We start from the raw sequence: 142,160 nt of genomic DNA, 5'->3' as shown, positions 1-142,160 counted from the left end.
AATTAATTTCCAACTTCTTGTTTATTTCAATTGTATGTCTGTAATGTTTCACTGTTGTATACGGCCCAGAGTGACCATCGGTCAGATGGGCGGTTTAGAAATTTTAAAAATTAATTAAACCAACCAACAAATAAAGAAACCACTTCTGAATATTGTCTGTCTAGGAAATGCTAAAAAGGGTCACCGTAAGTCAGAATTGACTTGACTGCACCTGATGATGATGATGATGCTGGTGATGATGATGATTGGGCATGTATTCTGCCTGATTCTGTGTGAATTTTTTTAATCTTTTGTATTCTAAGAAGGTAGCGATCTCTCTCTGCAATCTACTTTACAATCTATACCGCTGCTTTTAATTATACCGATTTAATGCTCTTTTTGTCCCTAATGAAATTTGGCAACTCCTAATTTCAGAAGGATGTCAAGCTTTCTGTGAACAATCTCTCCCATGGAACTACCATTCCGATCAGGCAGGAAGTGATCAGCAATTTCGTGTCAGCCTCCGGCACTGATAGATACTTTTCCAACAAGGAAATGTTTGCAAGTTATTAATTTCTAAAGGAAAGATGCCAGCCTTACGGCTTGCTCGAGCGCAACACCTTCTGGCGAGGAATCCACCCTGCCTCCTCCTTCCTTCTCCTAGAAGTGTGTGAATGGGTTGCGGTTAGTCAGTGGTGAGGGAGGTAAACATAATTAACTCGTGGGATGCATCGCAACAGGATGTCTTGATGGCCATTAATTTGGATTTTTGTGAGAGCGTTTGTGTTTCACGGAACAGGCAAATTTAACTGAAGAGAGCCCCGAGCCATTGTAGCTAGGAAGACCCTCCAAAGTTAGAGGCAGTCTATCCCCAGAGCATCGGATACTGGGGGATACAGGACAAGGGGAAGACCTTCATGCCCTGCTTGTTAGGAGAGAACTCTGCAAAGAGAGAATAGAAGACTGGACAGGCTTTCCATGGGGAGGTTTTTTGAGAGTTTGGGAGCCATGCTGGTTATTCCTGTAGATGATTCCCCTCCTAGCCAGACTGTTTTCCTGCTTTCGGCCTAAACAGGCGTCTCTTTCTGCGGCACAGGGAGCTAAATCTTGGGTTTTCAGCTTCTCACTCTCTCCTCAGGAAATGACACATCTTTGCAAGCATTTCTCATACCCCAGCTGGGTGGATCTCTCTCTCCCCCCCCCCTCTTTTCCCCCATGTAGGTCCACTAGACCCCACAGCCAGGCCTGGAAGCAAAATCGGGCTGTAACCTATCCATGGCTCTTTGAGAGACATACAGACTTGTGGTTAGCATAAAGATCAGGGAGGCTAGGCTAGCTGTTAGACATCAAGAATCTCACTATACATTCAGGAGACGAACCCAATCCTACGAGATCAAGGCGGATGAGCGGAAACAAAGGAATACAAGGCACAGACCCACATAAGGGCTCACACCACACCTTTGCAAATTAGTTTTTAAAAGCTGTAATTTTCTGGTACTTTGTTCACAATTATTAGCAGGGAACAGAACTCCTCACTCTTTCTTTCCACATGCCACCCTCACACAAAGCATCCATCCATCCATCCATCCATCCATCCATCCATCCATCCATCCATCCATCCATCCATCCATCCATCCATCCAATCTATCCAATCTATCCAATCTATCCAATCTATCCATCCATCCATCCATCTATCTATCTATCTATCTATCTATCTATCTATCTATCTATCTATCTATCTATCTATCTATCTATCTATCTATCTATCTATCTATCTATCTATCTATCTATCTATCTATCTATCTATCTATCTATCTATCTATCTACCGTATTTTTCGCTCCATAAGACGCACCTTTCCATAAGACGCACCAATTTTTTAGGAGAAGAAAACAGGAAAATATAATCTGTTTTCTTAGCTCCATAAGACGCACAGACTTTCCACACCCCTGTTTTGTGAGGAAAAAGTGAGTCTTATGGTGCAAAAAATACAGTATCTATCTATCTATCTATCTATCTATCTATCTATCTATCTATCTATCTATCTATCTATCTATCTATCTATCTATCTATCTATCTATCTATCTATCTATCTATCTATCTATCTATCTATCTATCTATCTATCTATCTATCTATCTATCTATCTATCTCAGTGGGAATCTGGACACTTCCAAAGGGCTGGGCAATGGCCAGGGGCAATAAAAAAAACAAAGCAAAAAATGGATCAAGACCAAGGCAGGGTGGAATACCTGTTCCTGAAATTTTAGGGGACAGGGGAACCCCATCCTTGTCCATGAGTTACCCTTGGGCTGCATGTTGACTGTCTTAGAACAGCAGAGCCGGAAGGGACCCTCTGGATCATGGAGTGCGGCCCCTGTCAAGAAGGCCTGGTGGGGATTCGAACTCTCCACCTCTGGCTCCGCAGCTGGATACCAAAGCCACCAATTATTGCCTCTTCTAAAGTTGCTCTTCTAAAGCCTACCTTTCCAAGTCTTCTTTCTGCCAGAGCTGAACCCCAGGGCTAGAAAGCACAGAGGAAGATTGATAGCTCCTGGTGAGCACTCTGCAGAGGGAGGGGGCCTGATCCACCAACATTACAGCCATTCTCACGAAGGAAGGGACCCTTGATAAGCTTCTGGGAATCTTCTCTAGCATTGCGGTGTTGGGGCTTGGACAGCTTAAAAAACCATGCAGGTACTCTTCTCCTGAAAGGGGCAGGAGATTAGCCAGGGATCTCGACAGATTTCTTCTGTGTCCTGGCCGTGTTCTCCTTAGCTGTCATGGCCTCTTTCTCCTTATGCTTCCCAAGGGCCTCTGTGTGCGTGCATGAGTGTGTGTGTGTGTGTGTTTAGTGGCTGTTTCTGCTGAGCCATCCGGAAGGCATTTCCTGCTTGCACCAGCATTGAGGGGGTGAAAGTTGGAGAAGTTCAAAGCTGTCTGGAAACCACAATTCAACTTTCCCAGGCTAAGGAGTAACCGAGCTGTGGATGATGCACACCCCGTACACACGGGAGGGCGTTCGTGGCAAAGCCCCTAAGGAAGGCTCAGTCATACAGGTTGGAAAACTGACAAGGATGGCTGGGTCTGGTCACCCCAAGGAGAGCGGAGCAAAGTCCTTCTCCGAAGATAGAAGGACTGACGAGGGCCGAGGCATCGCAAGGATGCTCGAGGAGTGGAGAGTTGCCATTATTATCAGAAACAGAAAGGATCAGATAATAGTGAAGCCAAGCTCATATTTCTTCTTTTTACACTGTTATCCCTCCAGACATGGCAACGTTTCAGCGCTACTTGCCTGAAACATCAGACACACAAAGCCACGCTATCTCCCAACTGATGGCTTGCAAAGCAAAGGCAAACTAATTTGCCAAATACAGAGGGAGGCAAGTTTGCGTTAGACGGAACAGACCGTTTTTTCCACTAAAACGCGCACAGCTTCCAGCTACGGAATCAGCATCTGGTCTAGTGAGGCTCACAGCCTCCGTTTGCCGGGTCTCATGGCTCCAGCTGACATCCCAGAGAACTGTTGTGCTTGTTTGGGTTTTGGGACAGAGAAACAAACCTGATGGTGTGCGGGAGAGGGAAGAGAAAGCTTGATTTCTGCTTATGGGTGTGCTTTGAAGCCCAGGGCTTCACTAGAGCATCATGCACGTGTTCCCCACCTTGGTTCCCTGGATGTTCTCGCATTCAGAACCCCAGAAGCCTTTCGCCACGAGCTGTGCTGGACCGGATTTTGGGGAGTTCTAGTCCAAGAGCCTCCAGGGACCCGAGGTGGGGACCCCACTGCTTGAGGCTATTCTCCTCCACTCAGTACGGGCTTCGGACAGATTCCTCTCGGGCCTGTTGCCCTCGGCTAATCTCTGGAGGCCTCCCCTCCTCTCAAGGTGTTGCTTTTGCACAATTTCTGTTCTGGAGAGGTTCAAACTGACTTTAAAAGCTGTTCTGGCAATGCTCTGGCGTCCACCTGAAAAGAGACCAAACCCCTCGCCTCTTGGTTCTTTCGAGGCCGTTCTCCCCTTCCCACAGGGCCCGCCGCCTCCCTGAAACACGGAGAAGGTCGGGAGGGGGTCAGCTTCTTTTCGGATGATGCTCCCGAGGCGCCACCACCCAAGAAGCAAGGTCAGGGAACAAGATCCTGGCCCTGCTCCAGGGAACTGTCAAGACGGAAAGCGGAACGCGGAAAGCTAGAATCCAGGCCTGGCCACAGACCCACAAGCGTGATGATGATGAATCGAGCCCTCGGCAGAGCAAACCCCCCCACCTACCCACCCTTCCACCACCGCCTGGGGTCAGGCACCGCGATAGGGGCCACCGGGGGAATCGTTGTAGGGCGGCTTTTTAACTCCGGCGTCAAAATGCTATGAAGTCACTGGGAAGAAATTTGGCTTCACGCAGGCAGAACGTGGTTGTGGTGGGTGGGAGGGATAGCGACTGAAGGAAGCTGGCCCCCAGTTTGGGTTCATGATTCCAGGGTCTTTCTGGAAGGAGAGTGTGGAGCAAGTGAAGAACTTGGAGAAGTTACTTTTTATTTTTTGGACTTTGGGAGGGGATTTTGAGAGCAGAGCTGTCGTTCTAAGCTCAGCGAACGGATGAGAGGAAGGGAAAGAAGAAATCAAGGTCTCTGTGGTATGGTAGTGCCCTGATTCTGGAAGACAGCTAGAGGGAATGTAATGAGATCTATAAATGCTCCAATGGCCGAGGACAGTGGTATCATATAAAACCTCCATGATCAAGAGAACTATACCTTTTCATAGGAAAGGCTAGGGGAAAACTATGCTGCCTATAGGCGCTGTCGGTTGGCGTCCGAGGGCCCAGCCGCTCAGGAAAGCAGGCTCCTGGGTTCACCGCACCTATGGCCCAATCCAGAAGGATTCTTTTGTCAGGCAGAAATTCAACAGATACGCTTAGGTTCTGGAGAAAGCTTAGAGTTTCATTTTCACCAGCATTTATATGTTGCAAACCTCTCGTTGCTTCCGCCCTTTATACAAAGTTTGCAAACCTCGCTCAGGTTGTCTGCGGAGAACCCCTTTGGACCCACACAATGTAACCAGCCGATTGCACAAGTGGTGTGTGCTCTCTCAGGCCCTGGTTGTGCCCTCCATTGCACAAGCAAGCTTCTGCACCACTGTCACAAAATAGACCCTGTTTGTGCAAATGGCCTTTCTGTGTGTGGATCTTCACAACAGAATCCTCTCCTTCAAAAACCAAACAAAGGAGATTGTTTTCCCTCCGCTGGCCTGACCAAATTAAGTAGAGTAGTTCTTCCCAAATCAGAGAGGACCGGGTTGTGAACACCTACAATATTATTATTGTTATTTATTATTAATATTATTATTTGTAGAACTGGAAGGAACCCTATGGATCATCGGGTCCAGCTGTTGCCAAGGAGGCACAGTGGGGAATCGAACTCCCACCCAGACACCTAAAACCACTAAGCTATCCACCAGTGCTTTAAATAATAAGAACTATAGAGCTTGAAGGGACCCTCAAAGATCATCCAGTCCAACCCCTGTCAATGAGGCCCAGTGGGGAATCAAACCCCCAACGTCTGTCTCCACAGCCAGATGCTTCAACCACTGAGCTATCCAGCAGTTCACTTATTAGTTAAAGAGGAGGAACCATTTCCTGCTAGACAGGCACTAAAAACGAGGAAGGCCTCGGTGGAAAAGAGAGACGGCAACCTTTACTTCTCTGTTAATATGACTGAAAGCCAAAGGATTCTAAGCCAGACTCTTTTTAAAGTATGGATGACTCAAATCCCTGCACGAGGAAGGTCAGCTTTATCCATTTCAATTTCACTTCTTCCACTTTTGGAAATCTGGAATTTCAAGGGCTTCCCTTCACCAACAGGAAGGAAGGTTTGCCAATGTTGTTGAATTCTTAGCAAAAAGCAAATCCCGACATTCATATCCATCCTTATTTCTGGATGAGTGGGGGGGGGGGGGAAACGCTTTGTTCCTGCTGCTGGCTGGGAGGCAGAACTTTGAGCTCCATCTATGTTTCTGAAAAGGACTCTTAAGGCTAAATCTTGGGTTCCTGCCCCCATTTTGGGGAGCAGATAGGTCCCTATACTGTTCCCCCCCCCATTACTAAACTCTTGGGAGCGTCTGAGGCTTGCTCATCTCAGGATAAAAGTGGCCAGAAATGGGAATGAGTCAACGAGGAAGATGGTCCAGCAAATGGAAATGGCTTTGATTTGCTGGCATGCAAATCAAAAGGGTTTTCACAGGCCCTACTGGTGGGTCATCCACTTTGCAGAATTAAGGCTTGTCTGATCAGCAATTTCACCCGGTAGGACCCGGCTGTATCCTTGGCTCCATCAGAGGTACAGCCTGCCAACAACCAGCCATTCCAGAAGGTTCACACAGGAGATAAGAACAGGGTTTTTTTTTTAAAAAAAATTATGTTTTTAAGATTTCTACAGAACTGTATTGCATGGGATAAATTCAATGCTCTGAAAACTGACCCTCTAAATGCAGCTCCTTCTTAAAAAAATAAGTAATTTCCAAAAAATTCTAGTAAAGGAAGCTGTGTACAAGATGAAAGTTGAATGCATCAAGGTTATCAGGAGAGGCCTTTCTTTCAATCCCACCACCTTCACGGATGCATCTGATGGGGGACCCAGAAAAGGGCCTTCTCTGCGGCTGCTCCTTTAGACTCTGGAACTCCCTCCCACTAGAAGCCAGCCTGGCCCCCTCTTTGCTGTCCTTCCACAAGCAGACAAAGATCTTTCTCTTCAGGCAAGCTTTCCCTCAAGGACTGGCTGCCTGAGTGTGTGGTTTTTTTTTTAAATGGACTGTTGTAGCTCACTCCTTTGAATGTTTCAATGTTGCTTCTTTTTACCACTGTTTTGATTGATATTTGTTTGATCTTTTTAGTATTTTATATACATACTGTTTTGAACCTTAAATGTTATCTTTGAATGATGCGAGCCATCTTGAGTCCTTCATCTGGAGAAAAATGGGGCAAAAATATTTCAAATAAATAAATATTGATGTGCAATGGATGCAGATCCGTTTATATATATACGGCATTGTTCTGTTTTTCAGAGATGGACTACGTGCCATGAAGGTTTATGTCACACACACAACCCAAAAAAAAAAAAAGCAGCAAAAAATTGGCTAGCTTTTAAGGCCACCAGATTCGCTGATTCTGCTGTCATAGATTGCAGAGGAATAGAGCTATCCTCCAAAAATGTCTAGGAAGATTGCATGAAAGATGTGAAATAAATGCTCCCTTGTTGTCCAGAGACCTATCTTGGTATGATCTGAAATCTAATTTCTGCAACCACGCCAACATGGGGCATGTTGATTGTTGGATTCGAGACCACCAGGAAGCACAACAAATCTCCGGGTCGGGTTAGGAAATAATTCTGAAGATGGGGTTAGTCCGTTGACAACCCTGGGTTAGATGGCCAAAAGGTCTTAGACGCAGTATCAGCCAGCTTCCTATGTATTCTTTGGCCAAGATTTGTCAGGGGTGTGGGTTTTTCTTAAACATCTTATGGTTGCCAACTTTTTAATCTGCCTCTGCTCCTCTGCTTTTTTTTTGTAGCAGCCTGACCTGAAAATTTCAGCAGGTGACCATAAAAAATTAGAGTCACTTATTTCATGTCTGCACATCAAAATTGAATTAATGGCCTGGAAGCAGAATGAGGTTGGGTTGCTAGCTACCATTCTTGAGTATCAACTTACCGGCCTCGAGAGAGGGAGGCCTAGAAAACGGTGGCAGAGGTGTATTCTTTGCATGCAAAAGTCCCACATACAGCCACTTTTATACCATGCCCTGGAGAGATGCTACTAGCAGATGCAAAAAAATAAATGTAGAGCTAGTCAGTTTCTAAGCATATGGCTAAGAATAAAGTGTGCAAACAGGTAATTACTTATCTTTTTTTTTTTTTTTTGCATGCAAAATAAAGACTGAATTTAGAACTGAAATGTGGAGGAGCCCTGATTTGCAGGAAGGGCAAAAGGGACCACGAGTTTTGGTCTTTTCTAACGAGGTAGATTAAAATGGCAAAGCTGAGTGAGAGGGAGTGAAGACTTAATTCTTTTTCACCATTCAAGCCTTCCGCAAGAGCCCAGGGACGCTACAGTTTCCCCATCACAGAACGATCGCGTCTTAAGGAGAAACGCTGCAGCCAAAATGAACGCACAATTTAAGAGCAGAGAAAAATGAATCAGGCCATAAATAGCTCGGGTTTCCCAAAGTGGCTCCTAAAAAAACGCTCCTGTTTAGTCTAGCGTGTGGTGGCTGCAGCGTGGGGGGAAGAGGAGTAAGAGAAACAAGCAGAGGAAAGATGTCAGTGGAGTGGGGGCTTTCCAGGACTGGCTAAATCAGCCCTCCTTTTGAAAGTGGGACAGGGTGGGAGGAAAACCCACGGGGCCGTGGAATCCGGCCCTTTCCCCTGAGGCAGAAATTCCCCCCAAAAATATCAGGACCCACAAGGGTACGGTGAAGTATTCTTTTAAAAACAACTTTCTGTGGAGTCTGCATCTCCCTTTCTGAAGGAGTCTGCCTGATGCATCTCTGTATGATCTGGACAGCTGCCGGACACTACAGGGTCCCCTTCTGAGGAGAACGGCCGGGTAAAAATATTTTAAATAAATAAATAATAGAGAGAGCCAGAGACTTGTAAGGTAGAACATTCGATACTTCTATGCGTTTCAGCATCCATGGAGGGAGGGGGGCTTGGTACAGATTCCCCCCCTCCTGTGGAGACCTCGGTCCTGATGTTGTCAGTGACCCTTGGGAGGGAGTAGGATCTGATAGCACAGAGGGTCCCTTTCTGTTCCTGCCCTGTTTGGGAAGAAATACAGGTCTAACCACCTCCCCAATGGACAAAGAGGCCGCTCCATCTTCCGTGTTGTTTCTCTCTGGGCCGAACTTTACACGACAGGTTATTCTTCGCTGGGGTTGAAGCGATGCCAGTAAATGTTCTAGATATGGGAGTGAAGAAGTCATTCAGGAATCCCAAGATCCTCCCTTGAGCAGACACTGATTCTGTATCTAGAAACAGTGGGCTCTTAAGAAGAGTCTCGTGTTTGCCTTAAATGCCAGCTCACCTTATTTTGACATGAGCTTGCAAATTAGCTTGGTTATGTTGTGTGACCGATCATCTGGGAGACAGCATGGGCTTCGTTTCCCTTCCTGATGTCTCAGGCAGGCAGACCTGAAATATGGGTGTTAGCTGGAGGAATAAGATTCAAGGAAGAGGAAACACATTTTTGCTTTGGCTTGTGGTCTGGTCCTAAGAAATACGAAAGACCCCCTCCATGACATCTTTCCGACATGAGGGTGATTTCACCTGTCACGATGCGCTATTTACAATGTCTGATTCTACCTTGACGTGGTAACAAGATAGGTGTGTCACACACACACACACACAGCTGGCGGAATAATTCGCCATTTAGAGCAGGATTGCTATTTATTATATGGATCTGGCTGGGCAGAAAGCTGTTCTACCCCCAAGATTTCTTTTGCTGATGTCGCCATTCCTGGGCTTTAAGATGCCACTGAGGAAGAGATGAAGATGTTATTGGCAAGAGGTGATTTGGGGCCTTTAGAACAAGGGTGGACGAAGTGCAGCCCTCTGGATGCCATGGGACTACAACTCCCATCAGCCTCCGCCAGCACAGTCAATGGTATGGAATGCTGTTCCCACTACAGGGTCCTTTTGAGGAGAAAGGCGGGGATAAGGAAAGGCAGCGGATAAATGAATCAGTGGATAATGAAACCCATGGATAGGGGGTCCGTAGGATCGTTATCCACGGATTCACTTATCCACTGCCTGAAAATAGTAAATTAGAAAAAAACAAAAACAGAATATGTATTTCCAGGGTGTATTTACCAGAACTGGCTACTATAAGTTCCTACTGTACTTACTGCAAATATTATACCCGATGTATTTCTACATACCCCCATAGCAGTGAGAGTTACGACCAGGCGAGGAGACAGGTCACAGACCAAGTGGCCATGGTGTGTTAAGACAGACCTAGGACAATCAAGCTGTAAATTGGCCATGTGGATACGTATGCATGTAGAGGACCAATATTTGCATTCCTCGTGTCTGAAGAAGTGGAGACGGATTCACCAAAGCTCACAATAAAATTAATTTGCCAGTCTTTGAGGCAGTCGAATGGGTTCGTCTCTCTCTCATTCTCTCTCTTTTAAATTTTTCCAACCTTCCGAGACGGACGAACAGAGCTCGCTTACTTCTTTGGCGTTGCCTACTTTCTGCATCTAGAGCAGAGCAGGAGGCGAACCAATCGTGATTCTCAGTTCCAGCAGGATCCACTGCGTCAGAGGTTGACGTAACCAGCGCCGTACCCTCCATGCGGCTACCCTAGTTAAGTCCAAAGTGGAGTTTAAGCCTGCACTTTGTGTACTTAAAGATGTAGGGTTACATTCCACCCTAACTAGAACAGGCACCCTCAATGCACAGCGCTTGCTCGGTCACCATGTAATTCCTTCTCTAGTTGAGCATCACGATTGGATGTTGCTTGTGCATCGAAAGTAGTGTGGCCAAGGGTCGGGGGGGGGAGAATGGGGATTGTTGTCTAGCAAGATCCAGAGGGCCCCCCATGTAGGGGACCTTTGCCTTCCTCAAGAATCTCCCAGGAAATTGTTTTCATAGGCCTCCTCTAACAGCTCACCTAAACTGGAGTTCCAGTTTCTGTTTCGGACAGAACAAAATGGAAAATTTCCCTACTAACCGGTTCCTTTCGTCTTGTCGGGAAAGGCCTTCCCTCGTGTTTGCTGACCAGATAAAAGAAATGTGTCTTATAAATCAGAATGCACCCTGTTCCCCCCCCCCTCCAGATTACACATTTTCTTCCTCACCCTCCTCTCTGCAACTACAGTAGGTGTTTTCTACGACAGACGGTGTGGGTGTCAGAGGCAGGGCAGGAGAGACTCAGGCTAGGATTATTTTCAAATTGCAGCTGAGCAAAGCCGGCCGGCCAGCCTTCTTTACATGTCGGACCGTTTCCAAGCAGGTCCCGCAGCCCAAGTGGGCACCTGCCATCCCCCGGGTCTGTGCGGGTGGGGTTCTCCGGCTGTCCCGGGGTGTTTCCCCTTACATGCCCAAACGTGGCAGAGAGGCCAGACGCCCAGTGGCCCATGGGCATGAATGGACCTCACTGTGGGACAGACAGAAGTGGATATTATATGACCGGGTGGAGTAGAAAAACGAGAGAGGGGTGGTGGCCTATTTAAGGGTTAGTGGGGGAAATGAGCCAATAATTTTTTTTTTTTTGCTCCAGCCTGTCATCAGGAGACTTTGAAAGGTTCCAGGACTCCCACAGACATACAAACACAGCGCTGAGTCACTTGCGGCTGATCTTAAGGCAGAAGAAGGTAGATGACCCAGGGGTCATCCCTTGATACCGGCTGCCAGGAGATTTGCAGAAGGGAAAAGGAGAAAAGAAGTGAAGCCAGAGTGGGCTATGACACAACACACACACACACACACGCAACCAAAAAAGGCCATCGCTTAATGAATGAGAGGATAGAGGAGAGTGCTTACATGGGCACAGAGTAAGAACCCTGCTCCTCATCGTTGCCTCCCAGAGCCGGCTGTCAAAGGGGGAAACGGAACAGACACGCTCTCCCGTTTTTAAGTCCTTAGATGGCTGTTAAGAGATATTGGCCTGGCACCGGCCAGCTGTTTGCAGCTCCTGAGAGCCAGCCATGCTGCTAGAGGCTGGTAAAACATCTGGAGGGCACCCAGCTCCTCAGCCTTCCAGGAGATAAATTCACGGAGGGAGTTGAAATCTATTTCTTTTCAAATTCTGCCTTTCTGTTTGTGATTCTCAAGTCTGGCATATTAAGGAATATGACAGGAATCTGCCTCCTCGTAGGTCGGGCCCATGGGCCACCCGGGCTGTGACTGGCAGCAGCTGCCCGGGGCTCCCGCCAAGGTTTTCCCTAGCTCTGTCTGGAGTTCCTTGGCGTGACTAAATGCAGATCAAGACTGATCCTGCTTAGGTTGAGAAATCTGATAAAATGTGGTGTGGCATGGTGGCACTGATAGGTATTAGCCAAGATACACCAAGTGACCAGTCCATAGGAAGGAAGGAAGGAAGGAAGGAAGGAAGGAAGGAAGGAAGGAAGGAAGGAAGGAAGGAAGGAAGGAAGGAAGGAAGGAAGGAAGAGATGATGGATAGAAGGAAGGAAGGAAGGAAGGAAGGAAGGAAGGAAGGAAGGAAGGAAGGAAGGAAGGAAGGAAGGAAGGAAGGAAGGAAGGAAGGAAGGAAGAGATGATGGATAGAAGGAAGGAAGGAAGGAAGGAAGGAAGGAAGGAAGGAAGGAAGGAAGGAAGGAAGGAAGGAAGGAAGGAAGGAAGGAAGGAAGGAAGGAAGGAAGGAGGAGATGATAGATAGAAGGAAGGAAGGAAGGAAGGAAGGAAGGAAGGAAGGAAGGAAGGAAGGAGGAGATGATGGATAGAAGGAAGGAAGGAAGGAAGGAAGGAAGGAAGGAAGGAGGAGATGATAGAAGGAAGGAAGGAAGGAAGGAAGGAAGGAAGGAAGGAAGGAAGGAAGGAAGGAAGGAAGGAAGGAAGGAAGGAAGGAAGGAAGGAAGGAAGGAAGGAAGGAGGAGATGATAGATAGAAGGAAGGAAGGAAGGAAGGAAGGAAGGAAGGAAGGAAGGAAGGAAGGAGGAGATGATGGATAGATAGAAGGAAGGAAGGAAGGAAGGAAGGAAGGAAGGAAGGAAGGAAGGAGGAGATGATGGATAGAAGGAAGGAAGGAAGGAAGGAAGGAAGGAAGGAAGGAAGGAAGGAAGGAAGGAAGGAAGGAAGGAAGGAAGGAAGGAAGGAAGGAAGGAAGGAAGGAGGAGATGATAGAAGGAAGGAAGGAAGGAAGGAAGGAAGGAAGGAAGGAAGGAAGGAAGGAAGGAAGGAAGGAAGGAAGGAAGGAAGGAAGGAAGGAAGGAAGGAAGGAAGGAGGAGATGATGGATAGAAGGAAGGAAGGAAGGAAGGAAGGAAGGAAGGAAGGAAGGAAGGAAGGAAGGAAGGAAGGAAGGAAGGAAGGAAGGAAGGAAGGAAGAGATGATGGATAGAAGGAAGGAAGGAAGGAAGGAAGGAAGGAAGGAAGGAAGGAAGGAAGGAGGAGATGATAGATAGAAGGAAGGAAGGAAGGAAGGAAGGAAGGAAGGAAGGAAGGAAGGAAGGAAGGAAGGAGGAGATGATGGATAGAAGGAAGGAAGGAAGGAAGGAAGGAAGGAGGAGATGATGGATAGAAGGAAGGAAGGAAGGAAGGAAGGAAGGAAGGAAGGAAGGAAGGAAGGAAGGAAGGAAGGAAGGAAGGAGGAGATGATAGAAGGAAGGAAGGAAGGAAGGAAGGAAGGAAGGAAGGAAGGAAGGAAGGAAGGAAGGAAGGAAGGAAGGAAGGAAGGAAGGAAGGAGGAGATGATGGATAGAAGGAAGGAAGGAAGGAAGGAAGGAAGGAAGGAAGGAAGGAAGGAAGGAAGGAAGGAAGGAAGGAAGGAAGGAAGGAAGGAAGGAAGGAGGAGATGATAGAAGGAAGGAAGGAAGGAAGGAAGGAAGGAAGGAAGGAAGGAGGAGATGATGGATAGAAGGAAGGAAGGAAGGAAGGAAGGAAGGAAGGAAGGAAGGAAGGAAGGAAGGAAGGAAGAGATGATGGATAGAAGGAAGGAAGGAAGGAGGAGATGAAGGAAGGAAGGAAGGAAGGAAGGAAGGAAGGAAGGAAGGAAGGAAGGAAGGAAGGACTGTCTATGCAGTGATTCCCAACCTTATATTCCCAGATGCTCTTGGGCTAGCCGCCCAGAGTGGTCGGAAGACCAGATGGGCGGGGTATAAATCAAATAAATAAATAAGTAATAAAAATAAAACCCCCAGAAATCCTGGCCAGCAAAGGTCAGTGGTGAAGGCTTCTAAGAGTTTTAGCCCAAAAACATCCGGGCATCCAAGGTGGGGAACCACTGGTCGATGTCGATACCCTCGATTCTAGAAGCCTCTCCCCAGCAAAGTCTTTTGGAAACTAAATGCGGCGTCCTTTCCTTGGAAACTTTTAATGTTTCCAACACTTTTTAAATGAGCAGCGCAAAGCCTCTCCTGGCTGTCGTTGTTGTTGCTGAGTGCTTCTACTTGTCAATTTTGATGGATTCTTCTCATTTTTTTAAAATTCAGGACTTCGGGTCACTCTGGGAATTTTTATGCTGACGAGAGGCCGTGGAGTGCCATAATTAATTGGAAGATTAATTAAGAACTGCGAGATGGCCAGGATCCAGCCTGGAAGGGATTTAGGGCTTTGGACTTCCCAGAAGCATCTGGCTGGCGGGCTGCTGGAAAGGAGAAAAGGAGGGACAAGATGGATGATCCGGGAGAGGAAATGTCTTCTCCCTCTCTTACAATATTAGAGTTTGGAGTGATCTCAAACTGAATAGCAAGAAATTTGGGAACAACCAAAAATGCGGTTTCTTCACCCAGTACACTATTAATTTTGAGAATATGCTGCTGCAACGGTTGCATATTTTTTACATTTAACCCCCCCCCCGCCGCCGCCTTTCCTCCTTCTCCTCCCTTCATTCTCACGACAACCCTGTGGAGTTAGGTTAGGGTAAGGGACTGCGATGGGCCTAAGGTCTCCCGAGGAGCTTTATGCTGCAGAGTTTGGATTTTGGATTAAATTACAGTACTTGAGCTGCACAGCAAAAGTGCAGAAGGATTTACAGAACATTATAGCTTTGAAGTCCTCCCAATTTAGTTGGCCCTCCTTTCACTAACTGGCACTTACACTCTCCGGAACTTACTTTGAGACATTCGTAGCAGAAAGAATAAAAGGTTTCATGACTTAACGGTGAACAGATAAAAGAGCAAGCTGACAAAACGTGGCTACTTCAAGCAGCCGGCCTCGACAAACTACAGAGAGGGAAAAAGGCTCAGAGCAGAGAGGCGGGACTCTCTGAGCAGGAGGGAATGATTGGCCGGCTCGGCCCAGAAAGGCCCCTCCCAGCTACATCTTCTCCAAGCTGACTGCAGGGTTGTAGAAACTCCATGGCCCAGCGGGGATTTCAACCTGGATCTCCCAAGAACAACAGTACACCACCCGGGCTGTAAGATCTGGGGAGGACAATATGCTCTGAAAGTAGGACAATGGGAAAAGTTGGGTTACATTTAGATGCCATCTTGCTGCTAAGAGTCTTCTTTGCAGGGGTGAATTCCCATTAGTGCCATTATCTTGGGACAGAGTCCCAGAGACTTGATTTCTTGGTCGTCTCGCCTCCTTTCTCTTCTGGAGGCGGCTTTGCAGTCTCAGGCTCCCTCTATTCCACCCCAGAGTCTCTGCCCCCTGTTGACCCCATTATTTGTCCGGACAAGTTTATTGGGCTTGTTTCCTGCGGCTACATGGAACTGTTTCTTGACCTGGGAAAGGTGCCAAGAATAATTCCGGGAAAAGGCTGAGGGAGCCGGACCGGGGGGGGGGGAGATCCCGGAGCAGCTGCAAGAGAGCCAGCCACATCAGACAGAGACCCACCACCAGCGCCACCAGAGCATGCGTGTGCGAAGTGGGGTGACCTGGCCAGGCTGATCTTCTTGGGATGCCAAGCCACATCAAAGAGGAGCCCGCGCGGGTCTCAGCAGGATCCAGGTGATTGGTGGAAGGGGAGTTTGAAAAAGCTAAACCCTGGGGGGTGAGATTCATGTGCAAAAATTCATAAACGTTTCCTGCCCAGCTCATCTCTCTCTCTCTCTCTCTCTCTCTCTCACACACACACACACACACACACACACACACACACACACACACACACACACGGAGGAGAGTCCTGCAGGCAACCCTTGTAACATCCCTTGATTCAATAGCTTTAAATATTTACTACTGACTCTATTTCCTTTTCTCATCAAACTTCTTGGCATTGAGTCAGGCCACTGGCTGATTGTTCTGCTCTGCTCTGATGGGTGTCCTGCTCCCCTAAGACTCAGGCAAGGGTCTTATTTCTCCAGCGGAGCTTCTGGAGAACCAGAAATCGGAATTTGGGAACTTCCGTTGGCCATGCATGCCGTACAAAACATTCCCCAACAAAGACGTGCTTGCTGACTCCCAGCGGGACTGCAGAAGTAGACTGGGGTGGTGATGGTGGAATGACCCAAGGCAGCTGGCAGAGTTTTGAATTTTTTTGGATAAATTCCTCTAGCTGCGCAGCAGAAGTGCAGAGGTTCACAGAGCCGAATAGCTTCAAGTTCCCCCAGAGCAGGCCACCCCTTTTTTTTCTCATCCACTGTCTCTTATAGTCTCATAATGTATGCGACATTCGATGGAGAAAGAATAAGAGGCTTCATTACTTACAATTGCATAGACCAACAGCAAACTGATAAAGCTGACTGCTTTCGTCAAACAAGATTTTCAACAGACTCAAGAGATGGAAAGAGTGCTGAGCAGAGAGAGGAAGGTCTCTCTCTCTGAATTCAGATCCAGGGAAGGTATAATTGATTAGTGCTGGGCAGACTGATAGTCATCCCGGCCCAGAAAGGTCCCTTCCAGCCAAACCTACTAAAGGCAGTAAGCAAGGTTGCAAAAAGTCCAACAGGCGGAGCCAGCTACATCTACATTCTAGAGTACCTCCTTGGCCCCCTTTACACCTCAGAGTCCTCTCGTTGCCAGGCTGGAGAAACCGACAAACAGCCAGCTGAGGGCACCCTGCCACGGGTTCACCCTCAGGGACCCTCGTGGATATGCCTGCCGAGGTTTCCTGCTCACTTTGTTTAGAATAGCTGAGATTCCTGGCGTGCTGAACACAACAGTTCCTTCTCCTCTCAGTTCGCGAACTCGTTCGGACCATGATCTTTTAGGAAGAGTTAGATTTCCCTGGCAGGGGGTGGAGGAGTAGAATGCTGCGGTCCACCCTTCTTCCCACCGACCAAAGGAAAAGCACTCTGTACATGCACCGGGGGACTCCGTTCTTCACACGTTCCAGGATTAAACCCACACACTGAGAAGAGAGCGCAGTGTTAGGAGTGGCTCAGCCTGAGCTCTAAATACAGTAAGAGCCACCAGGAAGGGCTACTGCGATTACGAACAGCGCTTTTAAAACAACAGCAACAATGAACCAAGCTTTGGAACCTCCAGATACTTTGGGCTAAAAATCCCCTTAACACTGCCCAGTGTCTCGGGGCAGGGAGATCCATTAGAGTGGTACTCCATGCCCATCGAAAGACCTCCAGTTGGCAGGAGACAGATCGCTATGGCGTGCCAGAAAGGCTTTAGGGCTGCAGCTTGTGGCATTTATGCAAATGTTCACCTTCATTTCCATATTTAAATCTGCACAAAATCCTGCTTCTACTCTTTGCAGGCGAGGTTCGAAGGACCTATACAGGTTCCTTCTTTACAGTCTGAAGGAAACGCTGATGAACCTTCTCCAAATAAATGGGGATGAATTTTCCCGAAAGAATAATCTGTGGAGACACGATCTTTGCATATTCTCTTCCCTCTTTCTCTCTCACTCTCTGGCCTTTTTATCTCCTCCCCTTGTTTCCTCCTTTCCCCCCTGTCTCTTTCATTTCCATCCAGCGAGAGATTAACAGAGCGTTCCTTAACAGAACACGGCGGTGGGTTTTTGAAATGGGACCCACGACCGGGGAATGCTGTAGGGTGGCCCACCCACTTCTCCAAAAGCCTACGAAACAGGGTTCTTCAGAACTGCTGAAATTTTCAGTCTGGTTTCTGTGTTCAGTTTTCTGCGCAAGTCTAGAACTACTGCAGAATCCACATTTTTCTTCTTTGGCGTAGCAAGAGAGCCATGCGTCTTCGTTGATGCAAAACAGGTGCATTTGTTTAGAACGGCTTGCAAAATTTAGCCCCATGTATACTTGACTGGTCGTTGATTATGTTTGGAAAAGGAGCAAGGCTCAGCATCACCAAATCAGCAGAATGAAGGGGTCCGGTGAATACTTAAGCCGCCTGCGCCCCCACCTCAAAGAATGGCACTTTTCCAGCTGTTTACACAGCTGGGAGATACGGCTGCTTCCCTCCACTGGGCCAGAGGACCCACTCACCACCGTGTGACTCATCCGTCGGGGTGGGGGCTCAGACTGGTGGAGAAAGGGGCTGACAAGGCTGAGAGAGATGGGGCAGGTGACTCAGGGACTAACGGTGTAATTTCAGCCCACCGAAAGGTATCATTAAAACAGCCCACGGAAGATCGAAATAGCTCCCCGGGGCCTGGCTGACACCGTGCCAGACGCACGGCAAGCCCTAAACAAAAGCAGGCCATGTTATGATAGAGAAACTGACAAAACACTGGCCTCGGATAACCCAGCGTCTAAAAGTCCCAGGTTCGTGAGATTTCAGCCAGAAATCCTCGTACATTATCCATGCCCCTTCCTGCTCTAGGAACCTGGTGGATTTAGAATGAAAGACCCTGCATAGAGGGATTTAGCATCGTAAACATTATTAAGTGCGAAAACATTTAAGGTTGTACGCATTCCCCCCCCCCTGCCAGTCTCTCGTACACTGGGGTGGGCAAACGATGGTTTGCAGTGGCCTCCTCCCACCCCTCTTTTTTTTGCAGCTTTTGGGTCTCTGGACCTTCTGAACTCCCACCCGGTCAGGAAATGGTTCTCACTACCAGGGATAGGGGTTTCGAGTTGCATCGGGACTCGGCGTGCGACTTGCCACCCACCCACCCCTCCCTTTTTGGGGAGAGGGGACTTGTTTTCAGTATGGACTCGGCTTCTTGCTTCTCTCCTCCTCCTGACGGCTCCTTAGAACTGAAGTGGGGCCATAAGAACAGGAATGGATTTCATTTCTCCTTTCTTTCGCTCGTCTCTTGTTTTGAAGCCACCACTGGGGCCCAGCTGGGTGTGTGTATTTAAAAAAATGACCTCCGGGTGTCCATGGTTTGCCCATCCCAGCTCCGTACCACATAAATCCTGCACCTATAAAAGTTGGATTCTGTTAATTGCATGTTACCCAAATAAAACATAGTTACATAATCTCTTCTTGGCTTCGTTATCTCTCCTGGGCGTAGCGGTTGAGGAGTGGAGGCATGGCGCTCCTCAGATGCCCGAAACCTCTCCTTCAAAGGCCGGGATGCTTATTCGGACAATCATTTGTGCTGGCTAGCAGTACTCAGACTTTCCTCAATTGGGTGCCTTTGCATTTAGTTTATTATATTTATTTAAAATATTTTTACCCCACCTTTCTCTTTAAAAAAGGACACTGTGCGGCTGACAGAATTAGAAGACGATATTTAAAAGCAGGAGGTATATAAATATTACAAAAGAATACTCAAACCAAGAGCACGCTAAACATGGAGAGCAAAGATGGAGCCAGCCTGGCTGGTCTACAACTTTCAGAACAGCTGGCCTCAAGGAATTTTGGGAGATGCGGTCCACCCTCGTGTGGGGACCACCAATCTGGAGGAAAACTGGCCCCACACCCTGCTGTAAGGACTGGAAACTTTCGCTGCCCTTGTGAATGACGGATGATTCTTGGCCCCTTCCAAAATGCCTACTCATGGATATATATTTTTAAAGCCAATGTTTCAAAAGCATTGGAATGTCAGAATACCCACGGCGGTAATTTTTTAAACCTCTCTCTATTGGTGCAGCAATATGGACAACATACATCAATGACTTCCGTGTCAAAAAGCAAACAGACATTTGACCTGTCTGGATTGGGTTGAAGCTGGAGGGTCCCAATGTGCATGCAGAGATGTGGGGTTGGAGCAAGGTCAGGTCTTGACAAATGAATAATGGAGTGGGGTGGGCGGGGGAGAGTATAGTAGACTCAGAAAAACAAGATGATTTGGTTCCTTGTTGCCCAAGCAGGCAATGAGTTCACTGTGAAACCAACCCCCTCTGGACCTCAAGCAGCCGATCTAACACATACAGTGTGTTGCCTACATCGACATCATCATCACCATCGTTAGTATTAGCATTATGACCATCCTATGACCTTCCAGACAAATGTAAAGGGCAAGTGGAGGAGACAGGATTGAAGCTGGAGATTGATAAATAGTTAAGCAAGACCTGACCACCTTGAATGAGTTCAAATCTCCAGGACTGGATGAACTGCATCTGAAACTGGCGGAAGAATTCTCAGAACTGCTATTCGTTATTTTCTTGAAATCAGGGGAAAGGAATGAGGTACCGGAGGATTGGAGGAGGTCTAATTTTGTCCGTACCTTCAAAAAGGGTGCAAAGGAGGAACCTGAGAATTAGAAACCGGTCAGCGTGACATCAATCCCAGGGAAAATTCCGGAACAGATTATACAGTATTCCCTATGCAAGCACCTCGAAAACAAGGCAGTAATAACTAGAAGCCAACACGGATTTGTCAAGAACGTATCTTAACAGACTAATCTGATCTCATTTGTGGAAAAATGCAATCCATGGAGCCCTTTTGTGCATCCATTTCATGTCCCACCACATCATCATAGGCACCCTTCAGTCTCGAGAGACTATGGTAACATGCTCTGAATCGAGGAGTGTCCTCTCCAGAGCATGAAGCCTGGGTAAAGTAATATGGAGGATAGGCTGTTACCCAAGCAGTAGATCCCCCCTCTCCACATTGCTGAAATGGTCCAATGGAAAGGCAAGAGCCAATACAACTGGTTCCAGCAATGTCGCAGGAGTTGGGAGAACGACACGAACTGCCTTCGGGACTCTGGCTCCGGGGCTTTCTGCTTTAAATGAGCATGTCCCAGGACAGCGTGCCGTTAATTCTCTGATTCTATCTCTGGCCCTAATATGGTAAATAGGAAAGCCAATTAGATTTGCATACACCTGGGAGGCAGGAAAGTTCTAAGGGTTGGATCATACTTCCGCACTATTAAAGAGCAGGCTGGGTAGGTGGGGCTCGTCAGCCATGGAAGGCAGCCCATCTAGGAGAAGGAAAACTCCGATTTCAAACCTCCACTGCCTTCCGGCTATATCCACTCATGGAAAAGGCTGCAGGAGTTAACCTCGAGGCATGTACATAGAAAACCACATGTACATAGAAAAAGAGGATCTAGCGAATGGCTGAGATCACGCTATTGAAGTCGCCTGCTTCTCGTCAACATTTATCTTACAATTTTCATTTGTTTTTAATTTTACTTATACTTCACATATGCCCATAAATTTACATTGTGCAATGCTCTGATAGGAATAAAGAAAGATTGTTAACACATTAGGCTCCAGAGCTGGGTCCAGAATGGATGATGTGAAGCCAAGATTCTTGGAAATTATGTAGGTTGGTAGCTCTGTGTCATGGCGCCTTTGATCCTTCAGCACAAAAAAAGAAAGAAAGAAAGAAAAAAGGAGAAAAACTCCATCCTTTGGGAAAGTGTCTTCAGCCTTGGAAGTTGTACCAAAGCCAAACCAACCTCCCACAAGCTCCCGGGAAACAGGGGCCAGGGCGACAAACGGAGAAAAACAAACAGTTGTGTCAAACCACAAGCGTCTTTCAGGCCAACTGCACCCTGCAATCTTCCGAGCTGTGACCTCATCATCACGCTAGAAACCTCCCCCCCTCTGAGCCCAGAGTCATCCGCCTGTAACGGTCCAGGCAGATATGGGCGATGGCTCTCTGCAGCTTGAGGACGGGAACTTTGAGGGGTTGCAAGCCACCAGATCTACACAGAGGACTTCGAAAAGGAATGAACCAACTTTTGTCCACAGTGACCACAGATGCCTGCAGACCTGTGGGTGTGTTGGTTGCAACTTTTTGGATCCTGCCTTCTTTATCTTGACCACAGCATCATCTTCAGGGCCGTGCCCATTCTGCAACTGCAGAATCTGCTTGCGGCCGCAGAATTCCGCCTGCTGAGGAAGGTCAGATTTTTTTCTTCAAAAGCAAGACCTCAGCAAAAGAAGGCTTGAAACAGTTTGGGGCTGGAGATGGACCGTGGATGAATTGGATAGGATTTTTAAAAGAATGGCTCAAGTTTAAGGGCCCCGCACAACCCCCTCCGAAACGGGTCAAAGAATCTCTTAACGAGAATCCATGCAAATATATGTCGCTATGCATACATAAGTTGCTTTGCATAATTTAGGCAGCTGCAGATTTCAAGGTTTCTCCACCTTCATGCAGAATAGAAGCCCTTGCAATCTAAATCAACTTTTGCATCCAGAATCAAAAGATCTACCTGCCTGCTTCTCCTAATGAAAATCCCCACATAGAGGCAGGGTGGAGATGTCTTAAAAGGTTCAGGGGTCCAGAAAGACTCCCCCCACACCTGTGTGCAACCCCGATTACTACTGGAGAAGGAAGATCTGCAGATTATCTTTCATTTCTTTATTTCTTTATTATTTACTGATACTTATTTCCTTGTATTCGTTTAGCTTAGGCTGGGTGTTTCTCAATGAAAGAAAGTATCAAAGGCAGGTGTTTATCAGAAAGGCAGAAGACATAACCGTGATTTCAGAATTAAAACAAACTTTTTCGCTTGGCCTACAAAATCGGAGGGATGGGAGGAGGGAATCCGGCCTCACAGGGAGGTGGGGGTCAAGTTACAAATTCTGAACGGGTCCCCAAGCATCACGCGAGGGCGGCTTTGCTGCCATCTTTAAAACTGACCAAGAATCTCCTTCAAAAGCACATTTCAGATAGGGTTGCCAGATGTCAGGCAAAAGGAGGACATGTCCTCCTTTTTAGCTAATGTCCTCCGTCAGGCAGGCAAAGATAAAAATCTTTAAAATGCCAGGCTTTTGTATATTTTATGTTATAATTTTAGATGAGAGGGGGAGAGGTGGAAGGACCCCCTTCCCCCTGGCTTCCCCCCCCACCTGCCCACCCACTCGTATTTTGGGGGGGAAAGCCTCCACTGAATTTATTTTTATTTTTTAACATGACTGTTTCTTGGTCGGTTCACTAAGAGACATTTATTGGCAGCTATTGTAATAAAATTGTATTGATTTTGGGTTTAATCTGGAACGATTCAAATGAAACATTCAATATGTCCTCCTTTGTCCTCCTTTTAGTACCCGTGTATCTGGCAACCCTAATTTCAGAAGAAATGTCCTTTCCAGGTCGCCCACATGTACCCCACCCCGGAGGCAGAAGGACGTTCTTGAGACTTTGGGGCGAAGTGGGCGGTTTTTACTCAAGCCTCCCAAACCTGTTCAGGTGTAAAAATGGGGAGAAACGGGATGGCATAGGACAGCTATTGGGTTATAAGGATGCAGAGACTAATCGCCCTGTCTATGAAAAACTGGCAACAGGAAGATGATGGGGCCCACACACGCTGGCTTCACAAGTCTTTTGCATTTCCACTGCCGGATCCTGCCAGCCCTGTGAGTCAGGGGGAAGCCCTCAAAAGTCTGGGGCCCTCAGGGCAGCATCCTGTTTTTTAAGTTGCCTGCCCAGCTTCTGTAAGAGATGCAGCCCAAGATGCCATTTTCCCCTCCTACGGATCCAGCAGCAGGCTTAGACCTGATGGTTGCTTAGCAGCCCAATTAATCATCGGGGGGTTCCCCTTCAGGTCTCCCCAGTTCCTTCATTTAGAGGGGAAAAATGGCCCGGGTTCAAAAAAAAAAGGGAGCTGGCAGACTCTTCCGAGGCGGCAGGATGAGGCTGGGCCGAAGCATCCTCGGTACCCAGTCCCGGCTTGCCAACCGAGAACGGGCTCGGTGCCCTGCCTCTGTGGAATTCACCGAGGAGCAACTGGAAACCGGCCAGCGGCGGGCCCTTGGCACGCTCAAAAAAGCACTGCTGGAATGCCGGGCCGAATACCTTCAATTCCTGGGTTTCAGACATTCCCAGCATCCAGGCAGGTGTTTATGCAAAGGAAGGAATCCCACGGCCCTTTTGGGAACCGCTGGCATGCGGAGCAGTGTTTCAACAGATGCGTCTCAGACTGGGTTTCTCGGCCAGCGGGAGGGTGGGCGCAGAGGAAGTCTCGCCGGGGACAAAAGCTTTCTGTCGCGAGGGCCACCGGCCTTCCGACCCTACGAGACCCAGACATTCGCCCTTTCTCGTAATTCTGTCCCCCCCTTTCCCAGTTCCTCTTCAAACGGTAAATATAGTGGAACGCCCAGGAAGACACAGAAAACTCGTTTCCAACAAAATACCTGCTTTAGTGTGCGTTGGAACACTTTTAAAGACTAACCTATATTTTAAAGCGAGCTTTTTTCGTTTCTATCCTCAGAGAACTCGGATTCTTTCATGGGGTGATGGGTAAGACTCAGGAGGATATGACCTGCTGGAAATAATTCAGGAAAGATTTGTGCTTCTTGGATTATAACTCCTAGAAGGCTGCCTGGAGAATTCTGCGGGTTGTAGTATCCAAAAACACAAATTCGCATGCCTGTAATTAAGAATGAGTGTCCTCAATCTACCACCACCACCATCGTCCTTGAAATAAAGTTACTAGCAAACTCGGGGCTGAATCTACAGCCTAATTATCTTCCTTTTAAAGGAAGCACGGATTTTAGGGGGAAGGCTATGGGGAACGTGGTGGCGCTGCGGGCTAAACCGCAGAAGCCTGTGCTGCAGGGTCAGAAGACCAAGCAGTCGTAAGATCGAATCCACGCGACGGAGTGAGCGCCCGTCACTTGTCCCAGCTCCCGCCAACCTAGCGGTTCGAAAGCATGCAAATGCAAGTAGATAAATAGGGACCACCTCGGTGGGAAGGTAACAGCGTTCCGTGTCTAAGTCGCACTGGCCATGTGACCACGGAAGATTGTCTTCGGACAAAAACGCTGGCTCTATGGCTTGGAAACGGGGATGAGCACCGCCCCCTAGAGTGGAACACAACTCAACAAAAATTGCCAAGGGGAACTTTTACCTTTACCTTTTACTTATGGGGAACCTCCTTGACCCGCTATCAAGATGGCATTGCTCGCTGCCTACTAGGCCACATCATACTCCTAGGACAGTCCAGATTTTGGCAAACCGCCTCTCCCATTGAAGGGTTGGCCCATGAGAAACAGAAGTGAATCTGGGACCTCTGTCCCAGGGGCTTGACAGAACCCAGCCGGGCAGAAATATTTCCGTCATCCTGACCCATCATCCTTGTGTCTAATCATGACTGGAAGGGAAATCTTACGTGTGTGTTCTCACACCCTACGCGCAGGCTCCCACTCTCTACTCACCAGCACTTATTCCCCATAAAGGGTTTGTGTCCAGCAAAGGGACATAATGATTTTACCAGCTTTGCTTGTACGGCTTTTCCAATAAATCTCTTTCTCATTTTTTTTCCTACTGAGCAAAAAGAGAAAGCTCTTCTCTCATGACGAACCGGCCTACTTGCTTCCATTTCACCTTCGTAGCTGATTCAAACATGCGGTCGGTCCGTGTCTGCCGGTCAAAAAACCCTCATTACCCGGCGACCTGGTGCGGGATCCGCGGACGACCTCCATGGGCTGGGCCGGGGTGTTCGAGGCGAAACGGAAACTTCGGCTGGGGGCATTCCAGCCGCGATGGCTCATGCACACATGGAAGTCATCATGCGATAGCCGCACTCCTTCAGCGTGCAAGGACTTGTCCTCGGGGGTCAGATTCACACTCGTGTTGTTGCAGCGGGCGTGCCGCCACAGACAAAAAAACGACATGGGAGACGCTCCATGGGCGAACCGGCCCAAGAAACACTACACTCTTGTGCCTTTTTGAACCGTCACCCTTCCAACTCAACACAAAGTTGAGGCTGCTGTACATAACTATAGGCAACCGAAGAAATGGGGAACTGAAGATGTTTCTGACCTCACTCTCATTCTGCGCATATATCTGATTGATTGATTATTCTTCATTAGATTCATGTTAGCCTTCCCCTTCTGCAAAAACATTCTCCGGATGGCCAACATACATAATAGGACATAGGACAGTCTCTGCCATCAGGGTTACGATCTGAAACACAAGACACGACACACAAGGAAAAACAGATGTGGGGAAGGTAGGAGGGGGGAAATGCAGTTGAGAGCCTCTCTGTAGCCTAGGGCCAGCCAAGGTTGTGTCAGATGAATCATAGGGAAAAAAAGAGTTGGAGGGACCCTAGAAGGTTATCAAGTCCAACCCCCTGCTCTGTGCTTAGAGGGGGCCTGGCTGGTCTCTCCATCGTTCTGTCTACAGTGAGCGACATGCGTGGGTGTGCTTGTTTTCTGAACGTGGACATGCTTCAGAAACCCAGCTTTTGAAGACGGGGGGTGGCTTAGTATCAGTCACAACTTCGTACAAGTTGCTTATACCAAGCCACCCCCACCCCCTGGGCTGCTTAATTTAAGAATATAATTAAACGCACACACATTTCCTTCCACACAAAGTTACATGGCCCAGAGGCAGGTTGGGGAGGCTCTCCCTGCCATGATCCGGCAGCATCGTGCCAAATGCGCTACAGTCATTCTTGCTTCGCAGAAGTCACAGGCCCAAAAGGAAACTACAAGGATCTACACGTTACACAGACAGCTTTACAGCCTCCATTTCGTACACAATGGGAAAAAGAGGTTAATTGTATTTATCCAGAAAGATGGGTTATCACCAAAGACTAAAAGTGAGTAAATACTCATAAAACTACCAAAACTCCACCAACGCTTCCGGTTAAAAGTCTCATCAATAGAGATCAGCTCATAAAATACATAGACTTAGCCTTTGTATTGAGCTTGCTGGAGTTCTGCATGCAGCATCATAACAATTAACAAAGCGTGTCAGGACAATTTCCCCTCCTTTTATTCAAAAGAAAGGCTGCGAAAGAGAGATAGCAGATTACTCCGGACCACTTTGCAGGCACACACTTGCCCCGGTTTACTTTAAAAACAACACCAATGTTTAAAATGTGGTAAAAAATGTCATCCTGCATGGATTGCTGCCTTGTCGTGGCGAAGGGGCTTGAGTCATTCAGAGAATCGATGGGCTATGTTGTGCAGGGACACCCAAGACGGACAGGTTATAGTGGACATCCTGGGCGTCAGTTGAACTAAAATGGACAGGAATGGGTGAATTAAATTCATATTATCATATCTAATATTGTGGGCAAGAATCCCGTAGAAGAAATTGAGTAGCTTTTGGTGCTGGAGGAGGTTCTTGAGAGTCCCCTGAACTGCAAGGAGAAGAAACCTATCCATTCTGAAGGAAATCAACCCTGAGTGCTCCCTGGAAGGACAAATCCTGAAGCTGAGGCTCCAAGACTTTGGTAATCTCATGAGAAGAGAAGTCTCCCTGGAAAAGACCCTGATGTTGGGAAAGTGTGAAGGCAAGAGGAGAAGGGGACGACAGAGGACAAGATGGTTGGACAGTGTCACCGAAGCGACCAACATGAATTTGACCCAACTCCGGGAGGCAGTGGAAGACAGGAGGGCCTGGCGTGCTCCGGTCCATGGGGTCATGAAGAGTCAGACACGACTTGACGACTAAACAACAAAAAAGAACGAAGAAGGCCAGCCTTAGAATTTCTGCCCTAAAACAAAGAGGTTATGCAGAATGGGAATAGCAGCTGTTTCAGGGTGCAGAAGCTCTCAAAAACAGCACCGCATGTTCAAAGAGAGCACAGCACACATCTCTACCTCATTTTAAAAAAACTCCAGGCAAATAGAAAGCTAGCTTGTCAGGAATATATATATATTTTCAAACCAGCATTCTCTGTAGTGTACCACATTTCTATACAAAGAGAGGTTTTCTCACATGGAAGACAGACTATTTCAATATTCAACTCCACCATCGCCACCCCAAGGCCAGAAAGGAAGATACAAGACTCTCTGCCTTCTGGGTTCTATGGGGATGCCTGGGTGGCAGACGGGAGCCATCTCGCGTTAAGTGCAGACAATGCAACACGCTGCAGAAAGAGGAATGCAATCTTCCCTCAGCGTAGGGGATCCCTCCTACTGCTCGCCCACAAGCATTTCTCACCAACGTAGGAGGTGTCATGTCAGAACAGGCACAAACATTGCAGGCAAACCTCCTTCTAGGGTGGATTTTTGTTATGGGGTGTGTGCGTTTGTGTCGAAAAATACCTCTCCAACGCCTGCAAACGGTGGATAAATGTCTATGGAAATCCCCTTGCTGAATAGGGAGATGAGTCAGGCGTTCGTGGGTAGCTTGGCAAGGCAGGGGAAAAAACCAAACAAACGCCCAGCCTAATTCTCAGGAAGGGGACAGGCGTGAAGATAAAATGGAGATACCCACATGGGGGCGGATAGGTTTGGATGTTAGGACTGCAGGCATGCAGCCACTTTCTAACATCTTCAACCCAGACACATGCATTTTGCCGGCTCAGTTTCCCCGTGCAGCCAAAGAAAACCTTAAAGCAGATGTCTGATCGTCCTTCTTTGGGAGCAACAGGAAAACTCTGCCGGGACAGGCTGACCAACGGCTGTAGGAGTAATTCACTGACGTGCGTGGCAATGCTGAGATAAATTTACTCCGAGCCTAGAAGAGCTTTATAATCAAAGCGGGGGGGGGGGGGGGGGGTTCCTTTCCAGATAGGCTTTGACATACAGACCAACCCCATCAGTGCCACCTCACCTCCGTGCTCTTTAAATTCTTTGCCTGTAGGACAAACGGGAATCAGGGGCTGGCGGGTTCCACCGTCTGTTGTGTTGGCCCCTGGCATTTTAGCAGGAAGCATGTCAACAAACATTCCATGACATCACAGCAGCTAAGCCTATGCTAGCTTGCGATATGTCATCTTATGATTCCAGCAAGGGTGGGTTTCCCACAAACACAGCACCACCGAGCAAGAATCAGTGACAATAATCGTGGCCCTTTCCTTTTCCTTGTTCTTGAAAAAGGGCAGTCCTGTGATTTCCAAGATCTTGGTTCCGGTCTCCGTTATCAGCCTGCTGAAGGAGCTCCATCCAGGATGGAGACAGAAGGTTCTGCTGAAGGTGTCCCGGGACAAGACAGACTTGGCAATGATTTTTTTTTAAAAGCAGGATGCTCTTCTTTGAAAATTCCTTCCCCAAGGAAATCCACTTACCAGCTATAGGCTGATCATTTCCACCCCACTCAACAATCTTTTTACCTTTCCAGGACTCTTGGCTTCTTGGCCTCTTTCGTCTACTCAAAATTTTCTTCTGCGTTTGCTTGTTTTGTATTTTGCTACAGCGACACCGTCTTTTTGCTATCGTGTCATTGCAAAAAACATCCCGGAAACGTCACCGACATGCTTCATGAAATAAATAAAAACGAAACCCAGGAGGAAAAGGAGAAATCCTGTCCTTATTCGAACCTTAAAATTTTTCAGACTGAAAGCATCAGAGGAAAGATGCTTTCTCCGGCCGTTCCCGTCTCTAAGGGCAAACAGTCAGTTTTCTCCAGCAGCTGGAGCAAAACCCACTTAGGGTGGCGCTGATGACTTGGTATCTCCTGGCTTTCGCTGATCAAAGCCACTAACCGTAAAAGCAGTGATCCTGAGATCTGGTTTTTAAAGGGAGCAACTGATATATTTTAAGATGCTTTTCCACCATGGGCCAAAGAGAGGCTGAACAACGTTCACTTTGTGCCCCCGTGTGTGTATCGCAGAACAGCTCTGAACGTTCTGTGCAAAGAGAGACGGAAAAAAAATATACTGGAAAGGTTTGGAGATCTCCCCCCCCCCCAGAACAAGAAAGCCCTTCAGACCACAAAAACTTTCTTCTCCTGTGCTAATAACACAAGCGTGGGCCGCTGCCCATCTGCACCCATCTTCTTGCTCATAATACTGTATATCAGTCCCTAAGATAGCTGGCTGAATAGCTCAGTGAGTTGGATTTTTGGTTGTGGAGCCAGAGGTTGGGAGTTTGGTTCCCCACTGTGTCTCCTGGGAGAAGAGCCAGCCTGGGTGGCCCTGGGCAAGCTGCACTATCCCAGGGCACCCCTGGAAGAAGGGAACAGTCAACCCCTTCCGAGTCTTCTCTACCTGGAAAGATTCGCCGTAAGTCAGAACTGGCTTGATGGCAGGTGATTGTTATTAGGTGGGTAGTGGTGGTTCTATGACATGTCACACTTTCTCTGCAACCTACACTTGAACCCATAATCAAGTTATGTGAGTAATCAGGCCTTTCTCGCCAGGTTACTCCTAAACATGTCCAAAACCATTTATAAGTTCAAGTATAGACTGCAGTTGGAGAAAATGACACATCATAGAAATCTCCCCCTGATTATTGTTACAACTTTTAAACTAGCAGTTTAAAACCAAAAAAACATGAAGGTCGCCATGTGGATCCACGCAATGCGTATCAGGCAGATGGGGCTTTTAGAAAACAGAAGCAAGTGGGTGAAAGATACGGACTCTTGAACACAGTAAGCAGATCAGGAGATTGCCACAAGGTGCTACTTCCTTTTAGTCAAGCAGAAGCAGTATATGAACCGTAATATCCATCGTTAAGGACAGATACAAGGAGCCTACACTCCCAGTCATTTTATGCCTTACTCCCCTCCCTCCTTCACTTTTTGAAAGTGTATCCCTTTAAGGGCAGGGAACGACATATTTTCACAGTGTACAATGCCATGAAGCCGCATTTATTTCTTGAGAATTACAGGGAGGATGGGACTGTTTAAAAACATAAGACAAGCTACAGCTGGGACAGCAACCCTTCCAACGACACCAGAAATTACTCAAAGGCTTGTTTATTTTCCACCTGCTGCAAAAATCACAGAACATCTCGCTGCTCAAACAGCAGAGGTATGTTTTACCGAAACATCCTACCTGCACGTAGCCAAAAGTGGGTGCTGGTTTCCTCTCTCACCCAAGACACCCCTAGCTTGACAGGCCAAGGGAGGAACAGCAAGCTTGAGGAAGACACTAAAACAGGAAAGGGCCGGAGATAAAAAGATAATCACAAATTGGAAAGCCCTGACATTTCAGATCCAGATTGTCGCTGTCGTAGCCCGAGGAGGACCGTCGTTCTTTTGTTAGCCACCACGCAGCACTTTTTTGGGAAGTCCCGTGCTGCAGGGCACCAAAGAGGCTGCAGGCATCATCCTTCAGCTCAGATGCCAACAGGAAGCTCCAATCCACAGCCACTTCCAGGAGCCCCATCAGGACCGGGTCACCCAGTTTAGCATAGGAATGGGAGAGGTTAGCAGGGTAGGAAGTCGAACCTCTGTGCCCCACATCGCCCTGGTGGCCTCAGCTCTGCTTTAAAGCCAGTCTACTCTGCTTCCATAGCATCAGCCTCTTCTGCCTCTTCCCCATCAAAGTAGCGCTCCTCCTCGTCCCGTGAGACTATGTCCAGGTTGTCAAAATCTGGATTCTCATCAACTTCACTGCAGATGGGGAGGAGGGAGAGAGAAGGGAGGAGGGAGTTATTTCCAAGGATGTATTCAGACTAATATATACATAAAGCAAAACGTCGTAGTTGAACTGACTACAGGATTACGTAGTATTATGAAAGCCTCTACTTCACCAGTTGCTGCTCCATACTACTAACACTGACCTATCTAATGAGTGGGGGGTGATTACTGGATTATAATATAGTGTTTACTTAGAGTGGAAATTAAAGATCCAACAATGGTGTATCTGCATTTTGATGTAGGAGGACAGTTTCAAAATTTAAAAAATGGATGACTCTTAAAATGAGGAAGTTCAAATGGTAGTCTGGCCTTCCTGCATCAAAATATAGATAACAGAGATAAGCACAAATCAGAAAAAATATATTTGTTTCAATTAGTGATTTGTCAAGGTCGATGAATCACAATTTTTTTCTGATGAACCAACAAATCTATTCGTCAATTTGCTTTTGACTTTAAAACCCTATAAAATGCCTCCCCCAAGCACCCAGAGACACCATATTCACAGAGAAGCGTCTACTGCCTCTCCTCTACAATCTCTCCACATTTGGTGAAGATTGGGTTTCAAACATCCAAGTTATACACCCGAAAAGGGGGTCCCCACCACCACCAGGAAAGTGCCCTTTAGCAGCTGGCTTGGGGAAAGCTATAAACACTAAGTACAGAAATATTTAAAAGAGACAAACAAATACTTTCAGACTGTGGGTAAGTGAATCAGTGGATACTGATCCTGGGAGAAGGCGGCTGCAGAAAAACCCTGGCCAACGGCACCCCCCTCAATTCTTCTTCCCGAGGTCTGGCCTCACCTGTAGTCGAAGTCCCGGTCCTTGCCCTCAAGGAAGCGCTGGTACATACGGCTGGTGAACTCTTCTCGCAAGAATGCTTTCTCTTCCGGGTCAGGGACCCATTCGTCCATCTCGCAGTTAGAGGCCTTGTCTAAGGGGGGGAAGCCACACCGAGGGGGGTCAGGAACCGTGACAACCACTGCACACAACACTGCCCTCCCTCCCTCCTGATTTCATTATTCAGCTACGGTTAAGAGAATCGTCAAGGTATGTGCCGTTGGCGTTTCTATTCCCCTACGTTCCTCCCCTACCTAAACATATGCATAACTAACATTAGCCTATTCAGATGGCTAATGCCTGTGTTGGAGGAAGTACGGCTGCAATCCACGTCACACATGCCAAAAACATTGCTAGCCTTTAAGATTCCACAAGACAGTTACTTTTGCTGCAAATGAATAAAGCAACGGTTCCCTGGGAATTATAAGGGTGGACAAAGGGCCCAAGGAGATCCATTAAGCCTAACATCTCAGCAGAGCTGTGATGCCATAAGTCTCTCCCTTCTATCTACCACAACACACCGCCTCTCCAATTTCTAAGCCACTTCGCCCAATTCTGTGTGATCTCTGGAGCCTACAAGCCCCAGTTCCCAGCCTCCCCCCTTCTGCCCACCACCTCCCCACTCATCCCACCCCATCCTCAGGTGGCCCATCATTCTCTTCAACCAGAGCCTTTGTTCGAACGAGTAGAATTTACAGCCTTTCCAGCACTCCAGGATTTCTGCTTTCTTGCCACAGCTACACAATCAGTCCGTTTATTGTTACAGCCTTTAAACCAATCGTACCGGGGGAGGGGGGCAAACCTTTACACGTTTTCCAAAATTCCAAATCCTTCATAAAAATGTTTAACAGTTTAAAATCTAATATCTAATGACCAGAGAGTTTCCGGGACCCGAGTATCGCCGTACAGAATGTGATTCAAGTGATCTTAAGGGTCTAGATCAGAAAGAAGAAGTTCGGGTCTGTTTTGTTTTTCCTTTTCTGAATGGCCACGAATTTTTTTTTAATCAGTGGGGGAGAATGATCTCCTTACGTGCCACCTCACAATGCAGGTGAGTGAAGAACCATGTAAAACTACAACAGCCACCCCGACTCCTATTTGAAGGGAAGACGTTGAAGAGTTGTACATGGGTGATCAAAACAGGATGGCCTTGGAGCATGTTTTTATTTGCCAGCCATTCTGTCTGGCTGAGCCTTGACCAAGCACCTCATGTTTAACACAGAACAGGACCCAGGGCATGCTGGCCTCTTTCTTCCATACCAGCCACAAGGCAGGGAGCTTTAAAAGCCTCCCGAGCCCTTCCTGCTCTGGGTCTTATTTAGAAGGAGCAGCTGCAATATTTCAAACACCCTGATTCAGAGAGCTGGCAATCCAAAAAAGAGCCACTGTTCTGGCCTCACCTTCGTCATTTTCATGGCTGCTATGTTCTTCGTCGTCCTCGTCCTCGTCGTCCTCCTCCTCTTCCTCCGCAGCCTCTTCCTGCTCCCGCTGGACCTGTAGCCGCCTCTGGATGACTTGCTCCTGGTAGGAATCCAAGAGGACCCCCGAGAGGGAGAGGGAAGCCTCTTCCTTGCAGCTGCCCAGGGCCTGCAACTCCTCCTCACTCAGGTACTGGCCAATGTACTGCTCGTAAAGGAGCGGGTCCCGGGAACGCATCTGCTCATCGCTGAAGTATTCTCCATCTGGAAGCAGTAAGGAGAGAGATGGGTTAGCAACGGAGAACTCCGGGAAACAAGGTAAAAGGCTGCAGCAACTGGCAGGTGGTTGGGGCCAGGGAAGACCAAAAGAGTCCTGCCAGATCAGACCAAGGAACTCCCCTCCCAATGGAGGCCAGGCAGGCCCCCCGTCTTTGTTGCCCTTCCACAAGGAGGCCAAGACCGTCCTTTTCAGGAGGGGTTTTCTCTGAGTGACTTGGCACAACCCAAAAGAAGCTTTTAAATGGATTGTTGTGCCTTGCTGCTTTTCAATTTGTTTGCAGAATTGATTTTACGCCTGACAACCTAGCCGTTCGAAAGCATGCAAGTGCAAGTAGATAAATAGGTACCACCTCGGTGGGAAGGTCACACCGTTCCATGTCTAGTCACGCTGGCCACGTGACCCCGGAAACTGTCTTTAGACAAACGCTGGTTCTACGGCTTGAAAACGGGGATGAGCACCGCCCCCCCTAGAGTCAGACACGACTGGACTAAATGTCAAGGGGAACCTTTACCTTTACTGCTTTTACGATATTTGTTTCGCTCAAAATATTTATAGACTTACTGTTTTTAGCTTTAAATATTGTGATTTTAATGATGTAAGCTCCTTGGGTAAGAAAGGAAAGGAGAAAAGAAAGGAAAGGAAAGATCCTGGGGATTTTCTTTCTATCCGTTCTATTACTAGTGAATGCAAGGACTTTTTTCATGAATATTCCCCAGGCTGCATTCTTAAACGCAGTTGCTAAGGAACTCCACTATATGTACACTTTCTGTCCACACAATGTGTAAAAGAATAAAACTCTTGCGCATTCAGACCCCTATACCTCTGATGAGCTGCTGCAGGGCTGCGTAGCGCTTGTTCCGCACCCGGGTATGCCGAGTTTTGCTCACGCCAGCCCTGCGCACTTCAGCGCAGTAGAAATCTGCCTCGTAGTTGCCAGAGAGGTGGTGGAAGCATGCCAGGTGCTCCTCCCGCAGGGCTGTCCGGAAACGTTCCAAGAAGACCAAGGGCTTGGTGTGGTACAGATCCCGTAAGATGGCCAACTTCTGCGCAGGCGTAAAATCCGGTTCGTCCTTCTGTTGGCTCTGGACAGCCAAACGGCTATTAGCCACAGCACTGAACATGGCTAAGAGTTTGGAGTCAGTCTCTTCAGGAGGCTCCAGTTTGGAGGCACCAACAGACTCTTGATTCCCACCATCCCAGAGGCATGATTTGATGTCATAAGCCTTCCCGCTGTGGCTGGCATTAACTTCATCAGTAATAGGACCGGATTTTCTATTACCCTTGTGAGAGAGTTCAGTGGCGCCATTTGCAATGTCTGCAGCTGGAGCGTCAGTCCTCAATTCGAGTGATGCACAGGCTGACCCAGACGTATCAGATAAAAGATCTGAGCCTGCATTCCAGGAGCGTCCCTTCCCATAATGCTGTGTTTTATATGTCTCACTCCTGCTCCAGGAATAGCTGTGTGGGTCTGGGACCCCTGTCATTTGTTCTCCCCAGTGAAGCTGGCGCCATGAAAAGCTCTCAGCTGCCTCGAATGGATAGCCAGCCAAGGCAGCTGCTTTCTCTCCATTCTTATGGGAACCTTCCAACAGCACACTGGGGGCCTTGCTGCTTCCAGGAGAGAGGCCTCTGGCAGCTGGGATTTCCACAGCCTCTTCTGCGGAGTGGAGTGGCTTGGTGGCCTCTGTTGCGTCTGGGAGACCGCTCTCCATCATCTCTGTGGCGGGAGGATTGTCCGTCGTTTCTTGCTCTACGCCCCTGAGAGTCTGAACACCTGGAAAGACAGAGAAATCTGTCATTTTGTTGCTCAAACACCCACTCTATCTCATCAGTGGGTAAATAATAACTAACAGCCCAATCACAGGCATGTTTAAGACCGGGCTCTTTTTGCAAAGTCTTGCCCCCAATTAGCAAGCAAGCAAAATAAGTTTATTGTATGGCACACACGCCATTGCAACATATATGGGATAAAACAATATAAAATGGTATAAACAACATAATATACTCCATTAAAATACAGTACAATACAATATTAAAGGCCATTTAGAATCAGGTCGATTTCTATTACGGTACAACATTTTGACATCGAAGGAGATGACAAAGACAGAAGGAAGACATTAATCAATGCCAGCAGCAAGCACCTATCAAGCGTTTTGGGGGGGGGGGAATAACCTCCAAAGCTTTTCTATAACCAGAACTCATTAGATCAGCGGAAAAAAAAAAGACGGAAGATTCAAAAAGGCAAGGACAGAATGTTCTCACATAAAGGGGCCGTTTTTAGGGTGCCTAACAGACTTAACACCTTTTGAACCCAGTGGTCGGACAATCTCCATTTCAGTACAAATGTTTTGCGGTGGGTAGGCCCAGGTTTCTCACATAACTTTTCAGAGTCCTGGCTCGGACACCCAGTTGGGTGGGACAGAAATGTAAGTAAGTAAAGCAGTAGATAGAGAGATTTGTATATGAATGTCCCCATCTCTATAAGTCAGTAAATAAACACACTCCATACATACACATGTATACACACAGTGACATATACATACAGAATACACGTGTGTGCACGTAAATAAACACACTCCATACACACATGTATACACACAGAGATATATACATACAGAATACACGTGTATGTACGTACACACACACACGTTTGTACGTATACCCTCCAGGAATCCCACCGTTCCCGCCACCTCTCCTCTCACCCCCTCACCGCTTAGCAGCCCCTCTGACTTCAGCAAAGAAAGAAAGGAAGGGCGTAATTCAAGTAAGGACGGGCCTGCGTGTCTCTCTTTTATAAATAAGCTAAAGGAGACCAGGCCACGGGCAGAGGGGGACCCATTTCCATGCAACACCACTCCTTCCCCCCGTCCCTAACGCAGCAGGCGCGTAGAAAACCGGACACTCACCGGGCGGCTTCGCCTCCGGAGGGGCGTCCCCTCCCGCTTCCATCCCCGGACTCCCGATCCCGCTCCGAAGGCGGAAGACCGAGCTACCCGGACGGACTCTCCGAGAGGAACTTCCGGTTCTGGCGGTGCGACGGCGAAAGAGTTCCCCCCCTCTCCCGCAGTACCAGGAGACATGGGTTCCGGCCGGCGGAGCTCGAGAAGAGGAACGTCGAGATGAGACGTCGGCTTGTGGGTGTTCAGGCGGTGGAGAGGAGAGTGAAAGGCAAATAAGCCTCCCACCAAGCGGTTCCAGCAGGGCTGCTTTGCCAGATCCACCTCTCAAAAAATTAGAGAAAGTCCAGAAATACTGGCGATGTTTACATCATCCAAACCCTATGGGTTTCTTTAGTCTTCTCATGCAGAAAGGAGAGAGGAGACCTTTTTGCACCTTTACTGTACATTTCATGTTTTACCTACGCCAACGATGGACATCCAGCTCAGGTTTTGTGCACCAACTCAAATGGGGTTAGAATTAAGCTAGATAGGAAAAAGACCTAACTAGCTTTCAGGGGGCCCGATGACCTATTAGGGGTTTCCACGGGGTGGTCTTCTTGGCTGTCCCTGGACCAAGGGGCAGCTGATCTGAGCAAGAAGAAAACAAGGATCAAAATCCAGCTGTTGGTGATGCTTCCATCCATGAAATGTCGTAAGCAGCACATTGCTGCTAATTAGGCAAAGGGCCAGTTGTATTTTTGGGGACCTTGCCTAAATTGGCAATTGGATTCTGGCCAAGGATTGAAACAGCGCTGAATTATGAATTAAGGTGAAGCAAAATAAATATTTAACCAGTTTTCCTCTTTTACTGTGCTATATATTTGTTCCCACACTCATCCCAAGTGAAACACTGTTTTCCCTCATATCTCACCGTGAAAACTGGCTGCGGCATCTACAAACAAGGGCTGCGCTGGATTTAACACTGAAGAAGAAACCCCTGCATCAGCTTCTCTCGTCTTTATGGCCACCCATGGATGCTCTTCTCTGTATAATTCTTCCATCCAAGAAACATCATTTATGAGTCAAAACCTTTTCATGCTCCTGGTACCCTGGTTACAAATGCACTTCTCAAAGAAGTTCACAAAGAACCAACTGTGGCTATCATATAGTGCCAAGGCAAGCCCATTTTTTTTTGTTCACCTGCATTTCAGCAGAGTTAAGTTTTATCTCCAATTTTCCTATTGGTCATTGTAAGGTGCTCACCATATTGAAATCTGGCATTCTGATCGGCATGATAAAAAGGTTTTCAAAAACCCTGTAAATGGGGAAAATTAAAATGGTGCAGCTTGAAAAGATATTTCAATGGGCAATTAGGGACCAATGAGAGCCTTGGATCTCAAGGTCTTTTCACAAAGACATTTTGTATGTGAATGGAGAGGTGTTCATGCATGTCTGTAACAGCTTAGCACCATCCTGAGCAGACAGCTGTTGAACCTTCTCCATTACTGTCTGCTACAGCAAATGGGAGAAAAGGGTGAGTAAACAGAAGTTCTAAGAGGCAGGAATCTCAATGAAGATCTAGTAACATTGTGTCCGTGTATGTTGCAGTCAGAATACAGTATGAAGGTTGAAAAAGGAAAGGAAAAACACGCAAGACAAATATTTTAAAGTTCAATATTCACTCTTTTTTCCTCTCCAAATACAAAAAGCTGTTACAATTCAACTCAACACAAAGCATGTGCAAAGTTACAGAAACTTAGACATTGTATAAAAAGTTACACATTTAAGATGATTTCCCCCCTCTTTTGTTTTTCCCCCTCTCCTATATTGAGCAAAAAAGAATTGTTACCTTGATGAAAATATTAACAGCTGCTGACCCACAGTAAAAAGTTACAGAAAAATCTAAAAAAAACAAACAAACCCAAAACTGTAATTACCATAAGATAAGCCATCTCTTTGCCCTCCAGTTTTAATAGTTATTTGCAGAAAAGACAGATAAAAACACCTCAAAGACAGGTGACAACAAACTGCAGGAAGAGTTTCCAAAATGTCTGGAATTTATGGTCACTAGTAGAGTCGTGGGAGGTGGGGTGGGAGGGTGGTGGCAAGTCCTAAGAAGGCTGCAAAAGGGATCACCCCAACTACTGTGGAACGTTTGATACGAGGATGGATCGTGGTCTAAAAAAAATACAAGGATGTGAGGCTGAAGACTCGAGCTTCTTCAGAATCAAGAGTAATTTTTAAAAAGGAATAAAACTATTTTCAACAAGGAGAGACAAGAAATCATGTAATTTCCTCAAGAGGGGATGGTACAGAGAGAGAGAAGGAAAACATGCCTCTAGCTGTACAGGTAAAAATGCAGCCACCCTCCGGAACTACGGCAAGGAGGGAAGGGCAGAGAGGCAACGTCCTTCCCAGATCCCTGGAGACTCATAAATGCCCGCTATCAAGTTAAAAACTTGCCGAAGACGGCAGAGCAACCTGATGCTTTCCAAGAATGGCACGCCGTCATCACTGAGTGCCGGAGCCACCCTGCGAGGTGCCCGCGTAGCTCCCGTAGTCGTAGCTGCCATAATATGGAGGCCACTGACTCTGGTTTTGATAGTATTGGCTCCACTGCTGGGCGTACTGTGGGGGGGAGGAAACGGGACACGGTTAGGGTTTAAAACATCAGGGAATTGGAAATCCACCTGAAATTGTAGTTTCTTCCAAGGTCCACATCAAGTTCATTTTCACATCTCTTTGACTCTGGGGCTTCCTGCAAGCTCTTTTTTCTAGTTAAAACAGACCATCGCCCCCGGGAATGTTCACCTGGATGGAGTGAGTGTGTTACTTTACTGCTGATAAAACAATACAATAAAGGGAGTTCTGCATCCTTTTGAGCCAGGCTGGGTACTCCGGAAGCTGCATAAAGTACAGTGGTGCCTCGCTTAATGAGTGCCCCATTGAGCGATTAAATCGCTTAACGAGGGGCTCTGGGCCATCGCTGGAGCATTCGCTCAGCGATGGCCCCTATGGCATTTTTTCGCTTTGCGATTCGCTTAGCGAATATCGCATAACGAAGTGGGGGAGAACTGCTGATCGGCGGTTCCAAAATGGCTGCCAGAAGGTCCGCGCCGCATTTTCGTGCCCTGCCCTTGCTTACCGATGGCGCAAAAATGGCGGCGCTATGGAGGAAGATTGCTTAACGGTGAGTTTTAAAGCCACAGGAACGCATTGAACAAAGTTCAATGCGTTTCTATGGCTTTTTAATTTCCGTTTAGCAATGTTTCGCTATAGCGAAGGTTAATCCGGAACGGATTAACCTCGCTATACGAGGCACCACTGTACACATATTGAACCTAATGCATTTTGGTTCTGCCTGTTCCAGGAAGGGATTAGGAAAGTATTGTAACTGTATAGCCCCTTTCCCAGTACAGCCCTTAATAATCAGAATTACATAAAGAGGAAGTGTATACTTTATGTGGTACATACAAGTCACAGAATTTCTAAAAAACAATCCCCCCCAAAAAACCCTCAGTATTGCCTTCAACAAACTTAGCACCCACATTTTTATAAGGAGCCTCGTGGTGCAGTGGTTTAACGGCAGTACTGCAGCTAGAACTCCGGTCATGACCCATGTTCAATCCCAGGTAGCAAGCCAGCTCGAGGTTCACTCAGCCTTCCATCCATCTGAAGTTGGTAAATTGAGTACCCAGCTCGCTGGGGCGGGGGGGGGGCAATTTGGAGCCTGCATAATTAAATTGCAAACCACCCAGAGAGGGCTTAAAGTTCTATCAGCAGCATGCTTTATCTGCCACCTTTGCATTCCACTTTTCCTGCCTGCACAAAGCCTCAGAAAAACATTTTGCCTAAAGAGTTCTGTGAGGTTCGATAAAAGGACTTAGAATGAGACAGCGGAGTGAAAATTTTCAAATCCACTGTACAGTGCCAACTTGTTTTCCAGACGCACAAAATCAGTGATAGCCTTCCTTTTTTTTTTTTTTTTGCCTTACATAGCAACCATAAAGTGGAAAACCCAGCTGAGCACCCCCATCAGGAAGCAAGGCGGAAAATGTGAAGAACGCCCGCTCCCCTCTCAGACCTCCTCCAAGGCTGCTCAGCTCTTCTTCGGACACACTAACAAAGTTACTTGATTTCTTCTCACCTACCTGTTGGTACTGGTTGTAGCTGGGTGGGGCTGGGGCTGGGGCAGGAGCTGGGGCGGGAGCTGGGGCCGGCGGGGGTGGTGGGGGCTGGGTGTAGGACTGGCTGTAGCCACCATAGTTCCCATAGTTGTAGCTCGGAGCTCCGTAACCACCTTGGCTGTAGCTGGATGGAGGGTTGTAGGGCTGGCTGTAGCTTTGCTGCGGAAGATGGACACGAGTCATTAGAAGAGCTGGTTTTATTCACAGACAGACGAAAAGAAGCTGATGGGTGCCCTTCAGGATTCAAGGCCAGGCAGGGTTGGGGATGAGAAGACTGAGACAAAGAATGGCTTAACGGGCTGACCCGCTCAGCTCCCCTCCATCAGAACTGAATGCAGGAGCAGCTCTTTAGCCAGCTAAAAATTACACTCTTTAGCACATTTGGTAGGAAAGCCAATCAATGAACTAGAACTTATTTCCAGGTCCACCCCAAGAACAAAAGCATTTGAAGTTACTTCTTGCTAGAGAGAAATCAAGAAAAAGTAAGCCATTGATTGTAGCCTGAATTTTTTATAGACTAGGGAATAGAGATGGGCACAAATCGCTTTGTGCCGGGTCATCCTAAGCCACAGGCATGGCACCCCAGGTGCCGCACGTTCCCTCTCCCCCACTGATAAGCCGGTGCATGCTGCTCATTCCCTCTTCGTCGCATGATCTTCCAGTCCCAGAAAGAACACGGATGTCCCTTCTCCGCCTCCTCCAGCAGCTGGCCACTCAACGGCACTGCTGCAGGAACTGCTTCCCTGCCTCCTTGTCTGAGAGGCCAGCTGCTGGAGGAGGCAGAGAAGAGAAGTCCACGGTCTTGTCAGGCCTGGAATATCATGTGATGAGGAGGGAATGAGCAGCGTGCACCAACCCATCTCTGCTAAGGTGCTGTAAGCCATAACCAGGCCATATGGACAACTCAAGTGTGGAAATGACATGAAGAGAACAAGCCAGGCTGTTTCAAACAATACGGATGGAAGAAAAAGAGCCAGTTCTGCCTCAGGGTGACAACAGCCATCTTCTTTTCTGGCTCTCTGCTAGTTTCTGTTTCACTCTCAGCAGTAGTATGGCCTGGGCAGGCGGGCGGGCACACACATATACACACTTACCTGTGGCGCTGGAGGATAAGTACTGGGAGGAGGATTAGCAGCAGGGGCTGGAGGGGAGGGTCCCAGATTGCTGCTGCTCTTGTAGGTGTTTTGGTTGCGTGCTGGGCTGTAGTTGCTCGGGGGTTGGTTGTTCCGGTTGTAGTTCCCCCGGTTGTTGTTGTTGCTGTCACGGTTTCCACCTCCCCAGCGGTTCTGGTTGTAGCCACCCCGATTGAAGCCTGAATAAAAGAAAGCCATAGTTGTAGAAAGGTCATGCTACCTAAGAAAGGCAAATATTTTAGAGTCCTGCCCTTCAGCTGTCCTTCTTGGCACCTGCAAATTCCCAGAGGTGTTTTTTTTTCTCCCACTACATAAGGAGCCAAGACTATGCCCTTATGAAACTCCTTTTCATACGGGCAATGTGTGTGAAAATGAATCAACTCAATTCATACAATTCTCTCTATGCTCATTAGGTTGGGATGTGCTGAAACTCAGCCCCTTCTTTCCACCCACCACTTCCTCCAGGTGTCTCCAACGAACCATGATGTCCTTTCCTACCTAAACCAGGAAATAAAGGTTCCAAGTTTGGAACAAGTTAGTCTCCTGCTAGCTGATAGCCATTGTTTTACAGTTCAGACAGAAATTATGAGCAAGAGCTGCCACGGCAAGTGGAAAGTGCATACTTCTCTAATTAAACTGAAATGTGACCAGCCAAATACAACTTTAGTCTTGCTCCCGCCCTTCTCCCTTGCATGCCGGTGTTTAAACTTTGTTCAAATACATGCTAACCATAAATGGACACATTAAATAATAATAAAAAACAACAGGATAAACCTGGATAAAACATTCCTGCACTTTTTGTTGCAGAGATAGAAAGTAAAGCTCAAAAGGTTAGATTTACAGGTAGAATCTTGCTTTAACATGGCCAGTACCTGGTGCGCCAACCCCAGCAGGGCCAAAAATCTGTGCACTCTACTGCAGTGAATAAAGATTATGAGAGGATTTCCCTGGCAGTTGTTTCCAGGCTTTGAAACACCCTCCCTAATAAGGTTTACTTCGGGAAAACTTTTTCTTATTCACCTAGCAATTCTAATTTATCATAAACATCTTAGTTAAGGGTGTTGTTTGCTGGATCTTTTTACGCAACCACTGAGCGTATGCTACCCTGGCATCCTAATGGGTTGAAAGGTGGCAGCCAAATTGAGCACACTCAGCTACCTCCGTGGATAACCACAGCTTGTAACTTTGTGGCATCAAAACACAGTAAAACTTGATGAACTTCATTTCTAGGTTTGTGACAGTTCCTTAACCACAATTTCAGATTCTCAGATTTACCAACAGTGCTGGTTGTACCTCTAAACCCCTGAACAGCTAAGTCCAAGCTATCTAAAAGGGTGAATCTATAAGCCTGCCCAGGCAGTAAAATAATCAGGGGAGGCCTTTCTCTCGGTCCCACCACCCCTCCAGGCACGCTTGGTGGGGACTCGGGAGAAGGCCTTCTCTGTGGCTGCTCCCAGAGACTCTGGAACTCCCTCCCACAAGAGGCCAGCCTGGCCCCATCTTGGCTGTCCTTCCGCAAGCAAAGACCTTTCTCTTCAGGCAAGCTTTTTTTTTTTTAATGACTGGCTGTCTGAGAGGGTTTTTTGTATAGATTGTTAGGCTCCGTCGCTTTTAAACAGGTTTTCAGTATTGATTTTATATACCATTTTAATATAATACTTGCTTAATTCTTTTCAAATATTTGTATACTTACTGTTTTTAGCTTTTACATATCATCTTTTTAATGATGTAAGCCGCCTTGGTTCCTTTTAAGGAAAAAGGCAGGGCAAAAGTATTTCAAATGAACAAATAACCAACGGTGCTTAAGAGATATGGCTGTATAGAGGCTGAAATTCTGACAAAGCTGAGAACTGCTTTGTGCCAACCCAGTGCAGTCTCAGCGTTCTTTCCAACACCTGTGGGTAACCTATGAATATTGGCGCGTGGCAACTGGTGTAAACTCACCTCCTCCGCCACCGCCGCCTCCTGCACTGCCTCCACCGTTGCTGCCCCCTCCTCCTCCACCTCCTGCACCACCGCCTCTGAATCCACCGCCGCCACCTCCACGGTTTTGGAAGCCACCACGACTGCCTGCGGGCGGCCCTCGGTTATCGAAGCGCTGGAAACCGCCGCCTCCACCTCCGCCTCGACCACGGAAGCCGCCCCCGGCGTTCCCGGCGCGGTTGTCGAAGCGTTTCTCGGGCGGCGGTCCGGCTTTCTTGCCTTCCTCGTTGTACTGCCTCACCAGCTTCTCCGCTTCGTCCCGCTGCATCTCAATGTAGACCACTGAGTCGAGGAAGTCGCCTGCTTCCGGCAGGGCAAAGTTCGCTGGTGGGAGAAAACAAAAGGGGGGACATCAGTCCTCGGGGGTGAAACGAGGATGACGTGGGAGGAAGGAGAGGCTTTGGTCCGGGTCTCCAGGAAAAGACACGAGAAAACAGGAAAGAGAAAGAAGTGGGAAGATCAAGGGAAAGAGATGCTGTGAATTATAAACAATGACACACATATAGGATTCTTTGTGCACTTACTGCCATGCTACTGTCAGGAGGACATAGCACTGCATCTCAAGCAAATGGTGTTATCTACAGCAGACTAACCCAGCCCCACACCCTTTGGGTGTTGAGGACTACAATCACCATAATGCACTATGGACAGCACCAGAGGAGGGAACGCTGTGCTTAAAAAAAAGTGAGAGAGCACTCAAGGAGAGGCAGAGTTCTGCCCTGCAAGAACCCCCCCCCGCTCCAATTTTCCTTCTTTTGGGCTCACACGCACGCACCCCCTCCACCTGGAAAACTCACTGCTGACTGACAGCGACAGTATTTGCTCAGCCTAACCTGTGCTGCAAAGATAAACCGCAAAATCTGAAAGCCACTTGGTGCAGTGAGAACTACTCGCATTTGAAAGATGCTGGCTGTATAGAGAACGGAAAAAGGACTGTGAATTCCCTTTGCTGCTATCAGCCTCCCATCCTCTGGGGCCGCGAGGTGGTGGGGATCTTCCCCTTCCAGGTCGAGGTAACAGCTGTTGCGTGGAGAGCTCCAGCAAGACTCTGCCTTCCTCTGTGTTACGGCCAAGGGCTATCCAGGAGTGATGCAGCAAGAGGACTTCCAGGACAAAGCACTAAACCTTCCTTTGCTCCGAATGCTCTTCTATGATTTCCAAGTCAGCCCTGCTGGACTGACCAAGCTTAGTTCCAAGAGGCCCCCACACATTACCAGGCTTCAGAACTCCCGAGAACTTCTCCTAAGCCCTAGCAAAACCTGTGAGACTATTTCCCAGCCACTGAGAGGCGGGCTGAGCTTACACTCCTGGGCACAATCGATTGAGGGGAGAAGCAGGCTTTTTCGGAGTGAGATAAAAGACAGTATCAGCACGTCATGCACGTGGATCTTTCCCTTTTCCCCAACTGGGGGGTGGGTGGGGTGGGGGGTTGTGGGTATTCAAGGGCAACTTGGGTGAGCAGGGAAGAAGAAGTGATGACTGCGGGGCGGTGGAGGAGGAAGACAAAGGGAGAACTGGAAAGAGCTGAAGGGGTCGCTTTCAAAGCAGGCCTCAACCTAGACACACCGTCACGTTAGGTTTCCCCCTTTTATCACCTGTGTCATGTGTGTTGGTTTTTCTAGGATCCTACCTTTCATTTCTAACACTGCGTGATCGGGCACATCCTTCCCCTCCTCATCAGTGCGCTTTATTGTTCGATCTTTTAAATCCTCGTCCGTGGGACAAATTACAATGGCCTTGCGTTGGAAACCTTCAAAAGGGCGCATTTTTCGTCTCTGGGCAGATCCATAGACATTTGTCTAGCAATGGTGACAAAGAAGAGGCAAAAACACTGGTCGTTACTTGTCAGTCTGTGTTCTTCCTTAAAAACGGAGCAAAGGGTCCCCCAAAACCAGGAATGGCAAGTTGGCTCCCCAACCACCCACGGATACAGAAGGATGTGCGTAGATCAGCGGCTGTGTGTACAGTCCACCCCACATTTGAGAGCCATTCCCTGACAACTAACCTACCTTTCTGGATTTTCTCCCAACTTCTAAAAGTTTTTGTTTAAAGCAACACACTCTAGCGATCTGCAGGTGTTTGTCATTCAAACGAGGTCTCCTGGGACATCAGGCTAACGAAACAGGGCCCGCTTTGTTCAGAAACAGGGCAAATGACATTTTGAAGGGAACACTAGAGAGCCAGCTTTAGACAACCTGAACACAAGAAGTAAACGGGGGGGGGGGGTCATCTAGCCATTTAGACGTGTTTCTCTAAAGCAGCCCCATTTTCAAGCACTAGAGTAAATGAGGTCTGGTAAGTTGAGTTAACAAACACGAGAGAGCAAGGCCTACTACACCTTTATTCTAAAACAAAAGCAAGACAGTCCGATTTCACTCCACTGACTTCTGCTTTAAGGAGAGCTCTGGATAATCCTCACAAGCCAACTTTAATTGCATTTTATGTATATCTTCATTATGTCTTGGATACCACAGCTTCATGTATAAGGAGGCTGGGACACCCTCTCTTTAAACTGTCGAGAAAATCTCAACAGATAGTGGGAGAGGGCTCAGTAAAATTATTTAGCCAGCCACAACGAAGGACAAAATCTCACACTAGCGATGTCAGTGACAAGGGTTTATGTATCTGTTTTGAGGCTTCCCATGGATGAGAACGTATTTGCAGATTAGTGCCACCACAAATTCTGCAGTGAAAGAAAAGCAAGGGCTGGAAATCAGACAGTTCAAATTCCATCACGTGACAAAGTTTCGGAGCGTACCCCCCGCTCTATCACTTTGCAGCACAACATGGTGGGTCAGCTTCTAATCTACGCAGACCTTGAATCTGGCCTCTACACCTGAGTCTTTTCGGTCAAGCACAAAAGTTCCTACGAACTGTCCTGCCACCATAAGGACTAGAAACATCTTTTTAAAATGAAAGCAGCTCATTGCAGCAACCAGATTGTACACGTTTGCAACCAGACTTTTAAAAACGGTGTCGCATCTAAAACATCGCCACTCCCTAAACCATTTACGGCGGCAACGAACTTTGAGGTGCAGCTTCTGCAATCCTTTCAAACTCAAGGCACAGCAGACTGCTGATCCTATCACTGTGATACCCATGAATGGTTGCTTTTTTTAAAAAAATTCTGTGCTATGAATATATATATATATATTTGGAATAAAAATGAGTAAGACAGAACACACTAGGGTAGAGAAACAGAACTTTTAAGTCATCATTTCTGCTACCACTTTTAAAGAGATCATCTCACTCTACTATGTTTACACATGGCACCAGAAAAGGAAGTCACTGGCTCCTGAAAACCTAACTAATGGTAACCTCACTTTTGGGGGCATGTCATTAACACACAGGATAATAAACCATCCAATGGCAGTACAGTGGAGCCTCACTTAACGATTACCTTGTTAAACAACGAATCTGCTTTACAATGAAGTTTTTGCAATCGCTATTGCGATCACAAAACGATGTTCCTATGGGGAAAATTCACTTCACTATGATCGGTCCTCTGCTTCGGGAACCGATTTTTCGCTAGACAATTATTTTAAAACAGCTGATGGGCGGCTCTAAAATGGCTCCCCGCTGTGCTTTAGGACGGATGGATTCCTCGCTTTACAGGCACCGGAAAATGGCCGCCCTATGGAGGATCTTCGCAAAACGAGCAGGTATTTCAGCCATTGGAATGCACTGAACCGGTTTTCAATGCATTTCAATGGGTTTTTTAAATTTTGCTTCACGAGGATTTCGCTTAACAGCAATTTGAACGGAACGGATTATCCTCGTCAAGCGAGGCACCACTGAACTTACAAGTTCACAGATTCTTTAGAACTGTCACGCTAGAAATAACCCCCCCGAGGATCAAGGACACCAATCCTCTGCTCAAGCCCAGCCGAAATCATCAGTTGAAGGTAAGGACAGTTCTCTTTTACTTACCATGTCTTAAACCCCATGTCTAAACCCCAGACTTAAGCTGTACCTCTTTTAAACCACATCTTAGTATCCTGCTTTAAGTATTATCAATGACCACCTACCTGTACAGATCTTGAACAGTTATTTTCTGGGATTATAACTCTCAGAAGCCACCAGCTAACTGGATTTTGGCTGGGAGATTCTGGGGCTTATAGTCGAGAAGAGTGATTTCCAAGCTCTGCACCTATATATATGGTAGGTGCAGAGCCCTATATATATATATATATAGGTATATTATATAGGTCCACAGATGCATTTGCACATGACTGCAGTTTCTTCCATGGTTCCTGGACACCCGAGGCTTTTCTGCAGTGCTTCTTAGAAGTTAAACGCTTTAAGAAGGAGCCAGAGAAACATCCCAGGAAGGATGAATTCCGTTACCTGGTCAAGGATGTAGTTACGTTTCTTCCGGGCTGCGATTTGGATTAGGCGGTTCAGGCACTGTGTCGCTTGCTGGATGAGGACGTCCCACCGGCCAGCATAGTTGCGCTGGCGTCGGAGTCCCATGACCTGGGAGAAGGCAGGATCAGGTTAGGATAGCATTTACCCCTCTGGTGACTGGCCTGAAGCAGGTGTTATTTTCCACTGTGCAGGCTGGAAAAGAAGGGCTTGAAAATGACTTTGGAAAGTCCCTGTGCAGGCTCATCAAACAACGGGGGGCAACAACCCTCAGCATCAACAGAGCACATTGCAAGGGCTATGTAAACTTTATGCATGCATCCTTTGTAACCCTTAAGATATCCCAGCAGCAAATGAAGTTCTGTAGTAGAAAGAGAAAGCCAGGGCAATACAGGGGGTGGGTGTGCCTAAAATCTGGCCCCGCTCAGCCTCTGAAATCATCTCTTACCCTCATTTTGTCCATGATGGCATTTGTTCCCAGAATATTGTACTTCTTGCCTGGATTGGCGGCAGCATGCTTAATGGCCCAGGTTGTCTTCCCTGCTGCAGGCAGCCCCACCATCATCAGGATCTGAAATATACAGCTATCGCATCAGCATCTGTTCTGCACAGGTGAAGCACCCAAGCCAGCCGCGTGTGACACTGTGGTTTCTTCCACACAGGCCCAAAAGAGCTTTAACAAACATTTCCACCTCTCAAGAGAGATGATTTTGCAAACGTAGCTTGCTCTAAAAAATGACGACGACAACGTCTCTTCCAACCTGTGCGTGAGATTTTAACTCCCCTATTCATTTTTCTTCCTTCAATTTAGAGCAGATATAACTTTTCTGGGAAGATCTGATTTAAACCAAACTGACTTAAATCATGATTTAAACCAAACTGACTTAAATCACGATTTAAACTTTAAAATTGAATTTTAAAAAAACACAATTAATTTTTTAAAGCAAATTAAATTTAAATTGTAATTTAAATCATTTTTAAAAGTAAATCCTTGATCCTCAACACAAGCAGGACGAGCAGAGACTAACACTCGTAATCTCCTGTCAGTCAGCCTCCCAAACTCCTTACAGCTGAGGTTCAACTTCAAGTTTCCTACAACACTACATTCAAAGGGGAAAACATCTCTTGAGATGGGTCTGCCCCCCTGAGCACTACGGACCCACAATATGAGTAACCCCCGTGGGAAAAAAACCCCCCACCAAAACCCCAAACCACCAGCACCCTAGTGATCAGAACAGCTGCTGCCTCCATTTTCTGAGATGCTTACTTCACATTCTGACTTGCTCTTTGGTCCGATAGTCCCGCGCACCCGCTCCGAGAGTGGAAGATGCTGGATGAAGGTGAACCCCGGGGGGACGGGGAAGTAAGCATCTTCCCTCTGCCCGAAATTGAACTCGATGGCACAGTTCTTCACCAGGACATGAGGGAAGAGCGCCTGGCCGCCCAAGAGGTCTTTCCGCACCCGGTATGCCAAACCCAGCCATTTCCCATTCTTCATGAAGGACATTTCGACATCATCACCACATTCAAAGTCCTAAGAACAAGGGGGGGGGGGCAAGCTGTTAGTCAGTGCGTGGCAGCTGAAAGAGGGAACTACAGCAACCTCACACACCCCACCGACTGGCCCGGGGCCTTAAGGGTTGTTGTTTCGCCTTAGACTAAGCACTCGCCCCCGTGCAAATGATACTGGCCTTCCCTGTTACTATGCATCACCATTTGGATTTAATCCAACGGTTTGTTTCCAACTAGAGCAGACCTACTGCTGAACGGGGGGCAAGGGGGGGGGAATGCTCAATTCAATCCCACTGATTCAATGTACCTCCTCCAGCTGGAACTATCAATGGCAGTAAGGTCACAGATTTTAAACGGAAGCCTAGAAACCTGCACACAAGAAGAGAGAACAGCAGTGTCCCAAAACACAAGAACACACACACTCACCACAAGGCAGGTGATGATGTCGTTCTCAGAAAAGGGTTCCCCGTAATTTTCAAACTTGCAATTGGTGGATTTCTTCCCAGTGCCGCCGTAGCCGTAGGAGAAAAGCTCCTCACCTAAAATGAAGAAGAACCAGAGCCTTGAACACCCAAGTGGTAACAGGAAGTGTTTTTCATCCGCTTAAGACGATACACACACTGTGACCCTCCCTGGACAGAGGGAGCCTTGCTGCAGTCACGCCCACCCTAGTAATCTCTCCCTGTGATGATTAAAACATGTTATATGTGTTCTCCCCGAAGGTAGTCACTCTGGTGCCCGTGTTACAGTTTTTCTAGATTTAGGAACAAACAAAGATCCTACATGTGAGCAGGAATGTGCTGGTCATTACCCTATAAAGCTCTAAATGGCTTAGGTTCAGGTTATCTGACTTTGTAGGAGTCTTCTCAGCTTCCAAGCTCTCCCAAGAGGCCCTTCTCTGAGTTCCACCACTTTCCCAAGCTTCTTTGGCGAGGACACAAGAGAGGGCCTTCTCGGTGGCTGCTCCCAGGCTTTGGAATGCATTGCCCCAAGAAGCCTGGCTGGGCCCCTCCCTCTTCTCCTTCTGTTGCCAGGCAAAGACCTCCCTCTTCAGGCAGGCCTTTTAGCAATACGTTATATCAGAAATGCTAGATTTTAACTTATGGGTTTTAAATGGTTTTTAACCTTGATTGTTTTAATCTTAAAGTATGTTTAATTGTTCGGTTTTTTTATTGTGATATTTATATAGTGCTTTGATATTTCTGTTTTGCCTGTTGTGAGCCACATCCTGCTATTACTAAAACACAACATCTCTGCAGGGTTAATTTGTTTATTTAAATTTTTTTTACCCTGCCTTTCTCCTGGAAAAGGACCCAAGGTGGCTTAGCAACAATGAAAAACGATACTTAAAGTTGAGATCAAGCATACAATGGTGGCAAACATTAAAAAACAATATTTAAAGCTAAGAACAATGAGTAAAAAGAGACAGTTTACATCATTAAAAAAATACTAAAATTATGAACAAAAGTATACAAATAATAAAAGAAAACACATGCCACTCTTGAGAAATGGAAGAGACAAAAAAAACACAAGTAGTGCTAAAAATCCAGTCAAAGCAGTAATGCATGACAATCCATCTAAAAATCTCACACAGGTAGTTAGTTACTGAGAGAAAGCTTTGCCTGCTTGCAGAATCCAGTTTAACCTGGAAGGAGTCCTGTTTCAAAAATGAAATCGAGAGTCTAAATATTCTAGAACCCACTCAAGACAGCCTCAGGCACCACCTTAGAAGGGACCGTCACCTTGCTTGTAGGGCCAGGGCAGAAGGAGGCATGGTCTTCTAAGATAGCACCATCCACCTGTAGATTTTGCATGTACCTTTATGAAAAATAGTTCACCGTGTTTTAAATCCTGCTGTGCAGTTAGCTGCAGGCACCTTCTAATCCATTTGTGTAGCCCACTGGCATTAGAGTCAGGCACGTGGCTTAGACTCTCCCCAGATTCAGCTGCCACAGTGCTTCGTACCTAACTGGGTGCTGCATGAATCCAACGACCAGCCGATACGGACGACGTGAGGATCAGGTTCCGTGGGAGGAAGGTGCTTGACGGCGATCTCTTCATTGACCTCGGGACAAAAGGATAAGCATCCAGTCAACAGAGATCTGGAAGCCACGACGTCTAGTCCAGGAGCAATCGTGGAGTTCTAAGGACCTGGAGTTTATTGTGTCTTATGGATAGCGCGGGCCAAGACAACAGCCCTAAAAAGGTACACAGGTTTTGGAACTAAAGAGGACAAGGTCTGAGCAAAGACTAACTTTAAGTTAACGGGAACTTTGACCGGACTCAAATTTGGAATAAGAGGCATGCACAGAATCAAGCAACAAGCACCCCTCTGCCAGTGACACAAGCATCTCTTACACAAGGGCATTGGCACCCTCAAGCCTGCCCTCCTTCACACCGATCTTGAAAGAACAAAACGTTTCCCTCCTTCTCAAACTTCTATGGGGAATAATCATGCCCCTCCTTACCTTCATCTCGTAGCAGATCCTTCCCCGCCGCACCCCATAGGTGGCTCTTGCCCCCGACCAGAGGTAAGCAAACCCTTCTATAGTCAAAGGGTAGCCGCTGAATCGATCACGGGCCACTTTGAAATGTAAATCACAATTATCTGGAAGGCAAGGTAAAGGAAGAGGTGAGAGAAAGCCAGAGGAACAACAAACCTCCGGACAGTAAAAACCTTATGCATAAGCTTTGGGGTTCAGTGAAATATGACCAAAAATCCAGTCAAGTCGTCATCTAAGTCCCAAACACTTAAAACATTAAGAGCTTTTTCACAAAGCTCACACAAACACCTTGTGGCACATTGTCCTGCAGCCCTTTTTAATATATCAACAGGATCAGCTCTGCACTTACAGGATGTTACGTTTAGGAATGGTGTCATTTCAAGCCAGAAGTCCTAGGCTAAACAGCCCGACCCCATGCAAGGATCAGCCTTATCAGGCTAATCATTTGGAAGACTTCACCTCAGTGCTGCTGCATCCACCCTTTTCTGTGTGTTGCTACTACCTGGCTAGCCAAAAGCCAAGCACCGTTCTGACCTTGAGGCTACTAGCCTTCTATGTATAGCAGGGGAACTTCACCCTTGAAGGACAGAGCAACAGAGGAGGAAATCAACCCAATCCTGAGACACGCCTCTCTATTTACAGTGCAGGTTAACAAGGTTGGATAAGAAAGAGGCTGCTGATGGGATTCACAAAACTCACAGGTATCAAGGGCCACCAGAGAGTCATCAAAATCGTCCTCGTCATCTTCAGCAGGCGGTTGAGGAGAGCGTCCCCTAGAAAAAGGACGACAGATGCAAGACCCATAGAACAAGATCACCATCATGCAAAGCAAGCTGACAAAGCCCGAGCACCAGGACATCACTCAATGGGCTGGTGGAAATCAACTGTTTCTCTCATTGAATTCACAGAACTGATTTTCCCGTTATGGCTGCCTGCAATCAAAAACTGGAGTGTATATAGACTGTACCCTTTGTAAATCAATTCAATCCACAGTGATTCACTCTGCCTTTCCAAGACACAAACAAGGCACCAACGCTCTCATTCAAGAACAAACAACAGCAAACATTTCCTCAAAGAACTTGCCTGGAACGTACCTTTTATCCTCGCGATGTTCGTAATATCCACGGCCCCGGGACTCCTCAAATGGCCTCTTACGGCCCTGTTGCTGCCAGGAATGAGATGAATCAGAGGTGCCATAACTGGAGGGAGGTGCGTTGTAAGTTGAACCACTGTAGCCAGAACTGGAACTGTTGTTAGGGGAGGGTCCTGTGTAGTCAGAGGGAGGGGCATTATAACCCCGGGCTGGCATGTTGTAGCCAGAGGGTGTCATGTTGTAGCCAGGGGCCAGTTCCTCTTCTTTAAATTCTGACTTCATTTCTGCACTCAACGAGAACACAACAGACAAAAATGAACAATGGAAGTCTGCACACCTTTAAGGCCACACCTTACAGCCACGTAACTGCTACAACTTCATTAGGAGAATCAGCACCCTAATCAAAGGTGGCCATTCCTGCAGATGCTGCAGTCCAATATCAGCAGGAGGGTTACACCTTTTCCAGCCCTGCCTTAACCCCTGAAGAACTCCTATTTAAATCACAATTTTTCAAACAGCCAGTTTTTGACATAGCACACCTTTAATGCGGACACGATCCTCCAACATATGAGCTTAGAAGGAATCTTGCTATCATGGGGACTAAAAGTGCTGAGTATGTATAAATATCCAGTCCTTAGCATTTTCCCCCAGTGCTGTGTTCTTCTAATTTCATCACCACAGAACACAGACCATGAGATATAAATAAACCCAATTAAAGTATGGGCAAGCAGACAGGACACTTGCTCAGTTATGACTGAATTCTGTGGGGCGAAATCAATAGATTGGAATCTATAGCACCGCTGAAGAGGAGAATCGACCCCTTACCAGAACAATGGACTTAACAAGGGGCAACTAAAGCCCCACTACAAATGGTATCTGAGCAAAGCCTTCTGCTTTTCTCCAGTGTAAACAAATGGCTATACGAATCCACCCCTCTGGCAGCAGGTGGGTAACAGCAGTGAGTGACCCAGATTGCACTGACAGGGACGCCGCGGGAAGACTCTGAATGGAGATGCTATGTCACTAACATGGGATCTTAACAATGGATTGACTCTCCACGCACGACTCTCACACGACAAGTTTGTGCATTCCCGCAGTAATAAAACAAAAGCTGCTTTGGGGGAGCTCCCCTCTTGCCAGTCCAGAGAAGTAGATGGATTTCAGCTTGCTAGCAGAAAAAAACAAAAGCACGGCTATTCAGGTATGTGTACCAAACCAATATCAAGCGAAGAAGGCTGATTATTTTAAGCTCCTGATTGTACCTGAACGTAAGCCAGAATGATCTCGGTCTAGAGGCACTCTCTCGTATCCAGATTCACTCTCCTGTTTAATGTCGCAATGCTCGAAAGACTGATATCCCTGCATGTCGTCCTGATGAGCGTTGTCGTGGATGCCATCTTGAAACAGGAAACGGAAACATGAATCAGTGTCACTATTCTATCCCATATCCTACTGGGAAGGGATTTTTTTTTGGTACAATCTCCCATTTCTTAACTGCTACAGGTATCCTGTGATGACCGAAAGGCGCAGCTCAGACCTTAAGGCCAACCAGCAACTAGGTCAGGGTCTTAGTTCATGTCTTCAGCAACACAAAGCAGCCAAAGCCTCTCACATACACACCCCAAGCAGTATATAATCTTTGCATTGATGAGTGGATGTTTGAAAGCTCTTCTCAGCAGACAAGGTTATGGCATGTAGCATGTAAGAATGTCAAGGAGACAGTCAACCAACCCTTTTTCTCCCCATGAGCTTTCTCTACATATTGGCAAGGTTGTCTTGCCCACCTCAGTCAACGAAAGCCTCTCCACTTTGTTAGGTCAAATATAAAAGTCGCCAAGAACCAGCACAGGAAAGCAAACAGATGCTGCCTGTCAAAATCCAAAGAAACAAAACAAAAACATGGGGCACCTTAAAGACTATAATGTAAGCTTTTGTGGACGCATGCATGTTATCCACACTTACAGAACGAGGCTTTATACAGACGATGTATCATATTTTAAAGTCAAAGTGAACAAAAATCTTTCCATCTAACCCACTCTCTGCTCTGTATTCAGAAATCTGAATGCAGAATGGGTAAGCGCTTTACATTCAGAGGATAGCCTCACTTTGTTTAACTGTTACCATACCCAGAACAATAAACTGTTGAACTTCTTTTTAAAAAGAATTCAAACCCTGAGGGCCCACACCAACACCACCAAGATTATACCAACTGGGTTTGGGGGATGCCACCTGCCCTGAAGTCTCAGTTCCGTTCCATTTCAAACTACCATCTAAATCGGCTACACTATATGGCGAAAGAAGTATGTTTTGCTTCAAACAGAAGATCATCCTGAATGCTCAGAAAGTCTGGCACCCATAACAATGAAAAGCCAGCTTAAGGAAGGATAGCAGAAGGTCTCAGAAGCAGAGAAACGCTTGATGGATGAACAGACTCCATGGTTCACTTAAGGGGCTGCTGGATAGCTCAGAGGTTTATCTGTCTTTGGCTGCAGAGCGAGAGGCTGGGAGTTCAGTTCCCCACTGCGCTTCCTTGACAAGGGCTGGACCCGACGATCCACAGGATATCTTTCCAGCCCCGATTCTCAAGACAGCATTCACAAGTCACAGACATAAACACCAGCTGGCACTCCTAAGCGGAAATCACACCACAGATTTCAGAAAATAACAAGTCAACGCAAAGATCGAAAGTGACGAGGTCCTGAGAAAGGGTGTTTGCAAACAGCATAGCAGGAGCAAGCCCTCGTGAATCTGGTATGTTACGTAAGACCAGATCAGTAAAGAAGATGAGAAAGAGGACTCAGGAAAAACACAAGCGCTCCCTTTCCAGCACCACCATTACTAGAAACAACCAGAGTTTGTCCAGTTCACTAAATAGTACGTTTCAACTATTCTGAGGTACGTTGCTCTGACATGCCTTCCCAAACCACAGGGCATATTTATCTTAGGAAAGCCTTTGGGAAATACAAGGAAGGCTAGAGAAGCTGTACGTGAACTGGGCGCCCATATTCCGGCATCCCCTGCCACCTCTCCTGGGAAATATGGCTCCCATGCACTAACTATTCCTCAGTAAAGGGTCTCATCTGGATAGAGGGACTCATCTGAGGTGCCCCCAAGAAAAGGACGCCGGAAGCTCACAACCTGGAATGGCACCAAGCAGCAGGCTCTTTTTTAATCAAAAAAATTTATTGTCATTGTAAGTATATACATAAGTAAGTACAGAGTACAGTGGTGCCTCGCTAGACGATGATAATCCGTTCCACTGAAATAGCTGTTTAGCGAAATCAGTCTAGCGAAAAGCATTTCCCCATTGGAATGCATTGAAACCTGTTTAATGCGTTCCAATGGGGAAGAATCGTCGTTGTCTAGCGAAGATCGGCTATAGGAAAGCCGCTTTGCGAACCGCCGATCAGCTGTTTAAATCACTGTCTTGCGAAGCTTAGGTCCCAAAAATACCTGTTTTGCGAGTGCGGAGGGAGCTGTCAAAATCGTTGTCTAGCGAAAATCGGTTTGCGAAGCAGGGGCCAAACATTGTCCAGCGAAATTCCCCCATGGGAATCATTGTTTTGAGAATCGCTATAGCGATCGCAAAAAGTCAATGTCTAGCGAAAAAACTGTCATGCGGGGTAACTGTCTAGGGAGGCACCACTACAACAAAATTCACAGACACCCAGAGACCAGACCCACATGGACATGCACACAAACACATGCACATGTGTGTGTATGTGTGCCTGCTTTCCCAAAGCTTGTGGTTCCCCCAGCAGGTCCTGCGAAGGAAAAAAAAAGACCCTCCATCCTTCAGCCAGGAGCTGTGGGGCTCAGCCACAGAGGGGCAAGTGATGATGCCTCCCTAGGTGAGGAGGGGGGCCCCACGGACAGCCACCTAGAGGATCTTGGCCTGCAACCTTCCTGCCTTTTCCCAGTCCTCTAGGTTGGGGTGGGGGGGGAATTATTTCTCCACAATTAGGATTTCCCTGCATTGCCAATTGTGTGTGTGTGGGGGGGCTGGTCTGAATGACCTTTGGGGCACCCATTCCAGGTTTCACTCTAAGACCCTTCCAGATCTGCAGTTCTAGGATCACGATGACGAGGGTCTCCCACCTCTTGGGACGGCCTGGCTAAGGATGATGGGAGCTGTAGTCCGACCCCTTATCTGGGCACCTGTGGCCCGTCTTTCGGGCGGAATCAAGCCGATCATTGGGAGGGGGGATCCAAAACCTTTCTGGGATCGAGTCGGAGGGATCCTGTGGGATCCTGGGCTGAGTCAGGGAGCCTCTCTCAAGGAAAGCCCAGAGCCTGAGGAGGCTTTAAGGGAGGCTTCTCTCGCCCCCCCCCCCGCAGCCTCCCCACCTCTCTGTCTGTCTCCCTCTATCCCACACCCCGAGGCCCACGGCCAGTCCCGGAGGGTCTCCCCCTGTCCAGCCGAGCCCACTTACAGCGCCTGTCCGGCCCTTCTCCGCGGCGGCCCTGCTCCGCTTCGAGCGCCGCTTGCAGCCGCTCGGCCAGCTCGGCCTTCAGCCCTCGGGTGTCGAGGCCGCGCCGGCCCAGCTCTTCCTTCAGCTCGTTGACCCGCAGCCGCCTCACGTCCATGGCCCGCTCAAGCCCCGCCGCCGCCGCAGCATCGCCTTCCTCCCGCCATCGAGGCGCCCGTTCCGGTCCCCGGCTCAAAATGGCCGCCTTCGCCCTCCTCCTCCCCTCTCCCCGGCCCCGCACTCCTTGCCACGGCCTCGCCGGTTGGTCAGCCGCCGGGGATGGGAATGTCACGCGCCCTCTGATTGGGTGCCCACGAGAGCCCTCCTTCCGAGGCTTCCCTTCTCCCGCTCGTTCCCCGAACTGCGAAATCCGCTCTCGCATTGGAGGAAGAGAAAGGTCAATCTAGAAGTAATTTTTTTTCATTGGCTAAACTCGGCTCCTTCTTTTTCCCCGCCTACATTACTTCAGGCGACATGGGTTAAGGAAAGAGAGGCGGGGGAAAAAGAAGTGATTGACAGCCAAACGAGGCTGGAGCGCCCAATCAGAAGTCAGAATTTTTTCTAACGAACCATTGGTTGACAGATGGGTTTATTTGTTTCTAGAGGGATTTCCCCCACCTTGCTTTCCTATTGGCTGAAGCTACCTTGCATCACCATCACCATCACTATCACCATCATTATTATTAATTTATTAATTTATTAATTTATTTATTAACTTATTAACTTATTTATTTATTTATTTATTTATTTATTTATTTATATATTTATTTATTTATTTATTTATTTAATATGCCACCCACACTACCCAAAGGTCTCTGGGCGGCTTACAATATTTAAAATACAATAAAAATTCAGAACAATTATAATATGGTTTTGCAAGCCAAGATTTATCGCAGCATTAACAAGAGGAGCTGCCCTTCAGAGGAATGATTACATTTTGGGATGTGTTATTTCCCCCCCACACACACACACACACACAGAAAAAGAAAAAAAATTGAGAGGACTATAACAGATTTGTAATTTAGGACTACAACTCCCATGATGCATAGTCTGAGGCATTCTAGGAGTTGTAGTCCAGAGGCACCTGCACCACCTCTGGCATAAACAGTGTTGTCCGAGATCCTAATGACTTTTCTCTCTGCTCGGTTTTTCGGCACTGCGAATGGAGGGGGTGAGGCTGATAGTTTCCATTAGTCAACTATGGAGAGGACCGATATAGCGAAACTTCCTCTCCAGCGATCCCCCAAACAAGACCATTGTCCCCTGTTTCATTATGCCAGCGTGGCTTAATAAGCTTTGGTGTAAAGAACCGGCATATCTCTTAAATGCAGATAAACTAACTTGCCCAGCTTTCTCCAACCTGTTGCCTTCTAGATGTTCTGAACTACAATATCCATCATCCCCCAGCCAGTCCTTCTCTCTGAAACAGAGGCCCAGTCAGTGGTGACAGCTCTGAAGTCCACTGTCCATCTCTGTCTCTAAAAAGATGGAAAATATAACAACACCTCCCCAGAACAATGCAAGGCTGGGTGGAGATTTGAATTGTGTTCTCCGCAATCTGAGCTTGACGCTCTCAGGACCAAAGACGGGAGCCCCTGTGGTTCTCCAGATGTTCTTGGATGACATGTCCCACGATGGATCAGCATTACTTATGTTAACCAGGCAGAAACATCTGGAGGGCTGCACCTTCTCTCTCCCTCTGAGCCCCCCCAATATAATGCAATATCTAAAATTATCTGCTTCCGTTTTATGCCAAGAACTGACTTATGAATCAGGTGCCTGCAAGTGCAAGACGAAATCTCTGGCCAGCAGAGGGTAGCTGCGTCCTTTCCAGACCAGAAATGAAAGCAGTTTTCAGCCCGGTTTCACGTCTCTTCTAGAAAAATCTCACCGGAGATGAGAGATGTAAAATTTCCAAATTTTTTCCCTTTCTGGGGGAAAAAAATCTTCTGGCTCCACAGCCCGATGCCTTAAACCACTGAGCTATCCAGCCTACTTGAACTCTTGAACTTTGGACCCATGGTCAAGTTGTGATGGAGGTGGCCGTTGTTTGCATCTCTTCCTTCTTTGTGCCTAAAACGTTTGTGACCAGGATGTGGTTCTATTTTTTTTAACAATAAAAGGGGTGCAAAAGGGAGGTAAACCGGTTTCCTCTCTGCCTTACCTCATCAAATTTCAGGACCTCCATTTTTGTCCCAACCGAGTGGGCTCCAGCACTAGAAACGGCAAGACTATGAGACAAAAAAAACTGCCAGAAGTGAGGAGAAATGTGTTAAGAGAACTGGTGTCTCCAGCTTCCTTCACTCGCTTTTATTGCAAAAAAATTCTCTTTTCTCCCTTTTAATGGAATAACAAAAAAACATGTCTTATTCAACCAAAATGTCAACAGCATTTGGAAAGTTGTGGGCGGAAGAGTGGCTGAGCCGGTGAAGCCGAAGCTGAAGGATTCTGTCCGTTGCTCTCCAGAAACATCCGGGGAGCCAAAAATTCTTCCACTCGTGCCCCGAAATAGCATAAAAGGTTGACTAAACCCTCATGCTGAAAGCCTTTTGGATCGGTTGTTTGGACAAAGCTTCAAACTTGGGACAAGTTTCTACTTTTTTTTTTTTTTTTTGCAAAACAGGTTTTCGGACACCCCATCCTGCTTCACTAACCCAGGAGCAAAAAGCACGTTTATATACGGTCGCGGACTGCCCGCCTTTTCTTGGTTCCCTCCGTCTCCCTTGTTTTCATTCTTTCTGGACCACCCTCTTTTCCAACCCATTGACCCCGCGTCCACTCAAGAGACAGAGAAGCGTTTGTGAGGAGGGGAGTCCCCCTGTCCCTATCCACTGCAAAAGAACTTAATCTGTCACTGCCCTAGATTAAGAGAGAAATGCTCGGGGTGAGGTAGGATGCACCCTTCAATGGCCCGCCTTGTTCTCTCTTACTCAGTCGGATGAAAAGATCAACAGTTCGAGCAGACGGACCCTGAATGTGGCTTTTGATTCGGGTCCTTCATCTGCCTGGCAAGGGATGGAGGCACAGCGTGGCCCTCTGTCCACCACTCCGGGGTTGGCTTCTGCTCACAAACAACCCATTAAAACCATATTGTTCGGTTCGGATCATGAGTAAGAACCAACTCAAGGGATGGGACAGAATGGCAACCATCGCGTGAGTGACCGTTAGTCCTGTTGGCTCACCACCACCACCCCATTTCTTTCCAAGGCCTGTTTTTGGTGTCATCCTGATAGCTTTGCAAGAGGAGGAAGACTTGGATGCCAGCTCTGCACCGACTGGAAGGAGAACAAACCTATCCGTTCTGAAGGAAATCAAGCCTGAGTGCTCCGTGGAAGGATAGATCCTGAAGCTGAGGCTCCAATACTTTGGCCATCTCATGAGAAGAGAAGACTCCCTGGAGAAGACCCTGATGTTGGGAAAGTGTGAAGGCAAGAGGAGGAGAAGGGGACGACAGAGGACGAGATGGTTGGACAGGGTCATCGAAGCTACCAACATGAATTGGACCCAACTCCGGGAGGCAGTGGAAGACAGGAGGGCCTGGCGCGCTGTGGTCCATAGGGTCACGAAGAGCCGGACACGACTTAACGACTAAACACCAACAAAGAACAAAGAAGGCCAGCCTTAGAATTCCTGCCCTAAAAGAAAGAGGTTATGAGGGCCATCCTTGACTTTGGCTTGATTGTACTGTGAGGCAAGCTTCCACGAGAGGCTGTGCATGGACAGAGTCCTCCTGTTTGTGTCTCCCACCCCAAAAAAACCCTCAGGAGGAAAACCACATGCTGGGAGGCCTGCATGCTGCCATCCAGCCAGAGTGTCTGACCCAGAACAGCCTCAAGATCAAACCACCAGTGAAATTTTGGGATGGTATATTTTGGACATCAGACACAGGTCACAAATTCAGTCACCTGAGATGGGGCCCTCAAGATATAACGTCTACAGGCCAGCTGGCTTTTGATTGTTTCATAATCGTGGAACTACGGGCACTGGCCAATAGGTACCAACATCAGGCCTGATATTGTACTCCACGCAGCGTTGCATGAAGTTTGAGCTGCTGGTGAAGGTGTTACCATTTTCTGTTCTCTGACAAAACCTGTTTGCTGAGGTGTGTGGTTTTCTTGGAAGACACATGTTACTATCTTGTCTTGTTTTGGAGACCACGTGACAGCCTTCTGATGTGGCCCGCAGCTGAGATATATCACAGAACACATCTGGAGGGCACCGGATGGAAAAAAAGAGGTTGCAACGGAACATTGGAGTAACAGCACCGCAGATTATTGCATCTGGAAATTATTTCAACTGGCAATGCCAGAAGGTTGAATTTGGGACCCCGTTCAAGCAATGAACACTTTCCACCATCACTGGAATTAAACTCTTGTCCCAGATTTTTTTTTCATTTTTTTAAAAGGAAGTTTTTATTTATAAGCAAAATAGATCACACAGCATTTTTTTCTTTCTCGCTCCAAAAAAACCCCATCCTTCTTGCCCTGAGAGGGAAATGTGTTTTTGTACAAAAGTAAGGTAGTGGGAAAACATTTCATACAAAGCATTTTAATTTCTCTTAGTTTTTTTTAAAAAAAGTATATACATTTATAATTATATTTATATATATTTATATATATAAAAACATTGCATTAAAAAAGAATCTGTAGGAAAATCAAACAGCGGATTGTTCTACAGACTCACCAACATGGCGGACAGAAAGAAACAGCTTTTGATTTGAATATACCAGCACTTGAGGGCCCTTGTCAGAGAAGGTCTTTTTGGGGGCAAGAGAATTCTTAAGGAAAATGCTGGTTTTCCAGCTTTTTCCTCACATGATCCGAAAGGGAAACAGATGTGATTGACGCATTTCATTTAAGCAGAATGGAAAACGTGTTGTTGTTTTTTTGTACCTGAAACAGAGTGACTGAAAACCGGGTTCTGAAGATGAGGCATTTCTCGTGAAAGAAGTGGGACCAAATCTATATTCTCCGGACAAGTTCAGGAAAGTTGGTAGCCAACGGTTTTGGCTTGAGGGCCTACAAGTTAAAGCCTTGGCAAGAGACCACAAGTTAGAAAGCCTATCTGCTAGCTACTGTAAGGTTTGCAAAAGTTACTTTAAAAAAAGAGAGAGCAACGCTTGCAAAAACTCCACTGTAAAGCAGAGCAGGTGGGGAAGCGGTACTGAACCCTCTCCATCTCCTGCCCTGATCTTTCCAACCAGGTTCGAAGTCCTCAAGGACTTCCAGCTCAAAAGCCAACAACTGGGCAAAGAGAGTCAATTTCAGAGGTAGAAACAGCCTGAGATAGACAAGAATAAGTCCCTACCTCCTTGCCCGCCTCTTGACATTGCCCTCTCCTTTTGGCAGCAACACAGCGCTAAGGCGCAGATCACGTTATATCAAAGCAGGGCCAAAGCCCACAGAGGCCAAGACACGAGAGTCACTCCCAACAACATTAAACAGAAGTCTGATGCCTTCAGCAGATCTCGGTCTTCGGGATGCAGAAGTGAGAGAGAAGTGAAGTCGGGTTGCGGGCCATGCAATAAGGCCACTGGCCTCCTCCTTTTGTTTAGGTGGATTACCTTTGCTGGCGGTGCCACTTTTAGCATCTGTGCAAGAACGGTGGCTACCCGTGAATCAGGATATTTAAGGAGGCACACAAGCACATGTTAAAATACATAAAAATATTCATTGCATAGATTTATTTCTCCTACGGAATGAACCCAAGTCTCATCTCATAAGGAGAGTTCAGGAATACGCACAAAGTTTTCAAAAGATATGCTTGTCTCATCTAATGCCAATGGCAGTGATTGTGCTTCTGTGAATCTAATTTAGGAGAGAAAAATAGTGAGCGCTGCCTGCAAATTTGATTTGTGTGTTGTTGTTTTTTAGTGTACGTTTAGTGTACGGCTGGAACTAGCCATTAGGTTCTGCAGGTTTTTCTGTTGTTCCATCATTGCTACTGATTAAACAGGTGTGGCAGGTTCAAAAAAAGATAAACCTGCAAAGCCTATTTAATCTGAAGTGAAAGCAGAGTGAATACACAGACAGGGGGAAAAACATGGTGAAGTGTTTCCAGAGCCACACTACTTTGAACGGGCAAAATGGAATGGAAGAAAGATTTAATCAATTTGCTACCTCTCTGTCTGGGCATCTCATTGCTGGAGGGATGTGACTAATAGTTCAACCAGTTCCAGTCTGTCTTCAGTTTTGAAGAAGGAACTGCTGTCATGGTGTGAAGATTATTGTAAATAACTCCATGTGTGACAGATGCAGTCAATATGCTGTGAAGGTGCACAATCTATGAAGGGTCATAAAATCAGTAGGGGCCATACTTAGCTCTAAAAGAAGAAATCACCTTTTTTGAGGTGGCTCCCCCTTGAAAAGGGGGCTTAAGAGAGTTCTGGTGCAAAATGTGGGTTTGTGTCTAATTAAAATAAAGGAGAACACTCACAGCTGTTTCTGTTCTACACAACTTGTGTTCCTCTCAGTGAGAGTGGCACGAGATGCTCGTGCAAGTCCCACCAAAATGTGGAAGGTGGCTCAAAAAGAATCCTAAAGGCATTGAAGGTATTGTGGCCATTATGACTGTGCTGGGTCATCACTGTTTCGCTTTAGACCTCTGGAAAATTCAGGAGGTTTGTGGGAGGCTGTCGACTCCAGTGTGAGGAGGGGGGGGGCGAAGGCAAATCTGCTCTGGGTTTTCATCCAAACTTTGAAGCGGCCGCCCAAGGTGCAATAGAGAGGGTTTCAGCACCTCGGAGAGCTCTTGCAAAATCTGGACAACCTGCCCCCACCCCCAAAAGCAAGGGTCTATATGGCATCTGCAAGTGGGCATTCACTACAATGGGAGAAAAACGCCACCTGTTGATCTCGTACCTGGTTGGAATGAGTAAAGATGCAGAACCTTTGTCAGGAAGAAAGGCTTGGAGGAGGTAGGAGCCTTAACATTTACTGTACTGTTAGCTCTTATTAGTGGGAAGGCTTTGGGCTAGGTTTTTCTTCTCTAGTTTGAAATATATTACCAAAAATGTTCCCCTTGGAAAAAAATAAGAGAGATGCTTGAGTGCATTTTAATGCCCCGTGGCCCCTCTGAGGATGGCACATGGATATGGCTTCTGGCTCCTTCAGCAACCTTACCCACCCACCCGTTCCTGGGAGAATTCACAGCACAACCCACTGATGTCTAAAGAGGTGTCTTCGATAACCTGTTGAGTCTGACACATCTCAGCTTTTGAACAGGGGTTGAGGAGAGTCTAGTACTCCCCCCCCCCCCTTTAACAGACAGGGTTAAAAGAACTGGAGTCGCTCTGGAATCAGCTCTGAATGCCAAGGGTGGCTCCTGAGAAGCAGTAAAGAGAGATGCCCTCTGTGCATACACAGAATTCATTTCTCTTGCCATTGAACGGCCAGAGTCAGATTCTCCCAGCGGGGAATCGGAGTGAATATATAAGAGCCTCCTGGCACCTCTGAGGATGCCAGCATGAGGAGGGGCACGCTGGCAAAAGGAAGACAGTGCAAGAGACGTGGCAGTGAAACAGCTGGGAATTAAATGGGGCACAACTGCTTTCATTTGGCTATACAAGAAGCAGTTACGAGGGTCATCATCCTTCCTTAAAAACCCCAAAGGGGAAAAAAACCCAACCCTGATCCTGGGCCCTTAACAGCAGCCGACCTCTTGTAAAAAGAGCAGGCAGAGCTTCCCCCCCCTTTTACAGCTCTGGGAAAGCTACACCCACTCAACAGATGCACATCTGTTAAAAATACGGGAGCAGGGCCACCCCATCATCCTCTCCCAAGTGGCAACCCTAGTAGCTTGTGAGCTGGGTGGGTGGTCACCAGCTAAACTTGGGCCGCAGATTTTGAGGGAAAGACAATGGAGGGAAAGAGTTTTCCCCTTCACATTCTCTCTAAGCTTCAAGATTCCTTTTTTTGGGGGGGGACTACAACACCCAGAATCCTGGGAATTGAAGTCCCAAAAAAAGAGGAGAGGAATTGACCCGGGTGCTACCTTCTCCATGTCTCTCCCCTCGGGAACGTGTTCCTGGCTTCCCTCGGCGTTGGGGACCAGGGTGGCCGGATGGGGAAGGGTGGCCGGGAGTGCGATGGACGCTCAGCGCCAGCCATCCAAAACCCTTTTCCCCCTGGAAAGGAGGGTCAAGAGGGAAAAAGGGTCCCCTGGCCATACCAGGGAGGGGGGGAAAGCAGGGTTCGTAAAAGGGAAAGCAGTGGTTCGTTACCAAAAAAAAAGGAGGAAGTTTCTCAGGGAAACCTCTTCCCCTCCACGAGAGGAACCTTCTAAATCCTAGGCTGGGGGGGGGAAAGGTCTAGTTGGTCACAACCGTCCCCTGTCTCGGCCAGAACTTCACCATGTTCCCTTCACGCCCCTTCTTCCGTGGCGGCACAGCCAGGGGGCTCGGTCAGGAGCCGGCTGCTCTCGTGCGGGGTGGGGCACATCACGTAGCGCCCCACAGCCTGGGGCGGGTGAACCTCAGCGGCCGTCACCGTGGGCTTGAGCCCCTGGCCTTCCTTGCTCGGGGCTTCTTCGGGGCCCAGGCCGCCGACGGCGCCCAGCTCGGCCTCCCCGGCGGCTGGACCCTCGTCCATGTTGACGTAGAGGATCTCCTCGGGCTCCTTCGCCAGTGGGAGGGCCTTGAGGATCGTCTCCAGCTCCCGGTGCAGCACCTCAAAGCTGGGGCGGTCCCGTGGGTGGAGGGCCCAACAGCTCAGCATCAGCTCGTACCTGGGGGACCAAAAAGATGGGAAGGTGGATAAAGGAGAGAAATACAGTGGTGCCCCGCTTGACAACGACCCCGCTTGACAACGAAATCACTTGACGACGAGTTTTTTGTGATCACTACAATGGTTCCTATGAGTTTTTTTCACTTTACGATGATTAGGTACCTGTTTCGCGAACCGATTGTTCGCAAGACGACGATTAAAAACAGCTGATCGGCAGGTCGCAAAATGGCTCCCCGCTGTTTTCCGGACCTATTTTCACAAGACAGCGATCGAAAATGGCTTCCTCTATGGAGGATCTTCACTGGACGATGAGGTATTTCCCCCATTGGAACACATTAACTGGTTTTCAATGCATTCCAATGGGGTTTTTTTTCGCTTGATGACGATTTCGCTTAACAGCGATTTTCCTGGAATGCATTATCGTCATCAAGTGGGGCACCACTGTACAGAATCAAACCAAATTGTCGCAAAAGCAGCGAGAGACTGACATGCACTGAATGGAGGCCCCCTCGGAAGCAGGGAGTCCACGGATCTTTTATAATTCTTCCACATCTGCTCCAGATGGAGGGCAAAGAGGCTGGCCTTTCCCAACAAGAAAAGAGTATAAAAACATACAGTATGTAAAACTGCCCAGGACCTTGAAGACTGTAATAGGAAGGCTTCATTTGGAGATGTACATTTGCGTGGGAACCACCCTGGGGTCTCTGTTTCCATCTGTGCCCTTGTGAAATTAAAACATAACACCGGAGCATGGGCAAAGTGCTTTTTCTTACCCACAGGGTCAACATCATCCACTCCCACATGTCCAAGAATACGAGATCCAACATGGTGCAGTAATTATGTGTGTTGGCCTGTGTACAAATTTCTCATCAGCATGAAATGTCCCTGAATCACCTTAAGCTACCTTGTAGGATACTGAGAGGATAAATGGTGTGGATGAGTGCATCAGGAAGAAATTTGGATGCCTTGAGAGGAATGAATGAATGAATGAATGAATGAATGAATGAATGAATGAATGAATGAATGAATGAATGAATGAATGAATGAATGAATGAATGAGTAATGGGATAAGGACTGGGATACGAAGCGACTATGTATGATAAAATCATAAGAGCGTGGAAAGCAGGTGATGACTTTTCCCTCCACTATCCTAATATCAGTTGCTCAATAAATCTCACTAGTTGTCATTTTAGGAAGAGAGAAATAAGCGCTTCTGTCTTCACACATTTTAAAAAAATGAATTGGATGCTTCTGGAGAAACCGATGCCACTCCAGTTCTCAGAGAAGCAAACTTCTTCTTAGGGCTCATGTTAAATCCCTTGAATGTCACTCACTCAAACCAAATAAAACCAAAGGAACAAAACAACCCCCCCCCCCCATCAGAATTTACTGATCCCTGGGGGGAAGGAGCGCCCTATGTAGAATTGGGGGGGAAAGGGGTTTAAGCTGCATGGTTTTACAGGAACGTGAAGCAAAGAGGCCTTAAGGCTTTACGAAAGATCAAAGGTGGTGATGCTTACAGGCCATCTAGGCAATCAAGAGGCTGCTTCAGGCGGTTGCCTTGGCACAGGTAGTCATAGATCTCACTGTTCTCCACGCCGGGGTACGGCGTCTGGCCTCGGGTGGCAATCTCCCACATGGTAACGCCGAAGGACCACTGGAGAGAAGGCGTTAGAAGAGGGGTGTGAGAAAACACTACAGCTCCCTAGTTAAAGCAGTCCCAGATTCAACCACGGTGGCGGTAGTGTCATCACGGGTCATGGGGGAGAGACCGAAGCGATGTTAAGAAAAGTTACAAAAATTTTTAGACCACAGTTTCCAGAATCTGCCAGCTGTTGAGAAGATTTTGGGGTTTTTGGAGCTGTAGTCCAAAAAAAAAAACTTTTTTGAGCTCGGAAGAGAAGCTGAGCCCACGGGAAGGGAACAGCTTCCTTCTGACGGGTTTGAGCAGGAAGCAGGGAAGGAGGGAAGGAATCCGAGGCACTTCCCCTTATGGGGGGTAGCTCACCACATCGCTCTTGATGGTGTAGACACGGTCAGCCAGGCTCTCAATGGCAATCCACTTGACGGGCATCTTCGAGATGCGCCCTTGCCGGTAGTAATCGCCGTTGTAGATCTTCTTGGAAAGGCCAAAATCGGCCACGCAGGCCGTCATGCTCTCGTTGAGCCTGGGGCGGGAAGAAAAATCACATGGGATGGAAGAAGCTAGCTAGGTGAGAAACGTTGAGCCTGAGGGCAGCAGGCGGCGAAGACTGCCTCCCCGCAACCATCTCCGTTCCCCAACCTTGGGTCCCCAGATGTTCTTGGACTGCAACTCCCAGAAGCCTTCGCCATGAACTGTGTTGGCCGGGATTTCTGGGAGTTGAAGTCCAGGAACATCTGGAGGCCCAAGGTTGGGGACCACTGTGGTAGATCCTGTGAATTCCCTTACCCCCACAGCCCCACACCCATCTCTGCTGACTCACATGCAGTTACGGGCGGCCAGGTCACGGTGTATGAAGTTCTTGCTGCTGAGATACTCCATCCCGCTAGCGATGTCCGTCATGAATTTGACCAGCGTCTGTGTCGGCAGGTACTGGTGGGTGTAGGAGAGGACCAAGGGATTAGATGGGGTTGAGCTGGGGGCACCCCCTCTTTTCCTCCAAAGCATTACCCCATTACCCATGTCTTGAAGGGGTAGAGCATGACTCTCCCTTTGTGTTTGGACACCAACTTCTAGAGTTCCTTCACCATTGCCTACCCTGGCTAAGGCTGATGGGAGACGTAGGGCAAAAAAACCAATACCTGGGAGGGGGGGATCACAATTACCCGTTGTCTTTGTAATTCCTTTATGCCAGTCTGTCTCCTTGCATGAACCCACAACCAAAGGGGATGGAGCCAAGGGCTTCAGGATTGAGGTTTTGAGGTTCGGATCACAACAACAGAGGCGTCAGAGGGCTAATACGTACCACGGGGCTGTCCCCAAGGCGGGAGTAGAGGAGGAAGCTGTGGAGGTCACCGTGCTTCATGAATGGCAAGATGACAACAGGAGAAGGGTACCCGTCGCCCTCTGTGTTCTGAAGACAGACTCCTGGAGGGAGGGAGGGAGTAGGTGATGATAGAAGTAAGTAAGTAAGTAAGTAAGTAAGTAAGTAAGTAAGTAAGTAAGTAAGTAAGTAAGTAAGTAAGTAAGTAAGGAAGGAAGGAAGGAAGTAAGGAAGGAAGGAAGGAAGGAAGGAAGGAAGGAAGGAAGGAAGGAAGGAAGGAAGGAAGGAAGGAAGGAAGGAAGGAAGGAAGGAGGTGATGATGGATGGAAAGAAGGAAGTAGGTGATGATGGAAGGAAGTAAGTAGGTGATGATGGAAGATGGAAGGAAGAAGGAAGTAGGTGATGATGGAAGGAAGGAGGCAATGATGGATGGAAGAAAGGAAGTAGGTGATGATGGAAGGAAGGAAGGAAGAAGGAAGTAGGTGATGATGGAAGGAAGGAAGGAAGGAAGGAAGGAAGGAAGGAAGGAAGGAAGGAAGGAAGGAAGGAAGGAAGGAAGGAAGGAAGGAAGGAAGGAAGGAAGGAAGGAAGGAAGGAAGGAAGGAAGGAAGGAAGGAAGGAAGGAGGCGATGATGGATGGAAAGAAGGAAGTAGGTGATGATGGAAGGAAGGAAGGAAGGAAGGAAGGAAGGAAGGAAGGAAGGAAGGAAGGAAGGAAGGAAGGAAGGAAGGAAGGAAGGAAGGAGGCGATGATGGATGGAAAGAAGGAAGGAAGGAAGGAAGGAAGGAAGGAAGGAAGGAAGATGATGATGGATAGAAGGAAGGATTATTTCACACCTTCGCCAACTCCGATCAGCAAATAACAGGAAGGATGAAGCTTTAAGAATATGGGTCTGATCTCCAGTGATCTATTTTAGGTACAGGAAACGGGAACCACGCCAGGCTCCTTGGGTTATTTTCCCACGGCTATTGGTTTAGAGGGAAAGGGGGCGGAGAAGCCAAAGCCGAGATTCGCTCCCCAGCTGCGGAATGGAAATGGGCTCTTCTTTTTTATAGAGAGAGAGGAAGGAGAGGGAGTACTTGTAAAAACTCTGCATGATCCCCTACTCTGTGGTCCCCCAAGCCAGATGCTGCTCAACCGCCACATGTGGCGGCCTATGGGGCCCGTGGGGACTGATCCTCTTTCACCCTGCACACACACACCCTGCCAACAGCCTAGTTTCTCTAGTCCAAGATGGGTGATAAAGAAAAAGGGGGGAATGGCTACATAGCTCTGCGGTTGAGGCATCTGGCTGCGGAGCCAAAGGTTGGGAGTTCGATTCCCCCACGGGGCCTCCTTGACAAGGGCTGGATGTGATGATCATTCTATAGGGTCCTTTCCAGCTTTACAGGTCTACCTTTTCCAACTTAGAAATGTCACCTTTTTGGACCACCACGTCCAGTCAAGCTCGTAGGGGGACCTGGGAGATGTAGTCCAAAAGATGAACACCCCCCCAACTTGTGATCCCTACAGATTAAATAAAAGTGGGGGAGCAGGTGAAGGCATCAGGGGATTCCCCCCCCCTCTGCCTGCACAGGATCTGATGGACAGTCTCCTCCTCCCCCTGGACCCACAGCCCTTCCCCACAGCTTTCTCTTTGGGAACAGCTTCCGTGGGGCGGCTTAGCCAGTCACACATTCCTTCCCTCCGCCAATGTTATTTTTTACTCTATTCCTCCTTAAAGGGGACGGGGGGGGGGAAGGAACCCTTAAGGCCTTTCAAGGCACCAGCAGCGAAAAAGCCTGATTCACATTATCCCAGCTCCCATCCGCCTCCCACCCTTTGCCCTAAACCTACTCAGAGCTTCCAGGATCCATGCCAACATCTGTTTTCCCAAGCAGTTCTTTCTCCACCCCCTCGCTCTGAGCCCCCCCCATTCCCCAGGGAGGGTCCTTCCACTCCGCCTCCCACCCCCCACCCCAAACCTTCCGGGTTTTTTTTCACAGGCTTCAGCCCTGTCCCTATATGGAGCCGACGCGAGGGTGCGCTTGATTCACCCGGCTCCGTTGACTCACCCACGCCGGACACCAAAGTTAGACATAGACCGAAGCCCAAGATGATGAACCGAGAATGACCGGGAGAAGGCAGGAGAAAGAGAGGAAGGGAAGAGAGGGGAACCCCAGGTAGGGATGGAAACGTCCACCTGGAATTAACCTCTGCCGTGAGATGACCGCAGGAGGGCTAGTGAAAAATGCACGTTAGAATGGCCCTTTTTTGGAGACAGGGCACCTGTCTCCTGCTTCTCCCTTTGCCAGGTGAGCTTTGCCAGAGGCCAAGGGCTACCTGCATGACCTCCTGACCCCATCAAGCCACACTTTCCAATCGGGAACATTTTTGCCCCTTAAAATCCCTAGCCATGTCTTTTGGACTTCTGTATTTCCTCTCCAAATTTTTAGAACGATGAAGGGTTCTATCTTTAAAACGCATTTAAAAATCAATCAATCAATCAATCAATCAATCAATCAATCAATCAATCAATCAATCAATCAATCAATCAATCAACCAACCAACCAACCAACCAACCAACCAACCAACCAACCAACCAACCAACCAACCAACCAACCAACCAACCAACCAACCAACCAATCGCTTGCAGATTTGGTGCATTTACAGTGTCTAATAAAGGTACCGTCCCCAACCTCACGGATTCTGGAATTCACCTGAAAGATGGTTCAGAAGTAAAGATGAGCCTGAACCACCAGTTCGGGAGTTCGTGCCGGTTCGGACAATGGCAGGACAGGCGTTCCAGGGCTTGGTGCCCCCCCTCCCACAGGCACCCACTCAGAAGCAGCAGCCTGGCTTCCCTGCCCTGCCTCCTCTGGGCACTGCCTCGGAGTGGGTGCGCCGAACCATGGGACGCTCGGGTCGGCTGGCGTTTGAATCGGCGCAAACTGCCGAAACGGGTGGTTCGTGCCCATCTCTATTCAGAAGTGCGCACATACACACAGTCTCTCAATCTCTCTCTCTCTCTCTCTCGCCTTCCTCTTACCGATGAGCTTCATGACATTGGGATGGTCAAAGTCTTTCATGCAGACGGCCTCGCTGAGGAAGTCCTCCATCTCACTGTGGGTGCAGATGGCAACTGCAAAGAAAGGGGTGTGTGTGTGTGAGCGAACCAGGACCCGTAGACACTAGGGCACCAGGAGCAAATATTCGTCAGAATGGCTAGGGACGTGACAACATGGGATAAGAGTGCCTCTGTGTACATGCAGAGGTCTCAGCCACCAACTGCACCCTTACGCCTGGCAGTGGCTGTCAGGTTGAAACGGCTGTAGGAGGCAAGTCAGATCTCTTTGCACGTGGCACTGTTGACCATGACTGGGAGAAACTCTCCCTTCCTCTGGAAAAGTCCGCGTCCCCCCCCAGAAGCAACCTTTCTCAAGCTGGATCAGCAAATGTGCCCCATTTTCAAGGGATCTCTAGGGCTCAGCTCCAAAATCTGCTTTGCAATCCCCATGTTGAGCCCTGGAAGACATCAAGCTGAAGAAGAGAAGAGAGGACCTCTGGGCATGTGCAGAGGGGTACTCTTTTTTTCCTGGGCATGTGCAGAGTAGACTGAAGGCAACCCAGCCTCAAAACCTCCCAGGATCCATAGGAACAGTTTGGCCCTCCACCCACAATCTCTCTCTCGTTTGACAGCTGTGACCCCAAATTCCCTGGGCCAAGGCGCGGAGCATCAGAGAACAACGCCTCCCCTTAGTGCAACTTACTCTTCATGGTCTTAACGGCAACCTTCAGAACAGCACCGTCTTGGTTGAGCTGCCCTTCCATCACTGCACCAAATTCTCCTGCGGAGACACAGAGGAAAGGCCTGTGACCAACACAAGAAGAGCAGAGAGCAAATAGCAGAAATACAGTATTGCATGTATTTATCCTCTGGGAAGGAGTTCAAGAAAGCATACACGGGTTTTTTTTTAAAAAAATTCCCCCTCTTAGCAATCAATTCCAAGGCATAAGATTTAAAGCAATATCTTTGTTAGGCCAACCAAATTTTGTGGCCACATGGTGACCCCTCCTTTTCTCCATGATAGTGTTGGACTTATTGCAACCTCGCATGCTGCCTTTAGTAGGTTTGGCTGGGAGGGAACTTTTCCGGGCTGGAGGGACTGTCAATCTATCCACCACTAACCAATTCCTGTCTCTGAATTCAAAGAGAGCCCCGCCTCTCTGCTCTGTACCTTTCCCCCTCTCTGTGGCTGAAAGGCAGTCATGTTTATCCATCCGCTGTTTAATCTGTTCAATTGTAAGTAACAAAAATGGTTTTCATTTTTTATCCTAGTCATGTCTCAGAGTGAATTATTGGGACTGTAAGTGGCCAGTTGATGAGAAAAGGAGTGGATGTGAAGCAATTCTGCTCTGTGAACTTAACTAGGAATTTAACTAGAAATTCAAAACTCTGCAAGAGTCTAATATTTAGTCAGGGACCTAAGATGAGCCTCTTAATTGAGCAGGAATCTGAATGCATTTCTCCAGTCCACGTCTTAGCAAGTTCATCCATTATTTTCCCCCTCTGTCTCTTTTTCACAGGTTTGGGGCAAATCTTACTCATTGGTGACTCTTTTTTAAAAAGGGAAGAAAAAAAAACCACCCAGAAACAGGCCAGATATTCTTTTTTCCCTCTTTCTCATTTCTTTAAAGGAGTGGAATAAAACCCTTTTCCGTGAAATAAAGCCACATGATTCACGCCAGAGGAGAATTACTTGGCAACTTTTAAACACAGTTCTTCTCGTTTCCAAGAACAGCAACAGTATTATTAAACTCAGGTGTGTGTGTGTGTGCATGTTCTTACACAATAATAATGCATAAATTAGGCAAAAACATCCAAAGAAGAAGACAAAAACCTACAGTGAGTTGAAGACTAGAGGAAGCAGCCACAAAAGCTCGCATTAAAATAGTATAGCAGTTAGCCTTTAAGATGCCATAATGCTTTCGTTGTCTTTTTTCTTTATTTTTCTTTCGGGTTTTGCCCAATACACTCAGCACAGAGCCATACAATGACCTTTTCTAAAACTATGAATCTATCAAATTGTTGTTGTTTACATCTCACACACTATTTATTGCTAATTAGGGGCAATCCATGGTTAAGCAAGCACACCTTTGACCTTGAATGATATCCTTTTGAAGATATTTTCCAGGCCTCACTAGCAAACATTCAGTTCCCTAGGAATTCATGGTACATCTGCTTGAATCTCGGTGTACTACCCTTTTACTCCCATTGACACGGTATTTATTGACATCTCTAACTTCTCAAGGAGGGACCTGCAAATATTTTTAACTGTCCCTGATTGACTTCTTCTATTTAAAAAACCATACATTGCTTCAAGAGAGGCAGGCTAGAAATTTCTGTCCTGGCTTCCCAGTAGCACCAGTAAGAAAAGTATGTGAGAATTCATTTGCCCCTTAGTTTCAGGATGGGTGCAATCCTGCTTTTAGAAGTCTGTTGAAATAACTGAACCAACTTACTGTTGGTGGCCAGGGAATCATCTCAAGTCAACCAGACAGAAAAGCGACACAAAACCAAATTTTTCTTCTTCTTTTTTCTGGTGACATGAGATTAATTGCCTCAAGCCAGATAGTAAAACCATTCTTGCCAGCTTGTAAGTTTCGTGGCAGCCTCTGCTCTGGCAAAACATCCCAGGAATTTAAAGGCAAACAAATGAAGCTACACTGACGGGCATGTTTTCTCTCCTCCTCTGTCTCCCGATAAGTCCCTCATTCTCTTGCAACTCTGTCCAGTAGAGTGAATGGAAACACATCTACGGTTCGGTGGAAACACAAAGTCCTAGGAAATTCCTGGGTCCAAGAATGAGAAACCCCAGGAAAAATGGGAGTTTGGTGAGGGGGACAAAAAAGAGGGGGTTTCATAAAATCATAGAATAATGGAGTGGGAAGGGGGCCTCTTAAGGCCATCAAGTCCAACCTCCTGCTCAAGGAAGGAATCAAAGTCAAAGCAGATCAGACAGACGGTTGTCCAATTTTTCTCTTGAAGGCCTCCAAGCATTGGAACCCTCACCACCTTTGGAGATCATGGGTCCCACTGTCATACCGCTCTAACAGTTAGGAAGTTTTTCCTGATACTCAGCCTAAATCTGGCCCCTCTCTTTTCAAGTCAGAATGTTCATAGCTAACTCTGGATAATTAACACAATGCATAATTAACACATGGAATTTCCTGCCACAGCATATGCTGACAGCCATGTGTTTTGATGACTTTAAAAGAGGATGATCTCTCTCTATATAAAACAGAGGCCACAGGTTTATCAGTAACGATTGGCTATAAAGACAGATCAGAGCTTCTCATATTGTGAACAAGATTTGGAAACTTTACTTTTTTGGGGATCACAATACCTAGCATCCTTGGTAATCTAAAAGAAACCTGAGAGTCGAACACGAATTTTCAAAATCCTGGTTCCACAGTAATCAATAGCAGGGGCTGGGCTATCCGACGTGGCTTCTGAAATCAAAACATTCAGTGCAATAAGGGAGTGTAAGCATCTAGGTTGGGCACCCTTAGAACTGTAGCGCTATATCGCTTTGCTGCAGGAAGAGTCTACTTCCATCCTCTTCTGTAGGTAACAAGTCAGGAGAGGGAGAAAATGTGGCTTGAACCCTGAAGAACAATGCAAGATGGCAAAAGAGGTCATGAATCTGAGCGTCCCTCTCCATCACGGTGGGGGAGGGGGGGAATCACATGTGTTTTTCCCTGGCTTGTGTACAGGCATCTGGATGGAGAGGAAATGGAGACAGGTGGGAAATCCATTTTCCCCGGTTGCTCCCGGGGCAGAAGAACATGAGTCTTGTAAGGGCTTCAGCACGCGACATAAACTCTCCCAGAACTCAGCCAACGGCTGACATTTCAGGAGCAGATCAGACTTTCCGCATATAACTCAAAGTCTGGCAGCTGTTTTTGCTGCTGCTTTCTCCAAATGTAGGGCATTCGGAGGACACCTCCAGTCATGGGATCCAGACAAAACATAAAAATCAAAAACTTATATATTTAAAAGGTGAAGGAGGAGGAATGGTTTGGAAGCCTGCAACCCTAGACTCAATTATTTCTGTCTTGGAGGGGGAAACTGGTCTTAATTTCTTAATGAAATTTTTAAAAATATGGTTAAGAAATTATAATTTAAAAAGACAGAGGAAACAGGGAGAAAAACATGGGGGAACCACCCCCATCAAATTCCATGAGTGAGTCAGTACAATTTCACAACGAGGCCTCATCTACTGTTTGTTTATCGTGCACTTGATGGAGAAAAACACATTATTCAGTTGTTTAGAGAAACACAGAATCCTAGAAATGGTTTCTGCCTCATCAGAATTGCTTGCTTCCATCACCACTGCTTTCTTCTCTCTCCTCATCGTTACATTTACATCTAAATGTAGATTTACATCTTCGGATCATAGCTTCTGAAAAAGATAGCTCTGTATCAAAGAATCATAGAATAATGGAGTGGAAAGAGGCTCATAAGGCCATCAAGTCCAACCCCCTGATCAATGCAGGAATCCAAATCAAACAGATCTGACCGGTGGTGGTCCAATTTCCTTTTGAACGCTGACAATGTTTGAGTGCTCACCGCCTCCCTTTGAGGCCATGGGTCCCATTGTCGTACTGCTCTAACAGTTAAGAAGTTTTCCCCTGATATTCAGCCATAATCTGGCTTTCTATTGCTTGAGCCCATGATTATATGTCCTGCATTCTGGAAAGATCAAGAACAGATCCTGCCCCTCCTCTGTATTTAAAAAGTTCTGTGTCTTGCTTCATATCTTTATCCATGTTTCTCTGCCTCCCTTTATTTTATCTTATTTTGTTTAAAATGGAATCATGGGTTGGGAATGGAAGGGGTGAAAGGAATATTTTAACCCCACAGCTTCCATTGTATGTTCCTATGAAATCTGGGGCTTGTCAAGAATGGCATGGGAGAGAAATTTAAGGGAAAGCAAGCAAGCTCAGCTTCAGGAAGGAAGGACAGATCTTGAAGCGGAGGCTCCAATCCTTTGGCCATCTCATGAGAAGACTCCCTGGAAAAGACCCTGATGCTGGGAAAGTGTGAAGGCAAGAGGAGAAGGGGACAACAGAGGACGAGATGGTTGGACAGTGTCATTGAAGTGACCACCATGAATTTGACCCAGCTCTGGGAGGCAGTGGAAGATGGGAGGGCCTGGCGTGCTCTGGTCCATGGGGTCACAAAGAGTTGGACATGACTTAACGACTAAACAACAACAAGCAAGCTCATCCCTGCAGAGAATCAAGAGAATACCCTATGCCTTTTTAGTACCCCATCCAACCTGTGAGTGCATCTTAGATGTAGCCCAGAATCTCGTACAGTATATTAAGTTCCACGGCAGGCCATACGAGGTTTCTGTAGCAGACAGGTCAGTGTGGAAAAGATTCTTCAAGGTATACTAAGTCTGAAAAGTAATCATATCCTGAAAGAGGATAATCTATACATCTCAAGCAAAGGTTAGCAACTGGCAGCCCTTACGCCTCATCTGGCCTCTTTTGGCCCTACGAGTCCAAACGTAGAGGGCAAAAGAGGGATGCAAAAATGGTAATCTACGGCAAATAGAAGTTATGTCCAGGAAAAGCAGAAGCTGCTGGAGTTGCTAAAGGCAACCCAACAAACTTTCTGGATGTGTTCCGGCTGTGCTACTCGTTTGCCTCTGTTGTCTTCTTGACAGGGAAAGTTTCTCTGACAGAGGGAGAAAGAGAGTCGGGCGGGGGGGAGGAAAGATGAGTTGAGACAAGACAAGAGAAGACAATACAAAACAAGACATGAAAAAGGCAGAAATATTCCAGGGGAAACATACATATTTTTGCCAAGAACCTTTCCATCTCTGTTTTCCAAATGCTTCCAAACTAATTCCAGCTGAGCTTGAAGGGAACTTTTCCTCCCCTCCTTCCAGAAGGAAGATGGGAGAGAAAACTTTGCCAAGCCTTTGACCTGAATGAGGAAAACAGGCCTTCGTCGCTCTCTCTGCAGTTTTGGTCCAAGAAAGCCGGGCCAAAGTACTTCTGAGTAGTTCCATTTAATAGTACACGTTATTAATTATGATAGCCATGTTTAAAAAAAACAAAACAAAACAGCCTTGACGTTTAATCAGGAAATGAAAAAAAAGGAAATGAAATTCACCTCTGTCCCTCCTACAATAATTCATTTCTTATATATATATATATATATATTTAACTTGGATGCTTTTTTTATCAACCTGGGTGGGTGAGGATGGTCTGGGATTATCCCGTGCTGAAAAGAAAACAAAAATATTCCACACAACAGCACATGACACTGGCTGTTTAATATACAGTGGTGCCTCGCTAGACAGTTACCCCGCATGACAGTTTTTTCGCTAGACATTGGCTTTTTGCGATCGCTATAGCGATTCGCAAAACAGTGATTCCTATGGGGGAATTTCGCTGGACAATCTTTGGTCCCTGCTTCGCAAACCGATTTTCGCTAGACGACGATTTTGACAGCTCCCTCTGCGCCCACGAACAGGTATTTTCAGGACCTACGCTTCGCAAGACAGCGATTTAAACAGCTGATCAGCAGTTCGCAAAGCGGCTTTCCTATGGCCGATCTTCACTAGACAATGACGATTCTTCCCCATTGGAATGCATTAATCAGGTTTCAATGCATTCCAGTGGGGAAATGCTTTTCACTAGACGATGATTTTGCTAAACAGCTATTTCAGTGGAATGGATTATCATCATCTAGCGAGGCACCACTGTAGTCTGTGTTACTTGCTAATGGTTGCCAGGTCCTTAACCATTTCAGGTGACGCCACCGGATCTCCAGATTCTCTCTCCAGAGGCCTCACAATAGGAGCCAATTCTTTGGCTTCAGGCGAGGGCCATCAGGGAAAACCTCCAGCTGCTAGGCCAACCTACCTTCGCCGAGCGTTTTGCCCAGTGCCACCTTGTGGCGATCAATCATCACATCTCTCAGCTTCTCTTTCAATTCCTCACTAATGCCCAGACTGTTCACTGCAGAAAATAAGATAGACAAAGGGTGTTGTATATATAAATTAGGGAGCTGGCACCCAAAACAAGGTCCAAAGTCCCCAAACCCATTTGTGGCATAGAGGCAGATGTGTGGCACGAGACGGTGGAGGAATGAGCCAGAAGATCTGGTTTCTAAGTGCCATTTGGGGAGAGCTGGGATATTAGCAGCCATCAAAAGTAGTGAGTTACCTGTAACCAATTACTTTTTCAGAGAAGAAGGGGATAACAAAGTTATACCTCAAATGTAACAAAAAAACATAGGAACAAAGTTACTTACCGTATTTTTTCCACGTATAAGACTATACTTTTGTCTAAAATCTTTAGACTTAAAATTGAGGCTCGTTTTATACACAGAAGTAAGCTGAGACGATAACAAAAACAAGTGGAGGGGAAAGCAGGGATCAAAGCGATCCTGCAGTGCTTTGATCTCTTCCCCTTACACTTGTTAAGTCCCATTTAGATTTCTTAATTTTGGATTAGAAAAATGGGGCCGTCTTATACACAGAAAAATAGGGGTAACTGGTAGAACAAGTAATTGTTTCTGGTTCCTTTGGAAGCAAATGTTAATGCATTTTAAAGCAAAGTGTGCTGCTTATATACCACCCCATAACACATTTTAAAGCACTCTCTCTTTTAGAGGCATTTTGAGATGTTTTCCAGTTTTATGCTAGCCCCTTATCAAGTTTCCCTCCCCTCCAGGATGCAATAGAAAGCAACAAAACAGTAACAGCCAGCACAAAAAGAATAATGAATCACTTTGTTAGTCAACATTGCTACTAAGGCAGGGCAATGCATCCATCTTAGCAACACTGTGATGAGTCACAGGAAATAATTATTTTAGAAAGACGAAACTTCCAAACTACGATTACCCTACGTGATGGACCATTGGAGGAAAAGAACCTGATATCTTCACCAGATAGGCTATCTGAGAGGCACACACCCCTTTCTGCTCCTACTGATAGGATGGATCTCAGTCCAGTTTTCTGATTGGCCAGGAGCCCCATATAAGCTCTTTCAAGGCCGGCCGATCCTTCCGACTCTTGGGTTTTCTTGCCGTGGAGAGAGGCTGGCGAAAGCCTTCCACACCACAGCAGACTTTCTACTGGCCCCACGGCTGAACAGACTCCTGGTCCTTCAGCCCCAGCTGCCACTCGCTCGCTTCAAAGATGACTATTTGACATTAAATGGAATTGGGGGCTGACAGAGATCCCTGCTGTTTATGAACACTCCCGTGCGGTGGAGAAAATTTAATACATCTCCTGAATTCCTACAAAAGTAAAAAATTTTACAAGGTTCTAAACACAGACTTAAACTGGGAACCCAAGCCAGGATTTCTACAGTGTTCTGGGAGAGGGAGAGAGATTGTGTAACATGTGCATATATATTCCCTCTGTGTGTGTGTGTGTGTGTGTGTGTGTGTGTGTGTGTGTGTGTGTGTGTGTACAATACATTCACATAAGTAGTAACACTGCTCAATGTATATATGCATATACAAACAGAAAAATGTACACATGTATGTATGTGTATACTGAAATATTCCGTTGCTGCTGCCATTCTCACTGGTTCTGACAGACAGACAGAATCCCCATCTTCTAACTCCATCTTGGGCTTCTTTCAAGGTACTGCATTTTACACCCCAATTTCAAGGCTACTGACTACAGCAGATGGATGGCTGAGGGTGGTTTCTACAGCCCTTCATTGTTCAGTGTTTTGTTTTGTTTTTGCTTTTGTTTTTTGACGGTTAATAATCATTATGATGTGCCGTCAAGTCCATTCTGACTTATGGCGACCCTTCCTTGAGTTTTCCAGGTAGAGAAGACTCAGAAGGGGTCGACCCTTCCCGCTTTCTGGGGGAGAAATCCTGGGATTGCTGTGCACAGCTGGCCCAAGGCCACCCAGGCTGGCTCCTCTCCCAGTGGGGGAATCAAACCCCCAACCTCTGGCTCCACAGCCAGAGACCTAAACCTCTACTATTACACTTGAGCAAGTCCCAAAGTTTCCCTCAAGCATGCTGATTCCCATCCCCGGCCCCCCTCTGAGAAGGCTCAGGTTGGCCGCAGAGACATTCACACCCACTGCCTGAATTCTGCTATGAGAGGAGATGATACTGAGACCCAAGAGAGAGGGACCCCCAAATAATGCCCGATGTTTGTACCCTACAACATACACAACTGTACACTCATACAAAATAAGTTGTTCAAAGTAGGCTTGCCCCCATCCGCTGAATGAGTGTCGGATAACTGGGAGTGAGGGACCCATTCTCTCTTTGAAACTCACACGTGGCTTCGGTGGTACGACGGCTGTAGGATTTGCGGACCCGGTAGTGAACCACCAGCTCTCCTTGCTCCATGCTCGGTTCAAACGCCTCCCTGGAGGGTGTACAGAAAGAGAGGATGAGATGCAAGAAGGACCGGATTCAGACCCGCCCAATCGACTGGCCATGCTGTTTCGCCTGGAGAAGGCACCCTCTCATGGATCGTCTTTCCCAAAGCCCATCGCTCCGCTTACCCGTAGCGGGTTTCTTTCTTCCTCATCCGTGCTAGGAAGATGGTGATATAGATAATGGCAGCAACTACGATCCCTACCGCTGCCACCACATACCACCAGTGCCAGGAAAAGGCAAGGTGATGGCCTCCTACTGCAGAGAAGAGAGGAAAGAATTAAGGGGTGACCATCCCAACCTCCCAGCCATTTCCTGGTGTTCGTTGCATAGATTTCACATACTTTGACTCTCACCTTGCTGGGGTTCAGGTAGTTTTTCACCTGCAAGAGAAGCACCAGTAAGTTAATTATTCCTACATGGCTTACAACCTGAGTCCAATATAGGCCAGCTTTTGATAAGCAGGGCTTCAGTCAGAACCCAACCAGATTCAGGGCTCACCAATAAGAATCAAAATCAGAAGACAGCAGTTCTGTTTTAGAACAGGCGTTGGTCTCCGTGACTTGCCAAGACTGCAAGGCCACAACAAGTTAAAAAAAAAATTGAAACCAGGGTACCTTACTATATCAGAACCAGACCTGAGCTTAAAAATTGCCAGAACATGATTTATGGAAGAGAGGAAGTGAGGGGTGGAACACAACAGCATCAACCATCACAACAACAACAATTCAAGAGATCAAAAGCTGCTTTTGGAAAGGCCTCTAAAGAGTTTGGACCAGGAAGAATGGAAATGATTATAACCATTTTTTTAAAACACAAACTATAAATTTGGCAGCAAAATGACACCTTCCAACCCTCAACAAGCTTTCTTAGAAAGCTGCACAGCAATAGACCTTAAAGTGGTCCCGTCCCTTTTGCTTCAAAACTTTTGCCTTCTTTTTTTCTAAAAAGTACCTTTTAATCTCTGTGCTCAGGTTTCCAAGCCAAAGGGCGTTCCTAGGTTTTACAGCTCTTGAGTTGGTTGGAAGTTCGTATTCTTTCACCTTAATTTTGATCCTTTTATGACTGTCTGTTTCCCAGGCCCCCCAAAACTCCCGCAGCACTTCCGTGGTGTTGCATCCCATAGTTTCACACTCTCCAAGGATGATCTCTGCCCCAACATGACCTACTGGCTGAAATTCAGTAGCATCAAGCTAGGGCCACATAAGGCTGGTGTAAAATCATCCCTGCTTTAATGATTTTGGGGGGAATTAAAGTTGTCCTTAACAGCTTTCCCAGGACAAAATAGAACCCTTTTTAGGGTTGGTGGATGGGTGGAGGAACTGCACACTTTTAATTCCTCCTAAAATCTCCATGGTGAGTGGCATCTCCAGTCTCCTCGTCCTTACCAGGCCCCGTGGAAGAAATCATGATGGCCCTGCTCCAAGGCCCATCGCCTGCGCCGGTATAGGCTGCGACTCGCACAGTCAGATTCCGGTCTGTCGAGTTCAGCATCAAGACGGTCTCGTTGGTCAACCCCACGTCCACAACCACCTGGCGGAAGAAGGTGACAAAGAAAGCAAGAGAGAGGGTCAGCCGGGTGATGGGAGAAGACCCTGGGCCAACGGACCCCCCTCCTGAACAAGAATCACCCACCTCTGGGGAGTCGCCACTTTGGCAAACCAGCTTGTATCCACGGATGATCCCGTTGATGTCTCCTCGTGGTTCGTCCCACTGGATGATGGTGCAAGTCCCATTTTGAGTGGCCATGATGTTCTCCGGCGCACCTGTAGGGACTGCCATAGAAATCACACATTACCATGGAAACACACGGTCCTCCGGGCTCCAGATAGAGACATTAGGGGACCGTTTCCCATGATGCAACTGCCTCTCATCTCAGGAACAGATGCTTTTAAGGGAGAAATCTCACTGGTCCTCTGCAAAGAGGTGAGAGTGTAGCTGTTAAGAGCAGGAGCTCAGCAGCATCCTCAGTCCAGATCTTACTTCAGCTCTGAATCGCTTGGGATAAAAACTGGCCTACCTGACAGGGTTGTTGGCATGGGTGCAGCACTACAACATGAGAATCTGTTTGGACACTTTGGAAAAGAGCTACAGTAGAACCCCCTCTCTGCAGGATCAGTATCCACTGATTCTCTTATCCACTGTCGGAAAATACAAAATAAAAAACCCCAGAAATACATATTTACACCTATTTCCAGGGTGCCTTTACCAAAATGGGTCACTAGAGGGAGGCAGAGGCCATGCAATATATAGCGCTTGCTATTTCCACGTTTTTCAGCATCCACAGAAGATGTGGAAGCGATTCCCCCCTGTGGTTATCACAGTCCTACTACATATGAATTATCATTTGTGGATCAAATTAGCATCCTGCAGAATCCATCCTAGAATCCGTAAGGGCACGACAGGGCGCACTCTTTGATCAAAGCCGTGCATTATATTTTTAAAATTAAGAAATAAAGATGGAAATTAAGGACTGTAAGCCTCCGGCTACCAGCCAAGTGGCCCTCGGTCCCACCCGGAGAACGGGATGCTGTCAACCCGTCAACCCAAATTGCCATTTGATGGTCGAAACAAGGAGACACAGGGGCCACCGTAGGCCGGTATTGCTTTCCGGGACAGGCGGACTCCATAGGAGGCTCAGCTCCCAAACCTTTCTGCTCCACATTCTTCCTCCAAACCACCCTGATTTGTGCTCACCTCCTTCCATCGTTTCCATGGCTACCCAATGGGTCCACGGGGAGTTACCCTCCTGGGACCGGCAAGACACGCGGACGTGGTAGGTGGTGAAGGGGGTCAAGCCGGTCAGAGTGTGGCGGAAGGGGGGCACGCGGACATTCTGGTTGTAGAGCGCCCTCTCGGAAACCGTGCTGAGGTCTTCATCAGAGGGGACCGCCTGGGAAGAAGCGTAATGGGAAGGACAGAGGGCAGATGACAGTTTCAATTTTGTGCATGTGAACACGGCCACCAGTTTAAATACCACGTGACCTGAACCTTAATTTTTTGGAAATCTGAAAAGAAATCGATGCATACTGCCAGGGTCTCCTGCATCAATAAGAAGGGTGCTTAGAAGTTTCCTTTTAAGCAAACGAAACAAAACGGTACTCTCCAGAATCCTCCAACCAGTGTTAGGGTGAGTGGTGTATACGCACACACACACACACACACAGAGGAGAGAGAGAGAGAGAGAGAGGAACTCTGAAGTATAAAAACAGGCAGGAATGAGCACACGCTGGAAATTCCCCTCTGCTATCAGTTTTGTTTCACGTTTTTCTGTTTATCCCTTGCTCAGGCTTTTTCATTTCCCCATCCTGGAGAGAGATGTCACATTTCATGCACTGGGCGAACGGCTGGGGGGGAAGTGGGGGGGGCGGATATCCGAGGGAAGCAAAAAAGTTGGACAGGAAGTCATTCCTAAAAATAAAACAGTCCCCTCGCCAGGGCAGGAATGAAAGTGACAGATCTCCCTCCAAAGCAGCTGCAGGCATCATCCGCAAACTGGCTTATGTTCCTCAAATCTCCAGTTCCTATCGCTGTCAGCCGCCTGACCCTCTTTACCTGGATGGTGCAGAACTCTAGAGCGTAGGCACCGCTAGCTCCGGGTTCCCATGCGACTTCCAAGCTGCGCTCATGGTGATCCACCAGAGACAATTCACGGGGCCGTCCAGGTATCACTGCAGAGACACCGCCACCACGAGGGGTCAGATTCCACAAGAGCAAGATGATGAAGGGGGGAAATGAGGGTGTTTTACAGAGCAGCAGAAATAGCAGAAACAAGGACACTTGTTCAGCCGTTGGCCGAACCAGCAGCTTTGATGCATGCTTTTATGCACTGCAGTCTGCAAAAAGTTACACTAGATAAAACTCATTTCTCTTTAAGATTCCACAGGAATCTTCAAACAGGATCCCTTTCGTCAGTCCCACATGGGTTTGCTTCTCATTCCTACGATCCAAAAGACTCCAAGAACAATCCACTGATGGAAATGCTCATGGACACACCGAGATTATGTTTCTAAACATATATCAGCAAATCCCTGCCTGTAGAAAGCTAGCATGTCGTGTTAACCTCCTTCCTGCCATGCTAGTTTTCTATCTGCAGGGAGCTTTTTGACTCATGAAAAAGGCATTCGGACCAGCACAAGTTGAAGTACATAGCATAGGCTTTAAGGCCAAAGTAAATATTAAATGAAACATGCCCTGCATTTAACTGTACTTTTAAAAAAAAGGCTCCAGTTAAGGAGAGCTGATAGTAAGGACAGGATCAGAGCAGGAGGAGGGAGGGAGGAAAAAGAGGAGGAGTTTTGCTCTTTTTCTTTCTTGGGGTGAGAATCCCTTCCTAATCGGCAGTGGTTCAATTCCCAGGAAATCCACATGGAAGCCACCCACCCATGTCAGTAAAGTGACATCACCCAAGAAAAGACTAAACTCTAAAATATTGATCTCTTAAAGGATTTGCATACTTTAAAACCTACACCTTCAATATAAAGACTAGTTTAAAATCAACCCCACAGTTTCCCCTTTCCCACTGTGGATCCTGCTTCGCCCAGGAGAACCCCCTCAACAACTGTGTCTCACCTTTCACAACCGCCGTTCGAGACGTGCTCACACCTTTCGCATTGTGAGCTTCACAGGAGAAGGATGCGCTGTGATTCAAACCTGAGAAGCAAAAGCCGGCATGAGTTGAGAGGAGCAACGAGCAATTACCAATCGTGATCGTATTTTAAATAGTAATGGTGATGGGCATTTCTGCTGCAGTTTTCGACTCACTCTTGGTGCGTGCCCTTTGATCAGGAAGCTTCACAATAACTCATTGAGGAACCTTTCGTGTTCCCAGTTGAGGGATGGAGAAAAGAAGTTGATAGACAATCACTTGAGGCCGCCCAGTGGATCCCGCCCCAAGAGCAGAGCTTCGAACATATTTTTAAAGGAACTCCTTTTGAGTTACTTTTTATTTTACATCAGACAAGTTGCTTTCATTATTGAAAGGAATTTGTTTCACTGGATCTTATCAACACATTATGTTGTACTTTAAATCCTCAAGGTTACTGGCATCCTATCACAAAAGTACAGGAAAATACTCTCTGGTTCCTTCTAGTGGCTGTTTCTGATATTGCACCTTGGAAAGTACATGGAAATACTCCCTGGTTCCTTCTAGTGGCTGTTTCTGATATTGCACCTTGAAAATATTTCCATATTTAAATCGACAAGAGATTAAACAAAACAACAGCCAGAATCCTATTAGGGATTTATGCCTGCATAAGTGTGATGGCTTCAGTCATGACAGTACGTTGCTGCTCATTAACAAATTGCCGTTCATCCCCAACCACTATATTCAAAGACCCTCTACTGTAGGGCTTCCAACCTTGAATGTCTCCAGACACTCTTGGACTGCAACTCTCAGGCACCCTCATCACTTATGTGCTGGCGTGGGCTTCTGGGAGTTGTAGTCCAAGAATATCTGGAGACCCAAGATTGGGAACCACTGCTCTAGAGAGGGTCAGCGTTTCCCTTGGCCCTTTGATAAATCTTCCAGTCATTCCATTTTACATACTGGGAAGGGTAGTGGGAAGTCAGCCAGAGAACAAACCACAGAATAGGAAGAATGAATGTGTAGCAAAATCGTAGGTGAAGGAAGGGGAGAGCAAAAACCCACAAGCCCTTAACTGTGACCCCGATCACCAACCATTGGAGCACATTCGCTTTCCACCGCCACTACAAAAGCCATCCACAAACAGTAGTAAAGAGGGCTGAAACAGAAGAGGATGATTCCTCTCTGCCTCTAATAGGAGCCCTGGAGTAAATCCAAAACCCACTACTACGCCCACACTTATTCGGTACACTGGGGACTCCTCAAGAGTAACCTGCAGCAGCCTTCACACGCATCCTGTCCTGTTTCAAATTAATGGCAGGGAAATGCACAGCAATCCCTGCCAGAAGGAATCCGAAAATATTCTCACAGATTTCCCCAGCACGCCAGCGCTCTCCAGGCAAAAGCTTCTCCAACCTTCCCCGCTAGTTGATTATATTTATTTCATTAATTTAAAATATATATTTTCACCACGTCTTTCTCCTGAAAAAGGACCCACAAGGGCTTACATCATTAAAAGACCATACTGGACGCTAAAGACAATAAGTATACAAATGCTAAAAGGGATGAAACAAATACCTTGCTAAAAGGCAGTCAATAAAAACAATACCCCAAACACATCGGAAGGTACAATCCATCTAACGCCCCCCACTCAGGCAGCCTGTCATTAAGGGAAAGCCTTGACGGAAGAGAAAAGTCTTTGCCTGTTTATGGAAGGACAGCCAAGATGGGGCCAGGCTGGCCTCCAGTGGCAGGGAGTTCCAGAGTCTCTGGGAGCGGCCACAGAGAAGGTGTTGTCCCGTGACCCCACCAAGTGCACTGTGAGGATGATGGGACCAAGAGAAATGCCTCCCCTGATCATCTTAAGAGTTGAGCAGGCTCATGGAGGGATATGAGATAGCTTGTGCCCATGCCACTTAGGGCTTTATTGACATAAAGTCCCTCCTTCATCCTGTCCTGAGAGAGAAACTGGAATGTCCGCCCTTCAGTCCCACTATATTTGTCATTCGAAGGAATTGAACTTTATGGACCGATGGTTCTTATTTCCCATTCCTTGTTCTTCTTGACATTTGCATCTCGGCCCTTCTCTGGAATCACAGCTTGAGAATTCCAACTTGGGGGTAGGGGTGGGGGGGACTACAGTTCCCATAATCCCCAGCAGGGTGAGCATCTGGGAGACGCCGGGTCAAAAAAATGGACCTTCTCCAGAACTCTTTCTGCAGTCTCCACTAGCTTAGAAGCTGGCTTTAAAAGGGGAGGTTGACAAACTCGACTCGTGGGTGGGGAAAGAGGCAATTATCGGGAGCCTTTCATCACGAAGGCAACGTAGATCCTTCGGATTCTGTCAGGAGGACCGGTATAAATGCGGCAATTCTTTGCACTGGGAGGCTTCGTTGCCGGCTGATTCAGGAGACCAAAGTTTGCTGGCTTCCGGGATGAACCGGGGCGTCACCTCCAGCAACCTCGGTTCCTAAGATTCATAAGCCCTCCTCACCGTCGCTCTCCGTTTCAAGCGAGAACAAGCGTCTATAAGCACTTTCAAGTGGCCGCACTTCACATACATTGCCTCAGTCATCACCACCATCTGAGAACTGCACAGCTGGAAGGGTGCCTACGGATCCTCGAACCCAGGCCCCTGTCAAGATGGCCCAGTGGGGGAATCGAACTCTTAGCCTCTGGCTCTCCAGCCGGACACCTCAAAACCCCTGAGTTTTCCAGCAGTTCTTTGCAGAAAGTATGTTTGTCTGGGACAAAAATGGCAAATATTTGACCCTTATGCTGGTTTTTTTTTTTTAATCTCCGCTGGTCAGGGATTCTCGGAATGACATCTGAAATAATCTTGTAACTACTTGTCGCATTGCTTTCGGGGTGGATTCGCCTGACCCCCCCCCCCAAAAAAAAGTAGCAAACGGCAGTTAATTACATGACTTGTAGAAGAACAAGTGGACAGAGTGACAGGCGAGGATTCTGGAGTCCTGCGTTCGAATCCCTGCTCAGCCACAGAAACTCGTTCGGAGGCAGCACTGGTCAAACTGTCCCTTAAATATCTTAATGCACCCTGCTAGGATTGTCGTACGTCGGATGTGAACTTGATGGCACTTAACAGCCACAATATGGCCTGTGATCAGTTACTTCGAAGCTCCGCCAAATGTCTCTGGGTTTATGCCTTTCCACGCCAACTGGCAATGCTGGCCGGCCTCTGGCCTTTCCCCACGGCCATTGTATTTCAATAAATTCGGGGGGCTGAGGAAGCAGACTAGTTCCTTTCCTTGAGTGGAACCAGGATCCCTCCCTTCCCTCCTGTCCGGAAGGACAACATCTGGGGGCCAGCCCTCTTTGTCCCAGCTGGTATGTCCTGTCCCTCCCGCCCACCCGTCTGTGGTTTGGGTTTGCTTATGTCTGGTTCCAATTCTTGGCCCATTTTCCATGCTTCAAAACGTCTCTGGAGAGAAGACTGCTGGGTTTTATTTACCCTGATTAGAGAGAAAAAAAAGGAAATGAGAACAGAGTTAACAGCAGACACAGTAGCCTGGCACAAATTGGAAAAGTTACTTATTTAGACTACGACACCCCAAATCTTGGCATGGTAACTACTGTAATTTTTTTCCTGGCAGAAACTTTTGCTTCCATCTCAGTTCCTGGGAAAGATTCCCCATGAGTTGGAATATGGCAGGAGGAAAAAAAAAGAGATTCCCCATCTCTTTCTAAGTGCCTTTTTTGGTTGTGTGCCAAGGACTGGCTCATGCTATTTCTTAGAACTGCAGAACTGGAAGGGACCCTATGGGGTCATCAAGTCCAGCCCCTGGTCAAGAAGCCACAGGGGGGAATTGAACTCCCAGCTTCTGCCTTAAACCACTGAGCTATCCAACTCGGTACCCCAAGTGTTTTACTTGGAATTGGTTTATCTCTTGGAACTTTGCAGAATGAGCAGAGTACTGGCACTGGGAGCATCAATAATTCCCAGCAAATAATGACACAACGTTTTCATGGAAGGGATCCATTAGAGGCGGCAGAAGCCACTTCGTTTCAGAGGAAACGGCTTTGGGGCAAGGCTCTTGGTGAACTTTCACTTCTGCTGTTAAAGCAGAAGTCTAATCAGCAAACCCAGTTTCCCCAGGGAGTCCGTGCCCACAAACTTTGCTCACTGAAAAAGTTGCTGTTCTACAAAAATAAAACACAAATCCATTCAAGTTCCTTTGTTGCCCCAGATGGTTCCCAGATTTCAGCATCCTTCTTTTGGCGTCTCCTCTCTTGCTTTATTCAAGTTCCACCCACAAATCCCCTATTTCCTCCGAAGACCTTGCCCATCCTTTCCACCACCTGTCTTCCATCGACAAGAGCAAATAAAACCAACTCATCGACACTTTGTATACACAAACCATCCCTTCTTCTCTGTAACCCAACAAGCCAACTGTGCATTAGGTTCCAAAAGAGAGGGAGTGTTCTGTTTAAATACATATTTCCCCCCTCCAAAACTCAGTTAAACTGTGGAAGCACTGCTGCTATTTTTTCAACTCAGCCAAAAGCTCTTCATTCATTAACTTATTACACTCTCTTTCAATTATTTCCTTCCCAGGAGAGTCAAAGAGCCAGAAAATACATCTAGCCAAGTTTTAAAGCTGTAAACATTCAAAATACGTTTGCTTGCTTACACAAAATGGTACAGGCACGATGCGAGGCCGGAAGGGGTTACCATGCGACACGAGCGCTAGCCAATAGGTCCTTCCCCACCTTGTGTGACAACATCCATGTGACCGTTAACACCCCCTCCGCCAACAAATTTGCTGGGTTGAGAAAAGTGTCCTGATTGCCCGCAACAATGGCAGATAATTGCACTCTAAACACAATTTACTGTTCGTTGGAGAAAAGCCCAGGATAAACAATATCGACAATCACAATGGCCGCTATTTTCTGACCGCACCGTTCTAACCAAGAGCTGAGTCAGCCGGCGGGCCCTTGAATCCGGCCACCTGCACAAACAGATGGTCGTGGCAAAAAACGTTGGGGGCAGGCAATCCGATGCCCGTCGCATCTCTGAACGGAGGCAAATTGAAAGGGCATCGTGCCACAGGCACCCAGGGAGAGAGATGGTCAGGGAAGAGCGGGCGAGTTAACATCCTGCCTTCTCAGAGTGGCGGCTGCTGCTTTCTGACCACATCATTCCTGCAAGGGCTGAGTCAGCACGTGGGCTATCGCTGCTTCCATAAACAGATGGCAGGGAGAGAAAGAAACAGCCAGCGAGACCCGGGAGGCACCCATTTCAATGCACTGAAGCTGGGTGACTAACTTCAGAGGCCCCCAGCTCTGAAATGGAAGATAGGATGCTAACCTGAAATTGGAGGCCAGCAAGCCTGCCTGCCATCATCCAAAGAACGTAAGAGGGTCAAAGATCAAAGATCTCTCTAATCAACCGTCCCATCTTCATTAGACTAGAATAAGGATGACTCCGGAGGGCAGGGATTTAGACTCTGGCATCCCTCCCAGGCAGAAATGGTCCCCCAGATGGAGTAGAATCAAAACTAGACGTGATCAGGCTGCAGATTCGATGGGGCGTGGGTGCATCTAACAGATACCACACTGCAAAACAGTAAGCAAAAGCAAAACCTCATTCAAAGCATTAAGGCACAATAATCCATTTAAAGGCAGTCCCGGAGGAAATGCTTGCCTGAAGAGACAGGTCTTTGCCTGCTGGCGGAAGGGCAGCCAAGATGGGCCCAGCCTGGCCTCCAGTGGGAGGGAGTTCCAAAGTCTCTGGGAGCAGCCACAGAGAAGGCCCTCTCCTGTGTCCCCATCAGTCACATCGGTGGTGGGAACTGAGAAAAAGGCCTCTCCCGATGAACTTGACACCCAAGCAGGCTCATACCTTTAAAAAGAAAATTTAAATGTAAATCTATACTACAACACTCTAAGATACTGCAGGTTTGTGCTGAGGGTGTTTATAAATAGTTTTATCATGCTGCTTTTCGTAGCGACCGTGGATCTTGTCAACCAGCAAAAACATCTGAGGACTTGCTCTGTGCTTCAGGGATGAGAGCAGAAGAAAAAAAGGGTTGTGCGTGTAAACCCCCTCCCTATAAAATCAACTGGGGTGGATCTGAAGGTGCGCCATACACAGCCTGGAAGATTTCCCGCAGATACTTCCCTAAGATGCTCCATGCTGACCTGATCAGACCAAGCATCGTTAGGGGACAAGCCATTTCTGCCCAAAGAGGAGCAGCGTTCACCCGGAAACCCACACAGATGCTTAACCATGAGCTTCTTTACCAGTTCTTTCCTTACCCATCGGATGTCACATAATCCACACTGCCCGTCCTGGGGCAGAAAACCAGTTTTTTTAGATTCACCGTCACCCTGAGCTCTGCGGATCCTGTACAAGACAGACCAATTTTGAGCAGTGGTTCCTGCACAAACTTGATAACCGGGTAGACTTCCTCCCTTTCAGGCACCCACCCTTCTTTTCTGGCGCTCTCTCTCTCCGAGGAAGATTCTCAAGGTATCAAGAAAGCCATTTGCCTGTCATTAATGCCAACAATGAGACACTGATAGTAGCAGGAAAACAGATGAGGCACTTATGTTTTCTGCAGGATGGTGCTGGAATGCTTCCAGTTGACTCTCCTTCCTGCGGTTGAGATGCTTTCGCATCATGCCTGATGCTCATACATGGATGGTGTGTATGCAGAAATGCTTGTATCATCTCTCTTAGCAACCTTTCCTAGAATGGCCACATGCACTCAGAAGGTTGTTCTGTATTTCCAACTGAAAGACCTTCCAACTTATCCAGGCTGGGTCGGTATGACCATAGTTCCGACCTTTACTTTTTAAGAGGAACTTGAAGGGGTCATCCTTTCTCATCATCAAGGTTAGCATTAGCTGTAATGTTGCATCAGCCATGCACATTAGTTAGTTCTGTTCTACGTTCTTGATGGGTACATTCTTCATTCTTGCCAACAAGCCAAAGGGATACAAGGAAATATATCCTTGTTCCCTCTAGTGGCTGGTTCCGATACTGCACTTTGGAAATTGTAATTGGAAATGCAACTGACAAAACTAAATATTTTCCTGAAAAACTCCAGCCAAAGCACCTCTAAAAATGTTTTAAATGCTTTTTTAGAGTAACACTTTAACTAGATGCTACTCATCACACCTAAGTAACTTAAGAGTCTTTTCTTATACTTAATGATGAACTTTGTAGCTGCTCATTACTCAAAGTAATGAGCGACAAGTAACTATGTTACTTGCAACTAATTACCTCCGGGGTCCAAGTAGGGTCCAGCCGGCTCAGAGCAGCAACTGGTCATCAAAGGCCCTTTGTAAACCCAAAGCGTTGCCAGGTTGCATTAAGAAAAATCCCAGGTGAACTTTTCTGCTGAACCAAGGGGTCAATTTTCATTGAGAAGAGCGGCCAACTGATCAGAAATAAGCCTGATCTTGTGCTCTTAGTGGCAGTGGATCTGACATGGTCAGCAAACTTTTCACAGCAAACAGAGGAGCACTCTCCTTTGGTAACGGCTTTCAAACAAAGCCAGTCTTCAAGACTCAGCTCTGGAGGATGATTGACCCAGATCCGGCTGTTATCACACCATTCTTATTCCCGGACTGTCTGAGATCCATTTCTGTTTAACCAAGATGTGCTCACTTCCAGAGCACACAGATAACCTCTGCCCTGTCTATCTCTTCCGACGCCATCTCGTTTCCTTGGTCTGCACATTCCTCACTCCTTCGCATCTCTCCTCCTCTTATGTGCATGAACTTCCCTCTAGTTAGGGCAAGCCACAAGACCACGGTGCCACGTGAGAGGTCCTGCCCCCTCACCCCGGGTTCAGTGAAGGCAAGAGTCTCACTGTAATGAAGACAGGATTCTGTGCAGAAACCACAAAGGGGAAGGTTTTTCTTATCTATGTCTTGTAGGAAAATAATATTTGCAAACCAAAGAGTTTCTGCCTTATCCTTTTCACCTCCCACCTAGTCTCAACCTGACACACAGCTTAGACGAAATTCCTTACAAGTAAATTAGTTACCTATAACTAGTTACTGTTGAGTAATTATGTGGCCAACCTTCCTTTTGAGCTGTAAATTATGTGGCCAACCTTCCTTTTGAGCTGTATAAATGCACATAATTATCACCTAGTTGTCTTCAAATATTTATTTGAAAGGAAGTTTTGATGCATTTTAAAGGCACGATCAAATGGATTTTTTAAAAAAATGCCTTGCTGTTATCAGTTCTAAGTGGCAGTGAAAATATTACTTGGTTTTGTGTTTTTCTCTTCATGTTTCCTGGGTGCAATATCAAAACTGGCCACTAGACGGAACCAGGGAGTTACTGAAGTGTAATTTGCTGACCTGTTGATAGCAAAGGTAATGTGTTAATGGCACAACAAACGACTTAATGTAATCGCAGCAACCAGGGTACCAAGAAGTAAAAATCAAGTTTTTTCCCCCCAAAATGTAACCAGCTAAGCTCTGATCAAGAACAACACTGACATATGCATGATGGGGTTGTTTTAAGGAGCATAAGCTGGCAATTCATGAGAGTTGCTGTCAACACTCAATACTCAAAACTAAAGATGCATTTGGTCTCTAAAATCAAAGGGGTGTGTGGAGGACGGAAGGCAGAACCTCCAGGCTGTGACGCCAACCTTTTGGAGGAAGATGATGGTCAAAAGCAGGAATTTCTGGAATTTTTGTTTGAAGGGAGGGTTCCACAGCCCATGGAAGAATATGGAAAGGGGAAGGTCTGACCCCCATCCATGCTTCCCGCTCTCTGTCACCATCCCAAATAAAAAATAGTGGCTTAACACCGGTTCCACCACCATCAGAGTGTCTGACCACACAGTGCTCTTTCAATGCAGGAGGTGGGAGGAGAGGCGCATAGCCCCTCGCCTGCCACTGTTGACAGACAGTATAGCCTAAGAGTGAAAGCGAAGGACTACAAAAGCAACAACTCTTAAGGTTCTTTCTCCACCTTCTAGAAGAAACCGAGAAATATGTTTGGCATTGGGTGGAGGGCGGCAGAAGACCTTCTCCTGAACACTCTGGTCAGTCTCCCCATCTTTGCAGGGGTAGTGTGACCTAGTGATTAAAGGGGGCAGGCGTGGAGGGAAAGCCAGAACCTAAGAATAAAACCGAGGAGCAAAGAAGCAGTTAAGTTGCAAGAGGACAGACAGAAAACCTCGAGTATCCTATACTGCCTGCTCGGTTGTGAACCTGGATTGTTCGTGTGTGCCCCCCACCCCACCCCTTTGCCAAAATGCTCTCCTGGCTGTGAGGCAGGGGCCGGATCCTCACTCCTGACTCAGCCGTGTGTCACCTCCTGCCCAGCGTTCCCTTTCTTTGACTCATCAAAGAGCCATGCCCGGGCTAAATCAACCGAAAGACAGTTAGGAACGGAATGCCAGGCACGCAGGGTGAGGCAAAACCTGGACACAGAAGCAACGCAACACACACACACACACACACACACACACACACACACACACACACACACACACACACACACACACACACACACACACACACACACACACACACACACACACACACACACACACACACACACACACACACACACACACACACACACGTTCAAAGGCGTTTGGGAAGCTTAAGTTTGAATTCGCCCTCCCAGGCAGCGGGGAGAAGGGGAGAGCTGGAAAGGAAGTGCATGCATGCGTCCATGCGCTTGTGTGTGTGTGTGTTTGTGCGCATGCACACAGCAGCCACGATGTGAATGAAAGTCCTGGCTGTTTTTTTTTAAAAAAAGAGAATTGGAAGTCTTTTGAGAAGCAGTACATAAAGCACAGCTTCCCATGGGGGAACTTGAAAACATTTGCCCCATTGTTCTCTCCGGCTAAACAGGTTCTTGGGCTCCCAGAGGTTTCCCAACCTCGCCCTCTCCCATTCTTTCCACTTCAAAATCCTGCAGAACCTGTTGGGCGACAGGTGAAAGCGGGAGGAAAGAAAGGAGCCTGCATTTGCCATGGGCGTGGGTCGGACCTGTGGGGGATTTTTTTTTAGGGGAGAGGGTCCTCCCTCTAAAGGGTTGACAGAGAATAATCCTCTGTTATCTATTTGAGGAGCTGTCCAGGACGAGACTGGTTGAAAGATCAACCCAATAGCATCCTCTGCAAGGGGTTAAAAACCACAGGAGCTGCTTATTTCCCGAGAGGCCCATCAAGTGATCACTTCTATGCCAGGGAGACAAATTATTCAAATCATTCCTGCTGTTGCATACGAAGTGTGTGGGCGGCCAAAAGAAGAAGAAGAAGAACTGGGGACCTAGAGCAAATTTGAACTATGTTCTGCTTTGGGCACATCCTGGGAAGGCAGGAGGCAGCAGGAAAAGAGGAAGACTCTGTATGAGATGGATCAACTCCCTAAAAGAATCCACAGGCTTGCATTTGCAAGAGCTGAGCACAGATTTTTGAGGACAGGGCATTTTGGAGTGGGCTCATTCATGGGGTCGCCGTAAGTCAGAGAGGACTTGATGGCACATAACAGCAACACAATGACAGCATATAAAGTAGCGGGGGGGGAATCATTTTTTTCGCTAGACATTGACTTTTTTGCGATCGCTATAGCGATTCGCAAAACCGTGATTCCTTTGGGGGAATTTTGCTGGACAATGTTTGGTCCCTGCTTCGCAAACCGATTTTCGCTAGACGACGATTTGCTTTTCGCTAGACAATGATTTCGCTAGACAGCGATTTCAGTGGAACTGATTATCGTCGTCTAGCGAGGCACCACTTGTAGCCACTCAAGCTGAGCCGTCCTGCCTCTTTCAACCCCCTTTTAACCTTGCGGGGGGTGAGAAAGCAAACCAAAGCAAGGGGCTCCAGAGCTAACAAGGATTCATTCTGCTGGTTTCCCAATCAATAGATGCCCATCTATTCAAAATGTGCCAATGCACGGAGGATCAGATTCAAGGAGGAAGAGGAGGGCCAGGCTCCGGAGCCTGTAAATTAGCATTGCTGATGGCCTCACAAAGGCTTGGCAATCATGCACGGGGATCAGCAAGCCGGTGTAGCCAACCAAGCAGGCTTTCCCTCCCACAAAGGCAGTGAGTGTGATGGGAAATAGGTTTAATTTCTGCCGGTCAAGCTATTCCTGTTAAAAGACTCTAGACTAGGCAGGGCTTCTAAAGGCTAGCCCGACTGCATCAGTCCTGGGAACTTGGGTGTCCCTTCGTTCAATTCCTGCGCTGGGAACAAGAGCCGAAACAAACCCAGCTCCCGCTAAAATAAAGATATTTCTGGTTTTTTATTTTTGTGAGATGACACCGTTGCTCCTTTCCCACTCTATAGCAAAGTGTACTCAAGACAGCCAAAACTCGCATGGCTGAAACCGTCCACAGAGTAAAGGCATTTACTCTTTACCCAAGAGTAAAGGATTTTACCCAAGCACACGGGGGAGGGGGAAGAATCCTGCAAACAGAGAGGAAGCCCAAGAGATACTGGAATCATGCTTTGAACTAGAGAGAAGACCGTTCTCTGTGGCTGCTCCCAGAGACTCTGGAACTCCCTCCCACTGGAGGCCAGCCTGGCCCCATCTTGGCTGTCCTTCCGCCAGCAGGCAAAGACCTGTCTCTTCAGGCAAGTTTTCCCTCAGGGACTGCCTGACGGGTTTTTTAAATTGATTATTGTGCCTTATTGCTTTGATTGGGTTTTTAGTACTTGTGTTTACCCTTTCTCCAAGCGGTATTTACGGTATTTATTCCTTTTTAATATTTGTATACTTATTATTCTTAGCTTTCATATAATCTTTTAATGGGGCAAACTTTTTTAAAAAATACTCATTGTTCTCAGCTTTAAATAGTGGTGTAAACTACCGTTGTATACTTGTTGTTTTCAGCTTCCAATACGATGTGAGCCGGCTCGGGTCCTTTTTAAGGAGAAAGGCAGGGTACAAATATTTTAAATAAATAAATAAAATATACGGTGCAGGGTAGGTAGCAAAGGATTTCCAGACCTGGTGCATGTACGGTTTGGGGTGGCGTAAGAGGGAGGTGGGGAATTCCGAAATGTCCATTCATTTGACTTTGGAAGCCCCTTGAACAGGGGGAAATAAATAACTGATAACGAATTATTAATGAATATTTAAGATATTAATCTTCCACACCTACAGGAGCCCTGTTCTGTGCCTTTACGCCACCCTTTATGTGGAAACTGGGAAACAAAGCAATCTTAGGCAAGCAGGAATTGTGTCTTGGACCATCCATGGACCCCTTATGTGCTGAGCTACTTAAAGGGGCAATTTCCAAGACAATGGTTGTGTGTTTTTAAGAGGTCTCTTCCTGGCCAAAGGAGGAATGAAGAATGTTCTCTGGTCACGAAAGCCCCTCCAGAACCACTTCCTCTTACCCAGACGCCTAGGTTGGTGTGTCTGCAGACCCACGCAACTGCCGAATCAGCAAGAAGCACAAGCCAGCAGGGGGTGGGGGGGAAACCACCCCAAAGCCTCTGGGCAGAACTGGATCCCACAGTGGCTGGGCTTGGCACACCATGCCATGGCTTCCCAACTAAAAAGGACCAGAGGCCAGGCTGGTGCCAAGCCACCGGGAACAAGAGTCCCTGGAGCTGCTCATCCAAGCCACAGAGAAGGGAAATGCCAACCGAGCCAGGTGGAATCAGGGTGCAAAGCCAACAGGGAGCTGGAGGGGGAAAGAGGAAGAGGAGGGAAAATCTTGGCTGAAGTCGCTGGACGTGGCTGGCGGGCATCAACGGTCTTCTTGCTCACCCTAAGTCCGTTTATAGTCCCAGCCCTGGAGGGAGTGAGGCTGCCAACTTAGAATCACAGAATAACAGAGTTGGAAAGGGTCTATATGGCCATCGAGTCCAACCCTCCAAGGCAGGAGTCCAGGTCAAAGTAGATCTGACCGAGGGTTGATTACCTCCAGCCCTGCTCACCACCTCCTGGAGGCCATGGGCTCCATTGTTGTACCGCTCTAACAGTTAAGAAGTTTTTCCTGATCTTCAGCCTCAATCTGGCTTCTAGTTTGAGTGCATGGTTGCGTATCCTGCACTCTTGGGAGGACTGAGAACGGATCCTGCCCTTCCTTTGGATGAATACCTTTCAAGTATTCGAAAAGAGATTTAAGAGCTTATTTGGCATTTGGGCTCATGGGAGTTTGCACCAGATCTTGGGGGGAAAAGGTTACTTTTTTGGACCACAACTCCCAGAATTCCCTAGCTATGATGGCCAGTATGGCCTGGTTCAAAAGTGGGTCCTCCGAAAGCTTGTGGGGGGGGGGTTTCAATTCCCCACTGGGCCTCCTCGATAAGGGTTGGACTCGATGATCCACAAGGTGGTTTCTACCTCTGCAGTTTTAAGGTTATTATTTAAAGAACTGCTGGGTAGCTCAACGGTTTCAGTCTCTGGCTGCGAGAGCCAGAAGCTGGGAGTTCGAATCCTCACGGTGCCTCCTTGGCAGGGGCTGGACTTGATGATCTCGAGGGTCTCATCCAGCTCTGCTGTTCTAAGGCAAGGTAAAGTATCCTTGATCCTCCCACCATTCCACTTTGGCAACCTATTGCACATCCCGTTGTTGCTGTGTTAGTAAGAAGAAGAATTTTCTCTCCTTGTTCCCCTTTCCCCCAAATTATCTCCATGCCGCCAATCTACTTGGCCTACATTACAGGGATGGTTGTCAGGATTGGAGGCTTGATGACCATGAAAAATTTGGGGCACTTGAAAGTATTTGGCATCACAATCATGAACAATGGGGAGGGGGGGCTTAGACGGATGCACAGAAACATACGGACGCGCACACACATACACACTCACTGCCCAATTGGTATTTGGCAACCTTCGCCGTGCGCGGGTCTGTTCCCACGCTCGGCGCAAGCCCCCCACCCCACCCCAGGCATCAGGAACCAGCCACCTCCATTGAAATGGGAACAAAGGGGGCTGTGGGTTGGGGACAAGCCGGGCTTTGAGAGAAGAGGGTCAGGAGACAATGAACAAGGGCCATGAGAGGCTGAGGGAAACGGGTGTGGGGTGGGGGCTTTTTTGCCCATGAAGCGAGACTCAATGGAGAGCAAGAACAGGGGTCCCGGGCATCCACCATTCTCCCGGCTTCTCTCCCCAATCCTCAGTCAAAATTCCCTCTTTGCAAGCGAGTGGAACAGGGAGAGACATAAAGAGTCGGGGGGTTTTTTGGCTCAGCCACCGAGATACGGGCAAAGAAACACAAGTATCAGAAACAAAGCTTAAACACAGCGTGGTTGTCTGCTGGACTCCGTCCCAGAGCTCTTTGCCGCACCACCAGAGGCTGGCCCCCGGCACTTGTCGAAAACGGAGAAGGGGCCTCTGAGTGCGTGCAGACGGCATCACGATCCATCCAGTCTGTGTCGCTGGGACGCACCGAACAGGCAGCGAGGCGTCCCCAAACCTCAGAGCTGAGCTTTTAAGATGGAGGCAGAACAGTTTCCCCCTTTAAAGCTATCAGAGGGAAAGCCGCAAACGGGATCCACCGTCTCAGAAGGAAGAGACACACAGTAAACGGTGGTCTTCTCGTGTCCGGGAAAACCAGGAAGAAACGGAGAAGGGAGAGAGCCCAGAAAGGACCAAATGCGATCCTTTGGAACCAAAACCAAGAAACTAAACCACCAAGAAAACACTTAATACAGGGCATGTGGTGAAGGAGCAGATTTGCAAACCCAGCTGCTCCTTATGAGAGTTTCCACCCAACAGGTCTCTTAATTGCACTTTCAAGACACAAGCTTTAGCACCCGCCTCGTCCGTTGCAGCTGGGCAGCCTTCTGGATCATGCCCAGTCCCACAATTTTTCTTAGCAGAGAAGACGAACATCATTTAGCACAGCTCACCTTTCACAGTCAACACGGACGGGGTCCGGGCCAGTGGGTCAGCCAAGGAGTTGAGGGGGGCGCTGTCCTGCAGCCAGATCACCAAGACCGGTTCCGGCGGGCCCTGCGCCCTGCAGGTCAGGTTGAAAGGAGAACCAGCAGGGAGGTCAAGATCCTCCGGCTCCTCGGCGAAAAGGGGCAGACCTGGGCGAACCGGGGTGGAAGCGACAGAATGAGCAAACAAACTCCACTCGCTCTCGTTGGGAGTTGAGGGGAGGCAGCATCAAAGATCAGAGGCACCTCGAGGGTCTCCATTTCTCGATTTAATTTAAGCCGCAGAATATTTGCAACCAGAAAAAAGGAGGTTTACTGAGCATGCACAAAGTTCAATTCCCCCTTCGCTTAACATTTGAGCAGATAAATAGGAGAGGTTTTTAAGAGAGAGAAAACAGAGCTGCTTAGATGCATGTTTTCCTCTCGTGGAATGTTTACACTGGGATTAGAGACAGATTTGTGCTGGAGAGGTACCAATAAAACAACGCTCCCTATCACTGAAATGTAGCAGATGTGGGAAGTTTCACAGAAGCTTTGGGGCTGCTTTAGATACAACCGATATTCGACTGCATTTGTGGATGTTGACCTGTCAATTTCTCCAAAAACTATCCTTTTCCTGCTCCTGGGGATTTTCTTTCCTAAACTGACACACCGGTGGGAGATCCTAGTTTCAAATATTTTCAGAATTTTAAACCAGGACTCTCTGATTTCAGCTGATCTGCCTTCCTAAGAAGAAAGGTGGGATAAAAATATTTTAAATAAATGAAATAAATAAACACGGGGCAGGATTTACCTGCGGCCCCACATAATCCCCACAGTTCAAGCCCAACCTGACTTCATGCTCTCTAAGGCTTAAACTGGTCTACAGAAAACATGTGAATAGTAAGTGACTAAGATTGTTAATTAGGTCTTAGATGCTGGCCCTTGGACTTAACTCCATTCTTCGGGTGTAAGTTTTGGGACCTGACATTTCAGGCAGTGGAATGCAGTGAATACTCCTCCTGCAGTCCTGAATTTTGGAATCTGTGCCACTTCGAGCATGCTCAGAAGCACCCTTGTCTTTTTTCATTAACTGGTTTAATTCATGCTACTGTTGATCGCCTTTAAATCAATCCGTTCTCTACCCTGACAAATACCAGTCCTTTTGCACTTGTTACAAGAAGGTGTATCCTTGTGGCATCGCACAGCCCCTTAAGTCACAAGCTTTGGTCACGACAGAATCTCCGGTAAAGGGATGTTACCAATCCAGGAACCCGAAATGACATGGCAAGAAATGACAACGAGGAGATCCGGAGTGGAACAGGCAGCACTAGGGGGGGAAAAAACTAAACAGATTTCTTTCTTTAAGTGATTCTTTGAACCTGTATGGTTTTTTTCCAAATGTTTTATCTTTGTGTTTAGAAATAAATCTTATAAAAAAGAGATGTTTTTTAAAAAGGAAAGTGTGCAGCTATTTACTCCAATCTAAATCCTTTCCTTAGCCTTCAACCTTCTTTGCTAGAGGACTACAGGGCACCCCACCTGACAATGTCTAGATGGGCGGCATATAAGTGCAATAAATAAATAAACAGTAGTGTGAAGATGAAAGGGACGTGGTGGTGCTGTGGGCTAAACCGCAGAAGCCTGTGCTGCAGGGTCAGAAGACCAGCAGTCGTAAGATCGAATCCACGCAACGGAGGGAGCTCCTGTCACTTTGTCCCAGCTCCTTGTCAACCAAGCAGTTCGAAAGCATGCAAATGCGAGTAGATAAATAGGTACCACCTCGGTGGGAAGGTAAAACGGCGTTCCCTAGTCACGCTGGCCACGTGGCAACGGAAACTGTCTTCAGACAAGCGCTGGCTCTACAGCTTGAAAATGGGATGAGCACCGCCCCCTAAAGTCGGACACAACTGGACTGAAAATGTGAAGGGGAACCTTTACCTTTTTAATGTGAAGATCACACACACATTCATACATACACACACACCACGTTTACCTTCTAATTGCAAGTAGGCCTCCTCGGAGAAAATTTCCGATCCGTTCATCCAGGTCACGCACTGGTAGCTTCCCATATCGGAGAGCTTTACCGAAGGGATGCTGTCGGGATGACAAGGCGGGTGAATGAGGAAGAGAGAACGAGATTTATAGATTGTTAATCTGAGCTTTTCTGCTTTCGATGTTTGCCCCTCAGCCGGGACAAGAACCACCCTCTGGGCTCCTAAGGCGATTCTTTCATGAGTTCGTTGTAAGACTCGGAGCCGGCTCTGCCATGAGGTAGCCTGGAGCAAGTCCCCTTATGCAGCAGGTGCCGGACGTTGGCACCAGGGTGTGGGGAGAGAGAGTTAAAACTGTCTTTTGCTCCTAATAAGGGCACTGGCACCTTCATGCATGGTGGAAGTTGTTCCCCCAATACTCAGAGATCACTCAGTGGCTAGCCCAGTTGGGTTGGAATAAGGAAGGGCCCCTATTTTATTTTTTTGCATCAGGCGGCCAAATGTGTTTTTTTTGGGGGGGGGGGGTCTGGAAGCACGGAGGCATTGCTATGAATGTCAGAAGGAGGCACAAAGTAAAAAATTGCTAGGTCAGAAATTCATCTGGACGTTGAGTCACGGCAAATTAATGTCCAGCTAACCTCACCGGGATGACTGAGAATCTTCACCGATATCATAAATTCATCTACCCCAGTTTCCTGCTTCCAGCAGCGATCAGCCACTGCCGATGGCCTGCAACTTGGAAAAGTTACTATCTTTGGGATTGAATCTCAGGGTGCCAGCTAGAGGGTTATAGAAGTGCACTTCCAGGTGAGGACATTTCTAGCTCAATGCTTCCCTTCACAACATGGTGCCCTTTAGGTATCTGGTACTACGAGGCCCATCATTTCCAGCTAGCATGGGAGCTGTAGTCCAAAGCTTCTGAAGGGTGCCAGATTCAAGGAGTATTTGCAGTTTGCTCTTGCGTAGAGAATCGTTCTAGCTTGAATGGATTTGGGTCATCAAATCCCAGGCTAGCAACATCCTTGTTTATTTATGGTGTAGGATTCTTCCCTCTTCTCTGTCCATATTCCTAAAAACCAGCTGTCTGTTTTCTCCTCCGGATCCCAAGCCACAGCAAGCAAACAAATTCCCCCAAGTTTACTGGTTTGCGTGTTTATTTTACAAAAAGTTATTTAAACTGGGAAACAATGTGTCCCGGCTACACATTGTTTCTTTTACAGTTGATCATTGCTGACATGAATGCATAAGCTTTGTAAAAAAAAGAAAAAAAGAAGAAAAGAAGAAAAAGCTACTCTCCCTTTTAAAAGCTTGACGAATCCCCCACAGCTAATAAAACAAAGTCAAACAAAAAAAAAAGCACCACCAGAACTCAGAAGATAATACATTGAGTTTCTAAGAGTCGTTCTCAGAAACAAACGTTCCGAATTTCCAAAACAATGACAAGCCGCTCGGCGCCCTCCAAATATTTTGGGCCGTTACAGTTCCCATCATCCATCACATCTGATTCTGCTCATTGGTGAGACACCGGTTGCATGTCGGGGGGGGGGGTTTAATGCTTGAGGAAACAGCACATGACCAGGAACGCAACCAGCACCTTATAAACGAGTCGCCGTTTGCCAGTAAGGCTGACATGATTTCCATTACACATTGTGCAAATCGGCCGTAAGATGCTAGCCGGGGGATAGCAATACGTTCCTCGGCTAGCATCTTATGGCCGATACACACAGGTGTAAGGGAAATCATGTCAGACTTTCCAGAGGATGCTAATCCTTTAGGCAGTGAGCAAAACAAGAGGAGAAAAGCCCTATATCAGACCCGGAGATGAGGTGGGGGGGGGGGGAGAGGCTCCCAGCCGGCCTTCCTGCCAAGTTCTTCTGCTTCGCGATTGAGCAACTGGAAATAATATCTCCCAGTGAGTCACACACTCATGCACGGTGCACGCGCATCCCCCCCCTCCCCTGGAACCGTCCAGCCACCAGCTCAGAGAGAAACATGGTGAACTCTTCACGTGAAAAAGAGGCCGGCATCGTGTCTTAACCCTGGACGTGCAACCTCAAAGCCTGTTTCTCTACATTTTCCACAGTTTATAGTTCCCCCACAACTGCCTGGAGAGGATATTCTATATCATCCATAACATAACAGGCAGCTGTTTTGAGCAACGTAGGGGCTGGAGACGCGGCTTTTTCCCTTATTTGGAGGGGAGCCGAATTTTATTTGCTCTGTTCTGAGATCCGTATGATTCATATCCCTGACTGTGCCTTTATACGTTGCTCATGGGCATGAAATGGGAGGGAGGGAGGCAGCACTTAACACTTTATAAGTGAGCCATTCTTAATCCTGTCTTCTTCTGATGGATTGTGCTACTGCTCCCTTCTCTCCAGCCGGTAGGAATTTTGGCTGTGACAGGTGGGGACGATGGGTATCCCAGTCCAATGGGCCTGGCAGGCACTGAATGGGGGGGGGGAAGTGACACAATACTCCCTTCTCCACCCTCGGATCCCATAAAGGAAACTTTCACCCAAACCCTCCATCATTACATGGGGACTTTCACCCTTCAATCCTGTGCACCAGTCCATCTTTTTTTTTAAGCTCCTAGGACTACCAGCACTTAGTAAGTCCAGCTAGCTCCTACTTTCCCTGGGGCCTCTTTTTAATATTTTTTATTCTGGCCCCATACTCTTTGCAGCACTAAAAAGGGGCTGGCTGGATGGATAGAGTCCTCTATTTCAGCTTCCCACAATGCCCTTGAAGGGGTGCTACACTGGAGCATTGTGGGTAATTAAAGGCAGAGGGAACCTCCCCCCCCCCATTGCTTAGAGGGCTGGGATTGCAGCCACATAAGCTCCCTACGGTCCTCTGACAGATGATGGCTGCATGAGCAGACGGATCACTTTCAGATCAGGAGATTTTGCCCCAACCTCCTTCCGATCTGAAGCTGGCCCTGTTTGCTGGCTCGGTTTTCTGGGGCTGGGTTAGCACCTGCTCCTTGATGCTTTTAAGCGGCAATCCTGGGGATCCACACCCGGACCGTCTTCAGCCAAACCATGTGCACCCCCACAAAGCAAGGAGGCCTGCAGGCTCCTAGGCTGGTCCTCAAATCATTTCCTAATGCTCAGGAAAAACAACTTTTTGAGTCTGAGTTGCCGCAATCTGGAGAACGTGAGGATCCTGGGATTTTTAGTCCGAAATGTCCCTTTTCCAAATTCTACTTTTTCCTTAAGCCTTCCCTTTGCCTCAGCTCTCTGCCACCGAAGGATGGCGTCTGAATGTTTTGGATTTCAACTCGCTCCATCCTTTACCGTTCACCAGGTTTGTGTAGGGCTTCCAAGAGCTCAAGTCCTAAAATCTATAGGTTCCGAACATCCCTTTCGCCTTAGAGTAGTAATCATAACCTCAGAGGTGCAAGGGACCCTTATAGACCATGGAGTCCAACCCCAGTCAAGGAGGCAATGCGGGGAATCGAACCCCCAACCTCTGGCTCTATAGCTGGATATCTAAACCACGGAGCTATCCAATGTTCCCAGTCTAAGGTCAGAACAGTCCCAACAAACGGCTGCCAGATGCTTCCTGGGAAAAGGTGCCTCTGCATTCACGTGAAGTTTCCCGTCGGATTCTACCACGCTTCCCCGAAAATAAGACAGGGTCTTATATTCATTTTTGCTCCAAAAAACAAAAAAACAAAAACATTAGGGTTTATTTTCAGGGGATATTTTATTTTGCAGTCATGTCATCTTCTGGTTGCTGCACAGTGGTGGAGGTTTTACTTAACTGGGGCTTATTTTTGGGGTAGGGCTTATATTATGAGCATCCTGCAAAATCCTACTAGGGCTTATTTTCAGGTTAGGTCTTATTTTCGGGGAAACAGGGCAGTGCACGCATAGCAAAGACGGTTGGCCCTGTTCTCCAAGGAACCCATCTACTCTTATCTTGCGGGGGCTCACCTCAGTTCGCTGGTGGTCATCCATTCTTCATCATCCACAGGCACCTGAATCTGGTTACTGTCGGCAACTTCCAGGACTGCACCGTCCCTCAGCCAGCTGATCTCAGGGGGTTCGCCCACGGCGTGGACGGAGCAGGAGAGTTTCACGTCTTTACCCAATGAGGATGTCAGGTTAGAAGGGTTTTCTTGGAAGTACACAGCTGGAAAGAAAGAGAGAGTGCTATGAAGGGCCCCAACGGTCTTCCAGACAAGAAAACTGCACCAAAAATATATATATACAGTACTGGGGAACCACACCCCTTCTTCCAAAACTACCAGGTTCTCAAATGCTGGCTTTATATTTGTTGACGTTGTGGCCGTTTACAAAAAATGGATAAAATTAATCAACGGAGGTTGTCCTAATTTGGAACTATCCTGAGAAAACACGACTCGCTAAGAAAGGAAAGAACCTTAGGACAAATGGAAAGCAGTAGGAGAAGAGGAAGGCCTAATACGAGATGCATTGACTCAGTCCAGGAAACCACCACTTGGAGCTTGCAAGACCTGTGGAGGTCTGTGAAGGAGAGGACCCAGTGGGGGTCTTTAATTCACAGAGTCATCCCGTGTGCCTCCCAAGTGGCAGGCTAGGAGATTCTGAGTTGTGTAGTCCACGCAAATAACATTCCCAGGCGTTACCCAGATTTCAATGCAGGGGAAACACTCCATGTTTACTCAGAGGCTAACGTCTGCAGCAAAACAGGCAGCTGTTTAACGGCACGAGAGGGAGGGAAGGCTGGTTTAAAAGTTGGCAGCCTTTCAGCGATATGTCGGCTTGCCCCGATTTTCATATCTCCCGGAATGGACCTAACTGGGACGGCAGGAGAGAAGGATGACGTTCTCCTCTGGCTCGCCAGCCAGCCAGGCTGGTGATCATGATGATGACTCCGCTCGCCTCTCCCTCCCCGGCTGCCAAGGATGTCGGGCAGCTGGGCCACCTCCGCCCTTTTAATGATGGTTCTTGTAAAACCCTGGCATGGGACGCCCCAAAGTTGCAGTCGGGGACCACAGTGAAGCACAGAAATCTTCCTCTCCCTCCCTCTGGCTTTTGAAGAATTTACAGCAGTGGTTCCTGAATTCTTTTACGCTGGAGACCCCCTTTTGCAATATCCACGTTGCAATTCACGTTTGCATAAGAAAGGCTTTTTAATAGGGTCAGATCATCCCTTCTCAGAAAGCAAAGGCTCTAAAGTGCCTGTTCCTCATACGTACATCACTTGCTAACTTTAATATCCCTCTCCAGAAGGTCAAGGGATAAAGGTTACAACATATAGAAGGCAACCCACAAACTCAGAACACACTTTGTGACCCCCTTGGGTCACATAAACTACAAATTGGGAAACATGTCTCCATGTCCTGTAAAATGCCCTGCTAGCTTTAGGACAACTCAAGAGAAAACCACTCAAAACCGGCTTGAAGCTCAAAACCGGCTTGCGTGACAGAAATCCAACAGATGAAGCTCATTTCCCCTCCTGCTACTACTTTTCCATTGCAAATAAGTACAGTAAACAGGACAGATGTCTGTATCATGAGCACTTTTATCTATCCACGTGGTGTTTTCAAATATTTCTTAGATCTATTTTTTTAAAAAAATCCCCCAGATGTGTTAGTTGCATAGACTGAATGATCCCTCGGGGCGGAGGTACCAAACAATGTGGGTATAACAGGACAAAAATCCAAATAAATGCCAGAGAAAAACGGAAATGCCTCTCGCCAGGCAGGACTAATGAGTTAAAAGTTTATACGGACAAGCAGCGGCTCTCAAACCTGTTTTGTCCACACAAAATAGGTGGGACTGTTTCAGATCCTGGACTATTGTTCCCAGAATCCCTACCCAGCATACTGGGCGTTGTAGTCCTAACATTTCCATGCTCAGTCTAGGCTCTTTTAAGTGGGAAAGAGGGCAAGGGGGAATGCTCCACTCCTGATCTACCCATCACTTTGCTCTTGTAATTTACCTCTGTTCCTTTTGCAAACTTGCATGCTGCCTTTATCAGACTGTCCATCTGTCCAGCACTAAACAATTGTTCCTTCCCTACCTCTGAATTCAAAGAGAGCTCTGCCTCTCTGCTTTGCTTCTTTCCCTGTTGTCTGCTGACAGTTAGGTAGTCTACTGAAGTCTGTTGTTGAAAGCAGTCATGTTTGTCAGATGGCTGTTTAATTTGTTCAACTGTAAGTAATTGAACCTCTTATTCTTCCTCCTACTAAAGCCTCAGAGTGAGTTACTGAAACTAAATGCCAGTTGATGATTATCTGGAAGACTGGTGGAGGTTGTAGCTGTTTTAACAAGTGAAGTTGGGCGGGGGGGCGCAGAAAAAGGATTAATCATCCTTCTTGCCGGATTACCCTTCCTAAGCTTCCTTAACCCTACAGTACCTTCTTCTCCCCACCTACATCCTAAAATCTAGATGTATTTTGTGAGGGAAAATGTAGGTACAGAACCTTGGTGTTGTAGAAACAGGGAATGGTTTAGAACAGGGGTTCCCAACCTTGGGTCCCCAGATATTCTTGGACTAAAACTCCCAGAAGCCTTCACTCTTAGCTGTGCTGGCCAGGATTTCTGGGAGTTGTAGTCCAAAAACATCTGGGGACCCAAGATTGGGAGCCATGTGTTTAGAAGAACGCGTGGGAGAAGAGGTAAGCCTCTCCTCACCTCCGCTCTTCTTACACTGCCAAAACATGGGCCTGAAACTGCATTTGACGCAAGGCGTATAAGTTGGGCTTCCTCCAAAGTCAGGTGAACAATAATAACAATAAGCCATATGGGCCTCGCACAAAAATTCACAAACAAGGGTGCTTCCCAGATTTCTTTCCAGATTTTGAAATTGGGCTCGGCGTTTGTGGCTGACCGAAGGCTTGAATTGGGCTCCTTTTGGCCAAAATCCAAGCCCATCGGTGACCTGGCCTCTCAGATGTTTTGGGTGGAAGGAGCCTCCTTAGACTCAATCAGCAGCCATGAGAAAGAAGAGCAATGAGAGCTAACCATCCCACTATGTCTGGGAGGCTTCTAGTTGCCCACCCCTTGCTCTGGCCCTGGGGGGTGGCATGACTTATGACCAGCTGGTTCTGAGATGACCGTAACCTATATTTCCCATTCTGTCACTCTTCCCAACAGGCTGACTCATTCGGAAGAAGGTCACAGCACTGATGTCTTCACTCTGGTTCGCCTCGAAAAAAGGAGAAGTTACACAATCCTCATTCGGAGGCAGATAGTGGAACATGGGACATGTAGGTCAATGGCTAAGATATCTATGCATCTCTCTCTCTGTGTGTGTGTCCCTATAAAAGCAAAGGAACGGTTTTGGTGACTAAATCAATCTGAGAATATCCTGCCCTGTTGCTCTTGTTAACCCTCGAGGAATGAAGGACACATTCCAGGGCCCTGGGAAGCCACCCAAACTTCATTCTTGGGCCTCTCTGCTCTTTCATCTGGTTAGGATTGGTGGGGAGAGGAGGGGGCACCATGTATTATTTCATGGCAACGGATGAGAAATTCATACGAGCTGATTTTTTTCTTTTTTAAAAAAGGAAATTATCAAATTCATGCTCGGTGAGTAGCTTCAAATCAGCTGCTTCAAACAAGTAACTTCAAACCAACTGCATCAAATCCTCCCCCAGCCTGTGCCTTTTTGCAAAGTAATGTATACGCAAATCAGCATGTACTACTGGAAAAAAAAAATTGTTCTCTGGGCAGGGGAATGTACACCATCCTCTTTTGTCTATGAGGGAAATGGGCAGGACACATCACACTAAGAAAAAATGCATTTCACAGCGTGCACATTGGGAAACACAACACAAAAGCTGCGTGGATTTCCCTGGAGGAAGACCCACAGAATTTCGCAACCCGAGACGACAATCCAACGCGGGGTTCAGAGAAAATGTAAGGAAATTGGGACGGAGGGAAACTGAGACCACAGCAAAACAAGACACAGAATTCTCCTCCCAGCCTGGATGGAGGAATGATCTCACGCCTCTCTCTTCACACCGGAGTTTCCAACCGAGAAGGGGAACGTTTGTCTTTTTGGAACGACGACTTCCAGCCTCCTGTAGCCACCACAGCCGTGGCCTCTGTGGGGTGTGGGATTTGGGGAGCGGTACCCAAGCCCTCCCCCATAACAACCCCCCCTTTTCCTTCCCAGGTTTCCAAAGTTATCTGGAAGCCTCTCCGATCAGATGTCTGTCTTTTACGTTTACATGTCAAGTCTAACCTTCGGGCATAACCATGTTTCACCTCCACTGAGCAGGGAGTGGAGGGCTGGTGCAGCTCTATTGGGGGGGGGGGTTGGACTGGATGACCTTCGGAGTCCCTTTCCACCCGATGATCTCACCGACCAAATGGTGTGAAGAAGCCTGCCGCTCCCAGCCCCCCCCCCCGGAGAAAATTTTTTGGCACCAAGCATCGCAGGGTGGAGATGATGTTCCTCCCTCCTCAACTGGCTATCACAATCTACTAATTCACTAGGGATGCTCAGAAGTGTTTTTTGTGTGTGTCTCCTTCCAGATGGGGCAACAGCTTGCCTCCCGCCCCCCAACATCACTACCTCATCCCCACATCCCCACCAAACACACCCACTCCAAGACCGAAGATCACAGCCGCTCCTTGCTTGGTGGAAACAGCATCACACCAAAGCAACAACAGCTGCCCTAAATTTGCATCCGTTGGCCCTTATCACAGAAAAAGCTGTTGCCATTTTTCCCCTTCTGGAAATCCCTGCCCCTGGGCCTTCGCCAGCAGTGCGCAGTCCTCGGTGTTTAAAGCCAGCCAGTTCCAGCTTAATATATATATATATATTTTTTTGGCATTTATAATCATCCTCTTGGAAGTGCCGAGCCAGAAGGGACCCTCTGGAATGATCATCCAGCCCAGCCCCCTGTCAAAGGAGGCACCCCCGTGGGGAATTGAACACTCAACCAAACCAATGAGCTCTCCAGCATTTCAATCATCATCTTCGAACGACGGAGCTGGCAGGGATGCTATAGATCAAGTCCAGGAGGCCGGATGGGGAATCGAACCCCCAACCTCTGGCTCTGAAGCCAGAGGTCTAAACTATTTTTTGGTGATCGGTACAGATCTGGGAGAATCCCGTGGGGCAGGAACATGGCTAGTTTCCCACTTCTGTTTTGAGAGAAAGGGGGCAATCAATTGGCAAATAAAAGCACCCCCTCTCCTGGGACCTAGTATCGGGGTGCTATTTATATATAATCCCTAACCCTGAGGAAGGTTGACTGGGGTCAGTGAGGCTCCCTAGCCTTTTCTCAGGGCTCAACTCCTACAGCACAAGAAGCCATCGTCAAGACCGCTGTCTCTCTGAGCATGGGCAAAGGGCTCCTCAATTCTCTAGGCATAAACCACATTCGACCCCTACATATCTATCTGGGACTCAGAGGGCCCTCTTCTCCTCCACTCACACAACTCCTGTGGCTTTAAGGAGGGAGCGGTTTCTCACACATTATGGGACACGTTCTCCCTGTCCAGTTGCAAGCATCCGTTTGGCCAGTCCTCGGTGGTGCCCAACCGAGGCCACCCCGATACTGTACTCTGGGAAGGTGACCGGCAGAGCCTCGAAGCTCACGGCTCTCCCAGGCTTGCGATACGATGGGTTATATTCACCAGACACGGGTGGCAGCTTTTAATAAGCAAAATCCCTTGGAGGGCAGGCAGAATAAAAATAAATAAATAAATATCTGGTGACAGCGAGAGCTGTATTTCTCCTCGGTTTGCCGCTCTTAAAGCCACACTAAATAACAAGTGGCAACGCACCTTCATCTTCCGTCTTACTCTCCAAAGCCACTTTATTTACTTATTTTTTAATGTTCTATCCTGTTTCACAAATTGTACTCCAAGATCCCAACCTGCATTATCCACAGCTTCAGTTTCAGAGTCTCCCTTCCTCCCCCCCCCAACCCCCAGGACAGCTGTGGTGGTCTGAAAATGTACATTTTCCAAGCTTTGCCACTTAGAACCGAGGCAAGCTTCTCTCTGCATTCCCCCCCACACACGCCGCTTCTTTGCTTACACCAGAGACCTCGGATTCCTCTACAAACCCCGCGTTCCACTTAAACATTGTGCAAAGGTGAGGGGGTGTGGGAAACGCCGATGACCCTATAATAATAACCTCTCTGGCTCACTCCTTGGAAAAAGTAGTTCACCCACCCAAACCATATCCCCAAAATGCAACAAAATAATAAAAAAAAATTAAAATTGCATTCCATTTCCAGTACATTTTAGGGCTTCTTTCATTTTTATTCCTGGAACACTCAGCAATCCCTGATGGCCTGATGCAGAGTGATCCTTTGTCCCTCTCAAAACTGGTTTTTAAGTCGAGGGCTAATGATCTGTTATGCAGCTGGGGGGGGGGGGCTGAGTGCCATTTGGTTAAAGCCAAACTTTTTTCCCCTTAGGGGTGCCACTTCTTCAAAGGGATGTAAAACAGCCTCCAACCATTTATGGGCCCCTCTGTCCTGCCTGTCACGTAGGCGGTGACACAGTTTAGGTTTCAACCTGAGCGCTCCCTTTACCGGGAAGGAAGACACCGACCCAGCCATGGACCAATATGGAAGCTAGCAGCCAATCCACGTTTTGCACCTGTTTGGACAGATGCACCTGTACCCAAGAGGGCTGTTTTAGGAAGAAGAGGCCTTTTGTTTAACAGGTTTCCCAGTCCAAGCCCAATTTAAAGATACAGAACCTGAAAGAGAGAGAGATCCACAGCTAACAGCTGGAGAACAAAGCTCATTTGTGGCCATCTCGTTTAGGTGCACTGCTGTGCTTTTTTAATGACAAGATTTCTAATTTTGCATTTGCACATAAACATTCATCAAAGCAGCTTTCTGGAAAACGGTTCCCTCCTTTCATTGTGCCTCTTAGCTCAGGTCTAGAGCAGTGGTTCCCACCCTTCGGTCCCCAGATGTTCTTGGACTACAACTCCCAGAAGCCTTCGCCACAAGTGAGGTTTTCTGGGAGTTGTAGTCCCAAAAAAACCCCACCTGGGGGACCCAAAGTGGAGAACGTCTGGCCCAGAGGAAAAGTTATGCCTTTTACCCTTCTGGGATGGCCTTCAACCCATATCATTTTTATCTAATCAAATGGTGACATGCTGAGATGTATCGTCTCATGTACAGACCGGCTGTTTTTGCAGACAGGAAGAAATATGCTTGGGAATTTTTGTGAATTCCACGGGTGCTTTTTGTCGTTGTTGTTGTTCAGAGGTTGGACGGGGTTGGTCTTTCATCATCTTCCTTGCCATGACTTGAGTGGGATCCATGCTAGCATCTCATCATAACACGGAGTCAAACAACTTTAAAGTGACTCAACCCGTCTTGCTAATTCTTCCGAAGCGCAAGGCAGAGCCTCCTGGCCGCCCTGATGTTTAGCAAAACTTTCAAAACAACCTGTTTCGCCGACACCCCACAAGGAGACAGGTTTGTCCTAAGATCAACCTGTCACACAATCCGGGCAGCTAAAGAATAGCGAAGGGCTGGGCTTCACTATTCCTGTTTCGTGAGCAGAGACAGGATCCTAATTTCTGCTGGTGTTTACCAACATCCTACGGGAAGGTGGTAGCTCTTACATATTTTATTCAGCACAGAGAAAGGAAAAACTGCAAGTCGTGTTCTCCTATAGAGATATGTTGTTTTTTAAAGAAGGTGAAGCCATTACAGAAGGTGAAGCCATTTTTTAAAAAAATAATAACAATATTCTTGGCATCTGTGCCAAGCTTCTGCGTTTCACCCTCTGGAATTCAACTTTTGGTATGGACGGACAGCAGGTCCCAAGGCCACACTTTTTTTTTTGGTTCAGATTTATTTAGGAGTATAAGAATTCTTTCTATTATTTTTGATCTATTTTAGTTATCTGTTATATTTAGATGCCATCTTTCCTCCGGTGAGCTCAAAAGTGGAATTCATCACCTTCTTGGCCTCGGCTTTCATCACACAATCGCCTGGAACAGCAATCGCCTTGCGAGGAACAGCAGGCTGACAGGGAGAATCTGGCCTGAAACCCAATGTTGAATTTTATGGCTCAATGAGGACTTGGAACCTGGATCTCCCAATCCCCAACCACTATACTGCACTGTCTTGACAACATCAATTAGAATCACAGTTCAACAATGACGGGAGAAAGCCACCTTTTTAAAAACAGCACTTCTGAGTCCTCAGCTCCAAAATCAAGATGATCCTGAAATCTTTAAAATCTTCCTTGCAGCTGGGTTTGCTAAGTTTAGAGCGTGGACTACGACTCCCAGAATCCCCAACAGACACATGACTTTGGAGATTACGGTCCTTTGGCTTAATTTGATCTCCTAACACCTTTAATTTTCCTCTTCTGGACCTTCTTCTAGCTCGATTCAAATGTGAATTGCAAACTTCTTGTGGCCGAGAACTTTGCTGTTTTGTTTCAGAAAAACAGAGGAGATTCTTAGACACCCCTGGCATGACATAAATAATGGGAGAGGAGGCTAGGGGTGACCCAGGGCTACGGAGCCACCCAGTTAGAAGCAAAGAGTCTTCAAGGGCCGCACCGGGCCACACAGAAAGTTTTTTCTCCACTTACAAAGACCACCATTTGCAACTCCCAGCTCAGAAAGAATCAGGTTTCCCTCTGAGACCCAGAGGTGACAAGAGATGGGGGGCACATCTGGAGGGAGGACGGTCCTGAAAGACTCCCCCCCCCTCTCCATGCCCCACTTTGGAGAACTGAATCATCGGGCCCGACCCTGCAGTCACCCCAAGCTTGGAGACAGCCTGTTGAGAAATCCCATCTCTCTCTCTCTTTTTTGAGAAGCAGTGCGGTGCAGTGGTTAGGGCATCTCCCAGCACTGAACGGTGGTGCCCTCTCGGCCAACCCCACAAGGTTGCTGTGAGGACTTAGATGGGAATCGTCTCCGGAGCTCCCTGGAAGATACCTCAACCTTAGGCTCATCCACCCATCCTCCTGCCGCCTCTCACTATTCAAAAGGGGGACCAAATTTTGTCCTCAGAATAAATCCTAAAATGTCAGCTTGGATGAGAAGAGTCTCAGGACTCCATCCTGGCTCCAAAGGTTCAAGAGAAAAGGGGCACACGTGAAACCCCCTTTTATTCTTGCAGTAACCCCAAAAGGCAGGAGAAAGAGCTTGCTGGTCGCTTTCCACATCTGACCCAACTCCGGGAGGCAGTGGAAGACCGGAGGGCCTGGCTTGCTCTGGTCCATGGGGGTCACGAAGAGTCAGACACAACTAAACAACCACAAAAGCTTTCCACAAGGCCAGTTCTAGCGTGGCATCTATTTGATGCTTTTTAACATTTGCAGACTTTTTTGAGCTTTTAAATATATAGTTTTTTTTAAATGTTGCAAGCCACCTGGAGCTCTTTTTTCAGGAGAAAGGCGGGGCACAAATATTTTAAATGATTAAACAAACGTGATGAACATCCCGACCAAAGAGGGATTTGACGTTCGCTTACTCTTAACAACAACCCCACAAAGTAGGTTTAAGGCTGAATGAGGGAGGCTTCTCCCTCCCTGCCTGTGGCCGCCAATGCATCATTTGAACCCAGGTCGTCCCCCACTGATTGCAAACATCCTCCAGCATCTCTCCCCGGCTCTTACTACCCTGCTATCCCGACTGGGAACCATGACTTTTGTCTGGACCACAACACCCAGCATCCGCCGCCCGGCGCTCGCGGTGTCCCGAGCGGCTTTCTCTTTCCTCCTCGGCCCGCAGCCCGTTCCCTCCCGCGTCCACACGAGCATCCGCGACACGCGTGCCCAAGCCACTCACCTTCCTGGGCGCCTCCGACGCCCACCCACCAGGCCAGCAAGCAGGAGAGGAGCCCCCGGGCGCGCCGACCCATCTCCGGCCAGGACTCCGACGCGCTCCCGGGGCAGAGAGAGAGAGAGAGAAGGACTCGCGGCGCTAGTGGCTCATAGGATCGGGGGCTCCGAGGGGCGCAAAAGCCAGGAGGGCCCCGATCCCTCTCGGTCCCAGCTCGCCCCGATTAGCGGAGGAGGAAAGTCCCCGGCCGGAGCCCGTCTCCGAAAAACAAGTGACGAAACCAGCGGTGAAGTCAGCCCCCCCCAAGAGATGGAGGGAAGGAGGGTTGGTCGCAAGTTTGGAAACTAAGCAAACTCCAGGAAAATAAACGTCCAGGGGATAGGAATTACGCGCGCGCCCCCCTTTCTTTCTCAACTGGCCCAAAACTCCTTGTGGAAATTCGGAATAATATCCGGCTCGACTCCGGAGCGCAGGAGAACCGAAGCGCGCGCCAAGAGAACTTTGCTTTTCTGCGAATTTTCCCACTCGCTGGTTGCTCGCTGCCAGCGCTGATTTCCGTCCCGGCTTTTCCAGGCTTGGGGGTTTGAAAGTCCTTGAAAGCTTGCACCTGATTTTTCCCCCCTTCCTCTCGCTCCGGATTGGGCCGGCGCTTGCGCCTGGTCCTGGAGGAGCTGGAGTCAGATCCGAAGCTCCCTCGGTCGCTACCGATGTCTGGCTGCTTTCTTTCTCTCGATCTACCTCGATCCGAAGGAACTTGTCCGCTCAAGTTCTCCGGCCGCGCCTCCCGGTTGCCTAAATGCTTACTTCTCCAAAAGAAGGAGAAGAGGGGGAGCCAGAAGAGAGCGGGGGGGGGGGAGAGAGAAGAGAATTATATATATATATTTATATACTAGGGGGAAAGTTTCTTCCTTTTCTCTGTGTCCCTGACTCATCCACTCCTACACACGGCCGAAAAATTGTTTAGTACAAGAGAGAGAGGGAGGGAGAGATAAGTTGAAAGTGGGACAGGAGGGGGGGCCAGAGAGAGGGAGAGACCAGGGGGAAGCAGGGCAGGGTGTGAAAAATTCCTTCCAGCCCTCCAAGGGTTAATGGGAGGAGAAGAAAAAAAAGAACAGAGAAGGGGGGGGGAGAAAGAAAGAGACTTTTCTTAAAGTTATAGGCACCCGTTCCCCCCCTCCTTCGTCCCCCCAAAAGAGAAAAGGACAGGGATGCGGGGGGGGGGGGTCAAAGATGCTGGTGGGATGACCCGGGAAGGCAGCAGGCGGGGATAACGCAAATGAGCATCACTCTGCTGCATCAGTTTTCCCAAATTTCCTGAGAGTGCATCCCAGAGAAAGGGGGCCGCGGCTGTTTGTCTGTTAAAACAGAAGATGCTGATGGAAGACATCTTTGGTAGGGTATTAAAGGATAAGGGATGGGGGAAAGGGGTGGCTGGTTTGCAGCTGGACTCCGGGGCCCAGCATCCTCTGGGAGGCGGCAGGTCCAACAAGGAGAAGGTATGGCTCAAGACAGCTGGAAGTGACCAGGTTTGGGAGGGTGGGTGTGAACATCAAAACACAGGGTCCATCCGTTTGAAACAGAAGGCATCTTTCTGCCTCGCCCGCTTGGAAAAGTCACCTTTCAAAACCCGCTCTAAAATCTCAATGGCCTGCTGTCCAAGGAATGTGCTTGTCGCTTCTCTGTGTGAGTCCCTGTGATGGTTGCGGTCTCCCCCCATCCATCGTGCGCTGCACCGAGGAACGGTGTGCTTGTTCCTTTCCGGTCGAGCGAGCGAGCCGAATTTCCAAGAAAGGAAGGAAGGCCGGCCAGCTGGACGCAAGGAAGATGCAAGAGAAGAAAAAGCTGGAGGGTGGACCTCATTCATCGGAACATTGATGTTTTGATTTATTTCTGGTGGCACATTCTGAGTTCTCTTGCTCCATTTGGGGTTCCAGTCGCGGTGACGGATTTTCCAGCCTTTCACCTGGGCTTCACGCTCTCACTTGGGATTCTTCCCATTCCTTTCCCCCCTCCCTTTTCGCTTTCTTTTCCTTTTATAAGAAGGGAACTTGCTAAGTTTGCCACAAAACCTTTAGTGTGAAGCATCACAAATCCTAATGGCCCCAAGTACAGCGGTGCCTTGCTAGACAGTTTTTTTCGCTAGACATTGACTTTTTGCAATCGCTATAGCAATTCGCAAAACAGTGATTCCTATGGGGGAATTTCGCTGGACAATGTTTGGTCCCTGTTTCGCAAAACGATTTTCGCTAGACGACGATTTTGACTCTCCGTGCTCGCAAAACGGGTGTTTTCGGGACCTAAGCTTCGCAAGACAGCGATTTAAACAGCTGATTGGCGGTTCGCAAAGCGGCTTTCCTATGGCCGATCTTCGCTAGACAGTGACGATGTATAGTGATGAGAAGGAGTTGGCCAGGGAAGAAGGCTTATTTTCATGACACCTACAAAGTCTTTAAGTGATTTGATGACCATGGCTTCACCCAAAGGATGCTGGGGCGGTGTGGTCCAACAAAGAGGCAGGGGATCCCCTAATCCGGAATCCAGAATCCGCCAGCAGATCCTGATCTACTTCCTGCCAGCTCTGGTCTCTGTTAGACACCTGCCATCTTCCACAAGAGGAAGTCAAACTCAGAGTAATGCTTTCCTACCAGGTGGCATTCAGGTGTTTTTTTCCCCCTGTGGTATTTGGTTAATAAATAATAAAAAGCAAGGGACTATAAAATGCCCCATTGTTTGTGTCTTGGTGTGTGTGTGTGTGGAATCCAGGATGCGGGCTTGTCCGATTTCAGAGTTAACCATTACCAACCACAAAGACACAGCGGGGCCGCGGATCTGATAAAAGGCGAGGATCCGACCCCGAGGTAAAGAAAATCGGGAGGTAAAGAAAATCGGTAAATTGGAGGTAAAGAAAATCGGGAAAACCTCTACTGTTTCGTCTTTGAATGAGGGTGGAGAGGGAGAATTGTCTAGAGTGCGGAAATTTACTTTTAAAAAACCCAACGGAATTCATCACAGTTCTGGGGACTGCAAAGTTGTTGTAATCTTTGCTGGAATTCTCAGAAAAGCAACCAAAGAGTCTTTTTCCACTTTAAATACTAGCAAGATTGAGTTGGAAATAAGTTGTCGTGGTCTGCATCCACTTTGCCAGGTGCCGTGGCCCTCACACCAAAGAAAGGTTGCCCGTCCTCAGGGTGTCACAGGACTCTTTGATTTATTTCCTCTGCAACAGGAAATATTTTAGAAAGTGATCCTTTCCTTTTAATGTCATCAAAACAAAATGTGTTGCTTTTTCACCAGACATACTGTTGAAAAAGCTTATAATTGTTACAGAACACTTCTAAGTGGTTTCAAAGGCCATTTCTGATTGAGGGCGGGGGGAAATGTTACAGTCACACTTGAACAGCAGCAAGAAGTGCTCAATATTTTACAATCATAAGGAATTTTTTTAACGCAAAGATGAGTTGATTGTAAGTTGTGCCCTGTGCGGTGTTGTGGAGAGAGTGATGGATGAGGTTTCAGGAGACCTGGGTTGGAATCTCTGCTCAGCCACAGAACCGCACAGGGTGGGACCGAAACTGGGAAAATAATAATCATGCGCCATTAAGTCAATTCTGATTTAGGACAAGCCTTTCCAAGGTTTAAAAGGTAAAAGTGTGCTGCTTATATAGTGCCCTATAGCGCTTCAAACGCTCTCTGGACAGTTTACAATTATACAAGCTACACACTCCCCACCCCAGTGAGCTGGGAACCCAATTTACCAACCTTGGAAGGACCGAAGCCTGAATCAACCTTGAGCAGTCTACTGATCCTGTGGGGATCAAACTCAGGCCCTGAGCAGAGTTTTGACTGCAGTACTGCAGTTCAACCACTGTGCCACAAGACTCCTTAAGGAATAGAGGGTACACCCCACAGGCTGGCTCTACTCGTAGGAGACCCACTGGGGAATCAAACTCCCAGCCCGTACCTAACTGACTGAGCTATCCAGCCAGCTTGAAACCACTCCTTAAATATCTCACTTACCTTGAAAGCCTTATTTAGGGCCGCTCTAAGTTGATTTCTTTCTCGATAGCACATAACAATTATCTCTGTCTAGCCATTTCCACGCTCTTTACTGGCATGGTGACAAAGTGCTTAGAAGGGCTTTATCAATTTCACCTTTTGCTGGTCAGCAGGCCTCGAAACAGTTATCTTTTTCGATTACAATTCCTGGAAACCCCCTTGGCCATTTTTTTTAAAAAAACCCAGAGGCACAGAAATGACTGGAACAGATCAGATGCAACGTATACAGTGGTCCATAACCCACCTTGCTCGGTGAATCATCATCCAAAAACAGTACATAAAAATAGCATTCCAACCACATGGGACCAGGGGTGAAGTATGAAACCAACCTCCCCCCCAAAGCCTACTGGGAAACTCACTTTGATCCCTGGCAAACTTTTTCTCATTCATTTTTGGAATGTTCATTTATAATTTTTCTACACTGCCTGAAGATGGGATTTTTTAAATCCACGAAAGCTTGCATTCAGTTTGATTTTTTAAAAGTGGTTTAATAAAGGTGCTGCCTTCTTCTCCATGTGCATTTCCAATCCCAGCGGTGAGTTTACCCCTTTCTAAACAGAGGCCAATCTCTCCCTTTCCTGGCGGTACCCAAGATTCTCTGGTATTCCCCTCTCCTCCTGGTTCCTGCCTCAATTGAGGAACTTGTCTCAGCTTTTGGCATCGCTCTGCAGGCCTGGGATATGAAGGGAGGTGAGCTGGGTTACGAAAACATCAGCTCGGAGCGAAAACACTGACATTTTGCAGACCGGAATCTGGAGTCAGGTTTCTTTCTCAAAGGGAGCAGTCTGGCAGCTGTTGATGGATCCTTTAGAGAGAAAGGCCCCGGGGCTGATAACAGCAAAACTGGATTCGTCCAGAACACCTGAAACATCCTCCCAGCATCTCTCCCTAGCCCCACTTTTCTCTACCATTTTTAGAGTCCATCTATACCTCCAGAAGCTGCTCTGTGCAGTTTGGAAGTGAAGTAAACATTAACTCCACTTTCGAATGAAGGAGGGAGGATTTGTTGGTATGTCAATGCACTTTGATGCTGTTCAACTGTCTCTACTGCACTTGGCCACAAAGCCACAGGACCATCAGAACCTCTGGTGAAAAGGGATCCTTTACAATAGGTACCCAGTATAATTTTAAGACAAAAAATGTTATAGTGCAAGAATGTGTGCATTTAAATCTGCCTTTTAATTCTTTGCACCAAGAGAGAGACAGAGAGAATGTGGTGTCACTAGTGATGTGATCTCCACCTGTTTCAGGTGAGTGCAAGATGCACCACTTGAAGGCTTCAGTGAAAGAGTAACCCTTTGCTTTCAACTTTGGCAAACCTGCAGAGAAATCCGTATCATGCAAAGGCTCCTCTGCTCGGTTTTGGAAGGGTCTGGATTTCAGAGCCGACAAAAAAAACATTATCAGCCTTGGGTGGCGTCATACCATGTTAGTCTCTGTTGCTTTATCTGCCCATTGGGAATATTAAGGGCAAGATAAAGATTCCGGGCTGCTTTCTTATTTATAGTCCTTTTATACCTTTTCTCTGATTTCGCACTGAAACTGGAGCCATTAAAAACGAGCCCAATAAAAACAAGGCCATTGCTAATTTAAATCTGGTTCTGGAATCTTCAGCATAGGCATCGCACATGTTAGCTACAGATCTTCCTTGTTTTGAGTCCTCCTGTGGCTGGAGAATCTAATCTCAATTGACTTGCAGCCAGAGACAAAAACTGAGTTACAACTTATTATCATAATAAGTTGCTTGGGATCTCAAAGTCCTGGCATGTGAAGGACTTCCAGAATATCTCATGGTATACACTTTCCTCTTTGTATCGAGGAATAAAAACCAGCCTATTGGTACTGTAAGGTCTGCAGACAGTTTTGAGACCTGGATACTTTTCTTGACACTACTGGTACTAATTATGAGAAACAGTGTATGACTTTTTCTCCAGGATGGAGTAAAAGTCTGGAGGCCTGGATTCAAATCCCTGTTTCCCCATGGAAGCCTATTGAGGGGTGGCGATGCTAAGAAACTGCTCAAACATCTCCTGTACTTCAAAAATCCTGTTAGGATTGTTATAAACTGAAAGCCACACAACAGTCCACAACACCATCAACATTGCTGGCAGCTCACATCTTACAAAGCTTACCTTGATGAGTGGCTTATATAAAAAAGCTCTTTAAAAAAATAAGGTAGCATCTCCATGCTTTCCAGAAATATTTACATGTAAGGTAGAAATCAATTGCATCATATTAAAACAAAACAAACCTCATACTGTCAGATTTCATGCAGCAGGACAGAAGGAAGCTTGGGAAATAAAGGCTGATGGAAGTTAAGTAGAATAGTTTTCTGTATTTTTCTGTCATTCTTTCCTGCTCTCCATTGTGATCTGTTGCAGAGTTTTTGAATTTCTGGTAAAATCCCTCATGCTACCTACGACAAGTATAGAAAGGAGAATAGCTTCAAGTTCCCCAGACCGTCCACCCCTTTCTCCTTAACAGGTGCTTGAAATCTCAGTCACGTACTCAGGCCTTGATAGGAAAAAAAGAAAAAAACATTTAATTACTTAAGAGGTTTGAACAGACAGACTTCCTCAGAGAAGAGAGAGGGAAAAGAACACTGAGCAGGGAGGCGGAGCTCGAAGGCAGAGGTTATTGTATTTTAGTATTGCATTTCTAATAGCAATCAAGCTCCAAAACCTTCAACGGGGTCCTCCAAGAGGCCCTATACCTTCACGCTACTCTATAGACAAACCCACATTTCCCCTGTGGGGCAAATCCTTCTGTTGCTGACAGCCGAGCCCTATCTGCACAGCGTTTCTGAACTGGCCAGATCAGAATTCCCAGGGAAATACTGGGATAAACAGTTTAAACTTTCCCAGCCGTCACCACTGCAGCTGTTTCATCCGATTTCCTTCACATCCTTTTTACACTCGCCTTCCTAGGATGCGTCTGGATAGGGAAAGAGAAGGAGGTTCATGAAAGGTGACAGACCCCATACTTCACATTCCAGCGATCCCATGGGTGGGGGTGTACAGTTGTGCGACAGAGCTTGCAAGTCAAAGCAAATGTGCTGCTTTATATACTGCCCCATAGCCCTTAAAGCACTGGACAATTTACGATTTAATGATGCAGGCTACACATTGTATCCTCCCCTCCAGCAAGCTGGGAATTCAGTTTACCAACCTCCCAAGGAGAGAAGGCTGAGTGAACCTTGAGCTGGCTACCTGGGACTGAACTCGGGTGAGAGCAGAGTTTTGATTGCAATACTGCAGTTTAACCACAGCCCCAGAAGGCTCCTCGGGGTTAATTCTCTTTACATTACAGTATTCCGTAAAAAAAGATTATATGCACAGGTAGCCTCAGTCCAAACTGGGGATTTCCATTTTATGCTCTGGACCTGTCAGAGACCTTGATGGCTATCGCTCCCTACTCATAGGAGGGAAACTGGATAATGCAAAGCTGAATGACGGAGGACTTATTTTATTTATTTATTTATTTGATTGGATTTCTACCCTGCCCAGCTAGACCAAAGGTCTACTTTGAGCGGCAACTGAGCCGAACGATGCTGCCATTCTTTATGAGGCATCCTCTCCCCCCAAGTGAATAAAAATTAAAGGACAGTCGGACTCCGACCCAACATGAAGAAGCAGGCTGTAAAAGTATCTTGATCATACTTGAAAGTAGAGTAAAAAACCCAAACAACTACCAAGTATTTGTTGTTTATTTATTTATCCATCTTGCATACAACTCCATTATTCGTAAACACTACTCCGGGTGGTTTACATCCAATATAAACAAAATAATGAGTCTTAAACAAAATACTAAATGCTGACACACACCCGTATCAACAAACAAAGCAATAGACATGCAATAGATCAAGAGTAAATCAACAGCAAATGATCAATCCATAGTGCACCAAAGGGGACACTCTCAGAAGCTTCAGTAAATAGCCGGGTGTGGAGCGTCCTCTTGAATACACTCTCTGGGCCGTTTACAATTTAATTATGCAGGCACAGCTCCATAATTGTGTTTGCAATTATAACTAAGAAGTCTTTTTTCAGTCCTAATCAATCCTGCAGAATATACCTGTTCCAGATTCCCGTGCATATCACGGCCACCACAGTATCGTCCGTTCTTGACCACTGTTGTCAAGGAGCTAGTCCAAAGCTAGCCAAACTATTCTAGCTCACACAGATGCCACAACGACCCTTCTCATCTCCTGAGGTACATAATACAATAATAAAGCAATGCCCTTCGCGAAACCCCAAACCTCTTACCTGAGACAGCCCCCCCCTGCTTGTTCAAAGGTTGGATTTGCAGGTACCAATGTGTCGAAGCTCAGAGCATGGAAAACATAGATTTTGAGGACTACAGTGCCCAGAAAGCCATGCCAGTTGGGGATTCTGGGTCCTGTAGTCCAGAAAAAAATAAAATTTCCAAGTTTGGGAAGGATGTGACAAAATAGCCCCTCTGAATATCCTGCTTCACCTACTCCCTGTATCTCCTTGCCCTTTAAACCATTTGGGGGGTGGTTGGCTTTCTTCTAAGCTGGGGAAGTATCCAAAATCAATGGGGCCGGCTCCTCGGGGGAACAGGATCTTGGCCCTTCGTCGGAAAAAGAAGCAAAGGCCTCATCCAGCGGGAGTCGGCAGAGTGGCCCTGAGATGAAATTTTTCTCCTGTGCCAAGGACACGGAGTTTTCGCTCAGGCCACAAAGATAACAATTCAGTCTCTTCTGAAGGAGAGACCGAAAAACTTAACAAAGAGGAAAGAAGCATTTCTGTACATTTCTGATTCTGCTAACAGAGTTGGGTGGCTCCGTATCCAGTTTCAGAGAGGAGAATCTCCTATTTGTTGGGTTCAAAGTCAAAGTTAAACCTAAGAAAAGGGAGAGCAACGGTACTGAGGTTGACCATCAACCGTATACCTGCATTGCAGACTGAGGATTGGGGCTCTGCGATCAGCTGATCATCATCTTCTTCCTGAGAGTGAGATCTATTGAGTTTATGTGACAGTCATTATTTCCATATTTGCAGGGGACCTGTGTAAAAACGTACACATGTTTAAAGCACATCTGTGTTTGCAGATGGTCTGTCTTCTCCTTTGGCGACCTGAAAGGGCCACTTTCCAAATTCAAGGATCAAATTATTTGATGATCCTTTACCAAAGAATGACCAAAGCGTTTGGTTTTCTGGTGGATGGGTTGTTATAACATCTTTGTCTTGGCTGGAGGACAGGAGACTAGGTTATGGGACACAAGATCAATGATGTTGGGAAAGCCATCCAAGAAGCAGAGACGTGGTCCAATTTTTTAAGCCTAGTGGGTTTACTAAATTATACCCCAATTCCCAGATGGAGGACATGGGTTTTCTGCATCACCCCAAGTAGAAACATGTCTGTTTCGAACAGAAGGTGTGTGCATGCGCGTGCGCCTCTGATCCTTTGAAGGATTGGGGTGTGAAATCGAATCCACAGTTGCCTCAGCTGTCACTTTAAAAACAACAAGACGTGCCTGGCAAAATTTGAGAGTCAATTTCTGGCAAACTCTGCCTTGCCACGAACATGTGGACTTTGGGTACTTGCTTTGAAGAAGTGGGGATTTACCTACAAAAGCTTGCAGATTGTGCGATTTTTTAATTGTTGATTAGTGATCTGAGTGCTCATTGGAAGGACAGATCCTGAAGGGGAGGTTCCAATGCTTTGGCCATCTCATGAGAAGAGAAGACTCCCTGGAAAAGACCCTGATTTGGGAAAGAGTGAAGGCAAGAGGAGAAGGGGACGACCGAGGATGAGGTGGTTGGACAGGGTCATCGAAGCGACCAACATGAATTTGACCCAACTTTGGGAGGCAGTGGAAGACAGGAGGGCCTGGCGTGCTCTGGTCCATGGGGTCACAAAGAGCTGGACATGATGTAACGAGTAAACAACAAAAGTGACCTATAAAGATATTGCTTATTCTTGCATTTGTATTTTGCAATTGCCGCACGGCTCCTTCTTTTTATGTCCACCTGTGGTTTTGGCTGCCTAAGGCAAGCACCTCACTCTGCCTCATGCCTGGAATAATCCTGTCCCTCATCATCACAACAAATGTGCATGGCCCTATGAACCATTTCTTCACAGTTCCTTTTTTTTTAAAGTGTATTTTGTTTTTTAATAGTTCCTGGAGCACCTCCTGGTGGTTATTGTTGTTCCATCAGGAGATATTTTCCTAACCCTGAAGCTTAAGGCTTTGCTCCCTGGCTCATTTTTTTTCCTTCTCAAGGGGGGGGAAATCCAACGTCGAAATCGATTAACAGTATCCCGGCCCCCCATCTTCACAAGTATCCTGGATAATGAATTGGTGTATTTGCGTATTTAAATTAATGACAACTACATTTTCTCAGGCGTTTGATTGCAAGTTAAAACGTTTGATGACAAGTTAATCATCTGCTTTTAAAAAAAGTCTTCAGCAATGCTAAATGAATAAAATAATCTGAATTTTTAAGAGAATAAAATAACCTGAATTCTTGGCTCCTATTGTTAGGTAGAGGGAGATAAGGTTTACCAATAATAAAGCATAATCTACAAATCCCAGCTGCTAAGAGAATCCTGCGAAATTCGGAAATAACATCTTGCTATAGTAGAGAAACAGTTTCAAGTCTCGACGTATTATCTAACATTTTAAAGGAATGGAATTAGTTCTTCCTTGGAAGCCACATCCTGAACTCTACCTTCTGACTTCCTACCAGGTGTCTGTCTGGGCACATCTGTCATTCCACCCCCTGTGTTGGAAGAACCTCGTGGCGCAGTGGTTCAATTGCAATACTGCAGTCGAAACTCTGCTTGCAACTCGATTTCAATCCCTGGTAGCCGGTTCGAGGTTCACTCAGCCTTCAGTCCTGGTAAACTGAATACCCAGCTTGCTGGTGGGGAGGGGGGGCAATGCGTAGCCTGTATAATTAAATTGTAAACTGTCCAGAGAGCACTTTTAAGCTTTATTGGGCAGCACACCTTGCTTTGCTCTATGTTGAAAGGAAGCCATTCTGCATATGCTCAGAGACACTTTTATCTGGCCCCTCCTATTGCAGAACACAGGCTGCTATATTGTTCAATATTTGTGCATGCAGATGTACCTTTAAAAAAAAAGCAACAGGCCATCAGACTGACCGGGTGCGACAGAAATTCCTAAACGTTGAACGAGATACTGGTTCCAGGGAGTAAATCTAAGCCGAATCCTGCTTCAAATCATGGTCTGAAGCCCCCGGGGGGCTGGACAGCATCATGTCAAGGAAGCGCCCCTCATAAATATTTAGTGGCTGTCCCTCAAGAAATGACAAAGCAGCTCCATCTCCCGAGGGATGTAACTAGGAAAGAATTTCTGAGTGAGCCTGAACAGCGCTGGGACCGACAGCCTGTTTCATCTTTCGTTGGATCATGGCTCAACTATTTCCTCCCCTCTGAAATAATAAGCACAGAGCTTCATCCGTGTATCGAGCAAAGGAGACCCGTCCTTTTCATGTCTGTCTTCAGAGTCTTGTTGATGAACTGCTGGGCAGATCCAGTGGTTTAGGTAGGGGAGTTTGATTCCTTGACAGGGGCTGGACTGGATGATTCATAGACACCTTCCAGCTCTGCAGTTCTAATATTATATTCTTAGAAACCTTCTTCCGGTCAAAGTTTGGCAGTAACGCATTGCACAAATAAGAGGCTTGAAAGGCAACTTCCTTCTTTTCAGTATCATTGAAGCAATGGGTGGAGTTACTTTTATAGATATTTGGGGGGGGTACAATGGGCGTGGTGGGCCTGCGGGTTAAACCGCGGAAGCCTCTGTGCTGCAAGGTCGGAAGACCAGCCGTCGTAAGATCGAATCCACGCAACGGAGGGAGCTCCCGTCGCTTGTCCCAGCTCCTGCCAACCTAGCCGTTCGAAAGCATGTAAATGCGAGTAGATAAATAGGTACCGCCACGGCGGGAAGGTCACGGCGTTCCGTGTCTAGTCGCGCTGGCCCCATGACCACGGAAACTGTCTTTGGACCAACGCTGGCTCTACGGCTTGGAGATGAGAACCATGCCCTAGAATTGGACACGACTGGACTAAATGTCAAGGGGAAACTTTACCCTTACCTACCACGGGCCACCGCTTTGCAGCCCTCTGACGCTCCCTTGTAAGAAATTGGCAGCAACCGATTGTGTTGCTTCAAGAGTAAAGCATTGCTTTTGTAAAATAAATAAATAAAAAAAGGAATTAAAGATGGAAATCGGGAGAGCAATTCTAAATTTGTTTTAAATAAGCTTCCCAACACAGTTTCTAATGCATTTGCTTTAAATATACGCAGAAGGATATAAGCCTGTGCAATACATTGATTTTTCCTGTGCAATACATTGATTTTAATTTACCAAGGTGGCCGATGGTGTAGAAGAGAGGAACTCTTGACTGTTCCGGCTGGAATAAGAACAACCTGTCTTTATTGACATTCCTTCTACTGCACTCCTGCAGAAAGGTAGAGAAGAGTAACTTCTTAACACATGTTTTGCAATCCAGAATCTCTTTCCTTCCCGCTATCCTTGCAGGCCGAAACTGGAGCTTATTCTGACTTGCCAGCGTATGCAAGGTCAAGAAAATAAGCCCCATATGACTGACCCTCTGGGGCCTTCTTAAGGAGGTGAAATTTCAAAAAGACTTGGAACAGCTGGTGCGCCAATGCCTGGGTTATCTGGGGCCACGTTGCTTGTGAAAATCATCTCTTTTCAGAGGGGAAAACTACTCTGTTTTTCCCCCCTGTGGTCCTCTGGCTTCAGAGGGTTCGAGGGAATCGGCCACAAAACGGAAAATCTCATTTCCAGGACAGGCTGTATGGCTGGGGCGGGACAGCTGTTGACATCTGGCTCCAGATGTTTTCTCCGCCGCAGTTACGTGAAACTCAGCCCCCAGAGTGGCCAAAGGCCGCACCCTGGTGTGTTTTGTGCGACAACAAACGTTCCTGGCTCATGCAAACGTGGGAGTCACCCTGCAAAAAAGAGAGACTGCTATGGGAAGTAGAAACGAAACCCACCCAACGCAGGAGAGGGCGCAGACCAAACCACAGCCGATTTCATCCTGTATTTTACAAGCATGTCCTACTTTACTTTGCTTTTTCCTTCCGAAACCCTGCTCTCCGATTCTCTCGTGGATATCATCCTGATTTCCGCATCCTTTGCTTTCTCTCTTTTGAGATTCTACCAACAAAAAGTCTTAATGCAAGTCAGACACTTTTTTTGTAGTTAGAATTATGTCCCCCCCCACTCCAGAATGGCAGCAATCCCTTTTTAAGACACAGAGGGGTCTTCTCTTGTCACGTGGTGCGAGTATCAACGACATGCTCAGCCATGAAAGATGTCACGCTTAGCTCAAGGTGCCTTCCCAGAAAAATAGAGCGTGGCTCACCTCCTTCATGTTCTAGTCTTCTGCCCACCCGCCTCTGAACAAATCAAAGCTGTGGGGTCCACGCGAATGAACGAATGCCAGAAGTCCTTCATACCGGACTGCAGCTAGCAACGTCTGGGTAAATGCAAATAATTCATATATCTCAAGGTAACACTGGATTATGGCAAGATAGGTTAATACAGGATAAGAAGAATGCCGTGAATTTGCTGCAATGGGATGAAAAAGCCAATCACCCAAGCACACACAAACACAAATCTCATACTGGGTAGCGTTAGCATGATTGGAATTTTTGCTCTCAATCTCTCAAGTTTCTAGTCCTTAAGGCAGCAGAACCAGATTCTGCAGCGTCTGACAATATTAAAGGATGGTGGCTGTGGGTTTTTCGGGCTCTTTGGCTTCGTTCTGAAGGTTGTTCTTCCTGATGGTTCGCCAGTTTCTGTGGCTGGGCATCTTTAGAGGACTGGAGTTAGGAACTCCGTCCATGCTCTGTTGCTGTTTGTTGGATAGTCAACAAACAAAAGAACATTAAAGGACTTTGTATGCAGCTAGAACATGAACTCTCTTGCAAGAGGCTAAAAGTTGGGTTCTGCCTATTTGGACTCTTTTCATAGAATCCTAGAATAGTGAAGTTGGAAGGGACCTGTAAGGCCATCCAGTCCAACCCCCTGCTCGAGGCATACAATACGAATCCAAGGATATCTGCCAGGTGGTTGTCTCTCAGGTTTCTCTGAGTGTTGGAGCACTCACCACCTCTTGAGATCATGGGTTCCATTATCTTACTGCTTTAATGGGAAGTTTTTCCTGATAGTCCTAGATTTTTCCCCCCATCACATGCTTTAGAGAAAATGGCATAAACTGTAGAAATCTGGGCTTAAAACTAGGGACAGAAGTGAGTTGTTTTTGTTGTTGCATATAATCCCAGAGATGGTTAACCTTGGCCAGTGCTGGCCTAGGAGGAGCATGAAGGCATGAGAGGAATAAAGAGTGGATGATGGAAAGAGGGAGGATGTGAGCCTATGGGGTGGCTTAGCTTGCTGATTTTTAACTCTGCTTGGGTCCGTTCCTCCTCTTCTTCTTCTTCCTTCTCTTGTTTGCAGCAAAGACAAGGGTGTCTCCCATAAAACTTTTTTTGGGCAGCAGAGAAGGGCTGAAAAAGCAAAGCCCTGACGTGTTTGCAAGGAGGGATTGTTAGAAAGTGCATTCCTGAAGCATGACCGCCGGCTTAGCAGAGCTGGAAAAGAATGATCCCGGTCCGCCTGGAGGATCAACAGACCATCTCCACGTTTGTCTCCTGAGAATCTACGGCCAGGGAGCCTGGCCTGCTCAGCCCCTTTGTAGGATTCCTGCACTTGGCCTAGAATTGGATACCGGTCCCAGAAACAACTCCACGAGAGAGTTATGCCTTCACCAGTCTTCTTCATTAAACTCCCAGAGATGGGGGACCTTGATGCACGGGAGTCTCTGCCAAGTCAGGCTTAAGTCACACCAGAGCCTTTAACTCAAAAGTTTTGTTTTTTAAAATGACAAAGATTCAATGCGTGGCTCGGAATGCACCCACGCCATCCTTTTTTTTTTTCCTGGAGAAAAAAGTTTTGTTTTTCATAGGGACTCAGACTTGGAACTCGATACCAAAGACTTGGGACCAAACCCCGCAATTCATATTTGTCCTGTTTATGGGACCGAGTTACTGCACTTCTTTATCTGGTGACAAATCAAAAGAACGGGAAAAGAACACCTGTTCTTGGCTAGTTAAAAAACCACCACCGTGCAAACCAGAACATCCACATCTGGAATATCATGGGCAGGTTTAAGTGACCACAAGGAGAATCCTTCAGAACAGGGGAAAATACAGTGGTGGTGATAAGACAAATATGCTGGGGTGGAGGCATCTTTCATGGACTAATTTATAGGCTGCCATCTTTTATGCTATCAATTATATTGATTGTATGTGCTTTTATATTAAATATATTGTTTTTTTTTTCACTTTGTCCTTCACTTTATTTATGACATTTTAATTTGCAGTTTAACTTTGAGGTTGTATTATTATTTTTTTGTTATTTTATCATTTTGTTACTGTTGTAAACTGCCCAGAGTGGCCCCGGCTGGCAGATGGGCGGTATAGAAATCAAATCAATCAATAAGTTTCAGATGAGGAATGTTTTTAAAGTATTAAGTATTTTAAGGATTAAAGGATTCCTTTTTAAAAAAATCATTGGAAGTAAGAACAATTAAGGAGGCACTCGAGTTTTGTCAGGTTATAAATTGTTATGAATGAGCAAGAGATAAAACTCCTGTCCCAGCCAAATGTAAATACTAAACTCAGTAAAGTTGATTAGTGGGAGGTTTAGGGTTCAGAAAAGGAAGTGACCTCACACAGCACACAATTAACTTATTGCCATTAAGAGCGAAGGATCTGTTTTCCGTTTGTTTTGATTCAATAAAGTTGGACTTTTATGCCTAATTTTCCATTGTTGTTTTGTGTGTGTTCCCACAGTTACACACAGACACACACACAAATCTGACTGCACATTCTTATCCTAGGCCATCACAAAAAGGAAAAGAAGAAGAAACAGCAGAGTTGCTTGTTGTTGTTTTTTAACTTAAACACCCATATGAATTTATTAAATCCGGAGTCCGCATTAGGATGCAATGACGAGAAATGTTATTTTCTTCTGCTTTGTTCTGAGAGTCAGCTCTCTTTATGAAAACGGAGACACAACTTGGAGAAAAACGCCTTAATAACAATGTCCTAAATACCCGCACAATGGAATGGAGGTCACAATAATTATTGGTTCGAGTTCTGCTTTAAACATAGAGATTTACGGAGGAGCTGATGAGTGTGGGTGGGTGGGTGGGTGGGGTGAGGTTTTGCTCCCAGGGGTACAACAGGTCACACTGAACTTCACCAACATTTCAAGCAATCTTTGTCTCCCCCCCTCCCCATCCCAACGACACTCCCGCCCGTTTACTGCCCCCCACGAATTTACTGGAATATAAAATAAAAAGCTTTGGACCCTGGGGGACCGAAGCGACTCTGTTCCTTCCCTGCCCCCACCCGTCTGCCTTCTGTCCGTTCTCCAACCGTGAAAGTGTTGAGTTAGGGGTATTAAAAAATAAACGTTAAGAGCGGGTTAATCTTTCTTCTTCTCCTCTGCCGTTTTCAACGGGAGTGTTTCGGGGACGCCGTCTAACAAGCTCTCCGAAGGGGCTGCCGGAGAGCTGTCGGCGACCGGCTCCGTGGCCACTGCGGGAGCTCCGTTGGCTGGGCCCTCTGTTAACGCCCCGGGGCCCCTGACGGCCAGCACCGCAGGGGTACCGTCCTCCTGGGCTATGCTCTGTGTCACTGTCCGGGACGTTTGGTCCTCCCCACTGATCCCAAACTCATTGACACGGGTTGGATCTACCCGGTAGATCCATCGCTGGTAGAGGTAAATGAAGAAAACGACATCTGGGGGAAGAAAAAAGATCAAATGTTACCACGACATTCAGGCTGGAGTAGCGAAAAGGTAGACCGTCCTTTCGCTTGGAATTGGGAGATCTCCCCCCCCCCCCCGCAAACATTTTTCCCCTCGGAGCTGCTATTTTGGAGAGAGAGAATGGCAGAAGAAACTGGCTGCGGGGACCAGCTGAAGGGGAGGATGCAATGCAGGCGCGCTGGGCTTGAGAAATTACCATCTCGAAGGCAGCCTATCCGGTACATCATGGGCATTTTGATCACGAAGGCAAAGAGGTCGTCGATGAAGGTGTTGAGAGCTTTGTAGGTCAGCATTCGCCATGGCAGATGAGCCACTGACTTCAGCTTGTAGTTGATGAACAGCTGAGGGGTCATCGTGATGAAGCCTGCAGAAAAGAAGGGGAGGGGGAGCCATGAAGCTGGATTTGAAGCAACCATGCTATTTTAAGATGTACGTTGAAAACGGTCGAAGGAGAGCACATGAGGGTACACATACAGAAGGATCCCCATATCCACAGGTCATCAGTTCAACGATCTACGGCGGATGCCTGAAACCGCGGATACAAAGGAACCCTATATACAACATACAAGGGGGGGCAGGACAAAGGCCACGAGGCAAACAGTGGGTGAGTGAAACCACAGATCCTACTGTATTTCAGAAAGGACACAGCAAAAGCCTCTCTTGTTGGAATCTTAACTACAGTTTTTCTGCATCGTCCATGAAGGAGCCATGCTTAGCTTGACGAAGTGGAACCTTCCCCACGAAAGCTTGCGGTTTGTTTGATTTTTTTTAGTGGTCCAATAAAAGGGATCATCCACTCTTACCACTATTTAAGAAAGGGACAAAATAAGGACGACTGGTGGGCCAAAGAGGGACCATCTTGATGATTCCCATTTGAATCCACAGCTCTGCGGGTGCGCAACCCCTAGTTTTCACAGAATGCTGGTTTTGGGAAGGCTCCGGCCACTCACCGAAGGTCAGCAAGAATCCATAGAGCATGCTGAGCACCCAAGAATACCAGCCCTTGTGCTCCATGTAGAGGAGGCTGTAGACGGCGTAACAGCCGAGCAGCGGGAAGAGGATCCAGGAAAGATACCGGAAAGCCATCTGCGGAGGCAAAACAAGCAAGGGGACAAGTTTGAAGTCGTTAACTCCTTGCTGGGTAACGAGAGCATCTAGAAAACTCAGAGCTCATTGACTAGCTAACCAGCCTCACCATCTGGTGGAAGCAGCAGCTTCTACAAATCCCCACCAAGGAAAGGATCTCAGCCCTTCCCGTCCCCAGCAGGGCACCCAACACTTACGTCGTCGTAGACTTTGGTCGACGACTCTATGTACGTTGACTTGTCTTTGAAGGTTAAGCGTGGGAGGATCCCGGCAATTTTGTTGTCCCAATCCAGCTGTTCATCAGCATCAGAGAGGAGGATAGAACAGAGAGAATCCATGAAATGGATCGGCGAAACGCTCCAGCAAGCTCAAAGTCAATGCACCCAAATCCCTACAAAACAGCTAGGAGGGAAAACTTTGAATGGGGCAATATGACTCAGGAGCCGCAAGTATTCAGCAGAAGGACAGAATCAATGGTACTGTGCAACACAGAAGCAGCAGCAGCAATAACTACACACTAATCGCTAGCAATGAGTGTCTCTTAAATTAAATCCCTAGCTTTTCATGATGAAGAATGCAATTCTAATACTGGAGATCCCCAAGAAGCAACTTTAGTACAGATTTTTTAAAAATTGTGGTGATCTGTTGTGGAACCACCTTGTTGAAGGAAGTAACAATGGTTACCCAGACCTTGATGCTGGTTGCGAATGGCCCCCACAACAGTTCCAAGCTTCAGGGCCTCAAAAATCTACGTCTGCCACTGGAGACGTGGGTCCCCCTTCAAGCCCACAGCCCTGCCCTCTGGCTCTTACCCTGACATCCATCACTTTTGTGATCTTCCACAGATCAATGAGGAGGCCAATGAAGACGCTGACTTGCACCACAAAGTTAGTCTCGTTATCCAGGATGTAGAGGAGAACCACGAGGGACTGGAAGACGCCGAAGAATACGGACCGGACAGAGAGTCCCTCTAGGGATTGCCTGCTGTTCCAGAATTGAATATCTGGAAAAGAGAAGGAGAAGCGCAGGTTAAACCCTAAACCATCCTTTTCACCACCCAGGTGTGGTGGTATTTCACTGGGCCTCCTGCCAGGCATGTCACCACCTCATGCTTCGGTACTGAAGCTGGAGGGCAGAAAAGAGCTGCAAGCAGGCGCTTTGATGGATGTGATGTTGCCTTGTGGGTTCAACACCAAAGCAGCTGCACTCAGGATTTTAAAAAGAGGGACGTTTTCCAGCATTTTAGAACTTACCATTTTTGAAAGCGAGGAATTCGAAAATACTATGTATGATAGATACAATAATGGTCAAAGCCAGTAGGTAGGGATTGGTTTCTAACAGAGCCACCTGGGGAGAAAAGGAGATCCTAGCGTTAGTTATTTATTTAAAATGTATAAGCCCCCTTTTCTAAGGCGGCGCACAGTATTAAAAGGAACAAAGACTAAATAATGAATAATTACAATAAGCATTAAATAATCATATTAAAACGCATAGTGAGGACACTATTTAAAAACTCAGAATAAAACACGGAATAAAAGTCAGAATAAAACACAGACTAAAACTCAGAATAAAACTGCTCTTTTGAGAAAATCCCCTTTGCTGAAGCAGTAATTGAAAGAGAAAAGTCTTTGTCTGCTTGAGAAAGGACAGCAAAGATATAGCCAGCCTGGAGTTTTCGGAAATCCACAAAGCCATAAACATGCCAGAGGCGTCAAGAATTGATACCCTCATCTTGCCCAGGTGGTTTTACAATTTCCAAAATTTCTGCAGGGTTTTCTCTATTTTGTAGATCAGTGTTTCCCAACCGTGGGGTCCCCAGATGGCAGGGAGGCCACAATGCTCAGAAACCTTCACTGCTAGGGGTGCTGGCCAGAATTTCTGGGAGCTGGACTCCAAGAACATATGGGGACCCTGCTGTTGTAGACCATTCTGTACTCTAAATCAGTGGTCCCCAACCTTGGGTCTCCAAATGTTATTGGACTTCAGCTCCCAGAAATCCTGGCTAGCAGAGGTTGTGGTGAAGGCTTCTGGGAGTTGTAGTCGAAGAACATCTGGAAGCCCAAGGTTGGGGACCACTGCTCTAAATCACAAGACAGCTGAGGAATACGGAACGCAAATGATATAACTCAATACATAAAACCTTTCAGGATAAAATATTCTCTTTTCTCTACAAGACAAAATCCTATAAATTAGTAACTCTCATCTTCATTACAGAGAAGAGAAACACGGCCCCGTTAGCTTTGAGGACACGGCCTGGTGGCCTGGCTTACCTTCACGGAGTCCTGCTCCTCGTCGGACTGCTCGTACAAGTCCTCCCCTAGGAAGTTCCAGGGGGACTTGGTGCTCTGAGCGGCGTACAGCTGCCATCGCCACAGGGAAAGAGGACAGAAGGAAAGGCGGAAGGGCAGCCGCTCCACCGTCTCGTTGATGGGATAGTAGTCCTTTTGCAAATTCCAGTAATCGTTGAAGTACAAGATGGGGTAGTAATCGCCGCTCACGGCGTCGAATTTCACGTCTGCAACAAAATAGCCAAGGGATGTTCACACCGCCCCTGGGCTAAGAGGCTATAGCGGAGGGAACAGCAGAATATAGAACCGCAGAATAGCTTGAGTCGGAAGGGACCTCGAAGGCCATCAAGTCCAGCCCCCTGTTCAGTGCAGGGATCTCAAATCAAAGCAGATCTGACACAGGGTTTTCCAATTTTCTTTTCAATGTCTCCAGTGTTGGAGTGCTCAGCACCTCTAAAGGTCACTGGTTCCGTTGTCATACTGCTCTAACAGTTAAGACATTTTTCCTGATCTATTCAGCCTAAATCTCGCTTCCTGTCACTTCAGCCCATTGTTGTGTGTCCTGCACTCTGGGATGATCGAGAACAGATCCTGCCCCTCAGCTGTAGGACTACCTTTCATGGGGGGGGGGGAAGGGGAGAAACAGCTGCCACCCTGAATTAAAGATCTTAGAATGGAACAGAGAGTTGTGCATGTTTACAACTATATGATCTTGCTCCACTGGTTCCCCACTTTCCTTCCACAGAGAGGGAAAAAAGGAGAATTTGAGCCTGTTGTTTTCTGCCAATGAAATCATCTAGCAATCGGAGTTGAGAGTACATGATATGGGTTATACAGGTGGGCAATGCTTAGCTTCTGAAGTAACTAGGAGTAGATATCAGCATGTATAAAAGGGAGTGGGCCACTAGTGTTCCGTTTCTTCTTTCCAATCTGCCAATATTTCTGCTTTAAAACCAGTAGGTGTACTAAAATAAAATGCCCTTTTTTTGGGGGGGGGGAGCATTAAAAGAACAAGCAAATAACTGGACAGAAGGGCTTCTTAACTCTGCGAATACATTTCTATTGCACGCTTTGATTTCCAATGGATATGTTTTAAGTGTGGCTGTCTCCCTTGACTGGCTGCTACTTCAGACTGTGATGTTCCTGCTTAAGGAAAAATGCTACACAGCTTGTTTCATATGGGTGCCGTTAAATGTCATATGTTGCCTGATGGCATTTTGGTAAAACAGCACAGTTAATAGATCAAGGGAAGATGCACAGCTCAAAGTCAGAAAGGGAGGATACAGAAATCCATTGATACACAAAACCAGGGCCAAACTAGAAGGAATCTTTTCCCCTCCCCCCCCCCCCAGGTGGGTGGCTATGAGTATCTGTTGCTCTTACACTGGTCCAGGGGCGGAGGAACACTGCCCTTGACCCACGGCGTGTGGTCATCCACGATGTTGATGGTGAGGTTTGGGTGCCAATGTGAGATCACTTCCACGGGGCCAAAATCTTCAGCTCTCTGAAACAGAAACACAGATTCTTGAGTCCTCTTTGTCAGATGGGGCAAGAGATCAGAAGTGGATGTAAGAGAGAGAGAGAGAGAGAGAGAGAGAGAGAGAGAGAGAGAGAGAGAAAGAAAGAAAGAAAGAAAGAAAGAAAGACAGACAGATTTGTTCGGGCAAAAAGCTACCCTCATGCTTCCAACAGACTTCTCAGCAGCTCACAAGCAGGGTTCCCGTTACTCCATAAAAGTTCCTGCCGCCCACCATAAACCACAACATCCTCAGTTCACAAACAGCTCTTTCCCAGATCAAGCTTTAAATGAAACTCTAGATGTTACCATAGATTGTGCTTCCTCCTTCACCACCTTATATTATTTCCTCAGCTCTACAGATAAGAGCAGTCCATGGAATTTCCCTTCTCCACCCCTTCAGGAGGAAGAGACAGAAGGTGGGAAGACTCCGCATGTTATACAGCAAGGCAGTGGAAGAAATAATGAAAAGCGTTTCGCAACATGAAGCGCAGCGATTGCCCAACCATTTATCAGAGGCTCCACTCCACTGGAGCGCTTCAGACTGCCAACACTAGGACTGGAAGGGCTGAATGATTATGTGAGAGAAGCTAGATAGGGAGAGGAAGCTTTGCTAACCAGAAGCCCCCTTGAATCATTCCTAAAATGAAGAATGAAATGGCGACCTTGAGGCCGAAAGGGGGGGAAAGGGGATGGGTGAAATTCACACAAAGCAATGGTTACTTTTATCATTTCAGGATCCGCTTCGGTCTCTCCGGTTAGCAAATTCTTGGTTTTCTGGAACCGTCTGCGTTTGTACTTATTTATCACTGCAAAGGAAAAAAAAAGGGAATCAGGGTGAGGAGGGGAAAAAAAGGATAAGTAGCTATGAAACTGTATAAATAACAGACAAAGCCGGAGAAGGCGATTCCAAGATCGGAAGGTCCTTGCTCCAATTCAGGTTTCTAGTGCTCATGACTGCAAGAAGAGCTTTGAAAACAGACTAACAGCCCATTTTTTCCTGAAATAAATAAGCTACAGGGAGGTGGGGAAAAAATCAATACTTGTCACACCCTATTATCTTCCCCAAGGGTGTAAATGCACTGCATGCCACTGCCCTGTTTGATTCCTCATCTCTCTTCCGACCTCCTTCCTGTTATTCTACGGTGGGCTACTGATAAGGAACCAAAGAGCCAGCCCCAAACCTTTTAATCTCCAGAAACATTAAGCAACATCACACTTCATCTGCACAAGCCGAATCTCCAGGCCTGAGACTACTGAAAGCAGAAATTTGGCCTTTCGGCAGCCTGGAGATGGATGCACAGGGTTATGATTGCAAAGAGCATACAAGCTTTTATGAGATCTGGACACTTGGAGAAGGAAACAGGTGGGCAGATCCTCCGTGCTGTTCCCACAAAACACAGGTAACTGTTTAAGGGTACATTATCTCCCCACCCCGCTTCTTCTTTCTGAAGGCTCAGCCCAGATACTGCTTTGCTGAAAGGCAGGGTTATCGCTCTCTCAACTTTAAATTCAAAGCAGTAAATTCAGAGGCTGTGAAGCAGGAAACTTGGCAAGCGTTCTCTTGTCCAGCTTGGCCGGAAGTGTTGCAAAACGCCTACGGGTCTCCATATGTCCGATGCCACTATTGGCGCATCGTTCTGCAAACCACAAAAGGATGCTGGGACATGAAGTATATGCTCAGATTTGAAACAACCCACCCTTTACTGGGTCTTTGAGGGGAAAGGCCCACCCGCAAACACCGCAAACTATGCATGCAAGGGATCGGATGGGCTACAGCTTCCCAGTGTTTTACCATATGCATGCGCTTGCAGAAGGGCCACTGCTTGTCCACCATCACAATAATCACTGCACGGAACATCTGCCACATTATGCACCAGGTGGACCATAAACAGACTGAGATTGCCTCCCTAGAGTACTCAAACTCTCGTTGTTATGCTGGACAGCTCGCTGGTTTAGGCGTCTGGATGGGGAGCCAGAGGTTGGGAGTTCAATTCCCCACCATGCCTCCTTGACAGGGGTTGGACTTGATGATCCCTGGGGGTCCCTTCCAGCTCTGCAGTTCTAAAATTATTATTATCTCCACGAGCTGAGTCTGAAAGGGAGAAAGAGTACTGACAGAGCCTGGTGAAGACAGACAGACAGAACAGGAACTAGACACGAGTGGAAGTGTGTGTGTGTGTGTGTGTGTTTGTGTGTGTCAATTCTGGTGGGTCTCCCCTGGAAAAATGAGAGCCCGCTTCCAGTTCTTAGGAGTTAAATGGGGGAGGCGGAGAGATGACCTGTTTAAGAGAGGACCTCCAGCCCCTGTATTTTAAGTATTAAAGGATTCTTTTTCTTATCCTTGGAAGCAAGAACAATTAAGGAGGCACTTGAGGGTTTTTTCCCCATCACAGAACAACTGGTAAGGGGTGGAACAGTGCAGAGTGCTGGACTCTTGCCCCCGAGACCATCCTCTGTAACCTTCTAAACAGCAAGAGAGGACTTAGAGGAGGGATGAGGGAAGGCTTACTTCTTGACGTGTGGACGGTGGCGAGACGCCTGTACAGAGTCTTCTGTTTCGGATCGGGGTGGAACCCGCTCTTCGTGAAGTACACATGGATATAAATGGAACCGTTGTGTTGAACGCTCTGGAATCACACACATACACAGGGAGACATCACAGTGGAGCTATGGGCACAGTCTGTTTTGTGAACGTGTCATGGAGGACAGAGAGAGGGGAAGGTCCTGGAGCACGTGAAGAAGCCACAGCCCTCACCTCATGCTCCTGGAGCAGCTCCCTCCCACCCACCTGAATGCTCGGCGGCCTGAAACCTCTCTCCCGTTTCTTTCCTTTAGTTCTCTCATCTCATAAAAGCCCGTCCTACCATTAGGCAAAGGAAGACAGTAGCCTCAAGAAGTGCATTTGGAAACAGCAAGAAACACAGTTATTCGACCTGTTGTGGTGGTAACACTTCCACCACGTTGTTGGGATTTTCTACCTTGTGTCCCAAAAGAAGCGGGCTGGCTTTGGGGACTCTTCAAATAAAATAGAGAAATTTGCCATTCCTTCTTGCAGAGCGAGATGTCTTGGGGCCAGTCTGGGCACATAACATTTTAGAAGCCAAAGAGAGAAAGTCCTTCACAACCCAGTCCTAGCCTGCTCCGCATCACAGAATCACAGAATCATGGAGTTGGAAGGGGCCTATAGGGCCATTGAGCCCAATCCACTGCTCAAGGCAGGAATACAAATCAAAGCAGATCGGGCAGAGGCTTGTCCCGAGTTTCTCTTAAAGGCCTCCAGCACTGGAGCACCGCTCACCCCTCCCAA

The 142,160-nt window shown here is 47.3% G+C and overlaps 4 protein-coding genes across 6 annotated transcripts in view; all 4 read right to left on the bottom strand.

Annotated features, from left to right (window-relative positions):
- Positions 1-30,445: 30,445 nt before the first annotated feature.
- CCDC97 (coiled-coil domain containing 97) lies at positions 30,446-36,714 on the bottom strand. 2 transcript variants are annotated; one of them, XM_020810863.3, is made up of 5 exons: positions 36,571-36,714; positions 34,485-35,438; positions 33,367-33,648; positions 31,931-32,060; positions 30,446-31,100 (listed from the first exon to the last, which is right to left on the bottom strand). In XM_020810863.3, the coding sequence occupies exons 1-5, from the start codon at positions 36,611-36,613 to the stop codon at positions 30,986-30,988; spliced, it is 1,524 nt and encodes a 507-aa protein (XP_020666522.3). In that variant the 5' UTR covers positions 36,614-36,714; the 3' UTR covers positions 30,446-30,985. The 2 variants fall into 2 exon arrangements, with proteins under 2 accessions (XP_020666522.3, XP_020666523.3); XM_020810864.3 differs by lacking the exon at positions 36,571-36,714 and adding an exon at positions 36,375-36,395.
- Positions 36,715-38,205: 1,491 nt separating this feature from the next.
- On the bottom strand, positions 38,206-58,023 carry HNRNPUL1 (heterogeneous nuclear ribonucleoprotein U like 1). Its single transcript, XM_020810862.3, has 15 exons — positions 57,754-58,023; positions 54,583-54,717; positions 53,322-53,604; positions 52,927-53,000; positions 52,192-52,331; positions 51,689-51,788; positions 50,150-50,262; positions 49,479-49,745; positions 48,660-48,782; positions 48,194-48,322; positions 45,477-45,645; positions 43,808-44,170; positions 41,825-42,042; positions 40,695-40,889; positions 38,206-39,171 (listed from the first exon to the last, which is right to left on the bottom strand). The coding sequence occupies exons 1-15, from the start codon at positions 57,905-57,907 to the stop codon at positions 39,055-39,057; spliced, it is 2,580 nt and encodes an 859-aa protein (XP_020666521.3). The 5' UTR covers positions 57,908-58,023; the 3' UTR covers positions 38,206-39,054.
- A 4,148-nt stretch (positions 58,024-62,171) lies between these two features.
- On the bottom strand, positions 62,172-118,215 carry AXL (AXL receptor tyrosine kinase). 2 transcript variants are annotated; one of them, XM_020810870.3, is made up of 20 exons: positions 117,048-118,215; positions 107,252-107,450; positions 103,313-103,413; positions 101,305-101,487; positions 86,470-86,550; positions 85,453-85,568; positions 84,595-84,790; positions 83,533-83,672; positions 83,286-83,430; positions 82,254-82,280; positions 82,026-82,152; positions 81,795-81,886; positions 79,404-79,499; positions 73,229-73,306; positions 72,508-72,600; positions 69,461-69,582; positions 68,978-69,087; positions 68,521-68,680; positions 68,033-68,169; positions 62,172-66,513 (listed from the first exon to the last, which is right to left on the bottom strand). In XM_020810870.3, the coding sequence occupies exons 1-20, from the start codon at positions 117,118-117,120 to the stop codon at positions 66,150-66,152; spliced, it is 2,640 nt and encodes an 879-aa protein (XP_020666529.3). In that variant the 5' UTR covers positions 117,121-118,215; the 3' UTR covers positions 62,172-66,149. The 2 variants fall into 2 exon arrangements, with proteins under 2 accessions (XP_020666529.3, XP_020666528.3); XM_020810869.3 differs by having other exon boundaries at positions 82,026-82,155; positions 117,048-118,214.
- Positions 118,216-133,066: 14,851 nt separating this feature from the next.
- CLPTM1 (CLPTM1 regulator of GABA type A receptor forward trafficking) overlaps positions 133,067-142,160 on the bottom strand; it is a 20,815-nt gene continuing 11,721 nt past the window's right edge. Inside the window, exons 5-14 of the mRNA XM_072979450.2 lie at positions 141,363-141,480; positions 139,574-139,659; positions 138,718-138,838; positions 137,317-137,561; positions 136,300-136,393; positions 135,859-136,049; positions 135,244-135,339; positions 134,911-135,046; positions 134,157-134,324; positions 133,067-133,932 (exon numbers count right to left, since the gene is read on the bottom strand). Coding sequence (XP_072835551.2) covers positions 133,616-133,932; positions 134,157-134,324; positions 134,911-135,046; positions 135,244-135,339; positions 135,859-136,049; positions 136,300-136,393; positions 137,317-137,561; positions 138,718-138,838; positions 139,574-139,659; positions 141,363-141,480 — 1,572 coding nt within the window. The 3' untranslated portion in view covers positions 133,067-133,615. The remainder of the gene's footprint in view (positions 133,933-134,156; positions 134,325-134,910; positions 135,047-135,243; positions 135,340-135,858; positions 136,050-136,299; positions 136,394-137,316; positions 137,562-138,717; positions 138,839-139,573; positions 139,660-141,362; positions 141,481-142,160) is intronic.

The sequence above is a fragment of the Pogona vitticeps genome, chromosome 9 (genome assembly GCF_051106095.1).
Source record: "Pogona vitticeps strain Pit_001003342236 chromosome 9, PviZW2.1, whole genome shotgun sequence".
NCBI lineage: Eukaryota > Metazoa > Chordata > Lepidosauria > Squamata > Agamidae > Pogona > Pogona vitticeps.
The sequence above is the reverse complement of the archived record's forward strand: the minus strand, read 5'-3'. Positions and strand labels throughout refer to the sequence as shown.

Coding starts and splice junctions, on each gene's coding strand:
- CCDC97 (XM_020810863.3), bottom strand. CDS start 36,613: ATGGAAGCGGGAGGGGACGCCCCTCCGGAGGCGAAGCCGCCCG. Junction 35,439..36,570: donor TCCGGAGGCGAAGCCGCCCG/GTGAGTGTCCGG, acceptor CTGTCTTTCCAG/GTGTTCAGACTCTCAGGGGC. Junction 31,101..31,930: donor GACCGGGACTTCGACTACAG/GTGAGGCCAGAC, acceptor CCCCATCTGCAG/TGAAGTTGATGAGAATCCAG.
- HNRNPUL1 (XM_020810862.3), bottom strand. CDS start 57,907: ATGGACGTGAGGCGGCTGCGGGTCAACGAGCTGAAGGAAGAGCTGGGC. Junction 48,783..49,478: donor AGAGCAAGTCAGAATGTGAA/GTAAGCATCTCA, acceptor TGTATATTTCAG/ATCCTGATGATGGTGGGGCT. Junction 45,646..48,193: donor GTAACTACATCCTTGACCAG/GTAACGGAATTC, acceptor CACCATTGCTAG/ACAAATGTCTATGGATCTGC.
- AXL (XM_020810869.3), bottom strand. CDS start 117,120: ATGGGTCGGCGCGCCCGGGGGCTCCTCTCCTGCTTGCTGGCCTGGTGG. Junction 103,414..107,251: donor ATGACCACCAGCGAACTGAG/GTGAGCCCCCGC, acceptor TCATCCCGACAG/CATCCCTTCGGTAAAGCTCT. Junction 81,887..82,025: donor AAGAAAGAAACCCGCTACGG/GTAAGCGGAGCG, acceptor TACACCCTCCAG/GGAGGCGTTTGAACCGAGCA.